General features: G+C 42.0%; 4 protein-coding genes and 1 pseudogene across 8 annotated transcripts; 4 read left to right on the forward strand and 1 right to left on the reverse strand.

The window, feature by feature from the left end:
• Positions 1 to 16,805: 16,805 nt before the first annotated feature.
• Positions 16,806 to 21,206, forward strand: LOC106588275 (immunoglobulin epsilon heavy chain). Its single transcript, XM_074112243.1, has 5 exons — positions 16,806 to 16,890; positions 17,064 to 17,390; positions 17,504 to 17,803; positions 18,771 to 18,887; positions 19,048 to 21,206. Exons 1-5 carry the CDS (start codon positions 16,851 to 16,853, stop codon positions 19,101 to 19,103), a joined length of 840 nt encoding a protein of 279 aa, XP_073968344.1. The 5' UTR covers positions 16,806 to 16,850; the 3' UTR covers positions 19,104 to 21,206.
• A 14-nt stretch (positions 21,207 to 21,220) lies between these two features.
• LOC106588274 (uncharacterized) lies at positions 21,221 to 27,317 on the forward strand. Its single transcript, XM_014177107.2, has 5 exons — positions 21,221 to 21,375; positions 23,655 to 23,990; positions 24,251 to 24,553; positions 24,732 to 24,854; positions 25,799 to 27,317. Exons 1-5 carry the CDS (start codon positions 21,321 to 21,323, stop codon positions 25,834 to 25,836), a joined length of 855 nt encoding a protein of 284 aa, XP_014032582.1. The 5' UTR covers positions 21,221 to 21,320; the 3' UTR covers positions 25,837 to 27,317.
• Positions 27,318 to 27,596: 279 nt separating this feature from the next.
• On the reverse strand, positions 27,597 to 36,127 carry LOC106588521 (uncharacterized). Its single transcript, XM_014177636.2, has 8 exons — positions 34,925 to 36,127; positions 34,098 to 34,424; positions 33,446 to 33,802; positions 32,892 to 32,990; positions 30,371 to 30,401; positions 30,242 to 30,282; positions 29,746 to 29,789; positions 27,597 to 28,194 (listed from the first exon to the last, which is right to left on the reverse strand). The coding sequence occupies exons 1-8, from the start codon at positions 34,998 to 35,000 to the stop codon at positions 28,129 to 28,131; spliced, it is 1,041 nt and encodes a 346-aa protein (XP_014033111.1). The 5' UTR covers positions 35,001 to 36,127; the 3' UTR covers positions 27,597 to 28,128.
• A 3,558-nt stretch (positions 36,128 to 39,685) lies between these two features.
• Positions 39,686 to 89,784, forward strand: sema4ab (sema domain, immunoglobulin domain (Ig), transmembrane domain (TM) and short cytoplasmic domain, (semaphorin) 4Ab). 5 transcript variants are annotated; one of them, XM_014177154.2, is made up of 16 exons: positions 41,348 to 41,628; positions 51,169 to 51,245; positions 52,187 to 52,432; positions 68,537 to 68,697; positions 69,002 to 69,061; positions 74,075 to 74,173; positions 77,289 to 77,394; positions 78,533 to 78,655; positions 80,366 to 80,493; positions 80,604 to 80,785; positions 81,422 to 81,566; positions 82,087 to 82,276; positions 82,395 to 82,510; positions 84,641 to 84,804; positions 87,461 to 87,552; positions 87,764 to 89,784. In XM_014177154.2, the coding sequence occupies exons 3-16, from the start codon at positions 52,336 to 52,338 to the stop codon at positions 88,597 to 88,599; spliced, it is 2,499 nt and encodes an 832-aa protein (XP_014032629.1). In that variant the 5' UTR covers positions 41,348 to 41,628; positions 51,169 to 51,245; positions 52,187 to 52,335; the 3' UTR covers positions 88,600 to 89,784. The 5 variants fall into 5 exon arrangements, with proteins under 5 accessions (XP_014032630.1, XP_014032627.1, XP_014032632.1 ...); XM_014177155.2 differs by lacking the exons at positions 41,348 to 41,628; positions 51,169 to 51,245 and adding an exon at positions 39,686 to 39,977; XM_014177152.2 differs by lacking the exon at positions 51,169 to 51,245 and having other exon boundaries at positions 41,346 to 41,628.
• Positions 89,785 to 92,847: 3,063 nt separating this feature from the next.
• LOC106588273 (probable 39S ribosomal protein L24, mitochondrial) lies at positions 92,848 to 97,952 on the forward strand (annotated as a pseudogene).
• Positions 97,953 to 117,043: the final 19,091 nt, after the last annotated feature.

The raw sequence follows: 117,043 nt of genomic DNA on the forward strand, positions 1-117,043 counted from the left end.
TGATGAAGAATTGACAAATGGTATGGTTGAGAGGGATGAGGCAAAAGGTATGGCAAATAAGTCTGGCAGCCCAACTGATTGACAAACATGCCTCAAATTAAGAAATCATGTTACTAAACTAAATAAAAATACAAATAAACCATACTATGAAACAAAAAAAATTATACAAAGAATGATAGTAAAAATCTTTGGAGCAACTTAAATTACATTTTGGGTAAAAAGGCAAACTCTGCTCCATCATTCATTGAATAAGATGGCTCATTCATCACAAAACCCACTGACATTGCCAACTACTTGAATTACTTTTTCATTGGCAAGATAAGAAAACTTAGGTATGACATGCCATCAACACACGCTGATACTACACATCCAAGTAAATTCAGCAAAAAAAGAAACGTCCCTTTTTCAGGACCCTGTCTTTCAAAGATAATTCGTAAAAATCCAAATAACTTCGCAGATCTTCATTGTAAAGAGTTTAAACACTGTTTCCCATGCTTGTTCAATGAACCATAAACAATTAAATGAACATGCACCTGTGGAACGGTCGTTAAGACACTAACAGCTTACAGACGGTAGACAATTAAGGTCACAGTTATGAACACTTAGGACACTAAATAGACCTTTCTACTGACTCTGAAAAACACCAAAAGAAAGATGCCCAGGGTCCCTGCTCATCTGCGTGAACGTGCCTTAGGCATGCTGCAAGGAGGCATGAGGACTGCAGATGTGGCCAGGGCAATAAATTGCAATGTCCGTACTGTGAGACGCCTAAGACAGCGCTACAGGGAGACAGGATGGACAGCTGATCGTCCTCGCAGTGGCAGACCACGTGTAACACATGCACAGGATTGGTACATCCGAATATCACACCTGCGGGACAGGTACAGGATGGCAACAACAACTGCTAGAATTACACCAGGGACACACAATCCCTCCATCAGTGCTCAGACTGTCCGCAATAGGCTGAGAGAGGCTGGACTGAGTGCTCGTAGGCCTGTTGTAAGGCAGGTCCTCACCAGACATTACCGGCAACATCACCTATGGGCACAAACCCACCGTCGCTGGACCAGACAGGACTGGCAAAAAGTGCTCTTCAAAGACGAGTTGCGGTTTTGTCTCACCAGGGGTGATGGTCGGATTCACGTTTATCGTTGAAGGAATGAGCGTTACACCGAGGCCTGTACTCTGGAGCGGGGTCGATTTGGAGGTGGAGGGTCCATCCTGGTCTGGGGCGGTGTGTCACAGCATCATCGGACTGAGCTTGTCATTGCAGGCAATCTCAACGCTGTGCGTTACAGGGAAGACATCCTCCTCCCTCATGTGGTTCCGCTTCCTGCAGGCTCATCCTGATATGACCCTCCAGCATGACAATGCCACCAGCCATACTGCTCATTCTGTGTGTGATTTCCTGCAAGACAGGAATGTCAGTACCATGGCCAGTGAAGAGCCCGGATCTCAATCCCATTGAGCACGTCTGGGACCTGTTGGATCGGAGGGTGAGGACTAGGGCCGTTCCCCCCAGAAATGTCTGGGAACTTGCAGGTGCCTTGGTGGAAGAGTGGGGTAACATCTCACAGCAAGAACTGGCAAATCTGGTGCAGTCCATGAGGAGGAGATGCACTGCAGTACTTAATGCAGCTGTTGGCCACACCAGATACTGACTGTTACTTTTGATTTTGACCCCCCCCCCCCTCCTTTTGTTCAGGCACACATTATTCCATTTCTGTTAGTCACATGTCTGTGGAACTTGTTCAGTTTGTCTCAGTTGTTGAATCTTATGTTCATACAAATATTTACACATGTTAAGTTTGCTGAAAATATACACAGTTGACAGTGAGAGGACGTTTCTTTTCTTGCTGAGTTTATATCTGACCAAATGGTGAAAGACAGTCAGTGTGGAAGAGGTGAAAGAGGTGAAAAAATGTATGACAAGCCACCGGTGTGTCTATGTATGCGGATGACTCAACACTATACACGTCAGCTACTACAGCAACTGAAATGACTGCAACACTTAACAAAGAGCTGCAGTTAGTTTTGGAATGGGTAGCAAGGAATAAGTTAGTCATAAGTGTTTCTGAAACTAAAAGCACTGTATTTGGGGCAAATCATTCACTAAACCCTAAACCTCAACTACATCCCGTAATGAAAAATGTGGAGATTGAACAAGTTGAGGTGACTAAATTGCTTGTAGTAACCCTGGATTGTAAACTGTCATGGTCAAAACATATTGTTACAACAGTAGTTAAGATGGGGCGAAGTCTGTCCATAATAAAGCGCTGCTCTGCCTTCTTAACCTGTTTGGGATAGGGGGCAGTATTTTCACGGCCGGATAAAAAAATGTACCCGATTTTAATCTGGTTACTACTCCTGCCCAGAAACTAGAATATGCATATAATTAGTAGATTTGGATAGAAAACACTCAAAAGTTTCTAAAACTGTTTGAATGGCGTCTGAGTATAACAGAACTCATGGCAGGCCAAAACCTGAGAAGATTCCATACAGGAAGAGCCCTGTCTGACAATTTGTTCTCCTTCTGGGGCATCTCTATCAAAAATACAGCATCTCTGCTGTAACGTGACATTTTCTAAGGCTTCCATTGGCTCTCAGAAGGCACCAGAGAGTGGAATGACGTCTCTGGGCGAAAAACAGCAGGAGTTTGTGAGTGGTCAGGCAGCGAACAATGACACTGGAGATGCGCGTCCACGAGACGACTTCATGTTTTTCTTTCAGTCTTTGAATGAATATAACGTCGCCCGGTTGGAATATTATTGCTATTTTACGAGAAAAATAGCATAAAAATTGATGTTAAACAGCGTTTGACATGCTTCGAAGTACGGTAATGGAATATTACCGTACTTCGAAGCGTCACCCTTCGGTAGTGACCTCAACGCACGAACAAAACGTAGCTATTTCAATATAACTATGGATTACTTCGAACCAAAACAACATTTGTTGTTGAAGTAGAAGTCCTTGGAGTGCATTCTGACGAAGAACAGAAAAGGTAATCCAATTTTTTTGTGAGCACCAAACTTGGTGGGTGTCAAATTAGCTAGCCTGTGATGGCTGAGTTATCTACTCAGAATATTGCAAAATGTGTTTTCACCGAAAACGTCACGAATTATGTTGTGGTGTTGCAGGGAAGACCAAAATGCAGCGGGTATATGGATACTCATTCTTTTAATTCACAAAAAGAGTAAGGCATCCACAGAAAAAACTAAACAATAAATGATACTCACAACTAACAACCGTGTGGCAGGCTCAACAAGCAGTGCTCACAAACACACCCTAATATATGGGACTCTCAATCAAAGGCAAATAGACAACACCTGCCTTCAACTGAGAGTCCCAACCCCAATTAACCAAACATAGAATACATGAAAATCAAACGGTGCCCAAAACCCCCAGAATACTTAAATCAAATGCCCCTTCAACAAACACACCACCCCGAACCACATAAACCGAATAACCTCTGCCACGTCCTGACCAAACTACAATGACAATTAACCCTTATACTGGCCAGGACGTGACAGAAAAGCTATTTTAAAATCTGACACCGCGATTGCATAAAGGAGTTCTGTATCTATAATTCTTAAAATAATTTATGTTTTTTGTAAACGTTTATCGTGAGTAATTTAGTAAATTCACCGGAAGTTTGCGGTGGGTATGCTAGTTCTGAACATCACATGCTAATGTAAAAAGCTGTTTTTTTTAAATATAAATATGAACTTGATTGAACAAAACATGCATGTATTGTATAACATAATGTCCTAGGGGTGTCATCTGATGAAGATCATCAAAGGTTAGTGCTGCATTTAGCTGTGGTTTTGGTTTTTGTGACATATATGCTTGCTTTGAAAATGGCTGTGTGATTATTTTTGGCAGGGTACTCTCCTGACATAATCTAATGTTTTGCTTTCGCTGTAAAGCCTTTTTGAAATCGGACAATGTGGTTAGATTAACGAGAGTCTTGTCTTTAAAATGGTGTAAAATAGTCATATGTTTGAGAACTTGAAGTTATAGCATTTTTAAGGTATTTGTATTTCGCCCCACGCTCTACCATTGGATATTGGTGAGGCGTTCCGCTAGCGGAACGTCTGTCCCTAACAACACTATCAACAAGGTAAGTCCTACAGGCACTAGTTTTAACGCCCCTAGACTACTGTTCAGTAGTGTGATCAGGTGCCACAAAGAAGGACTTGGGACAATTGTGGTTGGCTCAGAACAGGGCAGCACGGCTGGCCCTTAAAAGTACACGGAGAGCTAATGTTAATGCATGTCAATCTCTCATGGTTCAAAGTGGAAGAGAGATTTACTTCAACACTACTTGTTTTTGTAAGAGGTGTTGACAAGCTGAATGTACCAAGCTGTCTGTTTAAAATACTTGCACACAGCTCGAACATCCATGCATACCCCACAGCATACCCCACAAGACATGCCACCAGTGGTCTCTTCACAATCCCCAAGTCCAGAATGGACTATGGGAGGCGCACAGTACTACATAGAGCCATGACTACATGGAACTCTATTCCACATCAGGTAACTGATGCAAGCAGTAGAATCAGATTTAAAAAAACTGGTAAAAAAATACAACTTATGGAACAACGGGGACTGTGAAGAGACACACACAAAGGTACAGACACATGGATACACATACATTGTGATATGTTGTATGATGGTATCAAACATTTTGTATTGTAGATATGTAGTAGTGTAATAATATTATATGATGTACTGTTTTATCTTTTGTTTTATATGTAATGTAAGTGCCTTAATTTAATGTGTTTGGACCCCAGGAAGAGTAGCTGCTGCCATGGCAGCAGCTAATGGGGATCCCTAATAAATACAAACACAAACAATTATCACAAGACCACTTCGGGTTACCTTCACCGATTCCACAGCACTTAATTCAGTTTTCACCCACCCTGAAACCACAAATGGATCTGCCAAAAGGAAAGGGTCCACTTTTTCCAAAAAACTTCACTCCTACTGTCACAGACTCATCTCTATCCTGACCCTCAGTGCAAGCCTTGGGCTCCGAGAACTTCACCACACCTACCACCAAAGATACTTCGCCCTCATTCACTTCCATTTCTCCTCCTGTCTTCAATCCGGTCTTCAGCTCACTCTGCTTACACTTTCTACCATTCTTCTTTAACAAACCATGTCCCCTTTTTCCACAATCTTTTACCTATTCAAGCTCACCCTCTTCCTCCCTCTCTCTCTTCGACCTCCTCTGCCTCTCCTCTTCCCTCTATTCCTCTAAGTATATGTCTCCTTATGATAATACTGCACTTCTCCGGGCATACATCTCATGCTTGCCTTCTCAAGGGACGCCATTCCCAGCTATAGCTTAAGGGATGGCCTACAGTGCCTTGCAAAAGTATTCATCCCTCTTGGCATTTTTCCTATTTTGTTGCATTACAACCTGTAATTTAAATGGATTTGGATTTGGATTTTTCATGGACATACACAAAATAGTCCAAATTGGTGAAGTGAAATGAAAAAAATAACTTGTTTCAAGCAAGCGGCACCATGAAGACCAAGGAGCTCTCCAAACAGGTCAGGGACAAAGTTGTTGTCACGCCCTGACCATAGAGAGCCATTGTTTCTCTGCCCAGGCCAGGGTCGGTGTCCAGTCCTGCTCCATGGCAGGAGTCTTCCTAGGCATCGAGATCCAGTCCAGGCTCAGTGTTCAGCCTGGGTCCATGGCTGGATCCGCGGGATGAACGGTTTCTTCGGCCCGCACCAGAGCCACCACCAAAGATGGTGGATCCGCGAGCTGAGCGGGTTCTTCGTCCCGCACCAGAGCCGTCCCCGATGCTGGTGGATCCGCGGGATGAGCGGGTACTTCGTCCCGCACCAGAGCCATCACCGACACTAATCACCCCCCCACCCTCCATATTTAGTTTCAGGTTTTGCGGCCGGAGAGACATTGTTTCTCTATGGTGAAGTAGGTCAGGGCGTGACTGGGGGGTATTCTAGTTTATTATTTCTATGTGGGGTTCTAGGTTACTATTTCTATGTTGGTGATTTGTATGATTCCCAATTAGAGGCAACTGGTAATCATTGTCTCTAATTGGGGATCATATTTAAGTAGTTATTTTTCCCACCTCTGTTTGTGGGATCTTGTTTTGTGTAGGTGTCTGTTTGCACTTCACTGTCTTCACGGTTCGTTTGATCATTTATTGTTTTTGTATTTTGCTGAAGTTTCACGTTATAATAAAGATGTGGAACGCTACTCACGCTGCACCTTGGTCCAATCATTACGACAATCGTGGCAGTTGTGGAGAAGTACAGATCAGGGTTGGGTTATAAAAAAAATATCAGAAACTTTGAACATCCCACAGAGCACAATTAAATCTATTATTAAAAAATGGAAAGAATATGGCACCACAACAAACCTGCCAAGAGGGGGCTGCCCACCAAAACTCACGGACCAGGCAAGGAGGGCATTAATCAGAGAGGCAACAAAGAGACCAAAGATAACCCTGAAGGAGCTGCAAAGCTCCACAGCGGAGATTGGAGTATCTGTCCGTAGGACCACTTTAAGCCATGCACTCCACAGAGCTGGGCTTTACGGAAGAGTGGCCAGGAAAAAGCCATTGCTGAAAGAAAAACATTTGCAAACATGTGGGAGACTCCCCAAAGCATGTGGGAGACTCCCCAAACATATGGAAGAAGTTACTCTGGTCAGATGAGACTAAAATTGAGCTTTTTGGCCATAAAGGAAAACGCTATGTCTGGCGCAAACCCAACATCTGTCATCACACCAAGAACACTATCCCCACAGTGAAGCATGGTGGTGTCAGCATCATGCTGTGGGGATGTTTTTCATCAGCAGGGACTGGGAAACTGGTCAGAAATGAAGGAATGATGGATGGCGCTAAATACAAGGAAATTCTTGAGGGAAACCTGTTTCAATCTTCCAGAGATTTGAGACTGGGACGGAGGTTCATCTTCCAGCAGGACAATGACCCTAAGCATACTGCTAAAGCAACACTTGAGTGGTTTAAGGAGAAACATTTAAATGTCTTGGAATGGCCTAGTCAAAGCCCAAACCTCAATCCAATTGAGAATCTGTGGTATGACTTAAAGATTGCTGTACACCAGCGGAACCCATCCAACTTGAAGGAGCTGGAGCAGTTTTGCCTTGAAGAATGTGGCAAAAATCCCACTGGCTAGATGTGCCAAGCTTACAGAGACATACCCCAAGAGACTTGCAGCTGTAATTGCTAAAAAAAAGGTGGCTCTACAAAGTATTGACTTTGGGGGGTGAATAGTTATGCACACTCAAGTCTTCTGTTTTTTGTCTTATTTCTTGTTTGTTTCACAATAAAAAACATATTTTGCATCTTCAAAGTGGTAGGCATGTTGTGTAAATCAAATGATACAGACCCCCCAAAAATCTATTTGAATTCCAGGTTGTAAGGCAACAAAATAGGAAAAATGCCAAGGGGGGTGAATACTTTCGCAAGCCACTGTACACCAGGTCTATTCAACTATATTCTTACAGGGGCCAGATATAAAAGAAAAAAAATACTAGGTTAATTGCACGGGGGCCGGACATTTTCCACGTGATTATTCTTAGGAAGCACCTTTCTTAAAATTAAATGGTTCTAAAAGTAATTAGGAAAGAAGTGGAGGGCGCTTAACCAACATGAGTCCAGGTGCAACCAAAAACTGATAATCATTAAAAAGGAAAAGGCACAACACTTGCTCACCATTTTATTATTTTATTAAAAGGTTCTTAAAAGTAATTAGGTGATTCCAGCCTGAAAGAAGTGCAGTGCATTCGGAAAGTATTCAGGCCCCTTCCCTTTTCCCACATTTTGTTACGTTACAGCCTTATTCTAAAATGGATTCAATAAAAAAAAATCCTCATCAATCTACACACAATACCCCATAATCTAGAAATGTTTACAAATGTATTATGAAATACAAAATAGTACATTATTTACATAAGTATTCAGACCCTTTGCTATGAGACTCGAAATTAAGCTCAAGTGCATCCTGTTTCCATTCATCATCCTTTAGATTTTTCTACAATTTGATTGGAGTCCACTTGTGGTAAATTCAATTGATTGGACATGATTAGGAAAGGCTCACACCTGTCTATATAAGGTCCCACAGTTGACAGTGCATGTCAGAGCAAAAAGCAAGCCATGAGGTGGAAGGAATTGTCCGTAGAGCTCCGAGACAGGATTATGTCGAGGCACAGATCTGGGGAAGGCTACCAAAAAAATGTTTGCAGTATTGAAGGTCCCCAAGAACACAGTGGCCTCCATCATTCTTAAATGGAATAAGTTTGGAATCACCAAGACTTTTACTAGAGCTGCCGGCCTGGCCAAACTGAACAATCGGGGGAGAAGGGACTTGGTCAGGGAGGTGACCAAGAACCCGATGGTCACTCTGACAGAGCACCCGAGTTCCTCTGTGGAGATGAGAGAACCTTCCAGAAGGACAACCATCTCTGCAGCACTCCACCAATCAGGACTTTACAAGAAACAAGATTCTCTGGTTTGATGAAACCAAGATTGACCTCTTTGGCCTGAATGCCAAGCGTAAAGTAGGGAGGAAACCTGGCACCATCCCTTCGGTGAAGCATAGTGGTGGCAGCATCATGCTGTGGGGATGTTTTTCAGCGGCAGGTACTGGGAGACTAGTCAGGTTCGAGGGAAAGATGGACGGAGCAAAGTACATAGATCCTTGATGAAAACTTGCTCCAGAGCGCTCAGATTGGATTGAAGATTCACCTTCCAACAGGACAATGACCCAAAGCACACAGCCAAGACAATGCAGTAGTGGCTTTAGGATAAGTCTCTGAATATCCTTGAGTCCAGACTTGAACCTGATCCAACATCTCTGGAGAGACCTGAAAATAGCTGTGCAGCGACGCTCCCTATCCAACCTGACAGAGCTTGAGTGGATTTGCAGAGAAGAATGGGAGAAACTCCCCAAATACAGGTGTGAAAAGCTGGTAGCGTCATACCCAATTAGACTCAAGCCTGTAATTGTTGCCAAAGGGGCTTCAACAAAGTACTGAGCAAATATGAATACTTATGTAAATGTGATATTTCAGTTGTTGTTTTTTATACATTTGCAAACATTTCTAAAAAACTGTTTTTACTTTGTCATATTGGGGTATTGTGAGTAGATTGATGAGAAAAAATACAATTTCATCAATTTTAGAGTAAGGCTTTAAGGTAACAAAATGTGCAAAATGTCAAGGGGTCTGAATACTTACCGAATGCACTGTATGTTTGAATTAAATTCCCTCAGTCATTAAGTGCGTTTTTTTTTACACACTCCCTTCTAACCACAGGAGGTTGGTGGCATGTTAATTGGGGAGGATGGGATCGTGGTAACGGCTGGAGCGGAATCAGTAGAACGGTATCAAATACATCAAACACATGGTTTCCAAGTGTTAGATGACATTCGATTGGCTCCGTTCCGGACGTTATTATGAACTCAGCAGCCTCCACTGCTTCTAACGAGTCCCTGTGAGCATCAGAGAGGAAAACAGAAGGCGTGTGTGTGTTCCTGAGTCATAGCTTTCAGGAATGGGCTCACAATATTTTTTAGCTTACACCGCTCAAACGCTAGAGCCAAATCTAAAAAAGAATCAACGTGCCACATAGGCACTAGATCCCACTAGACGCCACATTAGCTCTCACAGTCTCATGTCAGAATTAGACGTTCACCCATGTTCCTCAAACATCACATTTCAAAAGTTCTTCCAAGTGTCAAATTTCAAAGTGTTTAAGGTTAAATTTAGGTTTAAGCATTCATTCAAGAGGCATGAGGACTGCAGATGTGGCCAGGGCAATAAATTGCAATGTCCGTACTGTGAGACGCCTAAGACAGCGCTACAGGGAGACAGGATGGACAGCTGACCACGTGTAACAACACCTGCACAGGATCAGTACATCCAAACATCACACCTGCGGGACAGGTACAGGATGGTAACAACAACTGCCCGAGTTACACCAGGAACGCACAATCCCTCCAACAGTGCTCAGACTGTCCGCAATAGGCTGAGAGAGGCTGGACTGAGGGCTTGTAGGCCTGTTGTAAGGCAGGTCCTCAGCAGACATCACCGGCAACAACGTCGCCTATGGGCACAAACCCACCTTCGCTGGACCAGACAGGACCGGCAAAAAGTGCTCTTCACTGATGTGTCGCAGTCTTGTCTCACCAGGCGTGATGGTCGGATTCGCGTTTATCGAAGAAGGAATGAGCGTTACAGCGAGGCCTGTACTCTGGAGCGGGATCGATTTGGAGGTGGAGGGTCCGACATGGTCTGGCGCGGTGTGTCACAGCATCAACGGACTGAGCTTGTTGTCATTGCAGGCAATCTCAATGCTGTGCATTACAGGGAGACATCCTCCTTTCTCATGTGGTACCCTTCCTGCAGGCTCATCCTGACATGACCCTCCAGCATGACAATGCCACCAGCCATACTGCTCGTTCTGTGTGTGATTTCCTGCAAGACAGTAATGTCAGTGTTCTGCCATGGCCAGCGAAGAGCCCGGATCTCAATCCCATTGAGCACTTCTGGGACCTGTTGGACCGGAGGGTGAGGACTAGGGCCATTCCCCCCAGAAATGTCTGGGAACTTGCAGGTGCCTTGGTGGAAGAGTGGGGTAACATCTCACAGCAAGAACTGGCAAATCTGGTGCAGTCCATGAGGAGGAGATGCACTGCAGTACTTAATGCAGCTGGTGGCCACACCAGATACTGACTGTTACTTTTGATTTTGACCCCCCCTTTGCTCAGGGACACATTATTCAATTTCTGTTAGTCACATGTCTGTGGAACTTGTTCAGTTTATGTCTCAGTTTTGAAATCTTGTTATGTTCATACAAATATTTACACCCTTTCACGACTTCCACCGATGTCGGCTCCTCTCCTTGTTTGGGCGGCGTTCGGCGGTCGACGTCACCGGCCTTCTAGCCATCGCTGCTCCATTTTTCATTGTTCCATTTGTTTTGTCTTGTTCCCCGCACACCTGGTTCACATTCCCTAATCACATTGTATATATATATATATATTCCTCTGTTCCCCCCATGTCCTTGTGTGGAATTGTTTTGTTGCATGTTCAGTGTGACGCTCCAGGCTGGTTATTTCCCCCCTGGGTATTCTTGTGTAACCCATAGGAGGTTGGATTATTGACGTTTGTTTTTTGTGACTGTATTTTGCGCATTTCGCTTTTGCATTTTGGCTGGAGGTTTGTCGCTGGTGCGTCCGTTTATTGTGCTTCTGCCCAATAAAGAGTGCGCCTGATCACAACTCTCTGCTCTCCTGCACCTGACTTCAACACCAGTAGCGCAGACGCTGACACACATGTTAAGTTTGCTGAAAATAAACGCAGTTGACAGTGAGAGGACGTTTCTTTATTTGCTGAGTTTATGAAGTAATTCTTTGTTGAACAATGAAAATGTGTGACGATGTGCCTGAGTCATTTCCATTCAGTTTCCCCACACAAACTGAGTAATGTTCATTTTAATGTCAAGTGTGTAATGGTAATGTCTTTCTAGGGTGATTATCACTTAATGTATCTGTTTGATTGTCTGAGTGGTCTATGCCCGGTTAGGGCAGGTCCTAGGATACCCGTTCTCCTCATTCAGGGGGAGCTGCACTAATAGTAACATTTACTTACAGGTCTCTATCAGATTATACTCAGCTGTGTGTGTTTTCATTGACAGAGTCAGCTATACACAAAAAGGGTTCCAAAATTGTTCTTCGGCTGTCCCCATAAGAGAACCCTTTTTGGTTCCAGGTAGAACCATTTTGGGTTCCATGTAGAACCCTCTGTGGAAAGGGTTCTACCTGTAACCAAAAGAGTTCTTCAAAGGGTTCTCCTATGGGGACAGCCGAATAGCTTAGGTTATAAATAGCACCTTTCCTTTTTTTTCTGAGTGTACTATTTTGGCCAAGTAAGTTTATTGTTTTTGAAGTGAATTATTTTTGTCAACTATTTTCATTAAATCTGTACATTTTGTAAATACTCAATGCTAGATCCAGTCTTCTTCATTACTCCCTGCACTGTAAATAAATACCACCTATTTTTGCACCTGAACCTCTGACTCAGTCTCACATGTTGCTGCTAACACTGCTACCAAATATTATAGAATAGATCTGCATCAAATTGGTAAATTGAACTTGATCTATTTACAAAGTATATACAGTACATCAGTTGCTATGGGCTATTGTTTTGTTAAGCAAAAGCACACAGTAGTAAATGCATTTTACTTGTGACAATTACCCTTGATCCATTGCAGTGTGGACTATTGTACCTTGAACTGAAAAACAGTAGCCTAGTACAGTGGTTCCCAACCTTTTTTGGTTACTGTACCACCAACTGAATTTTGTTCTGCCCGGAGTATCCCTGAAGTGCCCCCTCATGTGCATTTTACCAGTAAGCCTATGGTAAAGTACCCCCCCATGGATAGGCCTGGTTGGGAACCACTGGCCTAGTACATGCCAGAATCCCTCACTGTTACGTTTGTTGATTGTAGCTCTACATATTCTGATCCGTCATTACTTTGTCACTTTTCTAGCGAGGGCCTCATATTGTTGGTGAGAACAGTCAGAGTCTCTCTCCATCTCTGACCACACGACCTCACATCAAAGACAAGGGTATGCACACTGCAATGGCCTGCCTTTCCAGACCACTACCTGTTTGAAGCAGCAAACACAACTGACTATTACGACATAAACACATCAGTAGAATCCTTGCATCTCTCAATTACAGCTACAATTATTACTAACTGACAGCTCTTTCTTGGTATTTTAGTTTCACCATTGCTTTTTATATAGCAGCTGCATACAACTACAGTCCTCGTGGACCACAGTGTTCATGCCTTTGAATTGGTCTCTGGGAAATTAGTGACAATCAGTCAAGTGCAGGGGGAAATTAAAAACAGCAGGATTGCAGTGCCTGAGGATTGGAGTTGGGCTTCTTTAGATAATTATATAACAGTGATAATGCTGCTTGTTCTGTATTTAAATTGTACTACCCACTATTGCCCTGTAGGGTGCCTCATGTTTCTTCAAGTGTAAAGGATGAGGGTAGCAGGAAATCTATGAGTGCATCTCAATAATCTAAAGCGCTTTCCTCTTCAAGTCTCCTTTCCTTCGTTTGCACTGATGTGAAAGAACTGGACAGGTGAGAGTATATTCCTGGTCGGTGCTGAGCCACACATACATTGCAGAAATGTCTATGGCCAAGTATGTAAACAATACAGGAATATAGTAAATTCATTATGCTGCAAGTTTTAACAGGTTCTGGAATTCCATAATAATGACGTGACTGAAGCGAGAGTAGAAGTGGTTTAGCCGGCGTTTAAAAAAATGGAACAGTATCTCTCTATCGCTCTCACAGTGTAACATAATTCCGATTTAAGATATAAATGAGATGAAGTCCTTGTGGAAGCAATCAAAATATTTACATATTTGAACAACCTGGTAAGCACTACAAAAAAAGTTGAAATACTGGGAGTGTGGTCAGCCTGTTTGCCTTGAGAGTGAGACCAGGAGTTCGATACAAGCCCCCAGAATCGCTGCACCATATCTCAACTATGAGACTCAGTCATTTAAGGACTAATGACCATACATGTCATATTTTGTCAAAGAATTGAAAGTTAGTTCAGGGACTTAAAATTAACCCAGTTCAAGTCGCTTTTTCAGGCTTGTCAAGTAAACTATTTTACATAAGGTTTCAACTGCAGTAATGACAAGAATTCTGTCATAGATGTGACACACATGTACACATGTACACGCACGCACACACACACACACACACACAGGTTGACACACCAATACATGCAGAGACAGAGGAATGAGACCACATGTAATGACACTATTACAACACAAAGGGCATGACTGTCTGAAAGTGAATTATGTAGAAGACTAAGAATGCGTTGAATTGCCTGTGCCACAGTGTGTGCCTGTTTCCTTCCCAAAATCATATCTGTATATGAGTAGCTTGTATAAGTAATGTACTCCTACTGAACTTTCGTTCATTCATAGGGAGTTTTTAATCTTGAATGAATGCTTAAAAAAAAACTAAAAAAACAAGTCTTCAAATCCACCGATGCATTTGCATTACTTGACAAAAATGATAAAAGCAGTTGCGGGACAATCAACTGATTCATATCTGTAACAAGGATTATTCTGATATATTTCGCTTATTTTGTTGGTTTGTGTATTGACCACAGTACTACAGTCTTTCTAAATCTATTCATGTGGGACACAGAAGGCCTAGCTCTAACACACCTGGCTCAACTACTTGACTAATCACTAATCAGTCAACTCTTGACTTGTTGAAGCAAGTGTGTTAATAGTGCTGGGCTAGAACCAAAATGTGACTGAGTACGACAAATAAGAACAAACATGCATAGTGGTTATTTATTGCATTTGGATATACAGTCCCTTCGAAAAGTATTCTGACCCCTTAACTTTTTACACGTTTTGATAGGTGACAGCCTTATTCTAAAATTGATGAAATTGTTTGTTTCCCTTATCAATCTACATAAAATACCCCATAATGACAAAGAAAAAACGGGATTTTAGAATGTTTGCTAATTTACTAAAAATAAAAAACTGAAAAATCAGTACATAACTATTCAGACCCTTTACTAAGTTCGATTACAGCCACGAGTCCTCTTGGGTATGACGTTACAAGATTGGCACACCTGTATTTGGGGAGTTTCTCCCATTTTACTCTGCAGATCCTCTCGAGCGCTGTCAGGTCGGTGGGGAGCGTTGCTGCACAGCTATTTTCAGGTACCTCCATAGATGTTCGATCAGGTTCAAGTCCAGGCTCTGGCTGGGCCACTCAAGGACATTCAGAGACTTGTCCCGAAGCAACTCCTGCATTGTCTTGGCTGTGTGTTTGGGTCATTGTCCTGTTGGAAAGTGAACCTTCGCCCTAGTCTGAGGTCCTGAGCGCTCTAGAGAAGATTTTCATCAAGGATCTCTCTGTACTTTGCTTCGTTCATCTTTCCCTCGATCCTGACTAGTCTCCCAGTCCCTGCCGTTGAAAAACATCCCCACAGCATGATGCTGCCACCACCATGCTTCACCGCAAGGCATTCAGTCCTCAATCTTGGTTTCATCAGACCAGAGAATCTTGTTTCTCATGGTCTGAGAGTCTTTAGGTGCTTTGGCAAACTCCAAGCAGGCTATCAGGTGCCTTTTACTGAGGAGTGGCTTCCACCTGGCCACTCTACCATAAAGGCCTGATTGGTGGTGCAGAGATGGTTGTCCTTCTGGAAGGTTCTCCCATCTCCACAGAAGAACTCTAGAGCTCTTTCAGAGTGACCATCGGTTTCTTGGTCACCTCCCTAACAAAGGCCCTTCTCCCCCGATTGTTCAGTTTGGCCAGGCCGGCAGCTCTAGTAAAAGTCTTGGTGATTCCAAACTTATTCCATTTAAGAATGATGGAGGCCACTGTGTTCTTGGGGACCTTCAATGCTGCAGAAATGTTTTGGTACCCTTCCCCAGATCTATGCCTCGACACAATCCTGTCTCGGAGGTCTATGGACAATTCCTCAACCTCATATCTTGGTTTTTGCTCTGACATATACTGTCAACTGTGGGACCTTATACAGACAGGTGTGTGTTTTTCCAAATCATGTTCAATCATTTGAATTTACCACAGGTGGACTCCAATCAAGATGTAGAATCATCTCAAGGATGATCAATGGAAACAGGATGCACCGGAGCTCAATTTCGAGTCTCATAGCAAAGGGTCTGAATACTTGTAAATAAGGTGTTTCTGTTTTTTATTTTTAATACATTTGCAAAAAATTCTAAAAACCTGTTTTTGCTTCGTCATTATGAGGATTTTTATTTATTTAATCCATTTTAGAATAAGGCTGTAATATAACAAATGTGGAAAAAGTAAAGGGGTCTGAATACTTTCCAAAGGCACTGTAAATGCATTCATTGTTAGGCACATTAAACAATAGGACATATAGTACAATACACTAACACAATGCAATTTCCTGTAGTTGGCATAACTCTAAAACGATTAAAATGCTCAACATTCAACATCAACCACCCTTAAAGGACACAGCAAGACATTAGAATTCAAAGAAGAAAGTACAGTATACAATTAGTGTACGCTTGTTTGTGTGGTCAATACTTGCTCATCAGCCTTGCTTTAACCAGTTTTTCTGTCATACATTGTGAGCAACTAAAACAAGAAAAGAGTTGCCAGCTAATAGTTGCTAGTTGTAGCTGAAATGTGAGATGCGATGATGCTACCGAGGCGTTTCCTTATGTTGTAATAGTCAGTGTGTTTGCTGCTTTAAACAGGCAAGTGGACAGGAAACGCAGGCCCATGCAGAGAGCACAGCCTTGTTTTGATATGAGGTCGTGTGGTTAGAGGTGAGGAGAGACTCTGATCTACATCTTACAAACACTGTGAGCTCCTCCATAGGAGCCTGTACTGTTTTGCAAACACATACAGTACATAAACATGAATAATCTTACTTACAAGGAAAAGTCTGTGATAATTACTGAAATATCCATTACTAACCATTATACCATATTTCGATGGATGTGTTGAGGTTTATCTATCATGACAAATACAAAAAAATGGAATTAGAGTCAAAGTGCTCCTTAAATGACTCCCAAAATACTCCCTAAGAATCCCTAGAAGTTGTTTTTTATGTACTATCAAGCATTGGTGTAAGCTTTTAATCATACCTCTTTTATCTAACATAGGGACACTTGAAGGTGTAAAAAAGGAGAAGAAAAAAAGGTTTCCGGTATTTCGATTTGAAGAGTATATATATATGGTTAAAAAAGCTATGAGACAGTCATTCTTCTGATGTGTCAAGATGCGTGCCTGCCTTTTTCTGTTGTGGAGTACTCTCTCAGGTAAATTAATTTCCAAGTCTTGTGTTATTACCACTTCAACAATGCTTCCTTTATGGCAAATTCTTAACCCAAACATTAGCAACAAAAAAAAACATGATTCGCTTTTCCATCACAACTACCAATCAGACAGTTTGCATTATTCTGAGTTTCATAATTCATGTTTTTGCTTACAGCTACTTGGACAAACCAAATAATTGTGACCCAGACACCTGGTATGGTGAAGATGATAGCCGGTGGCACGGTGACTTTGAAGTGCCATGTTGATCAGATTCTCGCCTTTTGCCACTCAGTGACTTGGATGAAAGTAGACGCCAGGACTGGAACAATGAGCACAAGAACTAACGTAAAGATGAATACGACCTCTGAGGCAGGGAAACGGGACAGAGTATGTTCAGCAACCATCACCAACGCATTACTGAGCGACTCTGGCATGTACTACTGTTTGGCTGTTCACTCCAAGGCGGTCCACAACGGCAACGGATCCAATCTAATCGTCACAGGTGAAATACAACTATGCATTTGCTAATATCAACACCATATAAGCTGCACTGCAAATAACAAGGCGGAAGGAATATCCCCAAATGATAATTGAAAGTTATTCTTCTCATTACAGAGAGCAGCACTGAATCCCCAAACATCAAAATTGTCTCATCAGACAGTGACGGCTCTTCCGCCGCTCTGCTGTGTTTGGTGTCAGGAGTGGTCCCGTCTCAAGTCCATGTGTTCTGGCTCATAGACGGGAGAGAGGACAGTGGACTTACTGAGTCCACCTGGACAGACAACAGTGATTCAGCCACAGAGTTCACTAGGAACCAGATTCTAGTCCAGGCAGAGGAGTGGGACAGAGGGGTGCAGTGTACGTGTGTGGTGGAGTTTGAGGGAAATTCTATCAACAAAACTGTGCAAAGAATAGGTACGTAAAAAATATGCTTTTTGGGATATTATGGTCAACATTCCCCTCCCAATTGCACCCTTGCAGTGAACAAAACGACTGTTTTACTGCTAGAGAATTCTCTTAACAATGTCCATGACAAGGCACAGAATATTTATGCAGATTACAGTTACCTTACTTACTTACAGTGAGGGAAAAAAGTATTTGATCCCCTGCTGATTTTGTACATTTGCCCACTGACAAAGAAATGATCAGTCTATAATTTTAATGGTAGGTTTATTTGAACAGTGAGGGACAGAATAACAACAACAAAAAAATCCAGAAAAACGCATGTCAAAAATGTTATAAAATTATTTGCATTTTAATGAGGGAAATAAGTATTTGACCCCTCTGCAAAACATGACTTAGTACTTGGTGGCAAAACCCTTGTTGGCAATCACAGAGGTCAGACGTTTCTTGTAGTTGGCCACCAGGTTTGCACACATCTCAGGAGGGATTTTGTCCCACTCCTCTTTGCAGATCTTCTCCAAGTCATTAAGGTTTCGAGGCTGACGTTTGGGAACTCGAACCTTCAGCTCCCTCCACAGGTTTTCTATGGGATTAAGGTCTGGAGACTGGCTAGGCCACTCCAGAACCTTAATGTGCTTCTTCTTGAGCCACTCCTTTGTTGCCTTGGCCGTGTGTTTTGGGTCATTGTCATGCTGGAATACCCATTTTCAATGCCCTGGCTGAGGGAAGGAGGTTCTCACCCAAGATTTGACGGTACATGGCCCCGTCCATCGTACCTTTGATGCGGTGAAGTTGTCCTGTCCCCTTAGCAGAAAAACACCCCCAAAGCATAATGTTTCCACCTCCATGTTTGACGGTGGGGATGGTGTTCTTGGGGTCATAGGCAGCATTCCTCCTCCTCCAAACACAGCGAGTTGAGTTGATGCCAAAGAGCTCCATTTTGCATACTTATCTTTTGTATGGTATGTCATATCCTCAGATCTTGGCGTGCTATGTTACGTCACAGTGTGGATATACAGACTCCTGGGAATAACTGCCTGGCTTCTGCTGTTGATCATGGCTACCACTGTGGCAGCATGCAGGGGCAAAAATAGAGGTATGTATAAATACTGACATAGGTCCTGAATGACCCAAATACATGAATAGAATAGCATGTAATAATACAAATATACAAATGTACTGTACGTTGTAATGGTTCAGTTAAACTGTAGAATAATTCACCTGTTTTGAGTCTTTATTTAAATTTTGTGACTTAGGTGTTCAGAGGAATGATACCTCAAAGAACATGGGACGAAGGCATAATTCATCATAAAAAGGTTTTATAGTTTGTCATTTGTACAAAGTCATTTTGGTAGCATTGACATGTGTTAAGACCATTGGGAAAAGTTGTTTCTTTTTGTTGTTGTTGTTGCTTGCTTAACTGTTGCTAACTATTCAAAAATGGAAGTGTACATTGGAAAAAAGCTCATTAGAATTTCAAATTGCAGTTATGTTTTTCTCATAGAACATATTCACATTGAATAATTATCCACTGTAAATGCTCTCTCATTACAAGTCCTGGGTCAGATATCCACTTTTTTTCTTATTCGAAACATTTGAGCGAGTGATTGAAATGTTGTTGAATTCCTCTCTGTGAACCACACTTTGCTAGGCTTCATGCAGGCAACTGTGTAGTTACAGACTTCGAATGAATCCATTTCAAGAAAAAATGTCCATGTTTAAAAGATGCAATGCAATAGTATTGCTTCATTCCTTATTCACATGCTATGTTGTTACTGGCTTATTTGCTAAAGTAAGAAACTTTCCCAGAAATCCTCACCATCTGTTTTGACTACTAACTTGTAAAGGAGAGACATGATACCCAACTCTTTCTCTTAACAAGTGCATATCAGATAATCAAATCAAATCAAATTTTATTTGTCACATGCGCCGAATACAACAGGTGTGGACTTTACCATGAAATGCTTCCTTACGAGCCCTTTCCCACCAATGCAGAGTTAAAACGTTTAAAAAAATGTGCTAAATAAAAAAAGGAAATAATAACAAAGATTCGTGCATATTTTTTGCTAAAATAATTGCAATTGCTGTGTAATAACTGTCCTTCAAATGAAAAGGTGAAACTTTGGAAGTAAGCAGTGTGCAGCAGCGTCGCTTATCCAAATCATCTTATTTAGTCCAACAGACTAAATGTGTAAACGTGTCCTATGTGAGATAGGGCGAGATTATTGCTGGTCTCTGTCGTTTTGCTTTCATCATTGAAAGCAAGCCAAAGTAACTTTAAACCAAGTCATTAAGCTTCACAAACCCTTTCAGAGACCTCCTGTACCCCCTGTTCACCCACGACTGTGTGGCCAAGCACGACTCCAACACCATCGTTACGTTTGTATTGGGCTATTGTGTGTATATTGATGAGGGGGGAAAAAATGATTTAATCAATTTTAGATTAAGGCTGTAACGTAACAAAATCTGTAAAAAGTCAAGGGGTCTGAGTACTTTCCGAATTGCTGAAAAGAATGTGAGATCTGTAGCTGAGTATGAGACTTAGTGGCAGAGTAGACATAAATTTGTCTTGCGTTCTGTTCATAATTGTGCCAGAGCAGTGGACAGAAAGAAACACACATCAAGTCAGGAGGTACAGCAGCGGCTTGTGGTTTGAAGAGGCGACACTGACTGAGGTGGGCTTTCAAGGTAAATCTCATTGGTTGACTTCTGAAGAAATCATGCACTCATGAAGAAAAAAAAATCCCCTTTTGCAATTGTTGTGACATTTTGTGCTTTTGCAAATTATTTGGAATTATTTGTCACTAGGGGGTGTTTTAGAAACCTTTTTTTATCAACCCCAACTAAATCATTTTGAAAAAAATACAGCGGTATTGATCATCATCATCATTTGTGTCAATTCCATTTCAATTAAATATATATTTTTTAGTTATGCGACTAGCGTTGAAACAATGAAGACCACTATTTTAAAGAGTAAGTTTGTCTGAGGTTGCTAACCAGAATGGTAGCATCAGTTGTCTGCAGTCCATTTTTACTCAGTGGCATTGCCTCACAACCTTAATCAGGTCAAAGAAAAGACCACCATATAGCACATTTAGGTTGGAGAGCATTTCAGTCTGTGTCAGTCAGTCTTTTGATTCAGTTGTTGTTGACATGCCAAATGAATAAAGCCACTTTGAGTTAGCTAAAGAAGAGTGTATAAACTGTAAAGATGTACCGTGTAAAGATATACTGATGTAAACAAACCATTTCTGCTTATAATTACTTGGACTGAAAAATGTACTGATATGCCTTAGAATATAACATCCTCCTGAATCTGTCACGGACTGCATCGAGAGACAGCCTTCTACAAAACTACATGAATGTCTCTGTAACATCTTTCAGAAATTGTTTGGAAATTAAAAGCACACCTTCATTGTCATTCTGTGTGTGTGTGTGTGTGTGTGGGGGGGGGCTGAACTATTCTTCCATCCTGTCAAATGTCTTTATTACTTAGCTGAAGGAGCGAGCAATTTCTCTCAACCCTCTGATGTTCGACATGTATACTCCGCTTCTGATTCTGTGCTACATGCCTATTTTGAAAGGTAAGCTAACATCTAATTGTATTCACTAATTGTATTTAATTGATCTACACAATTCAAAATGGATTTACATAAGTATTCAGACCCTTTACTCGGCGTTTACAGCCACGAGTCTTCTTGGGTATGATGCTACAAGCTTGGCACACCTGTATTTGGGGAGTTTCTCCCATTCTTCTATGCAGATCCTCTCTGTATGCCTATGTAGATATTCCATAAAAAATCAACCGTTTCCAGGTACAATAGTCGTTTACAACATTAACAATGTCTACACTGTATTTCTGATCAATTTGATGTTATTTTAATGGACAAAAAATGTGCTTTTCTTTAAAAAAACAAAGACATTTCTAAGTGACCCTAAACATTGAATGGTAGTGTACATAATAGGCGGTGTCAGAGGAAAGCACATAAAATTGTCAGAGACACCAGTCACCCAGGTCATAGACTGTTTTCTCTGCTACCGCACGGAAAGTGTTGCCGGAGCGCCAAGTCTAGGACCAAAAGGCTCCTTAACAGCTTCTACCCCCAAGCCATAAGACTGCTGAACAATTAATCAAATGGCCACCAGACTATTACATTGACCCCCCCCCTCCCCTCCCCTCCCCTCCATTTGTTTTGTACACTGCCGCTACTTCCTGTTTATTATCTATGCATAGTCACTTCACCCCTACCTACATGTACAAATTACCTCTAACCTGTACCCCCGCACACTGACTCTGTACCGGTACCCCCTGTATATAGCCTCGTTATTGTTATGTTATTGTGTTACTTTTTATTATTTTTAATGTAACTTTGTTTGGTACATTTTTTCTCAACTCTTCTTGAACTGCATTGTTGGTTAAGGGCTTGTAAGTAAGCATTTCACCGGTAAGGTTGTATTCAGCGCATGTGAGAAATAAAGTTTGATTTGATTTGATTCGTTTTTTGTTTGTTTTTTGCAAAAATGTCTGCAAACCTGTTTTTGCTTTCTCATTATGGGGTATTGTGTGTAGATCGATAAGGTAAAACATTATTTTATCAATTTTAGAATAAGGCTGTAACGTGACAAAATGTGTAAAAAGAGAAAGGGTCTAAATAATTTCCCAATGCATTGTATTTTCAAAAGTATGTGGACACTCCTTAAAATGAGTGGCATTGTTGCTGACAGGTGTATAAAATCGAGCACACGTCCATGCAATCTCCATAGACAAACATTGGCAGTAGAATGGCCTTACTGCAGAGCTCAGTGACTTTCAACATGGTGCCATCATAGAATGCCACCTTTCCAACAAGTCAGTTCATCAAATTTTCTGCCCTGCTAGAGCTGTCCCAATCAACTGTAAGTGCTGTTATTGTGAAGTGGAAACATCTAGGAGCAACAACGGCTCAACCGTGAAGTGGTAGGCCACACAAGCTCACAGAATGTGACCGCCGAGTACTGAAGCACATAGCGCCTAAAAATCGTCTGTCCTCGGTTGCAACACTCACAACCGAGTTCCAAACTGCCTCTGGAAGCAACGTCAGCACAATAACTGTTTATCAGGAGCATCATGAAATGGATTTCCATGCACCCGCATACAAGCCTAAGATCACTATGTGCAATGCCAAGCGTAGACTGGAGTGGTGCAAAGCTGGCCACCATTGGACTCTGGAGCAGTGGAAGCAAGTTCTCTGGAGTGATGATTCACGCTTCACCATCTGGCAATCCGACGGGCGAATCTGGGTTTGGCGGATGCCAGGAGAACGCTACCTGCCCCAATGCATAGTGCCAACTGTAAAGTTTGGTGGAGGAGGAATAATGGTCTGGGGCTGTTCATTCTTGATGATTCTGTGCTTCCAACTTTGTGGCAACAATTTGGGGGAGGCCAATTTCCTGTTTCAAAATGACAATGCCCCTGTGAATAAAGCAAGATCCATACAGAAATGGTTTGTCAAGATTGGTGTGGAAGAACTTGCCTGGTCTGCACAGATCTCTGACCTCAACCCCATCGAACACCTTTGGGATGAATTGGAACGCCAACTGCAAGCCAGGCCTAATCACCCAACCTGACCTCACTAATGCTCTGGTGGCTGAATGGTAGTAAATCCCTGCAGCAATGTTCCAACATCTAGTGGAAAGCCTTCCCAGAAGAGTGGAGGCTGTTATAGCAGCAAAGGGGGGACCACTCCAAATTAATGCCCATGATATTTGGAATGAGATGTTCAACAAGCAGGTGTCCACATACTTTTGGTCAATTAGTGTATCACTTTAACCCCATATGAATCTATGCAAGGCATTTGGTTCAGTATCATGTTTCCATATTCAGTTGTAGGGTCCATCATGTCGGAGGACTCAACAGTGATCCAGTATCCACCTGTTGTTGAGGAGGTAGTTGGCGGCAACATCACCATGAACTGCATTCTGGAGGGGTTGACTTCTTACTGTTATACTGTCGCCTGGATAAGACTGCCCAAACAACCTGGGGCGCTGCGATTCCCCAAGAACACCGTTATCAACACCAGATCTGAGTATGAAATCTTCAACAATATATGCCCAGTGTCCATCTACAACGTATCTGTCACCGACTCTGGGATTTACTACTGTGCTGTCATATATGGCCAGCAGATCTACTTAGGCAACGGCACCACAGTGATTGTTAAAGGTTAGTATTATAGCATTTTATGTTGGTCCTATAGCATTTTAACTATCAAACCCTTCATAGACCTTTTTATTGTAAACTGATTTCGCATTATCTTGATGTGTTGTGTCTCAAGCTTTAACTTGTGTTCTGTAAGAGTCACAGGCATGAGCTATATCACTGATGCAGTATTTGTAATGAAGATCAAATCAGTTTCCAAATGATCTAACATCATTTTTATTTACTTCCCCAATTTTTCCCTTTATTTCCATTTTTTCATGTAGATGAAACCAAAGCTCCTCTAACCATCGAAATCCTGAAACCGCAGAACAGCTACCATTCCTCTGTCTCTCTCCTGTGTTTGGTGTCAGGAGTGGTCCCGTCTCAGGTTCACATGTTCTGGCTCATAGGCGGGAGACAGGACAGTGGACTTACTGAGTACACCTGGACAGACAACAGTCATCCAGCCACAGAGTTCACTAGGAACCAGATTCTGGTCAAAGCAGAGGAGTGGGACAGAGGAGCAGAATGCACGTGTGTGGTAGAGTTCGAAGGGCAGTATATCAACAAAACCGTGCAACACAATGGTAACTGCTCTTCCTCTTACTATCATTAGTTAGCACTACTGTAATAATATTGACCGTATGTTCATGTAGTAAGTAGTAACATTAATTTGACAATAAATGCAGTGAATTTGAAGATATTGAAACTTTTTGTATTGAGCTGTACCATTCCCTTTGATGAGATGTTATTGTGTCCTGTCAGACTTCTCCACGACGTGTTACACCATAGTGAGTCTCTACAGGGTTCTGGGAATTGTGTCCGCTCTTCTTCTTCTCCTTACACTGGCTGCATGGGTACAACTATCAGGCAAGAGCAACAATTCAGGTAAGAGGTATTTTTGTATGATAGTTCATTATATACTGAACAAAAATAAAAACGCAACATGCAACAATTTTAACAATTTTACTGAGTTACAGTTCATATAAGGACATCAGTCAATTTAAATAAATAAATAAATAAATAATCTATGGATTTCACATGACTGGGCAGGGGCGCAACCATGGGTTGGCCTGGGGGGGCATAGGCCCACACACTTGGGAGCCAGGTACACCACTGGGGAGCCAGGTCCAGCTAATCAGAATGAGTTTTTCCCCACAAAAGGACATTATTACGGACAGAAATACTCCTCAGTTTTATCAGCTGTCCGGGTGGCTGGTCTAAGATGATCCTGCAGGTGAACAAGCCGGATGTGGAGGTCCTGGGCTGGCGTGGTTAAATGTTCATGGTCTGTGGTTGTGAGGCTGGTCGGACATACTACACAATTCTCTAAAACGACGTTGGAGGCGGCTTATGGTAGAGAAATGAAAATTACATTAATCTGGCATCAGCTCTGGTGGACATTCCTGCAGTCAGCATGTCAATGGCACACTCCTTCAAAACATGAGACATCAGTGGCATTGTGTTGTGTGACAAAACTGCACATTTTAGATTAGCCTTTTATTGTTCCCAGCACAAGGTGCATATGCCACACCTGTCAGATGGATGGAATATCCTGGCAAAGGATAAATGCTCACTAACAGGGATGTAAACAAATGTGTGCACAACATTTGAGAGAAATATGTTTTTTGTGCATATGGAACATTTCTGCTGTCTTTTATTTCAGCTCCTGTACATGTTGCATTCATATATTTGTTCAGTATAGTTACATGTGTGTGCATGAAACAAAGTTCGATGTGAATACACACACGCTTTTTTGTTTTACATTTTTCTTTCTTTTTTACTTTTGACTAACTAAAAGTGCTAACTGGGTTCATTTGTTTTTTCTTCAGGCAAGTGTAAGAAAAGCAACAGAAACCCCCCAAACTAAAGAAGAGGAGGGCTTTGGGATTCTGTCTTCATTGTGAAAACTGCAGGAAACCAACATTCAGAATTTGAGTGCTTTGAGTGAATCACAGTGCTTCATACCAACTAGGAAGACGTTAAGTATGTAGTACATTTTCACTGGGTGTCGAAAGGCTATCGAATATTTTTGTGTGACTTCTTTTCAATTTTTTTCCTATTCACTTTGCTTTTGATTTCATTACATGAAAATTGTCAGATAAGCAATATGCATAAAAAATAAAATGTGTTAGAATAGCCTAATGCTTCCATAAAGTGATATCCTTAAAGTACTGTAGTGGTGAAATGTGATTTTTTTTCTCATCTAGTGGCACAGTCATCTTGTGTCACCATCTCAAAACATCCAGTAGATATCAGTGTTTACTCAAAATATACAATCTACCCTTCCTCTCACTTGTGCGTCCATTGTAGTGACACTGATTGAATGAAGAATGGCGCCGAAGGAGATGGCTGCCATTTTATAATCCCGTAACCAATTGTGCTATTGTGTATGCTTTTTTTTTTTAGCTATTTGTAACTTTTTAAAAGGTAAGCATTTCACTGTAAGGTCTACACCTGTTGTATTCGGCGCATGTGACAAATACAATTTGATTTGAGATAGGCTGGAGCTTTTTGAAACTATTCTAAAACATCAGGTAGGAAACTCCATTAACCAAGTTATCTGCATCAACATTAAAACAAACTAGCCATCATTTTTTACAAAATTATTATTTCTGTGATGGGTCTACATTGCTTTATGCTGTATCATAGTGTAAATGTTTAATTGTGTTTTTTACAGTTTACTAAAATCAGTGTAACTTTCTATTTAACAAAAATGACTACTGTACTTTGTATTGAGAGTATTAACATTTCATACCTAAATTGTAATACTTTTGTTCAGTCTTGCCATTACTTACTTGATTTTACCATGACTTAATCCAAACACATAATTTTCATTAATTAGCAAGGGTGCTTTATTTTCCATTCAGGACTAAGCAGGAGCATAACTATTTTCCAGCCCTTTAAAATAATGTTGTTGTGGAAAATAAACTGTTACAATAATAACAGTACATTCCATCTATTGTCTGAGTTTCATTGATATCGTAAAAGCTGCTGAGGTTAGGTTAAGTGATAGCTGATAGCATATCACAAAAGTAAAAAGGTTCATCTCTCATAATGTGCTATTGGGTGAAAAAAAGCCTGCAAATAGAATTTGCTAGTAGTTTGTTATAAGCAAGGAACAGATTTGACCAAAGCTGTGTCTGCCCATAGGCATATCATACTGAGAATACCACATCTCGCAGAGAGAGCGAGAGACAGACTGAGTGTGTGTGTGCAGGAGAGCGTTAGGCAGCTAAAGTTTAAACTACTGTGGTATGGTGGTCAGCTTCTGTTCTAAAGGCTACAGTCCTGCACCTGTCACACTTTCTCATATGTTACACAATCTGAAGTCTGTGCAGGATCAAACAACTCACAAGTGTCAAAAACAGTGAGCCTTCTCATTTTGGTCAGAGAAACGAGCTGTACAGAGTTCGTCAAAGTGCCTTTCAGATTGAGAATTTGAATGTATTTTTTTAGCATTCAAGCAAAGTTTTTAAACATGTGTTCAAAAAAACATAGGCAGTGTTGGCACCAACAGATCCAGGAAAATTGGAAATAAGATAAGAGGTAATGAAAGAGGTAATAAAATGAAAACAAAGAAAAAACCAAGTCATTCATTTACAAATAATCCCTGAGGGTGACACAGGATAGCTAAGAACATTTATTTCCAATGTGGTCCTCAGTGTAGGACAAAACCAGGACAAGATAAAAAATCTGTTGTTCTGCCCCTGAACAAGGCAGTTAACCCACTGTTCCTAGGCCGTCATTGAAAATAAGAATTTGTTCTTAACTGACCTGCCTAGTTAAATAAAGGTAAAACAAAAATAAAAAATACACAGAAAAACACATGGGCCTATAAGCAGCCAACTAGCCTACACCTCAAAACATACATCATCAATACAAAATTCAAGACTATTTCAGTAATTTTCCTGTGTAGGCTTGTACACGTTTTCCCATGGAAGGGCTCTAACCTGACCATTGAAAACATTTTAGGACTGGGACAGCTTAATGACTAATGGGAGGCTATTCCACAGTTGAATTACAACATAAAAGAAAGAGAGAGCTCTGTGTCGCGCTATTGGCTCTGGGCACTTTGCAATTGCGGACACTTGCTCTTGCTTTATACACAAATATATACATAATAATCTGAAAACTCTTACGCAATTTCTTCTTCAGAATATTATTGGATAATTGTATTTGGGCGTCTCCCAAGCTTGATGTGGTCCAAAGTCGCATACTGGACCTCCTGTGGAACGATCAACACCAGGGAGTTCATTATAGGAGCGCTGTTTCTCAAGGAATCAGAAATAGGTATAGCTGTTGCTGTTGCTTTAAATACAAAATGCTTTAATACTTCATGTGGACTGAATTGGGGCAGCAATACTGCAAATGTAAACCAGGGTCTCATATGTGACTATTCACACCATAGAAAGGATAGTCAGTCAATCTCAATCAATACATTCACAATGAAGATAACTGAGTAATAATCTAAAACAATCATTCTAAGGGTGAGAGTAGGTTTAGCCTCAATTCGTTAGAGTTTGTTTACAAATATAATCCATATAAAAATGCCACTCTGTATTTACACAAACCACAAACAGGTATATTGCCAATAAGTACTGTAATTACACTACACTTACCAAGTAATACGCCAGTATGAGACATGAGAAATTTTCAGAGCAGTATGTTCGGATCATAACACTACGGCCAGGCACCACACCCTAATAGGGTATCCCCCCTTAATCATATCACAATACACTTTTACCAGTTGAATGTGGACACAAATAAGCGTTTCTGTTTTACAACTTTTCTGAAATATTGTATACAAATATGCAAACTAAGTGGTAACTCATTAAATATGCTCATATTTGCATATCACGCAAATACATTTTTCTGGACACTGGATAAAGTCAGCCTAAATATTTTGGTTTCATTTTGTTAGGACAATCCAGGACCGGACTTACACACAGCCGATTGTAGATAAATACTTTCTTACATCTTTCTATTTGTGAAATACTAAAGAAAGTGACATAAAAAGCATTTTTGGTAAATTTTTCAGAAGAAAATGTCATCTAGAATTAACATTTGACAACATATTAACAATCCGGAGAATACTTCTAAGGACAACAGACACAATTTGGTGAATGCAGATGCTTCTGAGGATGAGAAAAATGAATTGGCGGGTAGGAGGAGTCTGACTTTTGGGAAATAGCATTTAAAGACAAGGTCACTGAAATTTAGACTACCAATTTAGACCCAATCACCCTCTTGTCCAGTTTGCAATATTCTCTGTGAAATGGGCTTTGAAATGATGTGTGATTCAATGTAGTGAGCTTTGCAATTATGTATGTATATGTCTATTTAAAAATGCGGTAGTATGATAAATTAATGAAAATATACATTTATCAACTTTTTGACATTTTTACTTTTTGAAAATAATGGACCAAAATACAAAAAATTCTCTAAATTGTACATGCAAAAATGTAATTTTAGCCTGTGGTGCCTGGCCTCACAGTGTTTTTTCAATTTGGATACACTATGGGCCAGTTCCATATTAAGCCTACTTCTGGACTGAAAAACAATCTCCATAGAAAATGTTTTTAAGTCAAAGACTATTGGCTTAGTCGATATCCAGGATTGGAAACCGACCCCAAGAGTTAAATTGGGCCGAAATGGTGATTTAAAAGTTCTACCTGAGAAAATCTGATAGCACGGCAATGGATTATAAAAGTATGCAGCATAAAAAACATTTGGCACCTTCACCAAAAATTCTGAACCAAATACAATAGCTACTTACCGAGATGGATGATCTAACTGCCTTTCTTGCTTCTCCAAGTCTCCCTGCAAACGTTACAAGTCAGATCATGACAAACACCAATACAGCCATGACATCCCCAATAAACTAGTGTACTTCAAAATGTTTTGGAATCCTTCAATCAACCAACCCTGCAAACTCAGTCAAGAGATGCTGTGAGAACTAACGGTGTCTCAAAGTGCGCCAATGTTACCCCATTTACTTCTCTATGAAATATTTTGATCTCATCTCTCACACTCAAATGTAAAATAGAGTCCCTTAAAAAATGTCCCAACTCCTCATTCACAGCAGAAATTTGGGGAACAAAAAAATGTAAGCTCATTTATTCAATCTATTTCAACTGAATAGTTAAAAAGATAATGAAAATGCAAAAAAAAATTGCTCACTAAATACCACCAAGCTGATAAAAGCTATCTTAAAATCCTTCTAAAATCATTGGCTGTTGTAATCCTAAAATAGAAAAATTATAACATTTTACCAGATTGATGCTGCCTGCTCTCAGGGCCTGTGCCTCTTTGTCTGAAATTGAAACAGAGTATTTCACATTAGCACTCCAGCGTTCACTGACTTCTCAAATTAAATGTTAGATTAACGGTCAGACACAAACCTTGTATCCACATCAGTAACCACGGGATGTCCTATATTGAAAAGCAATAAAAATGCCACATTTAAAATCCAGGTTGATGGATACATTATGAATCAATGATAATGTTCTTTGCCATTTGTTCATATTCACTCTGTGATCGGATCTCAAAAGCAGAGGGAGTAAACTGTACAACTAAGGAAGAACTACTATAATTGCCTATTTCCAACATTCCTATTTCTGACATTGTTGTAGAGTGAATTAAGATACAGTAACTACGTCATTTGTGACTTTGGCTCAGTTTCTCTGATTTTAAGACTGAGTTCTTCTTTATCAATGTTGAAATAATTGGCAGTCAGGAGGGGGTAGGGGTATTACAGCTGCAGTTCAGCTGTAGTCAAATCAAAACTGCAAAAGCACAACTGTCTATATGCCGCAGACACTTGACATAACGATCTCTATAACTATCACAGAAAGCTTAAGGAACAAAGACAAGAATAACCTTTCTTAACTTTCCTGTGCAAGAGAAAATATACAGTAGATATCCTTTTGCATTCCATTTGATCAGAAAAGGACATCATGGAACATAATCGTCACCCCCACATTTGGTCACCTATTCCATAGGTAGTAAAAACAGACACTTTATCTATATCTTAGTTTGACGACTGACCTGGCCTACTTACACACCTAGCCATTACCATAGGCATCACGTCATAAACCCTAAAGTTTTTGAGGGGGCAGTGATAAGTTACAAAATAAGCTACATCTTGTACATTTGTATCCTACAAATTGATTAAATGGATGAGGCATGTACAGTGGGGGAAAAAAGTATTTGATCCCCTGCTGATTTTGTACGTTTGCCCACTGACAAAGAAATGATCAGTCTATAATTTTAATAGTAGGTTTATTTGAACAGTGAGAGACAGAATAACAAAAACAATTCCAGAAAAACGCATGTCAAAAATGTTATAAAATGATTTGCATTTTAATGAGGGAAATAAGTATTTGACCCCTCTGCAAAACATGACTTAGTACTTGGTGGCAAAACTCTTGTTGGCAATCACAGAGGTCAGACGTTTCTTGTAGTTGGCCACCAGGTTTGCACACATCTCAGGAGGGATTTTGTCCCACTCCTCTTTGCAGATCTTCTCCAAGTCATTAAGGTTTCGAGGCTGACGTTTGGCAACTCTAACCTTCAGCTCCCTCCACAGATTTTCTATGGGATTAAGGTCTGGAGACTGGCTAGGCCACTCCAGGACCTTAATGTGCTTCTTCTTGAGCCACTCCTTTGTTGCCTTGGCCGTGTGTTTTGGGTCATTGTCATGCTGGAATACCCATCCACGACCCATTTTCAATGCCCTGGCTGAGGGAAGGAGGTTCTCACCCAAGATTTGACGGTACATGGCCCGGTCCATCATCCCTTTGATGTGGTGAAGTTGTCCTGTCCCCTTAGCAGAAAAACACCCCCAAAACATAATGTTTCCACCTCCATGTTTGACGGTGGAGATGGTGTTCTTGGGGTCATAGGCAGCATTCCTCCTCCTCCAAACACGGTGAGTTGAGTTGATGTCAAAGAGCTCCATTTTGGTCTCATCTGACCACAACACTTTCACCAGTTATCCTCTGAGTCATTCAGATGTTCATTGGCAAACTTCAGACGGGCATGTATATGTATTCTTGAGCAGGGGGACCTTGCGGGCGCTGCAGGATTTCAGTCCTTCACGGCGTAGTGTGTTACCAATTGTTTTCTTGGTGACTATGGTCCCAGCTGCCTTGAGATCATTGACAAGATCCTCCCGTGTAGTTCTGGGCTGATTCCTCACCGTTCTCATGATCATTGCAACTCCACGAGGTGAGATCTTGCATGGAGCCCCAGGCTGAGGGATATTGACAGATCTTTTGTGTTTCTTCCATTTGCGAATAATCGCACCAAATGTTGTCACCTTCTCACCAAGCTGCTTGGCGATGGTCTTGAAGCCCATTCCAGCCTTGTGTAGGTCTACAATCTTGTCCCTGACATCCTTGGAGAGCTCTTTGGTCTTGGCCATGGTGGAGAGTTTGGAATCTGATTGATTGATCGCTTCTGTGGACAGGTGTCTTTTTTACAGGTAATAAGCTGCGTTTCGGAGCATTCCCTTTAAGAGTGTGCTCCTAATCTCAGCTCATTACCTGTATAAAAGACACCTGGGAGCCAGAACTCTTTCTGATTGAGAGGGGGTCAAATACTTATTTCCCTCATTAAAATGCAAATCAATTTATAACATTTCTGACATGTGTTTTTCTGGATATTTTTTGTTGTTATTCTGTCTCTCACTGTTCAAATAAACCTACCATTAAAATTATAGACTGATCCTTTCTTTGTCAGTGGGCAAACGTACAAAATCAGCAGGGGATCAAATACTTTTTTCCCCCACTGTACCTCCTCGGTTTCAATGGTTATAATGCCTCTGCTGAGGACATTGACATACAGTACATTGTCTTCCACAAGGTAATTTGGTATTTGTTTCATACAGTTTTGACCAATTATTGATTAGTTGTAACTCACCACGGTACAGGCACACGGCGACAGTGACAGCCACTATAATGGTGAGGAGAGCAGCTGCAGATGCCCAATACAGCACCATTGTGCACATGCCAGTGGAATCTGTGGTGTAGGTCATAAATACATGTAAGAAAGAATACACAATGTACATAGTAAATGAGAAGTTGATAAGAGAACAACGTTTAAATCGGAAAAGGAAAATCATCACAAACTCTGTCACATTGGAAAAAAACAAATGTGACAGTACAAGTATGCTATTATTGAAATATAAATGATTAGGGTGGGGACACACTCTCACACATTATGATGTAACATAAAACACGTGTTTTCCAGTGTACGTGTATTGTCATTTATGTGAAACTATAATTGAGCCTGTCCTGTAGTATAATATGCTCATCCTAACCATCCTCAGATTTTCTCACATCTTTGTAAGAAAAGTTAATAGGCTACTTTTGATTAGAAATGCTTCTGATTAAGGATGATGGATGGCTTTTTGCAGAGGAGACTGTTGAAATTAACATAAAAAGTGAGTACTTGAGATACACTGATGCAATTACCATTGCACTTTATCAGGGTTTTGTTGATAGAATTTCCCTCAAACTCCACCACACACGTACACTGCACCCCTCTGTCCCACTCCTCTGCCTGGACTAGAATCTGGTTCATAGTGAACTCTGTGGCTGAATCATTGTTGTCTGTCCAGGTTGACAAAGTTAGTCCACTGTCCTCTCTCCCGTCTATGAGCCAGAACACGTGGACCTGAGATGGGACCACGTTCAACACCAAACACAGCAGAGGGATGAAGGACTCCGCTGTGTAGTGTAGAGTTGTCAACACAACAGACCCGTCACCGTCCGACGGAGAGAGGAGTTTGATGGCTGGGGATTCAGTGATGTTCTGTGTTCTCTCTCTCTCTGGGGAAAAGATTGTTAGAATTGTAAACATTTAAATGACTTGTTAAAATGATCTACAGGCTGTTCAACATAGCCTACACTCTGAATGCACGATTCTTCATTTTAGACCATACAGGCAACCTCATTCAATATGTTCAAAGTGTTACAGAAATTATATGCTATATTTACAATTGGCAATTTAGATTTTTCGAGCACAAGATGTATTTTTGTATGTGTATATTTTCATTTTTTTAACACATCTGTGTATTGTTTTTATGTCAACTTTGTGAATGAAAATACCAGACATTCAATTTACCTGTCACAACAACTCTAGAACCATTGCCCGTGTGGATCATTTCGGATTGAACAGCTGAACAATAGTACATTCCTGAGTCGCTCACTGTTGCTTTGGCGATTGTAGCAGAACATAGTTTGTCCTGTTTCCCTTTTCCCTCCTCAGAGTCGTTATCAATCTTTAAGTTATCAATCTTAATCAGTGTTCCAGTCCTGGGGTCTACTTTCATCCAAATCACAAGGTAGCAGTAGGTGATAAGCTCAACCAAATAGCATTTCAAGGTCACTGTATCACCAGCCTTCACCATCACGCTCCCTGGCGTCTGGGTGATAATGGATGTGTGTGTAGCTAAAAACAGAAATAGGAATAACAAAAATATAACATATATTTCAACTAATTCCTGTTAGCATGTTTGGTGCATTTTCAGAACTTTGTTTTTCTGAACAGGAATATACCAAGCGTGGATGCCAAACAGAGAAAAAAAGGCTTACTCTCTGTCCACTTATAAAAAGATTTCGAAACTTTTATAGGCCTGCTTTGTCTAACCTAAGATGTGAATTATCTTGAAATTACTAGATTATAAAATGAACTAGCCCACATTACAGCCAGGATACAGATTCATTGACATGTTCAACATTTATTCTCACACATGTTTATTAAAAAGTAATAACTTACTAGAATACTGTGGTTAAGGGCTTATTTATTGCAATAAATGAATGTATGCATAGTGATGAGGAGACATAGGCTAAACCCCTTACTATCATTATTCGTTTTCCTCAATAAATGTACCTTTCCTACATTTATTCTCGACACATTGACAAAGTGGGCAGAATAGAGATCATACTTGCCTTTCAAAACATAGCTCCAGCACAGCAGAAATATCAGGGGCCATGGCATTTTAGATTCACGGAATTTGAAGGGCATCCTCTCTCATCATCCGTTCAGTCACCTTGACGAGATGAAGGTGTCTCGCACATAGCCCTGCTACGTCTCAGAAAGCGAGACCGACAACATCTCACCGGAAATGAACATATAAAGTGTCCTGCGTTATAACTCAAACTGTGAGCAAAGAAAGATAGGTCATATTCCAGCAAAGACCTCTACAACAAAAAAAATTGAATAAATGCAAAGTTGAGAAGATTGCACCGACTGAATGCAACGAAGATACATTTAAGAATTTACTCACTAAAGAACTGGCTATTTTTGACAATTACAGCCAGGCTATATTGGGATGAATGAATAAACATGATGACATCAAGGATTATTTGTTTTAATCAATTCACGTCCGTGATCTATAACCCCAATTTGTACAAAAAGTAATAAAATACGTAATTTTGAACAAAAAAAGAATGGAAGAAGAATGTAACTCACTCTGTAAGAATATAGCCTATTAGGCTATTGGCCTGGTTCTCTGTAAAGTAGTAGGCCAATTAACTTTTCAGAATTCTATTTGAAATTGGCTTAATTCAATATTATTATTAAGCTACGTTAGCTATTTTATCATTATTATAATAATTGTTTATCTTACCGGTAATCATCGTTAGCCAATTAAACAATACATCACTAAAAACGTTAGGCCCGTATGTCTATAGAGATATTATTATAATTGTTAACATTGCCTAATTATCTGAACATAGTATAATTCATAACGTCTGTTGTGATTCTGCCATGTGATGTGTGCCTTATCTCTAGTTATGGCGCTGGATTCTACTAATGATGGATTCCAAGCCAAAGTCAATTTACATGTTGGTATAAACTTTCATTACAGGCTGTTTTAATTCCAGAAGGGAAAGTAGAACAAGTGGTTAAGAGAAACATTAGAAAGGCCTACATTCAAATACAGATGGTTCAGTGTTACATAATGCTTTTATTTGGTAGTATATAACAAAATAACAATTGTAATGTTTAATTTGCACACTAAATAGGCTAGTTCATATTCAAGTGAGGGGGACAAACATTTTTAGGACTATTCCTAAAAACTAAGACCATACAGATTGATATAAATTTATGTTCGTAAACTCCTGCCATTTATTCTAACGTTGCTCACCTTGATCTAACTTCAAAGGGCGCAAGCGATGTTGCAACCGAGCGAGGAAAAATAGCTTGAGGCGGCGCCTACACAAACTACCGGTTTGCCATTGGGGTTTCTAGACCACTAAGCTCATGGAAACTGTGAGATACTGCTGACATTGCTGAACAAGACAGTCTAAACATATTCCCGGAAATCGACAAAAGGGGTTTGATGAAATGAAAATAAAATGTTTTAGGCTAAAACATGTGAGATTATAGGTCTGAGTAAAGGGCGCATTTTGTCTTCGTGGTAAAGGCAAAGGCGGCATGTTGATTGAGCTAAATGCGTTGATGCTGTATTCGTGCATAAAACCCCACTTTTCTGTCTTGGTTAAAAATATCAGCATTTCTAACATAATTATGAGTTAGAGGCTGTCAAGGGGTAATATTTTGCATGAAGTCTTTGATGCAGTGTTTGACTGAATCTGATGCTGAACTGTGAACTCCAATATGTTCCCATAACATTCACAGATATGCTTCTTGTTGTTAGTAATTTGATTAAAATAAAAACATATGGACTTACAATGATTGGGAGTGAACTTGTAGATACAATGCCCTCCTTAATTGGGACAGTAAAGTATTTTTTATTTTCTTTTGGCTCTATACTTCAAAAGTTCATCCATATTGGGTGAACCATTTAGAAATTACAGCACTTTTTGTACATAAAAAGTATTGGGACAAATTCACTTGCATTTGTATTAAAACAGTAAAAAGTTAAGTATTTGCCCCATATTCATAGCACACGATGACTACATCGAGCTTGTGACTACAAATCGTGAATAACGATGAGTGAGAAAGTTACATATGCACAAATATCATAGGAGAAGGGTTAGCTAACATACTAAGGACTTGCAAAGTAGCTAAAAAGTTGTAAGTGGTTGAAAAGCTAACTAGCTCAAATGCTAAAGTTGTCCATGATGAGATTAGAATTCACAACCTTTAGGCTACTAGACGTTCACGTTACTTTCGTTTTTGCGTTAAGCAACCATCTGTCTTAAGTAACCATACCAAACATAACATATTATAATTAATCGAGTTCTCGGATTTACGGATTTACGTACAAAATAATACGAAATGCTCTGGGACCCCTGTTATCGTAATGGTGAGAGGTTATCATGTCTTGGAGGTATGACATGTGTGCATTGGTAACTTTCTCAGTCATCATTATTCAATATTTGTTCAGTATGATCCATAATCATGGTAGCATCCACATTAATATACACGTTTTTAGAAACATATTATTTTCTTATTTATAATAAAAGTGACTCCAAAATAACAATACATTATTTTCCATGTATTTTTATTGGGAACAAAATAATCTGAAACACAACCAAAACAAACAGCAAATGCATCCAACAAATGTGTTGAGTAACAAGCTTGATGTAGTCATTGCGTGTTATGAATATGGGACCAAATACTTAACTTTTTACTACTTTAATACACATTTGTCCCAACACTTTTTTGCCCATAAAATGGGGGGACTATGTACAGAAATTGCTGTAGTTTCTAAACGGTTGCAAGCGCCATGCTCTACCAACTAAGTTATATGGGACAATTTAATGCAATAAAGACCCGCAATGGCCACGAACAAGTGCGTTCGAACTCCAATGCGCGCACGCCCTCTTTTGGTAAACATTTATGCTATGCACGCAGGTTAGGCCACCATTTGCCTTGACTCTCGAGTTGCAGAGAGTCGGAAGACACTGCCATCACTTAGCCTATCAAATACAAATTATAAACGTATAAATGAACAGCCTACTTAGCTACAATAACATGGTATTTACTTTTAGATTGTAATAATTGCTTGAGTTTGCAGACCTAGTGAATAATGTGTTATGGCAACATGCACCGTTTATTTACCCTGTCAGATAAGATGTTGGCTATAGACCAATATATGTAGATGCTGTCAATACACTCACCTATCATTTTGTATATTTGGAAACTGTGCTAAGTCCTGCAGAGGCTTGAAACATTGCCATTCGCGCAAAGGGCTGTTCCAAGGTAGCTGCTAAGACTAAACTCTTAGGCTATTTTCCATTATTATCCATCTTACCAGCTCCTTTCCTCGCTGTGGTCATGACCTACTTATTGAGATATGGGAAATAAAGCTGTAGGGTACATTGTTAATAATTCATTTTGGTATGGTCAACTACCAAGGTAAAATTTGTTTTATATTGGACATTCGCAGTAGCAGTGTGTGGGTAAAATCCATTTGCATGCCAAGCCCCCCCCCCCCCCCCAAAAAAAACCATATTAAAGCCATTATGTGGTAATTGTGTTGTTTGCTCCATAACCTGTTAATTCATATGCCTTGCGGCCCTGATATATAGGCCTAAAGGCAGAGACAATAAGATGACAGTGGCAGAAAAAAATTCAATCACACCTTTGTTTTATCACAAAATTGGATAGCAGCCTCTGACCAATGAAGTCCATAGAGCATATTAAATGTACAGTAACAGACAGTTACATGACCTACAGCATGGTCAAGCAAGTTAATGTTTCCTTCATTTTCGGACCACTAAACAACTACTGATTTAGATCCACAGAGAGTTACTGCAAGTCGCAAAGAAAACAGGAGCTGCCTCCACTATTCCAGCACCATTTCAACTTCAACATTTCAAATCATCAAATCACCTCTGCTTAGTCTAATACAGTCACAACTAAAATATACCAAAAACAATTTAGTCCAGTCAATGTAAGCTAAATATGATGTGGCTGTCCATGTTTCTGATTTCTGTGCACGTCGTGCAAGTAGAAAAACGTGATGACTCGCCCTACTTGTAGAGAAACACCAATGCCATCCTCTCTTTCGTGCTGACAAAACAGTCTATAACTCTGTCATACAGTACATGCTTTTATTTTTTGTTGTCTTAGGCTACCTGGCTAAAATGCTTGCTCGCTAGCCTAACTTTCATTCATGGGCAATGTTAGCTAGTTAACATTAGCCTTCTACATCTAGCTACATATTGAACTTCCATCCCCTCAGGCCAGGGGCACAACAATGTATGAATTAATGGGTGGATCAGAATCACCGTTATAATCATTGTCCTGTATGGAGAATTTAGTAAAACCACAAGTCTATCTCCATCCATGGCTAATTTAGGAAAGGGACAATTTTAGCTAGCTGGCTAGCTAGCCACTGGAGGACAACAACACCACAAGATGCAACAATTGAAGTTGTTTCTGTCAATGAGGTATGCTCTCAATAGGAGTGCCACCAAATCCACACTGGCTTCCCTTCACACTTTTTTTTTTGGTGCGCCTGGACCATTCACAGTTGAGCTCGCTCAGTTTAGCTCAACGCTGATTGGCTTCCCTTGCCTTTAACGCTACGGGAGGCAACAACGTCATACTCGTTTGGACTAGACAGCATCAGATAGACGACCTACACCTACAAAGACAGAAGGCGCTGTTTCGCTCGCTGGGATGCTTTCTCCTGTGAGATACATTCAGCAGCTTGCGAATTGAAGGGGAATGATAAAAACACAGAAACGAAAGATAAATTAGTTAGTTTTTTTTGGGGGGGGGGTTCTCAGCGTTGACACAGCGAGATATGTTTTAGCAGTTGTTAAACTGCCTCGAAATTGCCGCTGGCATAGGCATGAAACGCCCATCTGTCTATCCAAGATAGCGTCTGAGGTGGCAAATTGGTTTAAATGACACGATAAAAAAAATGATGGTTTGTTATAGTAAGCGTTTCTCTTGTTCCTTCTTTAATGACCTTCCGTAAACCGGCCCAACAAGAAGGCTGAGGGAAGAGCTTTTTCGAATTTTCACCAGAGAATTGCCAGAAACCGTTCTGTGGAGGGTGCAAGATCAAGTAGTGACCAGGTAAAACGGATTGTTGATCTACATGTCTGCACTTGTAATGAGCTCTGAGGTGCAGGGTTGCAGTCAGATGTTGTGGGTTAATGGACCCTGTGCTGTGTAAGTTCATTTTTTTTTTTATATCCAGCATATATCAAACAAATGATTGGATAAAAAAATGTAACTTTTTCCAGGTAATTTACTGACATGTTATAGGCTACAGTCATCCAGGTACCATCAGAGAAGTGGTTTTGACTGCAAGGTATGTGTGAAGAGCCTACCCAATGGTTTTTACTTGAATAGGCCAAAATTCTGTTTTACAAAAGCAGTGTACTTAATAGCTTAGGATATGAAATGTTTTTCTGTAATTTTATGGATATCATGTGGCCATCTTAGTTTCTGGTTTTGTTCAATTCAATTTGGCTAGGCCTACTTATTCCAAATGATAAACCTGATGGTTTGAGCCCTGAATGTTGATGGGTGGTTCGAGCCCTGAATGCTGATTGGCTGAAAGCTGTGGTATATCAGACCATATACAATGGGTATGACAAAAAAAGTAATATTTACTCGTCTAATTACATTGGTAACCAGTTTATAATAGCTATAAGGCACCTCGGGGGTTTGTGGTAGACTATATGGCCAATATACCACAGCTACGGGCTGTATCCAGGGTTGCGTTGTGCGTAAGAACAGCCATCAGCCGTGGTACATTGGCCATATACCTCCTCGGGCCTTATAGCTTAATTAGAAACTGGGTGGTTGGAGTCCTGGAACCTGATTGGCTGACAGCCGTGGTATATCAGACTGTATATACCACGGGTATGACAACATTTATTTTTACTGCTCTAATTACGTTGATAACCAGTTTATAATAGCAATAAGGCACCTTGGGGGTTTGTGGTATATGGCCAATATACCACGGCTAAGGGCTGTGCCTAAGATCAGCTCTTAGCCGTGGTTTATCATTTGGAATATATATATATATATATTTACATTACATTACATTACAGTAGACGTATTATAATCAGCATTGTTATTTACAAAAACCTGGATATGTGGAACAAACAGAGGGTCAAGTAATATGTCTGCCAGAATGCTCTGCTGAAGTTAGTAGTGGATGATGTCAGTAAAAGCCAGAATGGGCTTTAAGTTGACAAAGGCATTGAGAAAAATGTGTTAACATTAATTGTAATGAAGGGAAAATGTAATGATGTGACCACAAGCAACATAGTGGATTTGTCTGTATAGCCTATAGTATTGTGTTATCAGCAGCAGAGGATAATAATATTTGGTTATAGTCTTACCGGTTTCCTCCTATAGATGGCGCCTGTTGATCACCAGAGATAGTCTATGGTAATCTGTTGATCAACGGTGTGTTCACTTTGCTGAGCCGGGGCCATACAATTATATGGGAGGAGGCAGGCCAGGCAGACAAGCTTTTTTTCACGGGGAGCTCCAAGAGCAAATGTTTACGGTCAGCGGTTTCCTTTTGTGGGCACGACTTATTTCGTTCGGAAGCGAGAGCAGAGCTTGCTACCTGAGCGGCGTAAACTACTACACCAATCCGATTCAGCCTACCTGAACGCAAGGGTGCGCTGGACAGAAAAACGCTGGGAGAAGACACGCATAAACGCCTTCCGTGAAGATACCTTGTTCTCTGCCCTTTGAGATGTAGGTAAGAACGATGTGTCGAGTAGGCTTTTTTTCAATTTGTTTGCGCTAAAGCACGTTAGATAAGCTAGCTATGTACTTTAAATTAGTACATTTCAACCAGCACAACCACTTAACGTTGTTAGACTGAACATTTTTGCTAGTTTAGCTTTGTATTCAGTGAGTGTTTTGATTGTAAACAGCCCATGTTACTGCCAGCATAACGTTACTCTCGTGGTAGCCTTCATATGTTTGTCGAATTTGCATTGTAAATGGGAACGGAACAAAACAACATTTGTGATAATACACGCTTGTATTTTGCAAACGATTCTGAATGCCTTTTGCGCCCTGGGTGTTGTAAACCGAGAGAAAGCAACAATTATGGGATGAACTTTGGAAAACACGTGCTTGCCTCTGGCTGGCTCGCGCTGTGGAATGTTTTGGGGGTGGAATGTGGGGATTGTTTTCCATTTGTCTTGTACTTTGTTATTTTAATGTTCTGAAATTCAGTTCCAGCGTTCACTCTGGAATCCAATGTTTGTGGGTGTCGAATAATATCAGCAGTGGAAAAATAAGCTATATTCACTAGTTGATAACCTTTGACTTGTTGTCTGTCTGTGTTTGCCCAGCGAAGTTGGCCAACCAAACTCATACAGCTTGGTGAAACTTTTCAGTTGTTGATATGACCGACCTTATTAGACCTAAAACACTCATTAGCTACTGCAGTCTGTTCATTTTCAAGCAGTTAGGCCGAGTAACCTGTGCCCCTGCACATTGATTCTGTACCGGTACCCCCTGTATATAGCCTCACTTCTGTTATGTTTACTGCTGCTCTTTAATTATTTAAATACAAAATTGTACTCCTATTTTTTTTACTTAACCAACAATACGTTTAAGAAAAATAAGTTAAGGGCTCGTAAGTGAACATTTCACTAAGATCTAGACCTGTTGTATTCGGCACATCTGACAAATATACATCTATTTATTTGACTGGGTCAATAACACCTTAAAGATGTAGGTTAGGATTGTCTACGCGCTCTCAAACTTGAGTCTACCTCCTGATTCCATTGTCACTGCTGCTCGTAGATGGAGAATACCCATGAAATGGCTACATTTGTGTAACAAAGTGACTTCAATTGTTCTGTGACAGATCTAATGCCAACGGAAAGCCATGCTTTGCTGCGAATATGAATGAAGTCATTGACTGACTGTTGTCTTTGTGGCAGAGGGATGGAGAGGGAGGGCTGTCTTGCTCTTACCCACTCAGGTGGAAAATTAGATAGTTGGTTGAAGTGTGCATCAGAGGCGCACAAACTATCCTGTCTAGTGTTGGGTGGTATCCAGATTTTCATAGTTATACCGCTTCTGTACCATACCAGGATATACTGTATTACTGAATGTGCACACAGGGGGTGCTATTTCACAAAACCAAAAAAATTGACAAACGCACAAAGGCAACAGGGATCTTGATCCATGAGGGGATTGAGTGAATGTCTCTGCTGTAACCAAGAAGCTTGATCTTGACATCTAGCCTCTTAACTAGCAAGTTAGCAAACCACATACATAGCTGGAGCCCTGAGCTGGATATCATTTATTTGACACATTTTATATATGCTACATGACCAAAAGTTTGGACACCTGCTCGTCGAACATCTCATTCCAAAATCATGGGCATTAATATGGAGTTGGTCCCCTCCCTTTGCTGCTATAACAGCCTCCACTCTTCTGGGAAGGCTTTCCATTAGATGTTGGTACATTGCTGCGGGGACTTGCTTCCATTCAGCCACGAGCATTAGTGAGGTTGTGCACTGATGCTGGGCGATTAGGCCTGGCTCGCAGTCGACGTTCCTATTCATCCCAAAGGTGTTTGATGTGGTTGAAGTCAGGGCTCTGTGCAGGCCAGTCAAGTTCTTCCACACTGATCTCGACAAACAATTTCTGTATGGACCTTGCTTTGTACACGGGGGTATTGTCATGCTGAAACAGGAAAGGGCCTTCCCCAAACTGTTGCCACAAAATTGGAAGCACAGAATTGTCTAGAATGTCATTGTATGCTGTAGCATTAAGATTTCCCTTCACTGGAACTAAGGGGCCTAGCACAAACCAAGAAAAACAGCCCCAGACCATTATTTCTCCTCCACTAAACTTTACAGTTGGCACTATGCGTTGGGGCAGGTAGCGTTCTCCTGGCATTCGCCAAACCCAGATTCGTTGGTTGGACTGCCTGATGGTGAAGCGTGATTTATCATGCCAGAGAGTGCGTTTCCACTGCTCCAAAGTCCAATGACTGCGAGCTTTACACCACTCCAGTCGATGCTTGGCATTGCACATGGTGATTTTAGGCTTGTGTGCGGCTGCTCGTGCATGGAAACCCGTTTCATGAAGCTCCAGACGAACAGTTGTTCTGCTGACGCTGCTTCCAGAGGCAGTTTGGAACTCGGTAGTGTGTTTCAACTGAAGACAGACGATTTTTAGGCACTCGGCGGTCTGGTTCTGTGAGCTTGGGTGGCCTACCACTTTGTGGCTGAGCTGTTGTTGCTCCTAGCTGTTTCCACTTCCCAATAACAGCACTTAGTTGACCGGGGCAGCTGTAGCAGGGCAGAAATTTGACGAACAGATTTGTTGTAAAGTTGACGGTGCCACGTTGAGTCAATGAGCCCTTCAGTAAGGCCATTCTACTGCCAATGTTTGTCTATGGCGATTGCATGGCTGTGTGCTTGATTTTAAATAACTGTCAGCAGCGGGTGTGGCTGAAATAGCTGAATCCACTAATTTGAATGTGTCTACATATATATTTATTACACACACTATATACAATATTTTTTACGGTATTAAATCATACCGTCTGTATTTTGAAAAGAAACTGGTATATCGCTCAAGCCTCCTATCATTGGAGGAGATTCTCCACGGCTCTTGAAACCAAAGCCTGCACAGCACAATCATCTTGTTTGAAGTCAGCTTCAGCCTCTGGACATGCTGATGCTTTATAACCTGGCTGGTAGTCTGAAGTTGTCCAACCCTTTCGTCTGACAGTATTGTTCATAAATGGGGGCTTTTCCCTCAGATCCTCATATCATGAGTCAGTGAGGAATATGTGAAAGCAGATGAAGGTGCGTAGTGGGCAGAAGTGCCGGTGTCTAGTGGTTTCTGTCTATTGAAGAGGCTTTGTATGCTTCATTCGCACACTGGTGTCACCAGGCAGTCTCGGGGGGGGGCAGCAGTGTGCTGTTGCAGCCTAGTTAATTGGCTTGTTCTTGGAAAAACACAGTCGTGCAGCACCAATACACGCAATTAGACATGCAGATAAACACACTCAACCTCATCTAAAACCCTAAACCCCTCGTCAGACCTCGTAATAGAGTGGTGAGGAGGAGTCTGCTGTGTATGGAAGTGACTTCGCCATTTTTTTCTGTATTCAGGTTCATTTATACCCCGATGAAGACGGCTTGTCTGTCGAAACGTTGGACATAAATATTTTGTATCTGAGCTCCTAGAGTGTGCGGCTCTCATTTTTTTAACTGTTCTACTACGCTAGCCAGCACCTCGCCTAAATAGGTGTGCGGTTCTTTCACCTCTAGATTATTCAGGTTCACTTAAACATAATTTGAAGCTTTGTTTTACTGTTGACAGTTACAGCTGATTTTGGTGTTGTATATTGATTCGTTCTTCTTATATATCTGTCATCTGTTTTTGTTTCAGTCTCTGAATTGTTCAATCAGACTTTTCGCCGCCAGCTCCAGATATCAGGGCATAAAAAATCTAACCTGTGTCCTTAGTTAGCCTAGTGGACATGTGCGCCCAGCTATATCCTGTGCCAAGTTTGTTTTCCCTGGCTGAACTAGCTGGCTAACTGAACTATGCTAGTTTCCGCCCTCATTGCTAAAGGTCATAAATACTGCACCCTACACTTCAAAACTCTGTTGCTAGTTATAAAATCATGTAACCAAGAAATTCGCTGGAAAGAAACTTAAATTATTTATTTAAATAGTCATGGCTGGTTTGAGGTATCTGTCGTGTCGTAAGACAACGGCGGCGAAGGATATCATTGCTACTTAACACGGATCCAAGTTCGGTTTTGAGATCCATTGTTGTAAGGTTAGCTGGAAGTTTCTGTTTGTTCTTGGAACTGTTATCGAGCCTCTTACCGCTTGGCTCGATGGGATATGTAGTGATTTTTGCCAACACAGCCAGATATGTAAACAGTATTGTACACTTAACCTTTTTTAAACGCACTGTCATAGTTGTTGCGGACTTTATTAGTTTAATGAGTAATCCAGGAATGGCACAAGTTAATTGACATGAGAACTTAATTGATATGAGGGTCTGTGGAGCTCCTCCTCCTCGCCACTCTATGCTCCGGGCTGGTCAGATCTGCTGTAGTCATGGCAACCCCACAGGGGCCTAGGGGATCAAAGTTTTTGCTGGAGATTTGCCTCGGTCTTTTGCCTTGCTCTCGCTTTCTCTTTCTCTCTCTGTCCCACTCTCTCGATGTCATATCTGTAGCCTGCTTGGACAAAGACGAGTCTTCTCTTTCTTGTCTTCTCTCTTTCTTTGCAGCTGGGGTTACCCCTACCACAATGAGTCCTAGTGATGTTTTCATATAACCCTATAATCTGTCTCGGATTATACCAGGCCAGAACTTTGATGGTTTTGACCCACACATTTTTACATTATAACCATATGAACGATTGTCGCTGTGGACGCAACTCGCATTCTTAATGAAGCAGTTCTCACACAGAAAAGCTATGCTTCTGTTTGCTTTGCTTATTCGCCTAATCCCTTTGTTGTTTTGGTGGCTCTGTTTTGCACCATTTATCTTTTGACTGATTTGGGAAAGCTGCTTACAAAATGTATTTTTATTTAAAGATAAAGTTCTGTCTAGCCCCAATTCAGACTTGCGCACCAAAGTAAACTTGTAAATTAGAATGGTACTGTGAAAGGAAAAGTATTTGACGATTATTTTTGCCTCTGCCTATAAATTAAAGGGATATTTTTTGTGCGTCTCTGAGCCATGTTCTATAGATTCCAGCGGTCATTTTGCGTTTTCATGTGCGTCTGAGATGTTGCCGTTCAAGCAGGCAGAAATTAGTCCGGTATGACACAGCATTGCCATAAAAGCCGCTCACTACACTGGAAGTTAATAGGAATTACTACTTTACATCGCAAAAATGTCTATCATACATGTCAGATTTCAATATTGGCCAATGTCATAGCTCAGGAGGTTGTCTTCTCTCGAATGATTTTTGCAATATAATTTAAGAGGGTCCACCACATTTCTCCTATTTGTCTGCCTCTTCAGTCCAGGGTGCATACATAAAGAGATATGAGGAATCATCTTTGTACCTGTGCCATTTATAGAATCTGTGACAGGAGGGGCAACGACATTGAGTACATTTTGGCTGAACCCCAACCCACACACACACAATTGGCCTAACCCTCCTGATGACCTGGTTGGACATCACTCCAACAGGGTCACCAGAAGGGTTCAGCCAATGAAGTCAGAAGTCCCACCCAGTTGACAACATTAAAATGGTGCTGCCCATGCTTATTCTGCCATGTTCTCACAATATTTAACACTGTAAATGATAGGAATTTGTGGTTTTTGGTGGATTTTTTTTCCTTTAAGCCCACGTCCCCCTTTCATTTTAAAGGCACTCTGGCTACTGTCAGGGGCCCTTGCTATATGCAGAATGTGGTCTTATAGTTTTCAGTACCATTTTACAATCCACTTAATATGGGTTTTATGCTGGCATGATATTGCCTGTAAAGTTATAACTCACCCTCTCCCTGAACAACTGGATCTTGCCGTAGTCTACCCTAAGGTTTGGGGGTGCCCCTGGGTGGCTTTGGTCCAAATCGGATGATGGGCATTATATTTAAGGCAGGGTGGTATACCATATTTTACTATATACCGGTATTGTTGCACAGACGAGTTTGGGTTTTTACTTTACCTCTTTAGTAAGGCCATTCTACTGCCAATGTTTCTCTATGGAGATTGCATGGTGGTGTGCTCGATTTTTATACACCTGTCAGCAACGGGTCTGGCTGAAATAGCCAAATCCACTAATTTGAAGGGGTGACCACATTTTTGTGTGTGTATATATGATGTATGTGTGTGTATAAACGCAACATGTAAAGTCCCAGGTTTCATGAGCTGAAAAAAAAGCTCCCAGAAATGTTCCATTAGCACAAGCTTATTTCTCTTTTTTTTTCACAAATTTGTAGACATCCCAGTTTTGCCACAAAACACAATGCCACAGATGTCTCAAGTTTTGAGGAAGCGTGTAATTGGCATGCTGACTGCAGGAATGTCCACCAAAGCTTTTTCCAGATATTTGAATGTTCATTTCTCTGGTCTGCGGCCTCACAACTGCAGACCACGTGTAACCATGCCAGCCCAGGATCTTCACATCTGGCCTCTTCACCTGAGGGATCGTCTGAGACCAGCCACCGGGACAGCTGATGAAACTGGGGGTTTGCACAACTGAAAACTTTCTGCACAACTGTCAGAAACAGTCTCAGGGAAGCTCAGCTGCTCCCTCATCGTCCTCACAAGGGTCTTGACCTGACTGCAGTTTGGCGTCGTAACCAACTTCAGTGGACAAATGCTCCCCTTCGATGGCCATTGGCACCTTTTTATAAGTGTGCACTTCACCAGTTTCAACTGTACCAGGCAGATGGCAGACAGCGTGTATGGTGTCGTGTGGGATAGGTTTGCTTATGTCAACGTTGTGAACAGAGTCCCCAATGGTGGCCGTGACAAGATCCTGAGGACCGTTGTCGTGCCATTCATCTGCCGCCATGGTTCTGCTTGATCATGCACGGCCCCATGTTGCAAGGATCTGTACACAATTCTTGGATTGCCCCAGTTCTTCCATGGCCTGCATACTCACCAGCCATGTCACTCATTGAGCATGTTTGGGATGCTCTGGATCGACGTGTACAGCAATGTGTTCGAGTTTCCGCCAATGTCCAGCAACTTCGCACAGCCATTGAAGAGGAGTGGGACAACATTCCACAGGCCACAATCAAAAGCATGATTAACTCTATGCGAAAGAGATGTAGCACTACGTGAGGCAAATGATGGCCACACCAAATACTGTCTGGTTTTCTGATCCACGCCCCTACCTTAAAAACATAATAAAAAAAGTGCCTGTGACCATCAGATGCGTCTGTTTTCCCAGCTATGTGAAGTCCATAGATTAAGATGTAATGAATTTATTTTGGTTGACGGATTTCCTTATGAACGTAACTCAGTAAAATCTTTGAAGTTGTTGCTTCTTGCATTTATATTTTTGTTCAGTGCATTTTGATAAAATAATTACATTTATTAGTGTGTCTTATGGTTGTGGAAAGCTTATACATTGCATTGAGAAAGTATTCACACCCCTTTTTCCACATATTATAATTACAGCCTGAATGTAAAATAGATTAAATTGAGATTTGTTATCGCTTGCCAACACACAATACCCCATAGTGGAATTGTGTTTTTCAAACTTTACAAAAAAACAAAAACCTGATGTCTTGAGTCAAGTATTCAACCCTTTTTAATATGGCAAGTCTAGATATGTTTAGGAGTTAAAATTAGCTTAAGTTGCATGGACTTGTGCCAAAGTGCTGTAAGCATGATTTTTGAACGACTACCTCATCTCTGTACTCCACACATACAATTATTTGTATGATCCTAGGGCTGTTGCAGTGACCATGTTACCACCACACCGGCGGTCATGAAGGCAGTCAAATTCCACATGACCATTTAATCAAGGTAATTAGGCTTCTCCAAGCTCTGATGCTGGTCATCAGTAGCCTACCAAACTTTCTAACTGCCTGGTACTCAACACTCTATTGTCCCTCTAAATCACTCTGACATCAATGCAAATGTATTAAAAAATGTAATCAAACGCTTCGTGAGCGCTCATGTTGCGCAACATTTCTATAGGCTCTGCAATTGCGTGAGAGTGATGGCTGCTAATAAAAGAGGATCCTATCAGCTAGGCCTAGTATATTTATTTCTCAACTTTCCTAATATTAAGCACATTGGTTATATTTACAACAGGACTATTGCCTACCTGGCTGGCATGAAAATGAACCACGGGAAAAGCCTCCATTCGCTATATAAGTGTATAGATTACGTGTTTTTTCCCCCCGCTGCACCTCTATCGAAACAGGTGCATGATAATGGTCCATTCTAAATCAAAACAAATTTCTCACACACTTATGTATGTGTAAAGACAAGATTAAATCTAGAATAGTCTGATGGGTGACAATATTTGCCTATCACTTGTGAATGATATATTATCAATTGTGAATTATGTCCAGCATTAGAAACAATGCCTTTTTTTTTCTCTCGACTTGTCCGAATCATAGTCACACACCTCATGTAGCCTCGCCCATAGGCCTATGTGTTTTAATAAGGTCTGTATCACAACTAAAGTGGCCAAATAACTTCTTAAAATTAAGCACATTAGGCTCTACACACCATGTAAAGCGGATTAACTGGCATACAGTACCAGTCAAAAGTTTGTAGTTTTTAAGGGGTTTTCTTTATTCGTGAAGACATCAAAAATATGAAATAACACACATGGAATCATGTAGTAGCCAACAAAGTAGCCACCCTTTTCCTTGATGACAGCTTTGCACGCTCTTGGCATTCCCTCCCTAGCTTCATGAGGAATGCTTTTCCTACAGTCTTGAAGGAGTTCCCACATATGCTGAGCACTTGTTGGCTGATCAATAACGTGCCACGGAATTCCACTGGCTGTTGAGTAGGTGGGACGATTTCGTCCCACATACCCTAGAGAGGTTAACTGATTTCCTTATATGAACCGTAACTCAATACATTTTTTGTAGTTGTTTCATGTTGAGTTTATATTAATGTTCAGTGTGTGTGTGTGTGTGTGTATTATATAATATTTCAAACCAAATTTTATTTGTCACATGCGCAATATACAACATGTGTAGACCTTACAGTGAAATGCTTGCTTACAAGCCCCTAACCTACAATGCAGTGTAAAAAAAACTAAAAAAGAATAAGAAATAAAGGTAACAAGTAATTAAAGAGCAGCAGTAAAATAACAATAGTGAGACTATATACAGGGGTTACCGGTACAGAGTCAATGTGCGGTGGCACAGGTCGAGGTAATATGTACATGTAAGTAGACTTAGACTATGAATAGATGATAATAATAGAGAGTAGCAGCAGTGTAAAAGTGTGTGGGGGGGGAACTGTTCAGGAGTCTTATGGCTTGGGGGTAGAAGCTGTTTAGAAGCCTCTTGGACCTAGACTTGGCCTTCCGGTAATGCTTGCCGTGTGGTAGCAGAGAGAACAGTCTATGACGAGGGTGGCTGGCGTGTTTGACAATTTTTAGGGCCTTCCTCTGACACCGCCTGGTTTAGGGGTGAGATGGCTGGAAGCTTGGCCCCAGTGATGTACTAGGTCATCGAATTTGCACATTGGCCAATAGAACGGATGGCAGTGGGGGTTTACTCGCTCGCCTACGATTTCTCAGAAGGCAGCCCAACTTCCACCTCCTTTTTCTCTGTCTTCTCTTCACGGAAATGACAGGGATTTGGTCCTGCTCCCGGGAAAGCAATATATACTTCGTCGGACTCCTTAAAGGAAAAAGTTTCTACTAGTTTGTGGTGAGTAATTCCTGTTCTGATGTCCAGAAGTTATTTTCGGTCATAAGAGATGGTAGCAGCAACATTATGCACAAAATAAGTAAAAAAAATAAAATAAGTTACAAATATCGCAAAGAAACTAACAAAATAACAGTTGGTTAGAGCACGTAAAACGTCAGCCATCCTCTCCGGCGCCTTCTACCATTCATGGGAATAGTTTGGAACAGATTTCCAACATTTTAAAAAGATAGAAAAAAATGCTCAAACTTGGGCGCCAAATCAAAGCACTGCCAGTTGGGGAACCCTGACTTAGGACATCAAATGTTGTTTTCTATTAAAAAAAGTTTAAGAGCGAATGCCTGAATACAGGGATAAATCTGGAACCTGGAAAAACAAAATGGAATTAGGCAAAAAATAAAATTTGTTTAAGGTCCTTTAATTAGCTTGCACGATAGATATCAGTGAACATGTTGGTAATACCTTTCCCTTTATCAAAAGGTTCATATTGTTGTGAGTAGCAGTCATTTCAACCTAGAGTAAAGTAGGTCTTATCTGTATTTCTCACTGAATCTCCATGATGTTCCTTATGTCAAATAGAATTTCAAAGTGATTAAGTGATATAAGTTTGTCAGGTGTTTCTCTAGTTGTAACCAAAATAATTTCACACTGCATGAATCATTTATTTTATTTGGGGTTTTCTGTGAGGTTTATTGTAACTTTTTTTCCCTAAACCGCCTGTGTAGGGGGTGTCTACTTGTACATGAAATGTACTAGTCCACTAAGTAATTCTGGGATATCCTAGAAGTTATTTGTTCCTCTTAATGCAGATTTATGAGAAATGAGTCATTCCTTTGCAAGCAGGCTTTCTGTCCACCCACAACTCTACAGTGCCAAGGGAGTACTGCTTTTCTCTCTGACCCTCCCTCCCCTGACTCCATCTCTCTTTTTTCTCTCTCCCTCAGATGCGATGACGGCTGGCTCCAGAGACAAGAGGAAGTGGCTTTTGCCTCTGTGCTCCCCCTACAGAACCAGTCTTTGACACAAACAACGGACGCTTTTCGCCAGACGCTTTCTCCCAAGCATTGATTTTGCTCTCCTCCTTTGGGTTATCATGGAACACCAAGGCCTACTCCCTATAATCGTGGTCATTCTAGGGGTTATGGGTACATGTTTGGCCAGGCTTACCCCCCGGGTCTCGTTTGCTATGGGTAAGTCGAACACTTATCATCTTGTTAGCTCCTCGATTGTGAAGATGAACTTTGAAATCCAGTGATTCATTTCAATGCTTTCATTTAGTCTCACTGTCTTAAAGTGACAGTCGCTTAAAGCAAAGTACTTTGCAGCTGTGAATACTCTCCAGTGACTGTCTAGCTATGGATTTTTTGTTTTACTTAAGAACAGATCAGAATGACACTCTTGGTGTGAATGCTTGTCTATCAATCCCTGCTTGGGCTGGAGAGACCCACCCAGTCCACAGACTTTTGTACGTCCAATTTAACTATGCTCCTATACTCGTATCATGATATGAAAAATGCCAATGACTTGGAATGGCACGGTAAGTATTGTTCTCTGTTATGGTGCTCACCATTGTAGCTCTGGTAGTAATTGCGTAGTAATTGCGTCCCTAATATGACTAGATCGAGGTTCAACGGGACCAACGAAGGGTCAGAAGTGCAACAGCGCTAACGGGGGAAATGCGATCATGAGTGACAGAGCAATGTTTAGCAATGCTTAACTGGGTGAGGCCATTTCAGCGTTAAGTTGTGTTGAGTCCATTTTGAAGAATCGATCACTTACGAACGATTAATGCTCATTTGTTCTTTCTAAAAATGTATTTCACCTTTATTTAACTAGGTAAGTCCGTTAAGAACAAATTCTTATTTACAATGACGGCCTACTTGTCTCTGTGCAAAGATGATTATTTCAGACTAGTGCCAAAATACACATATTTGCCATCTGTATATGGTGACGCTGTCATTATGTTCACGTTGTATAGATAGTTCCAAAGTTGTCCCACATGAGCCCATCACAGGCTCACGTGGAATAACTGAGTGGTCTGTTGCCATCCATCATTTGTGGATATTCTGGAGAGGGGAATGAAAGTTGAGCTGAACCGATGCGCTGTTGTCTCTCGTACAAAGCACTGCTCTCTGCAGTCTTATGAAGAGCTCCCGAGTTTTGGCCCAACTAACGATGTACTAATGAGATGAGCATTATGATAAACGAAGCAGCCAGCAGATGACATCACAATGATTTGAACTGTTTGGTTGCATGGTCTTCAAAGCTTTTATTCGTTACTATCGTTAAAGTGGAACTCAGCGTTTGAACTACTTTGCAGATATGAAATGTTTTTATTTACTGCAGTGCTTTCCCACTCTATATTGCCATTGGATATTCACAAATGCCTTACACTGTCATTCCAAAAGTCTATGAAAATGTGAAAAGCAACGTACAGTGCTCGCTTTTCAGAAAATATAACAAAATAAAAAGGTATCATATTCTTCCAAGGTAGTTATTATGACCAGATTTTAATAAGATTTAATGTGGCTAAAACACCGTCAGTTCCACTTGAAGGGGCTGGGCATTAAACATAAAAAAAACCGGAATGTTGTAAATAAGTTTTTTAAACTTAAAGTTTTAGTTTGCTCTAGTTAAATGTTGGAAGTTGTAACATAAAGTAAATAGTATCCACTGTTGGCCATTTGTTTGTATAACAATACTGTTCCTGCCTTAGTTTGCACTGAACATGTCTCCATTCCTGCTCAAATATCACGCCATGCACAGTTTCCAATAGAAATGTAGCCTATCCTCTAAGCTTCCAGTTCTTTCAGCTGTTGAACCTATGTTTGGAATTTCAAACTGTATTCCTTATGTTTATGTTTAAGATGCAGCTAACCTCAAGGGGTTGCCAGAAGGGTTCAGTTCAATGTGTCATCAGTGTTTACTGTGCAGATTGCTGAACCATTTTCGCTTATCTTTGCTTTTTCTATGGCCATTTCAGTGGCTTGTGTTTCGTTTTAAAAGCTGTGTTGGTCGTTGAGACCGAGGCCCTAATGGATTTATACTTAACATCGGAAGTGAGTTACGAGAACTACTCAGTAAAACGGATATAGTCTGCAGTGTCATCAATGGAATCGAGTAGGCCCCTGACTTGCAAATATTACGGGTAAGATGAGGACACTGGCACAATTGGCAGACCGTTTCAGGTCCTATAATAATGTGCAGTTCATAGGGCCCTATCATATCTGTTTTTGTTTTTGCCTGATTACCTTTTAGTTTTACCTGAAATTCTGTTTTCTCCCATTTTGTTTTTCCAGGATTCCATTTTCACCCCAAAAATGCAGGGTTTCGCTCAAAGTCCCACTTTTTTTAATAGGTCAGCCAATGTTAGGGATGCACCGATATGACATTTTTGGCCGATACCAATATCCAACATTTTCCTTGCCAAAAACCCGATACTGATAAACCGGTATTTAACATTTTTGTGGCCTTTTAAGCATTCTAGTACAGTTAAATAGTTGAAACACACACACACACACACACACACACACACACACACACACACACTGACCAAAAAGTCCCCATTACCAGTAAAACATAATCAAAACCTATTTTTCACTGACTTGCTGTGCTGTTTGGTTGTTCATTTATTCCATCGTTTCATTCTCAACAGGGATTTCATCATACATGTCAAGCAGTGAAGCTTCAGCTCTGTCTGTCCGTGGCCTGTCGTGGGTCCTCTTCGTCTGTGCGCACTGTCGCTGTGTCCATTTCCATCTTGTCCAGCTGTGTCTAACATTTCACGTAAACCCTGTTTCTTGTCTGCATCGAATAGCGGTCCTTGTACCTAGCATCGAGCATGGTGGCGACACATTAGAGGCTCAGAGAGAATGCCACCGAATCGCTTGTTTACAGTAGAGGGCCGATTTCCAAGTTTTCATAACAATTGGCATTTTTGGGCGCCGATTACATTGCAATCCACGAGGAGACTGCGTGGCAGGCTGACCACCTGTTACGTGAGTGCAGGCAGCAAGGAGCCATGGTAAGTTGCTAGCTAGCGTTAAACTTATCTTATAAAAAACTATCCATTTTAACATAATCACTAGTTAACTACACATGGTTGATATTACTAGTTTAACTAGCTTGTCCTGCGTTGCATATAATCAATGCGGTGCCTGAAATTGTCACTTCTCTTGCGTTCAGTGTAAGCAGAGTCAGGGTATATGTAGCAGTTTGGGTCGCCTGGCTCGTTGCGAACTGTGTGAAGACCATTTCTTCCAAACAAAAACCATAATTAATTTGCCCGAATTTTACATAATTATGACATTGAAGGCTGTGCAATGTAACAGCAATATTTAGACTGAGCGGTGGTAGGCAGCAGCAGGCTCCTAAGCATTCATTCAAACCACACTTTCCTCCATTTGCCAAAAGCTTTTTGCAATGCTTGAAGCACAGCGCTGTTTGACTTTATGACATGCCTATCAACTCCCCAGATTAGGCTGGCAGTACTATAGTGCCAATAAGAACATCCAATAGTCAAAGGTCTATGAAATACAAATGGTATTGAGAGAAATAGTCTTATAATAACTACAACCTAAAACTTCTTAACTGGGAATATTGAAGACTCATGTTAAAAGGAACCGCCAGCTTTTTCATATGTTCTCATGTTCTGAGCAAGGAACTTAAACGTTAGCTTTTTTACATGGCACATTTTGCACTTTTACTTTCTTCTCCAACATTGTTTTTGCATTATTTAAACCAAATTGAACATGTTTCATTATTTGAGACAATTGATTTTATTGATGTATTATTAAGTTAAAATACAAGTGTTCATTCAGTGTTGTTGTAATTGTCATTACTATATATATATTATCTTTTTTTATTTATTTTTTATTATTATAATTTTTTCGGCTTTTTTTGGTTCTCTAATAATCGGTATCGCCGTTGAAATATCATAATCGGTCGACCTCTAGAGTACTTTTGCAAGTTTTAACCCCACTGTCTGTCGGCAGTTTTGTTGAGCAGGCGTTTCAATGACATGAGAGGGTCTGCTGCAGACGCAGTTGATGAGCTTATTTCTAGAGTCATTAGTTCGAAAGGCGGCTCAGTATGATGAAATCCTCGTTGAGAATGAACAACGAACGGCACAACAAGTAAGTGAAAGAGGTTTTGATTATGTTTTACTGGTAATGGGGACTTTCGTAAATGCCAACAAAATAACTTTTTGGTGTTTCAACTATTTAACTGTACTAGAATGCTTAAAAGGCCGCTAAAATTTGAAGTATCGGGTTTTTGTTTGGCAAGGAAAATATCGGTTATCGGCCAAAAATGTTCTGTGCATCACTAGCCTACGTTATATAGGTATGCACGTCAGCATTTTTAGCTAATATCGGCCAATTCTGAGATATTGTGCGTTCCTATCCAATGTAGTTGCTTTTCTAAGTCCACAAAAATGCTTAAAACCATATCAGGAGACCACTTTGGAAGTCTGTGTGAAATATAGTGCATTTAGGTTTTTGGGCGTAGTTACCCTTTAATGCCAGTGCACACTAGCAAGAGACCATTGTTTGATTGCAGAGTTTGCAGAACAAATGGCCACTGGATTGATGCAAATAATCATATTCTGCCAAATGCTAACATTTCAATGAGAAGGTTTTTGCGAGCGCCTTTCCATCTCTACCATAAGGTTATCATTAGCATCATCGCTAATGGCTACACAAGTGTTGAGACACACACACACAGACCGAGGCATTCCTGTGCCTTCAGAAAGTTGCAGGAAAATACAAATCACTGATGCATTTTGTTCATGTCTTATGATTAACTTGGGAAAATTAATTCTAATAATTTAGCTTAATACATTTGAGTTGATGTCCTACTAATAAGTTCAATACATTTTTGAATATTGTTGAATTCTGTTTTGTCTGGATTCCGTGATTTCATCCGCAACACAGATTTTATAGGGCCCTAAATTCACTTTGAAGAGGGCCCGCTGTATAACACAAACGGAAGCCCAAACTGTGTCTGACTAGAAGAAAAGGAAGCGAAGATGACCTGATTGAGGAAAAATAAATGTGAAAGCGGATACATTTGCAGACTAAGGTGAAGTCTTTTGTTTTGATTCCTCTCTGTGGCTTTGTTCCGTTTGGGCACAGTATCAGATTAGGTTGCGTGAGTGTGTTCGTATGTTTTGCTCAGGAATAGTACTTTTATTTACATTTTTGTGCCGTCCCAAACCGTAAAAAAAAAAAAAAAAATGTTGCTGGCTCGGATGCATCTAATCACATTGTTCTTTTTCAGCAACAGGCCGTTGCAGTACAGCTAAGCTCGGCTCAGTAGTGTGAAAAGGGTAAGCTTTTAGGCTTCCCTGGAAGCCTGGATTGAACTACTGGAAAAATGTCCGTCCTCTTAGACGATGCCAATACCCCATTCAAGACCCATTTTCCCCACACTCAATGGAACAAGCACAAACGCTAAGTTTTGAAGTTGACAACACTTCCATCTCGGGACCTCTCGGGACCCAGAATTAGCATCTCCAATAATGCTTATAGTTTAGGGTCAGAAGGGATTGGGGTCTGGGGTGCTGACCTTTTGATCATTTCCTGAGAGGTGAAAGTAAACAAAGCTGCTCCAGGGTCTTTTCTCCTTTCAGAGTTCACTTCAGGTTGGAGGCAGGCAGGGGATTAGGGGACTTAATAGAAGCCTGTGGCGTCCCCGTCCTCCCATGCAGCTCGAAATGTTGATTAGCTCTGCTACCTGTAGCTGGGATGACCAAGAGAGCCTGCCAGGCTGATGCCTTAACCTGCCTGCTGCTTTAGAGGTTTGTTGTAGTCCTATCATTTTCTCCCAATAACGTTGCGTTATTGGAGTTTGTGTACGGGAATCGCCTAACCTACAAAAGCAGTTTGTCTTCTGTTAGACCAGTGGTCAGACCAGTATGCTAGGTCATTAATGTTTTTCCCCCAGTTTGCCAGGCATAGCCTATTGACCTCAGCATCTGGTCTACCTCTGCTGTAATTGGATACATAAAAAAAATAAAATGGTGTTTTAAAAATGCAGGAGAATTTCCTGGCTTTAAGAATGTGGTGTAGAAATGTTTTACCTCAGTTTCTGCACCTGTCCTGAACACCTAAGCTGTGAAGAATGTGCTTTCTGCTCACGGTCTGTTAGCTAAATGAGTGTACTCTTTTCTGATAGTGCCATGGTTGAGACCGATGACCATTTTTGCGTGTTTACAAACTAAACGGCTTGTGACTCCATTCTGTGCTGTTTTTAAAATTCCACAGAATAGTGTTTGAGTTGGCCATTGGCGAGGACCTAAACCATCACTTTTCACTAAGCTTTACAGAACTCGCTTGTTTTCGTTATGCTGACATGCGGATATCTGGAGTTCCTCGTCTCATTGGTTTTGAGGAAGCGTCCTCGGGTAGCGCATTTCTGCCGTTAGCAAACTCTCACATCCTCATTTCCAGCAGGCTTTAGTTAACCACTCAGCCTCAGACAGTGGGGCCTCAGTCAGCTGGAGCCAACCACTAAGATAGTTGGCGTCACACAACATGCACAACGTGAGTTGTGTACAAGTGCGTGCGTACCCACACACACATTTTATAGATCCATACGTTTTAATGAACGACGTTGTTTTATTGGAGTGTGACGCAATGAATCACACGAGTGTCGGTGTCATTACGAATGGATGGCCGTTACGGTAGTTATTTAGATTCAAAATGGCATCAAATTGCAAAGAGAAAGGGAGAAACATATGAGTCCTGTATTCACAACTGTGTGAGAAAATCTCTTAGGATTAACTTCCACTGAGGTCTCTTAATCTCCTCACTGAGATGAGCCTCAACCCCGTGTGTGCAGGCAGTGGAGGGATGATGACGCGCGCTGACAGGTACGGGACGGGATCCCTCCTAATCCCCAGGATGGCAGTTTTTATCTGCCGTGTTGCGCAACACCCACCCATCCCCCACTTCACCCTCTTTCTAAATGGGTGACTGCTCACACTAGCCCAGCCTGTTGCTCATTCATGAGTAACCCACACATGAGACATGACCCATAGAGCCACACCTTAGTACGGAAATGCAGCTCCCTCTGCCAAATCTCTCACATGGCCAACTCTACGATGTGAAGTGTCTAAACTCTAATCAACTTAAGTGTATACTAGTTTTTCTTTTTTTTTATTCACAGATAGAGCTCAGAGGTTTTGGGCTTCTCTGTTTTTTGCCAACACACTTGCCTTGACACAAAGTTTGATATTTTACTATTTCGAGTGAAGTCTTTAAACTTAATTCCTCGCTTTAGCCCCGTCTTCCACTCAAGCTGTGTTGAGTTTAAAATACTGTACCTGTTCCCGAAGGCCCCCCCCCTCACTGTGGGGTCTGATATGGGTTCTCTGAGTGCTCAGTTCTGGTTGGTCAAGTCAGAAATGGATTCAGGCCAAGCCATTTGTGTTCCAGATCTGTGTTCTAAGTGCCGTCTACACATACACACACACACACAAGCTAGAGGACCAGACTACAGGTCCGAGAGTGAACATTTGATAAGCACCAATCAGATCTAATTTTATTAGTCACATGCGCCGAATACACCAGGTGTAGACCTTACGAGCCCCTAACCAACAATGCAGTTAAAAAAAATAATAATAAGAGAAAAGTAACTAAAGAGCAGCAGTAAAATAACAATAACGAGACTATATACAGGGGGGTACCGATACAGAGTCAATGTGCGGAGGCACCGGTTAGTTGAGGTAGTATGTAGGTAGAGTTATTAAAGTGACTATGCATAGATGACAACAGAGAGTAGCAGTGGTGTAAAGAGGGGGGTCAATGCAAATATTCTGGGTAGCCATCTGACTAGATGTTCAGGAGTCTTATGGCTTGGGGGTAGAAGCCATTTAGAAGCCTCTTGGACCTAGACTTGGAGCTCCAGTACCGCTTGCCATGCGGTAGCAGAGAGAACAGTCTATGACTAGGGTGGCTGGAGTCTTTGACAATTTTTAGGGCCTTCCTCTGACACTGCCTGGTAAAGAGGTTCTGGATGGCAGAAAGCTTGGCCCCAGTGATGTACTGGGCTGTTCGCACTACCCTCTGTAGTGCCTTGCGGTCGGAGGCCGAGCAGTTGCCATACCAGGTAGTGATGCAACCAGTCAGGATGCTCTCGATGGTGCATCTGTAAAACCTTTTGAGGATCTGACGACCCATGCCAAATATTTTCAGTCTCCTGAGGGGAAATAGGTTTTGTCGTGCCCTCTTCACGACTGTCTTGGTGTGCTTGGACCATGTTAGTTTGTTGACGTGGACACCAAGGAAATTGAAGCTCTCAACCTGCTCCGCTACAGCCCCGTCGACGGGAATGGTGGTGTGCTCGGTCCTCTTTTTCCTGTAGTCCACAATCCTCTCCTTTGTCTTGATCACATTGAGGTTGTTGTCCTGGCACCACACGGCCAGGTCTCTGACCTCAGCCTATAGGGAGGTCTCGTCATTGTCGGTGATCAGGCATACCACTGTGTCATCGGAAAATGTAATGATGATGTTGGAGTCGTGCCTGTTAGCAGTGTTTAGTCACAACCAATGGTCTTCTCATCCTCCCAGGCAAGGCCATAGATCATTGGTTCCCAAACCGTTTTTGCCCAGGACACCATTTTGATATCAAAATTATTTTTACCCCCCTTTTTCTCCCCTATTTCATGATTACGACCATGTCTCATCGCTGCAACTCCCCAACGGGCTCGGGAGAAGCGAAGGTCACGTCATGCGTCCGCCAAACCGCGCTCGCTTAACCCGGAAGCCAGCTGCACCAATGTGTCAGAGGAAATGCCGTTCAACTGACGACTGAAGTCAGTCTGCAGGCACCTGGCCCGCCACAAGGAGTTGAGCCAAGTAAAGACCCCCTGGCCAAACCCTCCCCTAGCCCGGACGACGCTGGGCCAATTGTGCACCGCACCTATGGAACTCTCGGTCATGGCTGGTAATGACACAGCCTGGGATCGAACCCCAGGCTGTACTGACGGCGCAGCACTGCTATGCAATGGCTTAGACCGCTGCGCAACTCAGGAGGCCGTCTGTCTCTCTTATTCATTCACGTGTATTGACATCCACACATTTCCTGGAGCAACCACTTGCGTGACTGAGCAAGAATCCCAGTGGAGGACCGTATCCCTTTTGAAGCACAGGCCTCTCAAACCACACTCATCATCACTGGGCACATCTCCCTCTCCCTGGGGTGGGCAGAAAGCACACTAGGAGATTCTCCCACAACCTCAAAGTTCCTCTACACTCAGAACGAACATTCACACATACGCACACCCACACAGTTTCTTCTTACTCGCTGGGGTGGTTATGAATGATGTCCGTTGGCTGATATCCCTCACAAACCTTGAACACAAACATGCCACACTTGCGCTCTCTAACAAACACCCATGCATGGCCACATGAATCATCAGACTCAACACCCTTGCAGGCCCGCGCTGAGACGTGAACTCTCTGCAGAGTACGACAACACACAGATCAAGTCTCATGAGGTCCGAAGGAGTGAAACAAACAGTCCTTGGCAAGCGTTCAAGCTAAATGTGGTCAGCAACCCCTTCTAAGCTTGGCACGGGACACACAGGGGTCCTGAGTAAGGCCGTGTAGAGAAGGCCTTGCCCAGACAAACAAGCAACAGTTTGATTTTGACGTTTCACGTCCCCCCCCCACTCCTCAGCTGATGTGGTTTTCTCATGACCTTCGCAACAAAGGAGCACTGTGTCCCCATGGCCTGGAAAGAGCCACTTCATAGGTGGGGTGGGCATGGAGGAAAAACAATTACCTTGATCCCTGAGCCTGCGCTTTTGCGAGATATCTCCCGCTAACAGAGCTTTGAACGACTAAGTGGAGTGGTGAAAGGTGACTTTCCACACAGTGAAACTAGTGTTAAACTAGAGAGGGATGGCAAAGCTCCTGAAGCAATCTAGGGCTGCCAAGTTAACCCGACTGCATGTTACATCTGGGTCGTCAGCGTGACTCGACCGCATAAGTTCTTTTGATTTAAAGAATTGGCATTAGCAGTGACCACTAGGAGCTTGCATGAGTCATCAATTATCAATCAAAAGTTGCACACACAAGCTTGGTATGTTGCCTCAGAGTTACATAGTTATCTTTCACTTCCTCTGTAGCAAACATTGCGGCTAAGGAACATCAACAGTTTGCTAGTCACGGCACCAATGTGACTGATCATTTGGGGTTGTTGGTGCAAGTTCAGACCCTGTTAGTGTGCTGAGCTGTACTTGCTTTATGAGTAACTTTGCCCGAGGCCTAAAGACAGGTGTTGACTACCTTTGCTACACTATCAGAAACATTTAACTGAAATCACACATTTTTCATTTTCTGTTCAAAACATTTATTGGCTGAATACATAACTAATTTGCTTAAAATGTTTAAATTGCTTAAACTTTTGTGGACCCAGAGTTTGTTTTCAATGCAAGGGAATTCAAAGTTAAAGACGAGAATACTTCTCAAAAATCCCAGCATAATTTTTAACATCCTTATGATTCAGTCGTATGATCATCGCACTGACTCTCGGGTGATAAGTATAGTGGCTGACGTAAATGTTTTCCCCAAACTCTGTTTCAATTTCACAAACCAGTCAAACATCACACTATTTTCACTGCAGCTCATATATAGTAAACCATCATTTGGTCTAACTTTGGACTGTTGCCTTAAAAGGTTACTATATATCACGTACTGAATCAGACGCTCCTCTTCAGAGTTCAAGCAGAACTAGTCTTGTCCGCCAGTCATGTGTCTGACAACTGTGAACCCGGCAAGCCAGGCAAAAGCAGAACAAATGCATTCACAACTCTTCAAAAAGCATAGTTTCCGTGAAAAGTGTGAAATGGGCCTAATCAATATAATCAGTTTGGCTGTTTTGAGGAATTTCCTAGTTCTATTCATTTGGTTCACTCACGGTCATTACTTTTCAAGTCTCATTTAATGTTGTCACTTTTGTCGTCTAACGTTTATGGTGTACTAGGGAAATGTCACAATTATTCATATCCAGTACCACCCCAACATTGACATATTTGAAAATGGAACTTTTCTGTTTTGTAGTAAAGATGATTTAACTATTTACAATGACACCATCAACCAATTAGTACGCAATACCTATTCACAATTGGTCAAAATCACACAATACCACACCGATGTCATTGGAAATCATTATCTTCCTCTATATTTTACCTCCAAAACATAGAAACGTACTATTTTCACATACTTTTGGCCATGTAGTGTATGTGGACATCTGCTCATTGAACATCTCATTCCAAAATCATGGAAATGAATATGGAGTTGGTCCCCATTCCAATTCATCCCAAAGGTGTTCGATGGGGTTGAGGTTGGCACTATGCATTCAGGCAGGTAGTGTTGTCCTGGCATCCACCAAACCCAGATTAGTCTGTCGGACTGCCAGATGGTGAAGTGTGATTCATCACTCCAGAGAACGCGTTTCCACTGCTCCAGAGTCCAACGGAGGCCAGCTTTACACTACTCCAGCCGACGCTTGGCATTGGGCATAGGTATCTTAGGCTTGCGTGTGGCTGCTCGGCCATTCAAACCCATTTCATGAAGCTCCTGACGAACAGTTCTTGTGCCGACGTTGCTTCCAGAGGCAGTTTACAACTCGATACTGAGTGTTGAAACCGAGGACAGACTATTTTTACACGCTTCAGCACTCGGTGGTCTCGTTCTGTGAGCTCGTGTGGCCTACCACTTCGCGGCTGAGCAGTTGTTGCTCCTAGACGTTTCCACTTCACAATAACAGCACTTACAGTTGACCGGGGCAGCTCTAGCAGGGCAGAAATTTGACGAACTGACTTGTTGGATAGGTGGCATCCTATGACGGTGCCACATTGAATGTCATTGAGCTCTTCAGTAAGGCCATTCTACTGCTAATGTTTGTCTATTGAGATTGCATGGCCAGAGCAACGCGTGTGGCTGAAATAGCTGAATCCGCTAATTTGAAGGGGTGTCCACATAATTTTGTGTTTATAGTTGATGTGCTGGAAATTATGAATATATAATGGAAACTGTAGACTGACCTCTAACTACTGATGCCCTAGGGCTTATACGTTCTCTCTTGACAGGAGCATTGTAACGGATGATAACAGCAGTTTTCTGGATATCATTGCTTCTGTGGTCAAGCAGAAGTTGTAGAACAATTAAGAACGCTGAACTGATGTACTTGTCAGGCATCCACACATGCACATGTATACAGTGAGGTATTTAAATCAAGGCATGTGTTAAATTTGAGGCCATTTTATAGGCCTATGCATGTGTGTATACTCCTCTGTTAATACATTTATTTTATTTTTTGTAATAATGACAATTACAACGATACTGAATGAACACTTTTATTTTAACTGAATATAATACATCAATAAAATCAATTTAGCCTCAAATAAATAATGAAACATGTTTAAATAATGCAAAAAACTAAGTGTTGGAGAAGAAAGTCAAAGTGCAATATGTGCCATGTAAGAAAGCTAACGTTTAAGTGCCTTGCTCAGAACATGAAAACATATGAAAGCTGGTGGATCCTTTTAATATGAGTCTTCAATATTCCCAGGTAAGAAGTTTTAGGTTGTAGTTATTATAATACTATTTCTCTCAATACCATTTGTATTTCATATACCTTTGACTATTGGATAGTAGTCACTTTAGTATTGCCACTGTAACAGTATAGCTTCCATCCCTCTCCTTGCCCCTACCTGGGCTCGAACCAGGAACACATCGACAACAGCCACCCTCGCAGCATCGTTACCCATCGCTCCACAAAAGCCACGGCCCTTGCAACTACTTCAAGGTCTCAGAGCGAGTGACGTCACCGATTTGAAACGCTATTAGCGCGCATCCCACTAACTAGCTAGCCATTTCACATCGGTTACACCAGCCTAATCTTGGGAGTTGATAGGCTTGAAGTCATAAACAGCGCAATGCATTGCGAAGAGCTGCTGGCAAAACGCACGAAAGTGCTATTTTGAAGGAATGCTTACGAGCCCGCTGCTGCCTACCACCGCTCAGTCAGACTGCTCTATCAAATATCAAATCGTAGACTTAATTATAACATAACACACAGAAATACGAGACTTAGTTTCCGGATTTGACCATATTAATGACCTATCATTACGCAAACTAAACATTTTATTATTTCAGTGAAATACGGAACCGTTCCGTATTTCATCTAACGGGTGGCATCCATAAGTCTAAATATTCCTGTTACATTGCACAACCTTCAGTGTTATGTCATAATTACGTAAAATTCTGGCAAATTAGTTCACAACGAGCCAGGCGGCGCAAACTGTTGCATATACCCTGACTGCGTGCAATGAACGCAAGGGAAGTGACACACTTTCCCTAGCTTAATATTGCCTGCTAACCTGGATTTCTTAACTAAATATGCAGGTTTAATTAAATATACTTCTGTGTATTGATTTTAAGAAAGGCATTGATGTTTATGGTTGGGTACATTCGTGCAACGATTGTGCTTTTTCCGCAAATGCGCTTTAGTTAAATCATCCTCTGTTTGGCGAGGTTGACTTCCTAGAGCTGGCCGCCCGGCCAAACTGAGCAATCAGGGGAGAAGGGCCTTGTTCAGGGAGGTAACCAAGAGCCTGATGGTCACTCTGACAGAGCTCCAGAGAACCTTCCAGAAAGACAACCATCTCTGCAGCACTCCACCAATCAGGCCTTTTATGGTAGAGTGGCCAGACGGAAGCCACTCCAGTAAAAGGCACATGGCAGCCTGCTTGGAGCTTGCCAAAAGGCACCTAAACGACTCAAACCATGAGAAACAAGATTCTCTGGACTGATGAAACCGAGATGGAACTTTTTGGCCTGAATGCCAAGCGTCACTTCTGGAGGAAACCTGGCACCATCCCTACGCTGAAGCATGGTGGTGGCAGCATGCTGTGTGGATGTTTTTCAGCGGCAGGGACAGGAAGACTAGTCAGGATCAAGGGATAGATGAGCGGCGCAAAGTACAGAGAGATCCTTGACGAAAACCTGCTCAAGAGTGCTCAGGACCTAAGACTAGGGCAAAGGTTCACCTTCCAACAGGACAACGACCCTAACCACACAGCCAGACAATATAGGAGTGGCTTCAGGACAAGTCTCTGAATGTCCTTGAGTGGCCCAGTCAGAGCCCGGACTTCAACCCGATCGAACATCTCCGGAGAGACCTGACAATAGCTGTGCGGCGACGCTCCCCATCCAACCTGACAGAGCTTGAGAGCATCTGCAGGTGTGCCAAGCTTGTAGCATCATACCCAAAAAGACTCGAGGCTGTAATCGCTGCCAAAGGTGCTTCAACAAAGTACTGAGTAAAGGGTCTGAATACTTATGTAAATGTATGTTTTTTTTTTTTTTTTTTTTAAATCTAAAAACCTATTTTTGCTTTGTCGTTATGGGATATTGTGTATAGCTTGATGAGAATACGTTTTTATCCACTTTAGAATATGGCTGTAATGTAACAATGTGGAAAAAGTCAAGGGGTCTGAATAATTTCCGACTGCACTGTATGTGTGGTCGTGGTTTAAGTATGGCATGTGACTGTTTCTGTGCACGTAGACAGTAGCTCTATAGTTGTGCCGCGGTACACCGATGTTTCCTCTGTTGTTATCGCATCACTCTAAATGTCTTTATCTCATCGCTGAGAAAACCCAGAGATCTCATCTCTCTAGCGATACTGCCTCAAGCAGGAAGTGGCTTTGTTCATTATTCATCAGCTCACAGGCACCTTCCACAATCACTGAACAACACAAAGCTGTCAGTGTAGGTCTGTGCCCATTTAATATCCAAGCCCAACCCTTTTTTTGTCCCCAATGGTGCCACGGGTATGGAAACCATAGCGACAGCACAGGATTATGCTCGTCATGTGCTCATGCCCTCTCTGTAGAGCTTCTGTCTAAAATTCGGCTGCCAAGTCTTGATTAGACCAAGAATCACACCATAATAAAATGTATAATTCCAGACAGTCCTGCTTGCTGATTTGATTTGGTAGCATTTGAGAAGTAGCCAATATTCCGATTATGAGGTTAGGTTGATTGTTGTGCTTTTTGCCTCCAGTGAACAATACTATAGTATAATAAAACATTTTAAACGTTTGACAATTTCTCTGCTCAAGTTTGTTTAATTATGCTACACCAAAATGTCGTCTTTGCTGTCATGTTGTGCCATATCCTAACTGTGTTAATCTTTGACGTGACCAGTAGGGTTTACAGAAAGTCAAAATCGTGACCTTACAAGATCACACACCCTGCCATGTATTGAGTCTCTCACTCACATATCCCCATGTTGGAAGGGAATTCAAACATGACAACCCTGTTCAGTGTTCAGAGAGGTTTTTTCCAGAATATTCCTACAGAGTTTGAAATGGCTCTACGTAATAGGCAAGTGGGTTGAGTTATTGTAATTGGTTAAACGCCATGGGGATGGTCTTTTAAGAGTTTCTGTGCATTCTTCAGTACTATGTGCGTGTGTGTGCACGTGCTATTTCCCATCTTTCATAGTGCCCTGCTTGAGGGCCTCCAGTCCAAATGAAATTGGAGAGTGCGTGGAACGAGGGGGTGCCGCCCCCTGTTATTGTATGGAAAAGGTTAATGAAAAGAGGAAGAAATTCATGAAATGTCAGTTCTGTCTCGACACTCAATCTGAGCAGGCTAATTATTACGCCAGTATATTGCATGAAAATAGCTGCAGTTGTTCAACACTGAACCATTGGAGTGACACTACTTTCTATTTTACTTTCCCTGGAGTAGACTTAATAATATAAATATTCTGTGCTGAATAATGAATATTCAATGCTTACAAATATGTAGGCTACGTTATAGGCCTACGTTCAGTGCCAAGTTTGCCCTCCTTGTGGTTAGCAGTCCAAAATATATTTTTCTGGGTGTTTGGATGCTGGGTGCGGAATGTATTTGGATATTAATATTGTCATCTATATTAAGTCTCTATTTTAACCTAATCCTTAATCTAGTGTCTTTTGAGGACCGGTGTATTGTAATGTTTTAAAAGCCCTCTGTTCAGTCGTTTTATTTATTTACGTTTCTGTTGCTGAAAATGTAGGCCTATGTGAATATTATTTTTGACCATTTACGAGTGACTCCAATCCAACATGGATAGTTTATGCAGGATTCGAACCCACAACCTTTGGTGTCGACAGCATTGCTTCGCGTGGAAGTCCGCATGATATGAAGGTTCAACTGTATCTGTATTACGCTTTATTTTGAATGTGAAAGGGAAACCTAACGCCTGCCACTTTCATGTCTTGCGTAACAGGTACACCCGGGAGGTCTCTCAGCCACTTCGACAGCTCGGACGTCGGCAACACCACCACACTGTTGCTAAGTGACGACGGAGACACTCTGTTTGTGGGAGCGCGGGATGCAGTTCTCTCTTTGGATGTCAGCCAGGAGGACGCCATTGTGATGAGGAGCAAGGTGGGGAGGTTGACCTTTTTACCATTGACGTTTACACCCGTCTAATCACAAAGTTGTTAACAAGTATGATCAGCTTTGAGACTTCATGAATCTGTATAAACCCTGTAAGTTCATGCATAAGACCACCAGATTTGGTTGGAAAATACCAAAGCCTTACAGTTCAAACAGGCTGTAATGGAAATATTCAACACTGCAGAAAATGTCCCCCTTCCAGTGGTTTAATTCACCGGTTGTCATCTGAAACACAAACACAGCTGGTTCAACAGTCTTAACACTGACCTCTCTCCCTCCATTCTTCTCCCAGTTGGACTGGTCCCCCTCAGTGAAGGACCTGGACGAATGCTCCATGAAGGGCAAGAAAAAGGCAAGTTAACCCCAGCTCAGCCAATCCACTCATTGGCATTATTAATGCCGCATGCTGCCAGTGTTTCCCCTAGATTTGATCTTAGACGAGCAGTTTAGGTCCCCGAATCAATATCCGGGGCTTCCGTTGCAACATTTTTTCATTAGCACTTCATTTGAACTTCGATTTATACCTTAATCCGTTAGAATAAGAAATTAATACAACAACACAAGTAGGTGGGGGGATAGGATGAGGCTGTGCAAGGGGGTTCTGGTCTGTCTTAGTAATGGGAGGAGAAGCATTACTTACTGGAGGCACAGCTGTCACTGCATTCCACCAACAGCCACCAAGACTAATTCTCTAATGGAATTGTTTAGCTATTTAATTGGATAACTTTAACCGTCTTTCTGGCCGTCAATGTGCTAGCGATACAAAAGGAGGAAGTTGATACCAGATGGTTTCATTTGACGTATCTTCATCTGTGACAAGTCAGACATTTTATACATGTCCATAGTATAAATCCGATGAACAGTGACCGTAATGGCCATGCATACAAAGACCAATCCATTGTACAATATAGAGGTGATCCTCTCTAAAGGTTATGGGGTCGTTTATAGACTAAGGTAGCTTGCACAGTTTATACGCTAAGGTAATTATTCTTGTGTGTCAACATTACCGACTTGGCCTACGTCCCATGATTCAGAATGGAGGAATGAGCTGTGATAAATTATCTGACAGAGGGATAAGGAAACAAAACGAAACAAGCTGCTCTGAGTGTATCTGTGTGGTGCGTGTGCAAGTTGTGTATGGTGGGTGTGAATAGGCCTTATTCTCACAATTCAAATCTTGGTGCTTTATCTAATTCTAGTTAAAAACATTTTGGCTGCCAATGGCCTTCATTAGAATGAATGTTGGTGGGGCAGAAACAAGGAAACGCCATGGCATGAAACTTTGGCAACAACGAAGTATATATATTTTTAAACCTCAAGCTTTGGGCAGGATGTGTCAATATGTAGTTCATACATGCATAATCTATGAGAAGAATTACCATTTTACCTCAGCCACGAAATCCCTAGTTTGAAAGACTATTTTTCTAGAAGCTGTGCTGCGCCATTTTCCCTGACGTTTCCCCTCCGTGGACCAGCCGTCTAGCAATTCGAATTCAACTAGGGATGTTAACAGTTAACCGTTAATCGGTTAGCCGCTGAAAAATACATTTGACTAGTCATGCTTATCGGTCTATACATTAATTTGCATAATTTAGTGCAATTAAATTGCCGTGTGTCTTTTCATTAGTCGTCATGTATCTTATCACACGTGCACAGCATACAGAGCCCAGTTTGAGGAGAAGAATAGCCTATCACCTGTCAGGCGAGAGCAGCACCTCAAAAAGCTTTTATAAATCGTTGTGGAACAAATAACAATTCGAAACGCAATGGCGTGTTACAATGTTTTAATGGACACGATTTAAAAAGAGCTACTATTTTAATTTCTCAATCTCGACTCGTAATTCAATCGCGCTTCCCATTCGCCATTCGAGTGCATAGGCTATACTCAATGGTAGGCAGGCTATCAGCGTGCGTGTCGCCCACCGCTTTGCAACATGAGCTTGAGGCAGTAAGTATAATTGTTTGAAACCTGGATGTTTTACTTCAAATAATGAATATCTTACCTTGCTTCAAAGTAGCCTAGCCAAAATCCAACTTTAAATGTGGAGGCAATTATTTTATAAAGACTTCCTCATGCCATAATTTCTCTACTGTTCTATTGGTTTTCATATACATGTCTTTCATTGTCCAGAAGCCAATGGCACAATCCTAGTCATATTATACTGAACAAAAATATAAACGCAACATGCAACAACTTCAAAAATTTTACTGAGTTACAGTTCATATGAGGAAATTAGTCAATTTTTATAAATTCATTAGTCCCTAATCTATATATTTCACATGACCGGGAATACAGATGTATGCATCTATTGGTCACAGATGCCTTAAATGGGCCTCACAATGGGCCTCAGGATCTCGTCACGGTTTTTCGTGCATTCAAATTGCCATCGATAAAATGCAATTGTGTTCGATGTCTGTAGTTAATGCCTGCCCATACCATAAGCCCACTGGCACCATGGGGTAGTCTGTTCACAATATTGCCATCAGCAAACCGCTTGCCCACACAACGCCTGCGGTTGTGAGGCCGGTTGAACGTACTGCCAAATTCTCTAAAACAACGTTGGAGGCAGTTTATGGTAGAGAAATGAACATTACATTTTCTGGCAACAGCTCTGGTGGACATTTCTGCGGTCAGCATGCCAATTGCACGTTCCCACAGAACTTGAGACATCTGTGGCATTGTCTTGTGACAGAACTGCACATTTTAGTGGCCTTTTGTCCCCAGCACAAGGTGCACGTGTGTAATGGTCATGCTGTTTAATCAGCTTCTTGATATGCCATACCTGTCAAGTGGATGGATTATCTTGCCAATGGAGAAATGCTCACTAACAGGGATATTAATACATTTTTGCAAGAAATTTGAGAGATTTGTTTTTTTTGTGCTAATGTGCATTTCTGGGATCTTTATATTTCAGCTCATGAAACATGGGACAAACACTTTACATGTTGCGTCTTCTAATTTTGTTCAGTGTAGTAACCCATCCTAATTGGCTTCCTATTATTGCATGTTTCCATTAAGCTTTTAATAAAAAATGTCAGTTTCTTGTATGCATGCATAGAATTTTCTGTTGGACAAGTCATTTTACTGTTTGGAAAAAATACACTCGTTTGTTGACCGGTTAATGAGGCGGTTAGTCTGCAGCAAAATTAACCTGAAATTTGCATTCTTTAATTTAACCAATGAGCTTGCTTCAGCCCCTTGCCAAATGAGTGACAGTTGGCAATATGCACATGATGCACCCACAGCGAGAGTGGGAGAAATGGCGTGGTGCACACAGTGCATTTGGAAAGTATTCAGACCCCTTCACTTTTTCCACATTTTGTTACGTTACAACCTTATTCTAAAATTGATTAAATCATATTTTACCCATGATCAATCTACACACAATACCCAATAATGACAAAGTGAAAAACAGGTTTTTAATGCTAATTTATTACAACAAAAAACAGCAATACCTTATTTACACAAGTATTCAGACCCTTTGCTATGAGACTCGAAATTGAGCTCAGGTGAATCCTGTTTCCATTGATCACCCTTGAAAATGTTTCTACAACTTGGAGTCCCCCTGTGGTAAATTCAATTGATTGGACATGATTTGGAAAGGTGTGCACACACCTAAGATCCCACAGTTGACAGTGCATGTCAGAGCAAAAACCAAGCCATTAGCTTGAAGGAATTGTCCGTCGAGCTCCAAGACAGGAGTGCAGAGTCACAGATCTGGGGAAGGGTACCAAAAATGTCTGCAGCATTGAAGGTCCCCAAAAACACAGTGGCCTCTATTCTTAAGTGGAAGAAGTTTGGAACCACCAAGACTCTTCCTAGAGCTGGCCGCCCAGCCAAACTGAGCAATCCAGGGAGAAGGGCCTTGGTCAGGGAGATGACCAAGAACCCGATGGTCACTCTGACAGAGCTCCAGAGTTCCTCTGTGGAGATGGGAGAACCATCCAGAAGGACAACCATCTCTGCAGCACTCCACCAATCAGGCCTTTATGGTAGTGACCAGACGGAAGCCACTCCTCAGAAAAAGGCACATGATGGCACGCTTGGAGTTTGCCAAAAGGTAAAGCACTCTGACCATGAGAAACAAGATTCTTTGGTCTGATGAAACCAAGTTTAAACTCTTTGACCTGAATGCCAAGCATCACGTCTGGGGGAAACCTGGCACCATCCCTACGGTGAAGCATGGTGGTGGCAGCATCATGCTGTGGGGATGTTTTTCAGCAGCAGGGACTGCGAGACCAGTCGGGATCGAGGCAAAGCTGAACGGAGCAAAGTACAGAGATCCTTGATGAAAACCTGCACCAGAGCACTGAGGGCATTCCATTTGGGTGAAGGTTCACCTTCCAACAGGACAACAACCCTAAGCACACGGCCAAGACAACGCAAGAGTGGCTTCGGGACAAGTCTCTGAATGTCCATGAGTGGCCTGGATTTGAGCCCGATCAAACATCTCTGGAGAGACCTGAAAATGGCTGTTCAGCGATGCTCCACATCCAACCTGACAGAGCTTTAGAGGATCTGGAGAGACTCCCCAAATACAGGTGTGCCAAGCTTGTAGCGTCATACCCAACAAGACTCGAGGCTGTAATAGCTGCCAAAGGTGCTTCAACAAAGTACTGAGTAAATGGTCTGAATACTTATGTAAATGTAATATTTCATAATTTTATGCTTTGTCATTATGGGGTTTTGTGTGTAGATTGAGGGTGACATTTTTTTTAAAATCCATTTTGGAATAAGACTGTAACGTAACAAAATGTGGATAAAGTCAAGGGGTCTGAATACTTTCCAAAGGCACTGTATTGACGAACCACTTTTGGCTCGTGAGCGCTACTTTCACAACTACTGGCTAAAAAGTATACAAAAGTACCGGAGAGTCCCTTTAATGTAATGTTGGCCTCCCTTGAAGTAAGCCTCCACGTGTGGCCCCATTTAAACTAAGTAATGAGATCAGGGTTACCAGAGCTATTAGCTCACTGGTGCTAACGGTGCTCCCTCCCCCTGACCTGCTCTCTCTAGACAGACTGACCCAAGCTTTTCTGCAGGGTCACCCAGTTCTGGTTCTGATGTTCATTGGCTTTGAAGGTTTATTTATTAGGTTTGGCTATCACCTATCAAACTTGGCAAAAGTTTATATTCTACAATTCCTAGAACATGAGTATTGTTTAGACTGGAGTGACAGACTGTAGCACACAGTGTGCCTCAAGGACCAGGATTAGGAAAAATGTTTTACAACAGTGGCTACCCGCTTTCTCCATCTCTCCCTGCACTCACATTTCTAAGGACGATACCAAGTTTTTTGCACTGTCTAAACATGTCCCCTGTCTCTGTCTTGTGTTCCCTCTCTTTCTGTCCCCCCCCCTTCAGGCGGACTGTCCCAACTTCATCCGGGTGCTGCAGTTCTTGAACTCCACGCACATGTACGCCTGTGGAACCTTCGCCTTCAGCCCACGCTGCACCTACATCGTAAGATGCTCTTCTTTCAAGACATTCCTTTTCTCTTTCTCTCCATGTTTCTCTTACTGGAACTAGCTTTTACTGGCATGCCATACATTTGTACAGTATATTGGAACCCACACCTACATAATATTTCCTCAATACTTTTCTCATACTCCATATTCAAATTATTAACAGGCTTTATCGTCACCAAATGTATGGTTCAGTGTACTCAAGGACAAATATGACTGTATTTGTGAGTACACTGAATCATACATTTGACAATAAAGCTTGTTTTTAATTTAAATATGCATATGTTTTTACATTTTAATATGGACAACAAGATATGAACATGTTTGTACTATTCCTCCCACACAATCTTACATTTATCACTCTAACTTGTTTTCTTGGTTTTTTATCCCTATTTGCTCTCTCCTTCCGTGACTGCCTCCCTCACCCTCTCTGTTTTTTTTGTTCCATCCATCCCTTCTTATCTCCCACCCGCTGAGTATCTTCAACTCTCTTAAGAGGGTAATGGTGCTTGGTCATGGGCTGTACAGTAAACCCATATTAGATATTAGTTATCCAATGGCAAAGACATTAGTGCCAAGCACATCACAGCAGTAGGTAATATTTTTGCCCAGAAACGTGCGTGCCGGTGCGTCACACAAGATTGATCATTTCATTATCCAGTTATGTGTGGTACTGAGCTCAACGACCAGCCAGCAGAGCAATGTTTTTGTGCTCTGCTGGCTCGCCCCCTTAGTCTGATGCCCACGGGCTGAGACTGTGTGTGTGGAAGAGCGTTTCTGTGTGATGATTAAGAAAATGGATCCTTGAGTAACCACCTGTCAAGCCTGTGTTAACTCTGGTCATGTTGATGCTGACAGCTTTACTGTACTACACTCACATAGCCATCGCCAGCCAGGCCACTCAGACAGGACATCCCTCACATATGATGCCCAAGACAGGGCAACACTTGTATGTATCTGTGATATAGGTGATTGAAATATATACTTAGCTAGAACAAAGCATCCTTTAGCCTCAGAGGCCTGTCTTTGGCTTTAGTAAGCATTTTACGTTTGGGCCCGGTTTTACATTCGAGGTTATGAGCTCTAGTAGTGTTGTGCTTGCAGGTTTTTAGCCGCTACACTGGAAGTGTATCCCAGAGGAAGTACAAGCCACTTAATCAAGTATTTACCCTCATGATGGTGGTCAATTAGCAGAAACTAGACAGAACAAAATTTCAAGGTTAAAAATTACACTTCGTTAACCACGGCCATTGTAGCAGGATTCATTGACTACAGTATCACTTGTGCTTTTGCTCGGCAAAAAGTCCAGTGTAGCACGTCTAACTTATGATGTTAGATAAAACCGCATTAAACGCATAACTTTGTCTCCCTCTTGAGTCATTTGGTGTATTTATTATGGATCCCCATTAGTTCCTTCCAAGACAGCAGCTACTTTTCCTGGGGTCCAGCAAAAATAAGGCAGTTAGACCATTTTAAAAACATTACAATACATTCTCAACAGATTGCACAACACACTAAGTTTGTGCCCTCAGGCCCCTACTCCACTACCACATCTACAACCCCAAAAAATCCGTGTGTGTATGAAGGTGTCTGACTGTTTGTTGCTTCAGTCACCGTTGTTCCATAAGGTGTATTTTTATCTTTTTTTTAAATCTAATTTTACTGTTTGCATCAGTTACTTGATGTGGAATAGAGTTCCATGTAGTAATGGTTCTATGTAGTACTGTGTGCTTCACATAGTCTGTTCTGGATTTGGGGACTGTGAAGAGACCTCTTGTGGCAAGTCTTGGGGTGTATGCATGGGTTTCTTTGCTGTGTGCCAGTGATTCAAACAGACAGCTCGGTGCATTCAACATGTCAATACCTCTCATAAATACAAGTAGTGATGAAGTCAATCTCTCCTCCACTTTGAGCCAGGAGAGATTGGCATGCATATTATTGTTAGCTCTCGGATGTACATCCAAGGGCCAGCCGTGCTGCCCTGTTCTGAGCCAATTGTATTTTTCCTAAGTCCTTCACACCACACGACTAAACAGTAGTCCAGGTGTGACAAAACTAGGGCCTGTAGGACCTGCCTTGTTGATAGTGCTGTTAAGGTATTGTAGCGCTTTATTATGGACAGACTTTGCCCCATCTTAACTACTGTTGTATCAATATGTTTTGACCATGACAGTTTACAATCCGTTTAGTCACCTCAACTTGCTCAATTTCCACATAATTCATTACGAGATTTGGTTGAGGTTTAGTGAATGATTTGTCTCAAACACAATGCTTTTAGTTATTGAAATATTAAGGAGTAATTTATTCCTTGCCACCCATTATGAAACGAACTGCAGCTCTAACTGTTGCAGTCATTTCAGTCGCTGTAGTAGCTGATGTGTATAGTGTTGTCATCTGCATACATAGACACACTGGCTTTACTTGAAGCCAGTGGCTTGTCGTTACTAAAGATTGAAAAAAGTAAGGGGCCTAGACAGCTGCCCTGGGGAATTTCTGATTCTACCGGATTATGTTGGAGAGGCTTCCATTGAAGAACACCCTCTGTGTTCTGTTAGATGGGTAACTCTATCCACAATATAGCAGGGGATGTTTTTCCAGCAGCAGACTATGATCGATAATGTCAGAAGTCTAACAAAACACCCACAATCTTTTTATCATCAATTTCTCTGTCATTTGTGTAAGTGCAGTGCCTGTTGAATGTCCTTCCCTTTAAACGTGCTGAAAGTTGTTCATTTTGTTTACTGTGAAATAGCATTGTATCTGGTCAAACGCAATTTTTTCCAGAAGTTTACCAAGGGTTGGTAACAGGCTGATTGGACAGCTATTTGAGCCAGTAAAGGGCCCTTTACTGCGGCGGCAGGTAGCCTAGTGGTTAGAGCGTTGGTCCAGTAACCGAAAAGTTGTTGGATCGAATCCCCGAGCTGACAAGGTAAAAATCTGTTCTGCCCCTGAACAAGGCAGTTAACCCACTGTTCCCCAGTAGGCCGTCATTGTAAATAAGAATTTCTTAACCGACTTGCCTAGTTAAATAAAGGTTCACTTACTATTCTTAGGTAGAGTAATTACTTTTGCTTCCCTCCAAGCCTGATCCTACTCCGCTCTTTCCCCTACAGAACTCCGAGATGTTCTCCCTGGTAACGAGCCCCAGCGGAAAGCAAGAGGAGGGCAGAGGTCGCTGCCCCTACGACCCCTACCAACGTAACTCGGCCATCACCGTCGGTAAGAGATGACTCGCAGGAAGTGGAGGATAGTTAAAGAACCACAGGACATTTCCTTTAGACAAGGAAATGTAATTGGCTAAGGGCAATGAGGATGTCATAGCCTTCAACATTCTCCAGGAAGTGTGCCCTTTCCAACCAATGATATCAGACACGTTATGGTATACTGGTGTCTACTCCTTTAGATCTGAAAGGATTTGATAGGTCTGAGTTGTATGGTGAACATTTCACCCAACCTATGAGAAGGCAACATGAATCAATTAAAACATTTTTTGAAAAAAATCCAATCCTTTCAGCTCTACAGGAGTGCCTAGGGGGATAGGTATCTGTGTGGGATTCTTAGTCTCTTCGATGTCGTCATATTTGTCCCATCTCATTGTAGGATGGGGGTTAAGAGTAGTATGCAGTGTAGGTGGTGATAATGTGTTGGTGTTTTAATCTGTGTTTGTGTCTGTGAGAGAGAGGGGGAGCAGATGCTAATAATCATATTGCCCATAACCCTTCGCCTGATGTCTTTACCTTTCTATGGGTAACATGTGACTGCTAGCAAACATTTACAGTACCTATTCATGGGCAAGATATGCATTTACATATGTATCCTGATTAGGCCTATTGGTTACTGTCATAATTAACATTTAAAGTTTTCGAGATTGTTATTTTCACTGACCAATAATGTTTTAAACGTCCCTGGATATGACTTTCATAAATAGTCATTACGCCTGCCACACCAGGTTGTGAGAATCTGTCCCCAGCAGAGCTTGCTCTTATGACAGCTGACACGTACTACGCAAGGTTAATGGTTAACAATGCACACATCTTGTATTTGGGTCATGTCCCTCGCAATAAATATCACGTCTTGACAGAATCTGTCGTCACCTGCTAAGGCATTGTGTCTTGATGCACAAGGCCATTTCCAGTACATTACATGCACGGACTGTTCAATAATAGTTTTTCTTTCCTCTGACCATGACCTTTGTTGTCATCCAAAGTCAGTACATTAATTTAACTCTGTCATTTAATAAAGGTATCGGACTCTGTTAATGGTGGAGGAATTTTTCAGCTTTGACTGTCATTCTCCTGTACGTTTACTCTGATTCACATGCCTTGTACTGGATGACACTCACTGTGTGTGTGTTCAGATGGAGAGCTGTACACTGGAACAGTAGCAGACTACATGGGAAACCGTCCGGTCATCTCCCGCCACCTCAGCGAGGGCAGCCATGTTGATCTGAAGCTGGATGACACTTTGGGCTGGCTGGAGGGTACGTGTCTGCAACAAACTACTCATGATGTATTACACACATCCCCAAGGCTCTTACATACATACATACACTAAGTGTACAAAACATTATGAACACCTTCATAATATTGAGTTGCACTCCTCCCATTGCCCTCAGAACAGCCTCAATTCGTCAGGGAATGGACTCAACAGGTGCTGAAAGTGTTCCACAGGAATGCTGGCTCATGTTGACTCCAAGGCTTCCCACAGTTGTCAAGTTGGCTTGATGTCCTTTTGTTGGTGGACCATTCTTGATACATAATGGGAAACTGTTGAGTGTGGAAAACCCCGGCAGCGATGCAGTTCTTGACACAAACCGGTGTGCCTGGCACCTACTACCATACCCCGTTCAAAGGCACTTAAATCTTTTGTCTTGTCCATTCACCCTCTGAATGGCACACATACACAATCCATGTCTCAGTTGTCTCAAGGCTTAAAAATCCTCCTTTAACCTGTCTCCTCCCCTTCATCTATACTGATTTGAAGTGGATTTAGCAAATAACATCAATAAGGGATCATAGCTTTCACCTGGTCAGTGTGTCTTGGAAAGAGCAGGTGTGCATAATGTTTTGGATATTTAGCAATATGTTTTAAAGGGAGAAATACCTACAGTACCAGTCAAACGTTTGGACACCTACTCATTCAAGGGTTTTTCTTTGTTTTTACTATTTTCTACATTGTAGAATAATAGTGAAGACATCAAAACTATGAAATAACACATATGGAATCATATAGTAACCAAATAAGTGTTAAACAAGTCAAAATATATTTCATATTTGAGATTCTTCAAAGTAGCCACCCTTTGCCTTGATGACGGCTTTGCATGCTTTGTCTGTTACTTGAACTCTGAAGCTATTATTTTGGCTGCAATTTCTGAGGCTGGTAACTCTCTGCAGCAGAGGTAACTCTGGGTCTTCCTTGCCTGTGGCGGTCCGCATGAGAGCCAGTTTCATCATAGCACTTGATGGTTTTTGCGACTGCACTTGAAGAAACTTTCAAAGTTCTTGAAATGTTCTGCATTGACTGACCTTCATGTCTTAAATTAATGATGGCCAGTCATTTCTCTTTGCTTATTTGAGCTGTTCTTGCCATAATGTGGACTTGGTCTTTTACCAAATAGGGCTATCTTCTGTATACCACTCCTACCTTGTCACAACACAACTGATTGGCTGAAACGCATTAAGAAGGAAAGAAATTCCACAAATTAACTTTAAACAAGGCACACCTGTTCATTGAAATGCGTTCTAGGTGACTACTTCATGAAGCTGGTTGAGAGAGTGCAAAGCTGTCAAGGCAAAGGGTGGCTACTTTGAAGAATCTCAAATATAAATATATTTGTTTACTACATGATTCTAAATGTGTTATTTCATAGTTTTGATGTCTTCACTATTATTCTACAATGTAGAATAGAGTAAGAATAAAGAAACCCTGGAATGAGTAGGTGTGTCAACTTTTGACTGGTACTGTACATGTGACCTTTTCCACACAAAGTACAGCTAAAAGGAAATGTACATTTTAAAGGTCTAAATTTAAAGAAGTAGTTTTTAAGTCTATTGGTGTTGGTTAAGCCTCCTAACCAATACGTCTGGAATACGTTCAAATGATTCCTTTGTTAATTAATTTGCCTAACAAGCTTTCAGTAACACACTTATCACTCGATTAGTCTAGCCAATTGTTCAATCTTTTTCTCCAGATCCCACCTTCATCAGCTCCAACTTCGTCCCCAGTGAGGAGAAGATCTATTTCTTCTTCAGCGAGGTGGGCCGGGAGTACGACTTCATCAACAAGTTCACTGTATCTCGCATCGCCCAAGTCTGCACGGTAAGAGATGCATTACTGTGTGGTTGTACTTCGAGTGTGTGGTTGTACATCTGCGTGTGTGCAGATGCGTGTTAATGATAATCCTCTCAACCATTTCCTGTCTGTCCCAGAGTGATATTGGGGGCCAGCGAACCCTGCAGCGACGCTGGACTACCTTTGCCAAAGCCCAGCTCCTGTGCCAGTCTGACAACGAGCTGCCCTACAACGTCATCCAGGACATCGTCACCCTCCCGCCACCTGAGGGCGCCCCAGTGGACGACACCCTCTTCTTCGGCGTCTTCAGCTCTCAGTGGTCAGTAGTTTGGACATTCGCTATGAATGGGATTAAGTCATCTGACATCTCCTGTACGAATGGCAACCGTTGTTTCTTGTTAGCAGGTCTTACAGGTCTCTCAGCAGATCTCAACCCAATTGAACACTTATGGGAACACTTTCTGGAGCGGTGCCCGAGACGGCATTTTCCACCACCATCAACAAAAAAACTAATGATCGATTTTCTTGTGAAAAAATGGTGTCGCATCCCTGCAATAGAGTTCCAGACAATTGTAGAAACTATGCCAATGAGCATTGAAGCTGTTCTGACGGCTCGTGGTGGACAACACACTATTAAGACTGTTGGTCTTTCCTTTATTTTGGCAGTTACCTGTACTTTGCTAGAGAATGGCCAGTCCCGGTCGTTTATAGTATTATGAACTCCAAATTATATTTGAATCCCAGAAAAACATTTGTCAAATAGACAACTTTTTTAATTTATTTTTTTATTGGTTGGTGTGTCGAGGCTTTTTGAAACAAGAAGTGTTTCAGAAGGGTGTTTGGGATTTAAAAAATTGCATGACAAGTTCCTTTGCCAAGTTTTTACTTATTTAGCTGCTACTAGATTGTAGCATGGTTGTGACCGCAAGTGTCTTTGATGTTTGTGCACTACTAGGTCAGTGAACTCAGGGCGTTCGGCAGTGTGTGCGTTCCGCCTGGGCGACATCAAAGCCGTTTTCGCAGGCAACTACAAGGTCCTGAATCGGGACACGCTACGGTGGAGCATGCGAGTTCAGGAAAAGGTCGCCAACCCGGGAGAGGTAAGCGGTGTCTCCATCTCGAATGACAGAGGTCCCCTGAGGGTCAGCAGAAATAAATTAGCTTGTTAGCAAATTTTGACTTCTTCAAAGAAGTTGGATAAAAGGAAAATATAATAAAGAATTAAAAACAACTTCTGAAGACCCAACAGAACAAAAGCTACTCAGACCAAACAATGCTGGGAGAAGGCCTTGTTTATCCTTGCCTAGGTAAATGTTAGTTACGGTTCTGGTTTGTTTACATATGGTGTTGTCTCCCCATGATGTATTGCATTGAGGATCAGCCGTGCCTAAGATCATAAGCGTGGCCTGGTTTGATGTTCAATGAAGAAGAAACTTCCACACATTTAACTTGGCATAACAAATGTGATATCGGCATTTTACGACTTCAATCTTTTATTCAATATTTCTTCAAACTCCTTAGCATACTTGTTGTGGATGACTCCCACACAGGACAATTGGCATACAGCTGGATGTTTATCAAGGTGTACCTGGCTCAATCCCTCTCTCTCCCGCCTCGCAGTGTGGCCTGCACAACGCCTCAGACAACACCCTTCGCTTTGTCAAAGAGAACTTCCTCGCGGACGACAGTGTACACCCTGTGGGGAAGAGCCTGACCATGGTGTCACCTGACCAGCGCTACAGCCACGTGGTCACCCAGAGAGTACAGGCCGCCAACGGAAAGGACTACACCGTCCTCTTCCTGCTCACAGGTACTGGACATTGTTTTCAACTGGAATCGACCTAAATATCAATGTGTTACTCAGTACATGTATGCATGTGCGACACCATTACCGTGTTTAGTCATTTCTTTCAAACGCTTGCTTTCAGAATCGGGCTACCTCCACAAAGCAGTGCTGCTGGAGAAGGGTGCCCACATCATTGAGGAGATCCAGGTCTTCAAGCAGCCTCAGCCCGTAAAGAACCTCCTGCTCTCAATAGCCAAGGTACCTTTCTAGTCATTAGGTATTCTCCGTCTCAAGTCAGGTACTCGTCCCACTTTACCCTCGCCTCGCTGTTACATTACATTTTAATGGCCTCTACACCACAGGGGCCTGCTGGCACTTTAACATTAGCACTTCAGCCGCAAACGGTGAATCTCCCTGTCGCCAAAGCTCTCAGGAGATGTAACCTTTACATTAACTTCCCCTGTCATCTCCTGCGTGCGCTGGGTTCGTCTGCTCTCGAACCCCACCATTATGCCCAGAGGTCTAAACCAATCACGTCACATCTGCTGGTGACTGACGGATGGACATGGCCTGGGGATTTTGTGTCACTTCATGCCTTCTGTGAAGTGTGAGATGGTTGGTTAGCAAGGAATAGACACAATGTCAATTACACATGCAGAAACTGTCAAACATCTTTATTACCACTGCATATAATATTTCAAGGTTTTATCTGACAGTCTTCTTCGCAAATAATGAAATACTGATGACAAATACAAATGTTATTTCAAAAAAATATATATATGTGAGTGTGTGAGTGTGTGTATATGTTTTTAACTATTGTTAAGTGTACACTGTAGACCATAGTGTAGGCTAAATGAACAGAAGCTGGTAAGGTTTTGCAGGACTGTGTGTCCGCGGCTGGATGACCGTAGAGAAGGCGACGGTATTAGCCCCGATAAGCCCTCTCTCTCGGATCTGCTGCACGAGAGTGAGAGAAATAAGCTGGAGAGCTGTCTGTCTAGGATGTGTGTTCATGACGCAGCGCTTCAGTGTGACAAATGTGTTCAAGGTGTGTGCACAGTATGGTTCTGGGTCAGCGTGCGTGTGCTGTCTGTTGAAATCATTTATTTATGTAGCTAAGACATAATGTACTGTACATGTCACATAGGGGTCACAACACACGTCGCAGAGAATCTTTATTCTCTGACTGAACCGAAATATGGTTATTTAGCAGCCACTTATCGGTTGAAGAAGTGCTTATATTCAGTACGTGACCCAGACCCACAACCCCAGTGTTGAGAGCAACATGCTTCAACCAAGACTAAGTGTCAAAATTTGCCTCAATTAATCCTTCTCGTAGTTACTACCCAGTAAATCAGTTTGTACACTTGTTCATGTAAGTGTATACTAATGCTAACATGTTTCTATTCTTATCCCCCTATGTTGTTTGCCATAGCTGTACACCAGTGGTCACCAACCGGGTTGATCTCCAAAGCATTCCTAGATTTCTGTAAAAAACAATAGTCTTGCTTTCCAAAAAAAAAAATGTTCTTTGATTTATTTTTGTGCTCTTGATGGTAGATGCACTTCAATCATTCGCCCTAATGCCGGGAAGGAAAGTGTTCTCATTTTGAAGCATTTCATGTGTCTGACGGTAGATCTGCGCCTTCCCGGCAGGCCCAGAGAACAAATCAATTGCACTTATAGGCCTACCGCTGGCCAATCGGATAGCTCAGATCACCGTGTCTGCAGTTTCCTCCAGCCATAGACTGTAAAAATAAGATTTGGGCACACAACAAAGTTGATACTGTGAGATTTCAAAACTTTTAAAATCATGACTGGCTAGAGACTCAATGAATACAGCAAAAAGCTGCTGTTTTTATAAGTAATAAAAATAAAATATATAAGCCCCCCCCAAAAAAGCTTTCTCTCTCCTTCCACTTACTACTGTACAGCCAGCACTGCAGCTGCAATGAATGAGTACAGCAAAGTCCTCCGATAAGCTTGCCTTGTTAATATTAGCGGCTTGTCTTAATATCGAGGAATATTGAACTTTCTCTGGTCATAGGAGTAACATGAAATGCTGTTTGAGGCAGAAAGAATGCAGTGCGACTTGAGTTTTGCCATCAACTGGAAGACTGTCCTCTTTTCTCATCGGCGGAAGGGAGAGGGAAGGTGAGTCACGTGAGAGGCAGCCTCACCGCTGCTCCCTCCCTCCCTACCTTTAGACTGACCCATTTAGGTGCAGGCTATTAATCCAGCAAAATAAAAACCAACGTTAAAAATATAAATCAATCTGGGCGGTAGATCTCGGCTTGCTTTTGGACTCAAAACTCAGAAAAGGTCGGTGACCTCTGCTGTACACTAACATTAGCGACTTCGCGCTAATGCTATCCTTCACCCCCACAGGGTGTGGTGTTTGTGGGCTCATCCGAAGGCGTGGTGAGGGTCCCGGCCTCCAACTGCTCCTATTACAGGAGCTGTGCCGAGTGTGTGCTGTCCCGAGATCCTTTCTGTGGCTGGGACTCCTCCAACAAAGTCTGCACCCACGCCACCAGCATCCAGGACAATGTGTGAGTGTCACACCCCATCACTTTACATTACAACCACTCCACCCAGCAGGCACAACACCAATACACTGTAGGATTTATCGAATGTACCATGGCAAGCGTAATATACAACTTGCATAGAGCCGGGTGTAAGAAATTACTTTAGGATAAAGGCTGTTACATTTTGATTTGGTGGAATTCATTTATTTCCTACAGGGCTGGATTCCCTGACACAAAAGCACTTTAAATGGATAATCTCTATTGAACATGCGTCTTAGTACAGGAGTAGGATTAATGTTTCTCGAAAACCGGCACATAATATTTAAGAAAACACAGAATAACATATGGGTATTTTATTTAGGGTATAGGTAGTGTATGTATTCGAAAGTACGTGGACACCTCTTCAAATTAGTGGATTCGGCTATTTCAGCCACGCCCGTTGCTGACCGGTGTATAAAATCGAGCACACAGCCATGCAATCTCCATTTGGGGCGGCAGGTAACCTAGTGGTTAGAGCATTGGGCCAGTAACCCGAAAGGTTGCTAGATCGAATCCCCGAGCTGACAAGGTAAAAATCTGTCGTTCTGCCCCTGAACAAGGCAGTTAACCCACTGTTCCTAGGCCGTCATTGTAAATAAGAATTTGTTCTTAACTGACTTGCGTCGTTAAATAAAATAAAAGATTTAATAGACAAACATTGGCAGTAGAATGGCCTTACTGAAGAGCATAGTGACTTCCAATGTGGGACCGTCATAGGATGCCATCTTACCAACAAGTCAGTTCGTCAAATTTTTGCCCTGCTAAGGAACTAGCAGCTAGAGCTGCTCCGGTCAACTGTAAGTGCTGTTATTGTGAACTGGAAACATCTAGGAGCAATGACAGCTCAGCCGTGAAGTGGTAGGCCACACAAGCTCACAGAACGGGACCGCTGAAGCGTGTAGCGTGTAAAAATAGTCTGTCCTTGGTTGCAATACTCACTACCGAGTTCCAAACTGAACTCTGCCTCTGGAAGCAGCAACAGCGCAAGAACTGTTCGTCGGGAGCTTCATGAAATGGGTTTCCATGGCCAAGCAGCTGCACACGAGTGGTGTAAAGCTCGCCTCCATTGGACTCTGGAGCAGTGGAAACGCGTTCTCTGGAGTGATGAATCATGCAACAACATCTGGCAGTCCAACGGACAAATCTGGGTTTGGTGGATGCCAGGAGAAATGCTATCTGCGCGAATGCATAGTGCCAACTGTAAAGTTTAGTGGAGGAGGATTAATAGTCTGGGGCTGCTTTTCATGGTTCGGGCTAGGCCCCTTAGTTCCATTGAAGAAAAATCTTAACGCTACAGCATACAATTACATTCTATACGATTCTGTGCTTCCAGCTTTGTGGCAACAGTTTGGGGAAGGCCCTTTCCTGTGTCAGCATGACAATGCCCCCATGCACAAAGTGAGGTCCATACAGAAATACTTTGTCAAGATTGGTGTGGAAGAACTTGACTGGCCTGCACAGAGCCCTGACCTCAACCCCATCGAACGCCGACTGCGAGGCAGGCCTAATCGCCCAACATCAATGGCCGACCTCACTAATTCTTAATTAAGCCGTCCCAGAAAGGGGTGACCAACTCCATATTAATGCCCATGATTTTGGAATGAGATATTCGACGAGTAGGTGTCAACATACTTTGTCTCTTTATTGGGTCATGTGTACTTTATTGGGTCTGTTTTATTTTTATGGAGTTAATCAAGAAGTGACCATTGCGCTCTTCCAGAAGTTTAGTTGGTGTATAAAACCTGTAGATTCAGATGAGCAAAGAAGTGTGATGGGTCCGCACTCAGATGTCACACATAGCTTACTTCATTTTTTTTGTTACTGCATCAGGGATAGTGTACACAGACGTTTCGGCTTTGCAGCCTTGTTCAGTGTGTAGCTATAAATCTCCTGTGTAGGTACAAAAAAACAGCCGAAACGTCTGTACGCTGTCCCAGATGTAGTAAAAACTAAAAAAGGAAGTAAGCTTTATGCGACGTTAGTTAACCAGAATGTAAACAGGATCTTTGCATGGACAGACGCACAGAATATCACACAAACTCACATACAGTGCATTCGGAAAGTATTCAGACCCGTTGACTTTCTTACACATTTTGTTACGTTACAGCCTTGATGAGGGAACCAATTTTTTGCTCCATCAATCTACACACAATAATACCCCATAATGACAAAGCCTAAATAGTTTTTAATTTTTTTTGCAAATGTATTAAAAATAAGAAACATACCTTATTTACATAAGTATTCAGACCCTTTGCTATGAGACTTGAAATTGAGCTCGGGTGCATCCTGTTTCCATTGATCATCCTCGATCAGCTTTAATATTGCAGATTGTAGCTTCCATACAACTTGATTGGAGTCCACCTGTAGTAAATTCAATTGATTGGACATGATTTGGACAGGTACACAAAGTACCGAGTAAACGGTCTGAATACTTATGTAAATGTGATTATTTCAGTTTTGTAATTTTTATTTTCAAAAAACATGTTTTTGGTTTGTCATTATTGGGCAGTGTGTGTAGATTGGAAAAAAAAATATATATATATTTTAATCCATTTTAGAATAAGGCTGTAAAGAAAGCAAAATGTGGAAAAAGTACGTAAAAAAAAAATGCACACACTGACAGTGTTTATCTCCTCTACAGAGGCCAGGATGTGGATGGAGGGAATGTGCAGGAGGCGTGTGCGTCGCCCATGATGCCCAGATCCAGATTTGGACTGCACAAAGGAAACGCAGGTGAGAATCACTAGTGTAAACAGCCCTCATGCTTACAGTGAACTTTGTAGACAAACATTTCCATGCTTATCCTATTATCTATCTGACAGACTAGTCTATAGATGGATGCATACTGCATTGTATATGTGTGGGCTAGCCGCTAACTGCCATAACTAGCATCTGGCTCAGTCTGAACTTGGGCCTTAGTCAGTGACTCCTGAATTCTGTTAAGACTCCTTTCCCCCAGGCGAGCTGGTGTTAGTGTTCCTGAATGAGGTGGTGCGACTGCAGTGTCCAGAGGCCTCGAGCCTGGCCCACCGCCACTGGGAGCGTCCCAACAGCCGCCTCTCCCCGGAGCTCTACCTGCAGCTGGAGGACGGAAGCCTGCACTTCCTGGCCACGCCCACCACCCTGGGCCACTACCTGTGTCTCTCCACAGAGAACGGCTTCCAGCAGAACCTGGCCATCTACCAGGTAAAGCAGAAGAGCAGCCCCACCACCCAGGCCACTGCCCCTGGCGTGACGCCCACCCGCCCCCAGAGCCCGGCCCTCCCCCCAACCACCCAGGCCGGCTCAGGAGGATGGCTCACCCCACCCTTGACGTGGCCCAAGCAGACCGAGCCGGAGCCCACCGCGCCAGCAAGTGAGACTCAGGCCACCACAAGGCGGACCAGCAGGAACTTTACGTTCTGGGTGGAGCAGTCGGAGGAGACTGAGGTGAAGTCGCTGGGAGGGGACAAGCTGCAGCTGGCACTGGGGCAAACCTACCTGAAGGAGCTGGTGGTGGTATCTGTACTGCTAGCAGGCTGCGTTAGCATCCTGCTAACCATTGCGCTGTACGGCATGAGGCAGCGCTGCCGCAGTAGGACGGCGCCCCAAGCCAACGCCCCAGGGAGGGACTTGGAGAGGGGTGGCCATCAGGAGCGGGAGGCCCTCCGGGGGGGTCAGTCACCGCGCAGCAAAGGCAAGCGCAACGGGCAGGCGGCTCACAATGGCCAAGCCAACGGGGTTGTGTGTAACGGCACGCCTAAGGGCTCCAACGGGCATCTGCCCAACACCCCCATCTGAGCACAGTCAACTATATCACACCCTAACTATTGACAGTATCATATCCACTCTTCCTGAGAGCAATGAAGCTTTTACATGGTCATTCTGAGCCATGGGATTTTACATCAACACAGCTAACTGCAGCACTCTGAATTGTGTGGACTGTCATGGCGGGGAGAAAGACTGTTTGGCCTGAGACTGTTGTAACTCAAGTAAAAGGACACTGTTTTATTCTGGTACGATACCAGCCTGTGTGAATCAAATGGGCAGACTGATAAACGTGAATCTCACTGCTTTTATGTAAAATGGTGTATTATATTGTGCTGTATATACTTTGGATTTGAGGATCAATCGACTAGACTGTTTTTGTGTATTTAATAAAAGAGCCAAGAAAGCCGATGTATCGAATGTACATGAAGGACTGTCTCTACCCCGCCACCAAAAAAAACTGAATTGGTTCCTAAACAGATTTATTTTCCACTAACTATTAACTAATGTGTCCACTCAAATCCCAGGCAGTGTGGATGCATATCGCGATGAAACACAAAAACAGCCTTTTCTGTTGGAACAGTGTTTTTGTAGCATCAGGTCTACATTGTAAACCACTTCCTTACTCTGCAGTGTCAGCGACTGTTACGGAGCACGACTTTTTTCCTCATATTTATTTTTTGTTAGTTTATTTTTGTCATTCTATTGAATGTGCTGCCAATGACTTCAAGTGTTTCCAACTTGCTTTTCTTTCTCTCTCACCCAAACGCACATTTTTGGGAAATCCTGCAGTCTGTGAAGCCATGAGAACATGATGTTGATTTGACACTGTAGGCTTATCTCTTCCAGAACAAACAAGATTATTCTGCTTTTCGGAGACTTTAGTTTTGTTAATGTGTTGTCAGTGTATTAACTGGACAGAAATCTGATAATCACTTTGAAAACTGTGAAATTGCCAAAATTGTATTTTGGATGAAAACAAACATGTTTTTAGCTAGACAGCTATTCAGAGACTGAAAACAGATGAAAGGTGGTTCATTTTAAGCTGCTTTAGATGAGGAAGACTAATAGTTAAACAAATAAGGTACTTATTGTCTTTGGTACAGATCACAAACCACTTTTTTTTTTTTTTTTAAATAAGTTGTCTTTATTTTTATACAATCGTATCTTACTGTTCTAATGTTGCAAATAAACAGTTAAATTTGTGCAAAATCGAAATCTGGGTCATTTGTGTTGAATTTAGGCCTTCTGCAGAAAATGTCATTATTTTAAAGCGTTTGAACGCTTCACAATATTATGTTATTAATGTAAGCTTCGTTGAGTAGGATTTAACAGAAAATGGCTCCAGGCTGTTCTCCAGGTTTTCCATGAGATGTTGAAACATTGCTGCAGGGACTTGCTTCCATTTAGCCACAGGAGCATTAGTGAGGTCGGGCATTGATGTTGGGCGATTAGGCCTGGCTCGCAGTCGACGTTCCTATTCATCCCAAAGGTGTTCGATGTGGTTGAAGTCAGGGCTCTGTGCAGGCCAGTCAAGTTCTTCCACACCGATCTCAACAAACCATTTCTGTATGGACCTTGCTTTGTGCACGAGGGCATTGTCATGCTGAAACAGGAAAGGGCCTTCCCCAAACTGTTGCCACAAAGTTGGAAGCACAGACTTGTCTAGAATGTAAATGTACAGTTGAAGTCGGAAGTTTACATACACCTTATCCAAATATATTTAAAGTCAGTTTTTCATAATTCCTGACATTTAATCCTAGTAAAAATTCCCTGTCTTAGGTCAGTTAGGATCACTACTTATTTTAAGAATGTGAAATGTCAGAATAATAGTAGAGAATGATTTATTTCAGCTTTTATTTATTTCATCACATTCCCAGTGGGTCAGAAGTTTACATACACTCAGTTAGTATTTGGTAGCATTGCCTTTAAATTGTTTAACGTGAGTTAAACGTTTCGGGTAGCCTTCCACAAGCTTCCAACAATAAATTGGGTGAATTTTGGCCCATTCCTCCTGACAGTGCTGGTGTAACTGTCAGGTTTATAGGCCTCCTTGCTCGCGCACACTTTTCACACATTTTCTATGGGTTGAGGTCAGGGCTTTGTGATGGCCACTCCAATACCTTGACTTTGTCCTTAACCCATTTTGCCACAACTTTGGAAGTATGCTTGCGGTCATTGTCCATTTGGAAGACCCATTTGCGACCAAGCTTTAACTTCCTGACTGATGTCTTGAGATGTTGCTTCAATATATCCACATAATTTTCCCCCCTCATGATGCCATCTATTTTGTGAAGTGCACCAGTCCCTCCTACAACAAAGCACCCCCACAACATGATGCTGCCTCCCCCGTGCTTCACGGTTGTGAGGGTGTTATTCGGCTTGCAAGCCTCCCCCTTTTTCCTCCGAACATAACGATGGTCATTATTGCCAAACAGTTCTACTTTTGTTTCATCAGACCAGAGGACATTTCTCCAAAAAGTTCTTCCTTGCTGAGCGGCCTTTCAGGTTATGTCGATATAGGACTCGTTTTACTGTGGATATAGATATTTTTTACCTGTTTCCTCCAGCACCTTCACAAGGTTCTTTGCTGTTGTTCTGGGATTGATTTGCACTTTTCGCACCAAAGTATGTTCATCTCCAGGAGACAGAACGCGTCTCCATCCTGAGCGGTATGACAGCTGCGTGGTCCCATGGTGTTTATACTTGCGTACTATTGTTTGTACAGATGAACGTGGTGCCTTCAGGCGTTGGTTTAGGTGGTACCTTCAGCCGTTGGAAATTGTAGACCTTGTGGAGGTCTACACATTTTTTCTGAGGTCTTGGCTGATTTCTTTTGATTTTCCTATTATGTCAAGCAAAGAGGCACTGAGTTGAAAGGTAGGCCTTGAAATACATCCACAGATACACCTCCAATTGACTCAAATGATGTCAATTAGCCTATCAGAAGCTTCTAAAGCCATGACATTTCTGGAATTTTCCAAGCTGTTTAGGCACAGACAACTTAGTGTATGTAAACTTCTGACCCACTGGAATTGTGCTACAGTGAATTATAAGTGAAATAATCTTTCTGTAAACAATTGTTGGAAAAATTACTTGTGTCATGCACAAAGTAGATGTCATAACTGACTTGCCAAAACTATAGATTGTTAACAAGAAATACGTGGAGTGGTTGAAAAACGAGTTTTAATGACTCCAACCTAAGTGTATGTAAACTTCTGACTTCAACTGTATGCTGTAGTGTTAAGATTGCCCTTCACTGGAAGTAGCCCGAACCGTGAAAAACAGCCCCAGACAATTCTTATTGTGCTGACGTTGCAACCAGAGGCAGCCAAGAACAGCACTCGGCAGTCCCATTCTGTGAAAATGTAGCTGGACTCTTACAGTACCTGTATGCATGGATGAATGCTTCACGGCAGACTGGAACCACTTTAACTAATTTTAAGATGTCCTGTGTCTTTTCCGTTTTGTTTGTAGCTAGCTACAGCTTGTTTGTCCTGTTATGTCAACTCCGGTTCACACTGACCGTATGCAGAAAGTAGTCCATCCCAACTTTTTCTCACTGATCTTTGTCGATAGTGCCTGCTAAATTCAGGGCAGCAATGTTGTTGAGTGCAGTAGCAACACTTTTGCAGTTCTCCATGGCAGACCAATCCGATCTCATCTCTCGGCATATCCAGCCCATCCATTATTTCAGCCAATCATGGCTAGCAGGAAGGTTTATGACTTTTTCCATGGCTAAACCAACTAGGCTCGTAATTAAAAAATGGTATTTGTATTTACAGATGGCATACAGAATTATTATTAAGGCACGTGCACGTTCACATGTTCCAGAAGGCATTTCTGCCTCAAAACGCATATGGATAAAAAAATTAAAATGCCTCTCCTGTGAAGTAGTGACGTGCGATAATTTCCTAGCTTCTTGAAACAGGTCACATTTGTGTCAGTAAAAAATGTATGAAAATGCACACATTTATTCACACAGGGTATACTTAAAAAACGATTTGAATCTATTTTATAATGTTCAACTTTTCATCATAGTAAAAAATGTGCTGAACAGCACATTTCATGTTATGTACCTAGCTAGCTAGCTAGGCCTATAATCACTATCTTAGTGATCCTAATCCTATGGTGACTATACTGTTAAGTTCATGTATGGGCATCCATAATTAGGCTTTCGAGTAGTAAATGTTGCAAGATCATCCCTTCTCTTTGTCTCCCTTTGATTTTTACAAACCACACACACACACCAACAAAGTAAAATTGTCTGTTTGACGGTTAACAGCCATACTGTCAATGGCTGCTAAGGCTGCCTTCCCTAAAGACTACCGCCACGGCACAAGTCGGCCTTGGACAATAGCAGCCAAGAGATTGAACCCACCAGGCAAGAAGAGAAGGTGTTCATAGAGCCCATAGCTTATGAGGACTGGTCTGTTTTCAAAAGGGGACACACAGTAAGTGGTCAGGAGACAAAAGGACATTGAAGACTTTTAGGATGTATAATATAGAACACTGATATCGCAGCTATATGGCAAATTCCTTTGCAGAGATACCAGATATTAGACACAAACAAACTGTTAACCATTGAGTTGTGCAATTCCTTGCTATAAAATCAACACATGGAGGGTAATGATAATGAGATTAATGCAATGTAGGACTGAGAGGGGAGAGTCCCTGTCAAGTTTTATTCAACCGTTAGCCTAACGTTTTGCAGCTTTGATAGTCTGAACTGCTATTCCCCCTTGACCAGGTTGAGATCCTCTCTGGGAAGGACAAAGGAAAACAGGGCAAAGTGGCCCAGGTCTTCAGACACAGAAACTGGGTCATCCTGGAGGGGCTGACCACGGTAAGAATCCCAGTCATGGTTGTAAGCAGGGGTATTTCTTTGTCACTTTCATAACAGAGAACACATGCATACACTAAATTCAGTATAAGCATCCAACAATTGTATACTATTCTGTAAACATATATACTGTATAACCCACTTGAGATACACTGATACAGGGTACAGATAATGCCAGCTATGGTTGTTGTTGCACAGTCACCTATTTATTTTATCTTTGCATTTTAGAAACCTGTCCTGACTACCAAAGAGGAGCTTCATAAATGCCCAGTTCAATTGCTTAATGGGCTTCCTTCTAACATTTTTATCATACTAGTTTATAGTGCACTGTCTTTGAACCTGTGTAGCCCTCTCAATGGCTTCACAGGCCAAGCTACAATGGCTTCACAGGCCAAGCTACAATGGCTTCACAGGCCAAGCTACAATGGCTTCACAGGCCAAGCTACAATGGCTTCACAGGCCAAGCTACAATGGCTTCACAGACCAAGCTACAATGGCTTCACAGGCCAAGCTACAGTTGCAAAAGCAAAGACCTGGGCCTGGTTTGCCAAAGGCATCTTATGCCTAAGTTTGTCGTTAGAAGCATAGGATCCTATGGTTCTAACTATGAACTTAGCCTGAAGATGCCTTTGGAAAACTGGACCCAGGCTTGTTATAACATGGGCTTTGTGGCAAAAGTAACAATCCATTGTCATGTTTTGGCCTATGATGATAAACAAGTATGGCATGTTTCCGTTAACAAACACTGCATTTTTTATGTTGAACCCCACTCGTAATAATATTTTAAAAAGTGTCAGGCTGTGTTACAGGGACAGCGGACAGTGCCGTTATCTCTGCAATGTTTGAATAGATCAAATGAACCCACTATCTCTCCATCTTGGCATTTCAGGTACATTGGGAAATCTGCAGATTACCCGGGGACCTACACTGCTAGTGAGGCTCCCCTCCTACTCCGAGACATCTCACTCGTCGACCCCAGTGACAGGTGAGTCCCAGAGCAGTATGGGGAAGTTCAGATTCTACCATTGTTCTAAGCCCATGGTTACCAACCCTGTTCCTAGATAGTTGCTGGGTGTGCAGGCTTTGGTAACAGCCCAGTATTAAACAAATTATTCAGTTACCAGGGATTCATTTGGAATATTTCACGTTATTCAAGCCTTTACCACAGGGTGGTGTAGAAAACACCCTTGCAAATTTGAAACGACTGCCCATGCTCAGAGTTTCGATTTTCAGTTGATTTTATGTGCAGGGCTTGGATTTAAAGGTGCAATAAGTAGGATTTTTGTCCACAGATGTATCCACATTTCTATTGTATTTAAATAGTTAGTGAATTCTTTGATCCTAACCCTGACTGATCCCGACTACTTTAGTACTGAGTTTGATACCAAGCCGGACTCCTGTCTGTTGCTCCATCAGGAAACCGACCGAGGTGGAGTGGAGGTTCACAGAGGAGGGGGAGATGGTGCGCGTCGCCCTCAGGACGGGCCGCATTGTCCCCAAACCAGTGTTCCAGCGCAGAGATGGCATCGTACCGCAGCAGTAGAACGGTGAGTGTGCGTATGGGGAGGGAGGAACCAGAGGCTAGAGGAAGGGCAAAGAAATCTAGATGGATTGAGGTTGAGAGTCAAGCTTGTCAAAAATTAGGGTCAGGATGAGTGAGTGGAAAAGCAGAACACAAGCTATATTTTGGGTTCTGATGGGACTGTTGAACTAAGATCATGAGGGATTAATAAATTATATTGTTCAATGGGTAATTTATAAGTAAAACAATTCATGTAGCAACTGCAGATCGCCCCTTTAAAGGCCCAATGCAGCCTTTTTTTTTACCTCAATATCAAATCATTTCTGGGTAACAATTTAGTACCTTTCTGTAATATTTTTCCATTACAAGTTGTCAAAAATAAACAAAAATAGCTTTTTAGCAAAAAAACATTTCTCAAGATAGATTTTTGCTAGGGCTGTCTGGGAGTGGTTTGAGAGAGGGATCTAATTGGAGGGGCCTAATGGGAGGGATATCTAACCTCAAAACTAGCTGTTATTGGCAGAGAGGTTTAGAACTATCTTTTTTATTGGTCTATTAAGAAATGTACTGCCTAGCATGCCAAAACTCCATCCCTCCAAAACAGGCTGAAATTTCAGGCTGTCTTTTCAAACAGCTCTTACACTAAAAGGACATTATCATAATTGTCACAATTTCACAGTATTAGTCAAACAGTGTGGAAATATATAAATACATAACACGTGAAAATCACGTTTTTTACTGCAGTGAGCCTTTCATTTATACCGCCTGGGGAAGTCACCAGACAAGCCATAACTCCACCCATGGAAAACCTGCTAATTAGAAGGTCCTGTGTAGATTTGATTTTTTCAAATGTTTCAAACTTTTACAATGTTAGTTTCATCAGCTGTTGTACAAATATGACACAAAAAACACAGGTAAACATTTCCTGCGTCTCAAGATTTTGCTATTCTGCGATCGCGTTTTAGCAAAATCAACAATTCCCCGCATATTATGCAAGGGCTTGCAAATTTGACAAATTACAGCATAAAACAATATAATCATCGCATAAAACTGATCAATCGCACATTATAAGAACAACCTCGCAATTTCAACCAATCTCACAGATTTACCGTATAATATGGTTCAATCAAGCCACAAGTCAAACCTTTTCCCTCATTTATCTCGTCAGCACATTTCTGTGAAAAGAAATCATGCGAAAGCCTGGAGGGACTGCTTTTGGCAGTTGGATGAAATGGGCTGTGGGATTAGGGTGATGTGTACCATATGACAGATTGTGGAAGTTACAGTGCCTTCAGAAAGTATTCATACATCTAGACTTATTCCACATTTTGTTGTGTTACAGCCTGAATACAAAATTGATTTACATTTTTTTTAAAAAAAGCTAATTTATTGAAAATAGAATATCACACCCCTGAGTCAATACTTTGTAGAAGCCCCTTTGGCAGCGATTACAGCTGTGAGTCTTTCTGGTTAAATCTCTAAGAGCGTTCCACACCTAGATTGCGCAACATTTGCCCATTATTCTTTCTGAAATTCTTCAAGCTCTGTCAAATTGGTTGTTGATCATTGCTAGACAACCATTTTCAGATTTAAGTCAGAACTGTAAATCAGCCAATCAGGAACATTCAAGATTTGGCCTTGTGTGTTAGGTTACTGTCCTGCTGAAAGGTGAATTCATCTCCCAGTGTCTGGTAGAAAGCAGACTAAACCAGGGTTTCCTCTAGGATTTTGCCTGTGCTTAGCTCCATTCTTTTTTATCCTGAAAAACTTCCCATTCCTTAATGATTACAAGCATACCCATAACATGATGCAGCCACCACTGTTACTCAGTAATGTGTTGTATTGGATTTGCTCCAAACATAACACTTTTTAAACATTACAAAAGTTAATTGCTTAGTTACTTGTTGCAAAAAGAATGCATGTTTTGGAATATTTTTTATTCTGAACAGGCTTCCTTCTGTTCACTCTGTCAATTAGGTTAGTGGAGTTTCTACAATGTTGTTATACATCCTCAGTTTTCTCCTATCACAGCCATTGAACTATGTAACTGTTTTAAATTCACTATAGGCCTCATGGTGAAATCCCTGAGCGGTTTCCTTCCTCTCCGGCAGCAGTGACTGTAGTGACTGGGTGTATTGATACACCATCCAAAGTGTAATTAATAACTTCCCCATGCTCAAAGGGATATTCCATTTATTTTTACCCATCTACCAATAGGTTCCCTACTTTGCGAGACATTGGAAGTCCCACCTGATCGTTGTGGTTGAATCTGTGTCTGAAATTCACTGCTTGACTGAGGCATGTTAAACACAGTGAGTCCATACAACTTATGTGACTTTTAAAGCACATTTCTACTCCTGAATGTATTCAGGTTTGCCATAACAAAGGGGTTGAATACTTATTGACTCAAACATTTCAAAAAAATACTTCCACTTTGACATTATGCGGTACTGTGTGTAGGCCAATGACCCAAAAAATCTTAATTTTTATCAATTTTAAATTCAGTCTGTAAAACAAACAAAAAAGTGGAATAAGTCGAGGGGTGTGAATACTTTCTGAAGGCACTGTAGGTGAGTTGGGTCAGCTACATGCTTGTATACTCAGTGTAAGTATACATACACACCCTTCCTTCTGAGTTGACACCCCTAATTTTGGAATCCCCTTTTTTGGTTGGTGTCTGCCATCCCAGATGGACACCAGTCCAGAGGACACACTGATTAAGACTTACACGCCCTCCCTCAAGACTGGAGGAAGAGGTGATGGAGAAGCTGGGCATCGAAGAGCCCAGGAGGAACCGGAAGACTTACTGGTAATGAGGGGCGAGATCCTCTGGTGTCTGGACCACACAGCCACGGGTTGGGTTGGGGAATTGCATCCATGGTCTCCCTCCCCCTTCTTATTTCCCCATTGGTCACAACGGGGGAAAAAATGACTGACTGCTCTTTATGGACCTACTGTAGGCCTGTATCTGTGTGTTAAAGACATGTTACCAGTTCCACATCGCTCAGTCTAGATGGATATCAGTGGAAACAGGTTGAGGGAGTACAGTAACGTGATGGGAACCATCATGTGCACACAGACATGAAACTGGGTTACTGGTCCTGTTTCAGGCATAAATTTAGCAGAATTCAATATTTATGATGCTTTCAGAGTTTGTCTTACATGTTTTGATTTGTATTCATGTCATAAATACATGTCTAAGCAATACACAATCCTGTTCTTGATTTGACTTGACGTTTTCCTAGATAATGGGAAATCAAAAATGAACAACAGAAATAAGCCTGTTTCTGTGCTACAAATTGAAGATGTACAACGCTGTAAATGCTACATCTGCACTCGTTGTAGAATTGGCTCATTTAGTTAACCATTCAGATGTTGAACAAGTGGTCTTGTCAAAGTATCCCTAAGTAAACCTATGGCTAAGACTTAGATGAATATGTGTGAAGTTGCAATGACGTCTCGTTGTTACCAAAACTGCACAATCAGCAATTAATTAAAGCTTTTTAAACAGGGGTTTACTTTGCAGGGCAGAACTTGGCATTTGAGGGACAGTTTGACTGATAGAGAGCTCAGAATTTGACAGACGGTCTGAAATCAGAGTTAACAAAGATGTCAAGGCTCTAATGGTCGAGCCAAAGCAAATGCAGCGGCAGGAAAAAGAAAAAAGCTGCCAGCCTCTTGTAAAAGGGTCTGGGAGGATGAAGCAGAAAATACCTTTAGTCATTACTCATCTTGGGAAAGCTCACAGCCACTTTGGCCATCAATTATATGTTCAAAATAGATATATTATACTTCTGGGACCAGGGTGTAATAATGCCCTTTAGCCATGTTAAGCTTTAAGACAAATGTCTGTGTCTCTCTTTCCAATCCGTCTGGAGGAAAGAGGCGAAGGACCAAGTAATGAAGATACTCCAGAAGTAAATCCCTAGCTAGGGAGTCGCATGGAGTGGGAAGTCTTCTCAATAGGCCCACACCTGCCTCATTTGACTAGCAGGGCTCTCCAACCCTGTTCCTGGAGAACTACTGTCCTGTAGGTTCACTCCAACCCTAATCTAGCACACCTGATTCAAATAATTAGATGGTTGACAAGTTTAATTAGTTTAGTTACAACTGGGGTTGGATTGAAAACCTACTAGCTCTCCAGGAACAGGGTCGGAGAGCCCTGGACTAGGGTGTGTCGTTTTATATACCTTCACCTCTATGGGAAGTTGGATATGTGTGACGTTATTCAAACTCTTACCACAAGGTGGTGCACAAAACACTCCCAAGTTTTAGATGATGGCCAAGAAGGGGAAAGCCCCGTAAAAAAACAATAGTGTTGTACTGAACTGTTGAAAATCCATGATTTAGAATTGATTCTTTACTTGTTATTTTATAGAAGTGTAATGATATTCTGTCGGTCAATAGTGGAAAACCCACTGTTTTCCTTAGTCAACTGAAAAGCAGTCTTCATAAGTCCATTTCCATCCACAGTTTTTATGTGAATAAAGTCATACCATATAAAACAAGTCAGGACAGCTGTGATGGAAACAGGAAGTTTCGGTACAATTTTATGAATGCCAACAGATAATTTGTTCGTTTGATATGGTGGGATCTTTTTGTGTTGTTAGAATTAATTATGCGAGAAATGGTGGTGGAAACGCCTTCATGCAGAAATATGGATATAATAACCATCATATCAAAGATCATATGGAAGTATACTTGGGAGTCAGGCGATGACATGGTGTGTGGTGCTCCCAATAAGACTCAGAAACAATGCCGTTTATTAGGCTACATAGGAAATAAGTTATGATGCACTTCACAGGGTTGTGAAAGTGCAAGGTGATCTTGGTGCTGCTTTTCAATAAATATCGAGGGTCTTATTCTGGTGACATCATGCACGATGCTTGACTGCCGTTTGACAAAGAAAAATATTCTCGCTCTTTAATAGCCTCATAATGAAGACCAACCTACCCGAACTGTATCTGCGAGCTATTGGCTAGAGCGTAGATGTCAAGACCAGAGTAGGCACATTCGAAATTTAACGCAACAGACATGACAAAACTATCGGTTGAGTTGAAAATGCTATGGAAAACACATTGAACATTAGATTTTTATTCGGTACATGAAAACGTCATCGAAAAAGTACATTGTGTGCATTACGTCATCACGCACAGATTTTTATCTGCAACAAGTCCGTTTGGTGGAAACACCATTGGTGGGAAAATGCGCATATTTTCTTTATGCGGATTTTAGAATATTCGCATGCAAATCTATCGCAAATTGGATGGAAACCTGGATACTGTGACAACCTGCTTGACTATTTACATAATTTAAAATAGCAGCTGCAAAGGTAGTATGGATGCATCCATTTCATAAATGTATACTGTAGATCCAGGTGATGCTTAGATTAGTTGAAGCTCAAAGAAACCCTCCTGCCAAACCTCACCTAAAGACATCCAGTCTCCAGATCTCACATTATAATTTGCATTGTACTCCCTGCCTTTTTGTCAAGTGGCTTTCTGTGTGTCTTCTTGGTTATTAAACTTGTCAATTTTCGGTTGGCATGTGTGTGTGTCTTTGATTAAATGCCTAGCTTGTCTTGTCTGTCCACTTTAAAATATCCCATTTTCTCTGTAGCCATCCTCTTTGCACTATGAACAAAGGAATACATCACATGCAGACTGCACACACGCACACTTTTTGTGCCACAGTTTGCTATGCTATCGGGGTGGTCTGCCATGAATCATCATCTGTTTGACTCTCAGGATCAACCAGACGTGTGTGTGGCTGTAAACCCTCATAACCCTAATGTATATTATTCCTCCAAACACCACAGCTGACATGTTATATCCACTGGTTTCCATTTCCTCCCAGGGAAAAGTGCTTCCTAGGTTTCCAACGGCAGGAGAAACTATTATTACCACTAGCTGGTGAGACAACAGAAATGATGTGTCACATGTCATATAAATACATCATTACCTCATTCATGGTCATCCATATCCTCCCTTGGCCAATGAATTGCCATCATCTTCTGGGAGTATGACTAGCCAGAGGTTTGGCCAGAGCAGTCAGCTTCTTACTGTAAGTGAGACAAGCACAGTGATTTGCCCAGGTTTTTCCAGGTTATCCAGTTTTCCACCGCTATTTGCATCCAAGGAAAAAGAACAGCGAGTCAGCTAAAAGTCTGGCTTTGTGGTTTCTTTAAAAGGGAATGAATGGGGAAAATGACTTAACAGCTGGCCTCTTTTCCCACTGTCGTGTGAGTGCGTTAGGGATCGCAGCGTAGGAATATGGAGAGTCAGAGGAGGCCTGTAGCAGACAGAACTCTTGCTCACAATTGTATGCCTGTGTATTGTGAGGTCTCTGTCGCTCTTTCTGAATTCAATTGAAGAAGCTATATATTGGCATGGATACTGCAAGAACTTACATTACCAACGCAAACGTATAGGGAGGGACATATTGAACAAATGATGACAGAAAAATCTCCCTATCTGGAATTCTCAATATTTAATTGTCATTACAAATTAAAATACATTTCCCAACAACCCATCTTTGAGCCTGCACAGTAATGACAAAAGTGACCTATAAAAATATGCCACCCTGTATTTTCCTTTATGTGGTAAATAAGCAGGAACTGTAACAGTTAAATACGACCGCTGAGAGTGACTCAGATGGGCTAAATTACAGACTTCGAATATACACAACTCGGTTCCTTCTAATTTAGGTAATGTACTTGGGTAACCCTGCCTGTCCATGGAAAACAAATGCATCCCACCTGTATGCATGGATTAAGTAAAATGTTTGTTTACTTACTGATTGTGGGTTATTTGTTTCAAGGAGTTCCAGCATATTTCTGAAGCAATGTTGAACCGCATTTGAAATCACGCCCATGAGTCACTTAATGACCTGTGTGCTACCAGATGATGGTTTCTGTGTGTCTATAGCACAGGAAGTCGGTGGGACCTTAATTGGGGAGAACAGGCTCTTCGTAATGGCTGGATCGGAATAAGTGGAATGGTATCAAACACATGGTTTCCATGTGTTTGATGCCATTCCATTCGCTGTGTTCCAGCCATTATTATGAGCCGTCCTCCCCTCAGCAGCCTCCACTGGCTATGGTTACTTGCATGTCAGAAAATGTTTATATTATAACTGAGGAATGCGTCTGGTTTTGTTTGGTCGGATCCATTTAACGTGGCTTCCCTCACCAAAGGGTATTTGGTTATTATTGGTAGCGAATTGAAACTGAATTAATTCACAGTGGCAGTTTTTTCTGGGCACCTTCATTGGGCCTCATGTAAGCTAAGAAACTGTCCTTATTTCTTAACATAATAATTCTCAAAGCTTTTGCACGCTGAGACGTGGCACAAATAGTCTTGTGCTTTAGGACCACCAATCACCCTTGTTCAATGTGTATTTAGTCGTCCACCTGGATGCCTGAACAAACCAGCCAGGTCCTCAAAAGGAAAACGCCTCTGTCCTTATAACATCGGGCACACAGCCATGTAATCTCTATAGACAAACATTGGCAGTAGAATGGCCTTACTGAAGAGCTCAGTGACTTTCAACGTGGCACCATCATAGGATGCCACCTTTCCAACAAGTGAGTTCGTCAAATCTCTGCCCTGCTAGAGCTGCCCCGGTCAACTGTAAGTGCTGTGAAATGGAAATGTCTAGGAGCAACAACGGCTCTTCTGCGAAGTGGTAGGCCACACAAGCTCACAGAATGGGACCGCCGAGTGCTTAAGCGCGTAGCGAGTAAAAAAAATCGCCTGTCCTAGGTTGCAACACTCACTAATGAGTTCCAAACTGCACCTGGAAGCAACATCAGTACAATAACTGTTCATCGGGAGCTTCATGAAATGGGTTTCCATGGCCGAGCAGCCACACACAAGCCTAAGATCACCATGCCCAATGCCAAGCGTCGGCTGGAGTGGTGTAAAGCTCGCCGCCATTGGACTCTGGAGCATTGGAAACGTGTTCTCTGGGGTGATGAATCACGCTTAGGGTTGCAAAGGGTCGGAAACTTTCCAGTAAATTTCCATGGGAAGTTAAGCCCGGGAGTTTTGGTAATTTTGCTTAAATTCATCAAAAAAGTTAGCTTATAACAGTGGGGTACAGATAAGGCAATTCTAGGTCTTGTGGCATATTTTGGTTAACCTATCCCCAAATCAATCTAATTGCAACCCTCTGCATGTACAGTGCATTCTTCCGTCACATGTGCAGTGCACTGTTCCAACACATGTACAGCTGATTCTCAAGATCTTGCACACTAATGAGATGCTATTGAGCCCACACTACTACACTGTCTGAGCCAAGGACTACATGCTTTCTGGTAAGTTTTGATTACAATACTGGGTGGGGTGAATATATTTTATATGACATACATGATAGGCTAACTAGTAAATAGTAGCCTACAGCAAAGTTTGTTTAAATCATTTCTAACTTGTTAACAATTTCTGCGTGTTTGTTTTTGCTACCATGTGGGTTTTAGCTTGCTTGTGCCTGCTAACTGAGTGTTAATTCACCTGTTTCCATATGTTTAAAATGTCTTGCTCGAGCTGTGTATTGGAAGAGATTTCTGAATGTTCTTCGCCCAGCATACACCCCTCCAACCAGACATGCTTTATCTACTAATTTGCTGGATGCAGAGTTCAACAGAGTTCAAGTGAAGGTCAAGCAAATCATAGAGAAAGCAGACTGTATTGCAATCATCTCTGATGGGTGGTTGAATGTTCGTGGGCAAGGAATAATGAACTACATCATCTCTACCCCTCAACCAGTATTCTACAAGAGCATAGACCCACTGGTCTCTACATTGCAGATGAGCTGAATGCAGTCATAAATGACCTCGGACCACAGAAGGTATTTGCACTGGTGAAAGACAATGCTGCAAACATGAAGGCTGCTTGGTCTAAAGTGGAGGAGTCCTGCCCTCACATCACACCCATTGGCTGTGCTGCTCATGCATTGAATCTGCTCCTCAAGGACATCATGGCACTGAAAACAATGGATACATTCTACAAGAGAGCCAAGGAAATGGCTAGGTATGTGAAGGGTCATCAAGTTATAGCAGCAATGTACCTCACCAAGCAAAGTGAGAAGAATAAGAGCACCACATTGAAGCTGCCCAGCAACACCCGTTGGGGTGATGTTGTCATCATGTTTGACAGTCTCCTGGAGGGGAAGAGGCCATATCACAGTCTGCTGATATGGACAGCCCCATCAAGAGGATCTTCCTGGATGATGTATTTTGGGAGAGAGTGGTAAGCAGCCTGAAACTCCTGAAACCTATAGCAGTAGCCATTGCACGGATTGAGGGGGACTATGCCATTCTGTCTGATGTTCAGACTCTGCTTGCAGATGTAAGAGAAGAAATCCGTACTGCCCTGCCCACTGCACTGTTGCTCCAAGCAGAGGAAACTGCAGTTCTGAAATACATCAAAAAGCGTGAAGACTTCTGCCTGAAACCCATACATGAGGTGTGCATGTTGGACCCCAAGTATGCTGGCAAGAGCATCCTGTCTGGTGCAGAGATCAACAAGGCCTATGGTGTCATCACTACCATGTCTCGCCACCTTGGCCTGGATGAGGGCAAGGTTCTTGGCAGTCTGCCGAAGTACACTACCAAGCAAGGGTTTTGGGATGGAGATGCAATATGGCAGTCGTGCCAACATATCTCATCAGCCACCTGGTGGGAGAGACTTTGTGGATCTGAGGCTCTTTCCCCTGTTTCCTACATCATCCTCCAAATCCCACCAACATCAGCCGCCTCAGAGTGCAACTGGTCCTTGCTTCGGTACACACACACCAAAGCACGCAACAGGCTGACCAATACAAGGGTTGAAGAATTGGTGGCCATCCGGGCAAATTTGCGGCTTTTTTAGCGTGACAACGAGCCATCCTAAACAAGGTTGGAAAGTGACAGTGAAGATGAGGCCTCAGAGTCTGATGTTCAAGACGTGGACATTAAGGAGGTCCAGGGAGAAGACATGGAAGCCTGAGAGGAAGACAACCAAGCTTTAGTTTCTAGACTATCATTTTACAGATGTATGTTGAAAACGTTTTTGGGAGATGTGATGGATCATTGGGGATCATTCAATATTCCCTTTCTTTTGTTGTTCATTGAAATCATCCTATGTGAAGAGTCAACTCATTTAATTAAAGTTCAATTCGTAACTAAATAGTTTTTTTTATTTATATTGGAAGGATATAATAATTTGCAATTATGTCTACTCATGATAAGGTGAAAGGTTTATGTTTCTGTCTCCATATGATATGGTAAATATATCCAATGCAAAAAACACCTACATTTAAATGGTATTAATATTAATTTGCATATATTTCCGTTAATTCACATATATTTCCATTAATTCCACCTTTGAATATTCCCCAAAATGTGCAACCCTATTCACGCTTCACCATATGGCTTTCCGATGGATGAATTTGGGTTTGGCGGATGCCAGGTGAACGCTACCTGCCCCAATGCATAGTGCCAACTGTAAATATTGGTGGAGGAGGAATAATGGTCTGGGGCTGTTTTTCATGGTTCGTTCTAGGCCCTTAAGTCCCGTGAAGGGAAATCATACCGCTACATCATACAATGACATTCTAGACGATTCTGTGCTTCCAACTTTGTGGCAACAGGTTGGGGAAGGCCCTTTCCTGTTTTAGCATGACAATGCCCCCATGCACAAAGCAAGGTCCATACAGAAATGGTTTGTTGAGATCGGTGTGGAAGAACTTGACTGGCCTGCAGAGCCAGGACTTCAACCACATCGAACACCTTTGGGATGAATTGGAATGCCGACTGCGAGCCAGTCCTAATTGCCCAACCTCAGTGCCCGACCGCACCAATACTCTTGTGACTGAATTGAAGCAAGTCTCCGCAGCAATGTTCCAACATCTAGTGGAAAGCCTTCCCAGAAGAGTGGAGGCTGTTTTAGCAGTTAAGGGAGGACCAACTCCATATTTATGCCCATCATTTTTGGAATGAGATGTTCGACGAGCAGGTGTCCACATACTTTTGGTCATGTAGTGTCCATCAAAATGTATATTGTTACAAAATACCCCCCAAACAAATTATCTAAATAAATGACAAAATACTGGTGCCAAATAAAATACACAATATCTTGTATTTAAAATACAGAAATACAAAAGTCGATTCCCTTGTGGACCAAATTCACTGCATTATCCTTTTTCTGGAAGTGCATCCCTGTTTCAACTTTATTTCAAGTTCCTCCACTCATCCACCAACACCTATAATGACCTCACAGGATACTGCCATGAGACTTCTGATAAAATGTTCTAAAGGATCCTGTTACAAAATCACATGGATTTTCTTCTGGCCTTTCAAATACAAATGATAAAATACTAAAAAGTAATGGAGATACGTATTTCAAATATATGTAACAGAAATATTACGCATCCCTGACTGGAGGTAGGGAGGAGTGGTTCCCATCGCTGCACCGTAGGCAAGAACCAAGGTGTTGAATTGGATGCAAGCTGCTACTGGGAGCCAATGGAGAGTGCAAAGGAGCGGAGTGACATGGGAGAACTTGGGAAGACTGAACACCAGGCTACTGCGGCATTCATGGCACAAGCGCGGAGCCCAGCCAGCAAAGTTGCAAACCCCAGGTTGCAAGTAACATGCAACCTGGGGTTTAAATCTACATTTGCAGTATTTGATACCTGTTACGTCACCCCAGTCTGATTAGAAGGACCCACCTGGCCACCTGGATCTCTCTGGAGCACCACTCACTCTCCGGTAGCAGCAGCTGATCACACAGATGGACTTTCTGCTCCCATAGATGGCGTCTGTGTTGTTGTCTATGATGGGTTTGCCTGTGGAATACATTTGCAAACCAATCCTTGGTAAATACAGTGTCTGTGTCACTACCGTCCAATTTCCTGCTCTAGTCAAGAAATCCTATAAGATTAGTGATTTTTCCAATAGAACCCTATAGGAGTCTCACAATCCTATTGGATTTTGTGTAACCTGTTTCAGAATCCTAGTGGAATTTTATTGAACTACTTTTTCCTATTGGGAATCAAAGGTAATCATATTGGACTCTATATGAGTCTCACAATCCTATAGAATTTTGTATCACCGCTATCAGAATCCAATTGGAATCCTATTGGACTACCTTTTTCCCTATTGGAAAAAATATATAATCTGATTGGATCCTATAAATCTTGTAGGATTTTTTTCTACCCCAATTAGAATCCTATTAGAACTTTCTTAATTGAACCCAATAAATTATATACTGCTCAAAAAAATAAAGGGAACAGTAAAATAACACATCCTAGATCTGAATGAATGAAATAATCTTATTAAATACTTTTTTCTTTACATAGTTCAATGTGCTGACAACAAAATCACACAAAAATAATCAATGGAAATCCAATTTATCAACCCATGGAGGTCTGGATTTGGAGTCACACTCAAAATTAAAGTGGAAAACCACATTACAGGCTGATCCAACTTTGATGTAATGTCCTTAAAACAAGTCAAAATGAGGCTCAGTAGTGTGTGTGGCCTCCACGTGCCTGTATGACCTCCCTACAACACCTGGGCATGCTCCTGATGAGGTGACGGATGGTCTCCTGAGGGATCTCCTCCCAGACCTGGACTAAAGCATCCGCTAACTCCTAGACAGTCTGTGGTGCAACGTGGCGTTGGTGGATGGAGCGAGACATGATGTCCCAGATGTGCTCAATTGGATTCAGGTCTGGGGAATGGGCGGACCAGTCCATAGCATCAATGCCTTCCTCTTGCAGGAACTGCTGACACACTCCAGCCACATGAGGTCTAGCATTGTCTTGCATTAGGAGGAACCCAGGGCCAACCGCACCAGCATATGGTCTCACAAGGAGTCTGAGGATCTCATCTCGGTACCTAATGGCAGTCAGGCTACCTCTGGCGAGCACATGGAGGGCTGTGCGGCCCCCCAAAGAAATGCCACCCCACACCATGACTGACCCACCGCCAAACCGGTCATGCTGGAGGATGTTGCAGGCAGCAGAACGTTCTCCACGGCGTCTCCAAACTCTGTCACATGTGCTCAGTGTGAACCTGCTTCATCTGTGAAGAGCACAGGGCGCCAGTGGCGAATTTGCCAATCTTGGTGTTCTCTGGCAAATGCCAAACGTTCCGCACGGTGTTGGGCTGTAAGCACAACCCCCACCTGTGGACGTCGGGCCCTCATACCACCCTCATGGAGTCTGTTTCTGACCATTTGAGCAGACACATGCACGTTTGTGGCCTGCTGGAGGTCATTTTGCAGGGCTCTGGCAGTGCTCCTCCTGCTCCTCCTTGCACAAAGGCGGAGGTAGCGGTCCTGCTGCTGGGTTGTTGCCCTCCTACGGCCTCCTCCACGTCTCCTGATGTACTGGCCTGTCTCCTGGTAGCGCCTCCATGCTCTGGACACTACGCTGACAGACACAGCAAACCTTTTTGCCACAGCTCGCATTGATGTGCCATCCTGGATGAGCTGCACTACCTGAGCCACTTGTGTGGTTTGTAGACTCCGTCTCATGCTACCACTAGAGTGAAAGCACCGCCAGCATTCAAAAGTGACCAAAACATCAGCCAGGAAGCATAAGAACTGAGAACTGGTCTGTGGTCACCACCTGCCGAACCACTCCTTTATTGGGGGTGTCTTGCTAATTGCTTATAATTTCCACCTGTTGTCCATTCCATTTGCACAACAGCATGTGAAATGTATTGTCAATCAGTGTTGCTTCCTAAGTGGACAGTTTGATTTCACAGAAGTGTGATTGACTTGGAGTTACATTGTGTTGTTTAAGTGTTCCCTTTATTTTTTTGAGCAGTGTAGTTTGTTGTCGGAACTTCCAGTACAATACAACGACATGAATCACAAAATGTTTGCTGATCATAAACAACAGTTGTATATTAATTTCTGTTTTATTCACCTGTAAGAAAGCCTGCCCCTTTAAGAGTGACTGATTAAGTCACAGCTAGCGCAAGCCTGCAGTGTTTATTAGCCTAACTCCCAAGTTCAGCTTGCCAACTGTGGCTGTGCAAAGAATCTCAGTTTTTCTAACATTATTATTCTGTTTTATCCTTAACTATGCGTGAATGCAAGAACTGTGAGAACAATATTTTTTTCCTTATGTTTCCTGACGAAGTTGTCAATGTTTTTGTCATATTTTTGTCATTGTACATAATTTTATTCACACATTTTTATGCTACAGTGGTTCCTCCTTTAAAAGTTGTGTCATACTGCGGCACACCCTACGTGCTGCTGCAGCATTCTGTGGCACGCCATTTAATTAATTCTCAGCCATTTCTTCTGTTACTGCAAGTTATTACTAGTTTGACCACAAGAGGGCCTCTTTGAGAAGCATTTGATAGTATTCCGTATTGGCAACCTTTTTTGTAATAACATAGTATATGGGATTGATTTTAAGAAATGTGGCTTAATTAATATTATGGTGTTTCCATTGAGAGAAAAATTGTTAGTTTGTAAATTCAGAACGTTTTGCTCTCGGAGTGCACACTGGACGTTCGGGCCGAGGAGTAGGGTTGATTTGAGCATTCTGGCCTTACAACGGCAGTCAAGCACCCAAGCTAACGTTGGCTAGCTACTTTCAGACACAAATAAGACCACTCTGACCATTTTAGTTTTCGTGTTACTGTAAGGCGTGAATATGGGAGGCGAAGTCAAGTTCAGGAGAGCGGAGTATAATAAACAGGCACACTTTAATACCAGTTACCAAATGACAGCACATAACACATACAAGTGCCAAACAAATAACAATCACTCACAAATACAACATGGGGAACAGAGGGTTAAATAATAAACAAGTGATTGGTGAGTGAAGCCAGGTGTGTAAGACAAAGACAAAACAAATGGAACATGAAAAGTGGATCGGCGATGGCGATGGCTAGAAAGCCGGTGACGTCGACCGCCGAACGCCGCCCGAACAAGGAGAGGGACCGACTTCGGCAGAAGTCGTGACAGTTAGCCAGAGCGTTGGTGACTGTAAATGTGCTGCTGGAAACAATTTAATTACGTATTTTTCCCGACGTTTACTGACACCGGCCATATTCAATGGGTTTTGAGTGCTCGTAAAGTAATTATTCTGCGCTCTGGTACACTGCGCTCTGAAATCCGTGTAGATAGTAGGCTGGACACATTACATTTTTAACAACGTTCTTTTCTGACAAAAATGAGTTCATTTTATCCGCCGTGGAGCCCAGTTTCATAATATGACCATATTTCCCAGGTTCTTGCTGTCGTTTTGAAGTAATCGCGAAAAAACAGGCCTTATTTTAGTGCATTTTTCACCCTGCCAGCTCCTATTAGTTTTATTGAGCACCGTGGCACCAACTCGCCTTCCGAATGTTCTATTCCCAGGTTATTGTTCAACCTCACAATGCCTGCTTCGCTATTGTTGGCAGTGAGACCTGCTCACATTGGTTTATAGTTAAAATGTAAACAACAAAATGTAAACAACAAAAATAATATTGGAACTCTGCGGTCTTCCCATTGTTTCCTATTACAATTATCACAATTATAATGCATTTATGTATTTATAACACCTGGATAATGAACTTCTTTCAATAAAGCATTTCACATTCTCCACTGGTTGAAATTAAGTATCTCATTGAAATACTATCCTGTGTCCTCAATTAATGCAGATGAAGAGAGTTAGATATGCATAGTTTTTTTCTCTATATATGAATTACAAATCAATCATGTTTCTAATCTATTGCATAGTTACAATGTGTAATCATTGATGTCCCAGGAGCAGAAGTGGTAAACACTGTTGAAGTGTATAATTGTAATACATACATGAAGACACAGCATCATTCAAATAATGGAGTTTGATATGACTGAAAAAGAATGTCTCAGAGGTTCATACCTGAACTGCACCTTTATTTGCCAAGGAAGAGTACATGATCAGTGAATATATTCAATGTACAGGCTACAATGTGGGAATCTTATGCGTGGTAATAACTACAGTACATGTGTATATAGAACTTGCATCCTTGGCACAATAAAGTTATTATATTCTACTCTATCCATAGACTTCATTAATGCCATTCAGACTTGAAGTTGATACAACAACTATGATAGCTAAGGTTCATAGATAGGTTCTGAACTAATATTCATACCAAACGTTTTAGGGTCCATACACAGATCGGCTACATACAGAAGCTAGCTACACATCCATAGGCATACAGTTATTTTTATCCTCCACTACACAATAAGCAAGTAAATAGTTAACTAGCTATGTTACTTCAGCTGCATTGCAAGGAAAGCTTACACAATTGTACATTCAATTTAGGGTAAATGCTTTAGCTAGCTAGATTCTTTACTTCTACTGTTTCACAAGACGACAGCCTGATTTTCTGGTTTTGTCAGGAGTCCCCAAAACATTAAACAACACGAATTACAAATTCATTCTCCTAACACTAGCTAGCTGGCTAATGTTAGCTTGTCAGATAACTTGCTAAATAGCGATTTTTGTAAATTAACTTTATGACAAAAAAATATTTGTTTGTCTCTACATTTACTAGCATATTCCTCTCAATTGTAAATGTTTTACTTGACTCGTTATGACGTTATAACAACTTACATCTGGCTCCACCGTAATGTTTTGTCAGCCATCTTTGTTCACGAACGCCAATAAGGCAACGGTGGCTTGCGTCAAAATTCGTCATTGGAACCACTCGATATGATTAGTCATATAAAAACCTTGGGGCCCAAATGCATAATGAGTGCTCTAACTCCCCCTTGTGGTGGTCTGGAGCAATGAAGCCGTGATGCTGGGTACCTCTATGTCCCGCAGTGCAAGCTCGCAACTTTTGAAGGAGGAACCACTGTAGCTAGGTGAATCACCCAGCAGGTAACATTTATACCATAATTTTCTGGTTGTAAACGGCTTTTCTGGTTGAGAAGACATTATATTAACCGATTACAACCAATGAGTTAATTACAAGCAGGTAAATACTTGTTTTCCGATAAATGAAGACCCCCCCCCACACACACACACACACACAACTACCTGTCTTGAAGTCCCGATGGTACAGCCCTGCTCTTCCTCTCCCTCAGAACTCAGAGCTCATCTTGGCTGTTTGAGACAAAGGCGCCGTACTGATGAGGTGTGCACCATTTCCTCCTCTTGGTGTCATGGAGATAAGCCAGGAAGAGGTACAAGGCATAGACCACCTGCCATCTCATTTAAAGGACACCATCAGGGTGAGGAGAACCAAGGAAGTGGTGGAGATGAAGCAGAAGAAGCCTATGTCTACCCAATAGGAGTGGATGTCGAGGTCCAACAGTTTATTGCCGCTTTGATCATCCGGGGGTTTGCAGACTAAGTCATGAGCATAAATAACTTGTCTGGCTATTGTTCTTATTTATTTAATCCCAATTTCATGGTATCCAATTGGTAGTAGTTACACTCTTATCTCATCACTGCAACTCCCGTACAGACTACTTCTTGACACAACACACATCCAACCCGGAAGCCAGCCACACCAATGTGTCAGAGGAAACACCATACACCTGGCAACCTGGACAGCATGCACTGCACCCGGCCTGCCACAGGAGTTGCTAGTGCGCAACGAGACAAGGATATCCCTGCCGGCCAAACCCTTCCTAACCAAGACGACGCCGGGCCAGTTGTACGTCGCCCCATGGACCTCCCGGTCGCAGCCGGCTGCGACAGAGCCTGGGCTCGATCCCAGAATCTCTGGTGGCACAGCTAGCACTGCGATGCAGTGCCTTAGACCACTGCGCCACCCGGGAGGCCTGGCTATTGTTCTTCACCCACTGGATGAACCAAGCATTCGTGCAGTCAGCCCACTAGACACGCACTGGTTGAATCAATGTTGTTTCCATGTCATTTCAATTAAATTACATCGAACCAACGTGGAATAGACGTTGAATTGACATCTGCGCCCAGTGGGAGGTGAAAGGGTTATCTTGCTTGTATGGGGAAATCTAAAGACAGAAGTCGGCCATAGGTTAGGTGGAGCTGTTTTAGCATTGGAATTGGACGAAACACCTCTGTAAGGAAGGCCTGAGATGCCTTTATAACTGATGTCAAGGTACACCGACTGAAGGGTGTGGGTGCAGGGTCTTAATACCAAAACCTCCTGCAATGAAAATTATAACGATCTCAGACCTTCAATAAAACATATTTTTTTGGTCAGCAGATGCTCCTATCCAGAGCAATTTACAGGACCAATTAGGGTTAAGTACCTTGCTCATGGGCATATCGACAGATTTTTCACCTAGTCAGCTCTGGGATTCGAACCAGCAACTTTTCAGTTAATGGCCCAGCGCTCTTAACCACTAGGGTACCTACAAAATTAAGCGGTAAACTACAAGGTACTCCCCGGAGACCATGATTGCCAATCATCAGGTAATCTAGAGATGACATGTTAGCAGGGGCGAAAATCTGATATCAACTTTGGGGGGGACAATTACATGAAATTTTCTCAAGAGCAATTCCTGAGGGGGACACCAAAAGTAGTGCTGTAACACATAGCCTACGTTGTAATATGGTAAATGTATATTGAGGAACCAAAGAAATAAGGTGTTTGCCGTACTCCTAACTACCGGTACCCAATACTACACAACTAATCACAACAGCAATACCATTGCCTTTAACAAATCTTAGTTCAGTCACCAGTTTAAGTTGAGAGTGGGGGTATCCATGGCATTTTCCAATTATGTTCCTATTTTACAAGTAAAAAAAATGGAGAACCTTTCATAATGTTGCCAAACAAAGACTCAACAAACTTACCTGAGACTCCCTGTCTCTGCCAGTCTGTCCATGCATATCTGTCCCCAGCTCTGCTGTCTGTGTGCCATCTGTTGCCTGCTCTGCCTAATGACATCATTGTGAAACATTTCCATTAGAATTTCATTTCTTTCTTATGAACATTTTATCAACTAGTCTTTGAGATATTAGGCTACTAGGGTTCTTACTATGCGTTTTGGTGTATTGAAAAATACTCTGATGTCCGTCTTTTATTTTTCTGCCATTTTTCTACCTGGCTGGCTGGCTGGCTACACACACAGTGTGTAGGTTATTTACAGTAGGAGATGGGCTTCTATCATCTTCAATCATTCTATTTGGGCTTCGATCTAAAAGGTAGCTAGCAAATGTGAAACAGATTAAAATGACAAGAGTTGACAGCTGTATGAGTTCACCATTTACACAACATATGCTGCAACCTTTTGTAATTTTAATAGTTTGTTTCATATTGGCTGGCTTCCAACAATAGCTGAATTTGCAAAGCTAGCGAGCACCAATTCAGTTTCAGTGGTGTTTGCTATAATCTTTGCTACCCGGGTTAAATAAAGGTGAAATAAAATAAATAAATAAAAGTTCCCTTGCGACAATTTAGCTTTTGCAACGAGACCATTAAATATATTTAAGACAATGGTAGAGGAGAGTGTAGTTCTGTTCAGTTTGTATTTCAGTTTATCGCTAACCTTATCACAGGGACTTTGAAGCACTAACTTACATCATCTGCATGCTGATCTTGGAATAAATTGACGATAGCAAAGATTCCATCTTTGACGACGCCACATAAATGGAATAGGTACTAGCTAGCTTAATAGTTAATATTTGCGCGCTAGCTCTGCATATTCAGCTAGTGTGTGTGCGCGATTGACTGGATTAACCTCACGTCAGTTACGTGCATTGAGTGCCTTTCAGACAGTATATACGACCTCTCTGTTACCTAGCAAGCTAAGGAACTGGCAGTGGATCAAACCATTGTGAGGCAAAGGGTGGGGGGGTCGCAATCTTTTGAAACTTAAAAATGCGCTATTAAGTGTCTATAATCAGCACAATTGCTTTCATTGCGTATTATTAATATTATTTAAATTACATAGTTATGTTTCAGTGATATATTGGGGGGGACAAATCATATTTTTCCCAGGATGGGGGTGTCGTGTCCCCCCCGTGTCCCCCGGGATTTCCGCCCCTGCATGTTAGAGAAACGGTAGAGGGATTGGTTTATCTGTTTCATAGAAGAAAGCATTACCGTATATATCAAAGTTTCGTAAGCTTCTTAGTCCTGTGAACATAGCATATAATATTGATACATTTTATTTGATGACAGATGGAGTATTGTAACACAAGACGTATGTGGCAGGGTTTACAGACAATCCCGAAATACAAAAAGAAAACCAGCCCTGTCTTGCTTCCAGACAAATTAAACAACTTCTTTGAGCGCTTTGAGGACAATACTGTGCCACCGATGCGGCCCGCTTTCAAAGACTGTGCGCTCTCCTTCTCCATGGCCGACGTGAGTAAAACATGTAAACGTGTTAACCCTCGCAAGGCTGCCGGCCCAGACGGCATCCCTAGCCGCGTCCTCAGAGAATGCGCAGACCAGCTGGTTGGTGTGTTTACGGACATATTCAATCAATCCCTATCCCAGTCTGCTGTCCCCACATGCTTCAAGATGGCAACCATTGTTCCTGTTCCCAAGAAAGCTAAGGTAACTAAACTAAATGACTATCGCCCCTTAGCACTCACTTCTGTCATTATGAAGTGCTTTGAGAGACTAGTCAAGGATCATATCACCTCCACCCTATCTGACACCCTAGACCCACTTCAATTTGCTTACCACCCCAATAGGTCCACAGACGATGCAATCGCCATCATACTGCACAATCCTATCTGGACAAAAGGAATAGCTATGTAAGAATTCTGTTCATTGACTACAGCTCAGCATTCAACACCATAGTACCCTCCAAACTCATCATTAAGCTTGAGACCCTGGGTCTCGACCCTGCCCTGTGCAACTGGGTCCTGGACTTCCTGATGGTCTGCCCCCAGGTGGTGAAGGTAGAAAACAACATCTCCACTCCGCTGATCCTCAACACTGGGGCCCCACAAAGGTGTGTTTTCAGCCAGCTCCTGTACTCCCTGTTCACCCATGACTGCGTGGCCACACAGGCCTCCAACTCAATCATCGCGTATGCAGAAGACACAACAGTGGTAGGCTTGATTACCAACAATGACAAGACAGCCTACAGGGAGGGGATGATGGCCCTCGGAGTGTGGTGTCAGGAAAATAACCTCTCACTCAATGTCAGCAAAACAAAAGAGATGATAGTGGACTTCAGGAAACAGCAAAGGGAGCACCCCCCTATTCACATCGATGGGACAGCAGTGGAGAAGATGGAACGTTTTAAGTTCCTCGGTGTACATAGCACTGACAAACTGAAATGGTTCACGCACACAGACATTGTGGTGAAGAAGGCGCAACAGCGCCTCTTCAACCTTAGGAGGCTAAGAAAATGTGGCTTGTCACTGAAAACCCTCACAAACTTTTGTAGGTGCAAAATCCTGTTGAGCTGTATCACCGCTTAGTACGGCAACTGCACCGCCCACAACCGCAAGGCTCTCCAGAGGGTGGTGCGGTCTGCACCACGCATCACCGGGGCCAAACTACCTGCCCTCCAGGACACCTACAACACCCGATGTCACAGGAAGGCAAAAAAGATCATCAAGGACAATAACCACCCGAGCCACTGCCTGTTCACTCTGCTTCCATCCAGAAGGTGAGGTGAGTACAGGTGCATTAAAGCTGGGACAGAGAGATTGAAAAACAGCTTCTATCTCAAGGCAATCAGATTGTTAAACAGCCATCACTAGCACAGAGAGGCGGCTGCCTACCTACAGACTTGATATCATTGGCCACTGTAATAAATGTAACACTAGTCACTTTAATAATGCCACTTTAATAATGTTTACATATCTCGCATTACTCATCTCATATGTATATGTATATACTGTATACTGTATCCTTCACTATCTATTCTTACTATCTATTGCATCTTAGCCGCTCTGTCACTGCTCATACATATATTTTTTCTAATCCCATTCCTTTACTAGATTGTGTGTATTAGGTTTTGTTGTGGAGTTGTTAGATATTACCTGTTAGATACTGCTACACTCTCAGATCTAGAAGCATAAGCATTTCGCTACACTCACAATAATATCTGCTAACCATGTGTATGTGACCAATAAAATTTGATTTGATTTGAAGGTTGGCCAAGTCCCTCAAAGGCCCCGGGTTTCAAATGGAAAATGTGATTTCCAGATGAATTTAAATTATTTAGTGA

The sequence above is a fragment of the Salmo salar genome, chromosome ssa27 (assembly GCF_905237065.1).
Source record: "Salmo salar chromosome ssa27, Ssal_v3.1, whole genome shotgun sequence".
NCBI classification, from domain to species: Eukaryota; Metazoa; Chordata; class Actinopteri; order Salmoniformes; family Salmonidae; genus Salmo; species Salmo salar.

Coding starts and splice junctions, on each gene's coding strand:
- LOC106588275 (XM_074112243.1), top strand. CDS start 16,851: ATGCGTGCCTGCCTTTTTCTGTTGTGGAGTACTCTCTCAG. Junction 16,891..17,063: donor GTTGTGGAGTACTCTCTCAG/GTAAATTAATTT, acceptor TTTTGCTTACAG/CTACTTGGACAAACCAAATA. Junction 17,804..18,770: donor CAAAACTGTGCAAAGAATAG/GTACGTAAAAAA, acceptor TCATATCCTCAG/ATCTTGGCGTGCTATGTTAC.
- sema4ab (XM_014177155.2), top strand. CDS start 52,336: ATGGAACACCAAGGCCTACTCCCTATAATCGTGGTCATTCTAGGGGTT. Junction 78,656..80,365: donor CACTTTGGGCTGGCTGGAGG/GTACGTGTCTGC, acceptor CTTTTTCTCCAG/ATCCCACCTTCATCAGCTCC. Junction 82,511..84,640: donor TCCTGCTCTCAATAGCCAAG/GTACCTTTCTAG, acceptor TCACCCCCACAG/GGTGTGGTGTTTGTGGGCTC.
- LOC106588521 (XM_014177636.2), bottom strand. CDS start 35,000: ATGCCCTTCAAATTCCGTGAATCTAAAATGCCATGGCCCCTGATATTT. Junction 32,991..33,445: donor AACCCTGATAAAGTGCAATG/GTAATTGCATCA, acceptor CCTACACCACAG/ATTCCACTGGCATGTGCACA. Junction 30,402..32,891: donor CGCCGTGTGCCTGTACCGTG/GTGAGTTACAAC, acceptor TTTTCAATATAG/GACATCCCGTGGTTACTGAT.
- LOC106588274 (XM_014177107.2), top strand. CDS start 21,321: ATGTTCGACATGTATACTCCGCTTCTGATTCTGTGCTACATGCCTATT. Junction 23,991..24,250: donor CACCACAGTGATTGTTAAAG/GTTAGTATTATA, acceptor TTTTTCATGTAG/ATGAAACCAAAGCTCCTCTA. Junction 24,855..25,798: donor AGGCAAGAGCAACAATTCAG/GTAAGAGGTATT, acceptor TTTTTTCTTCAG/GCAAGTGTAAGAAAAGCAAC.